At 36.4% G+C, this 144,179-nt stretch overlaps 1 protein-coding gene across 1 annotated transcript; it reads right to left on the bottom strand.

The window, feature by feature from the left end:
* Window positions 1-15,656: 15,656 nt before the first annotated feature.
* On the bottom strand, window positions 15,657-109,374 carry LOC145666235 (uncharacterized). The gene is made up of 9 exons (XM_081733300.1): window positions 109,274-109,374; window positions 105,437-105,590; window positions 64,434-64,541; window positions 34,793-34,972; window positions 32,102-32,387; window positions 28,537-28,590; window positions 27,174-27,267; window positions 18,109-18,203; window positions 15,657-15,886 (listed from the first exon to the last, which is right to left on the bottom strand). The coding sequence occupies exons 1-9, from the start codon at window positions 109,372-109,374 to the stop codon at window positions 15,657-15,659; spliced, it is 1,302 nt and encodes a 433-aa protein (XP_081589426.1).
* Between the last annotated feature and the right edge of the window lie 34,805 nt (window positions 109,375-144,179).

Consider the following 144,179-nt stretch of genomic DNA (forward strand, 5'->3'; position numbering starts at 1 on the left):
TCCGTCCCATAATCATCCATATCGTTCCTACCTGGAAAAACTGCTCAATTATAGTGATGGAGCTAAACATACACATTTACAAACAGCAATGTGGTTTCAAGATACGGCTGGTCATATGAACGCAACCACCAGGGAGAACAAAGGATTTCAACAACGCTATGAACTGACAAAACAAAGTATGAAATTCGATATGATTGGACATCTTCATTATGACATTTTTAATCAAGATAAATTTTTAATTCATGGAGTAAAATTACGTGTGAAACTTATTCCTGCAAATCCAAACTTTTGTCTCATGGCCAGTGAAAGTGGTGTCAATACAAAAATCAATATTCTAGATGCATCGTTGCAGGTGAAAAAGTCAGCATTAGGCCTAGTGTCAAATTGGCACACAATAAAATTTTACAATCTACACCGGCAAAGCATCCTCTCACAAGGGCTCAAATGAAATAATTTACCATCCCGAAGGATATACAATCCAAAACTATTGATAACCTGTTTATGGGAACATTGCCAAATCGTATTATTATAGGATTTACATCGAATGAAGCATCCAGTAGAACTATTACCAGCAATCCATTTGAATTTCAACATCTAAACATTAATTTCTTTACATTGTACTTGGATGGAAAAGCTGTACCTTCAAAACCGCTGCAACCGAGCTTTGAAGAAAATCTCTACATTTCATCGCACTACACATTGTTCTCAGGCTCGGGTATACATTTTACCAATACTGGAAATACAATTTCAAGAGCCGACTACAAGAATGGATATACACTGTTTGTATTCGATCTAACTCCCCATTCTTCTGCTGGAGATTGTCACTATTGGAATTTACAACGACATGGAGCCATCCGATTGGAAGTTTATTTCCAAGAGAAATTAGCAGCGCCAGCAAACTGTATTGTGTATGGGGAGTTTTCCTCACTCCTAGAGATCGACTACCAGCGCAACATTATCCTGGACTTTTAAATTACAAGGTACGTATACGTTATGTATCATTTCCATTCACGATGTTGAATACATTACAACTAGCTTGTGCTTTAAACGGTAGTCCATTATTCAGAAATCATTTTACCGGGGTATTTGCAAGCGATGAGTTGCCCTCACGGATTTCTCTTCTTCTGGCATTTATTGTAAATACAGATCCATCCACAAAACTAGGAAACCAATGGATTGCAATTTATATTTATAATTGTGGTGTTGGAGAATATTTTGACAGCTATGGCCTACCTCCTTATGTACCACAACATGTTGCATTCTTAAAACTTCATTGTATGTACCATAAATATAATAATAACCAAATGCAAAGTCTTGGTTCATCCGTATGTGGCTATAATACTTATTTTTATTTGTGCTGTAAAGCCCAAGGGAAATCTCTGCGTGAAAGTCAATACATGTTCACAGCAGTACCCACGATTAATGATCGTAGACTACTGCAATATACCTTCCAGGTAATTTTATCATATTTATCATTGTGAGTGTATTTGTTTTATCACTATCTATTTCTATACTAATCATCTTTTTCCTCGTTCTTTTTACAGAATCCACAATACGAAGCTTTTCAAACCGGTGCTATGCTGCGAAACATGGAAACAATTCATCACAATCAAGAAGAGAAGGCGGTCTAATGAAGAAACCCAGCTCAATATACAAACATTGTCAATACCTTAGTGTAACAAGAAAGAAAAAGAAGAAACTAGAAAAATGAATAAAATACAATTTATGCTTATCTATATGTTTTTATTATTCATTCCATCAATCTGATACATATAACGTTATCAAATTCTCCTAAAGAACTGTGCGATATAAGACGAGAACCCTGGGCAAAGTTTCCACCTAATCCCTGGAGAACATTGACCAGGGACCCCGTCGCGCATTAAAACCAAATCATCGATCACGTGACCGTACTAGAATTTGACACCCTAAGGGTCCTACCAAATTGAAAGGGGAGACCCGTCCATACCTTAAAACCTTATCAAAGAGGATAAATTGAGTCAATAACCGAACACGTGGTTGTACTAAAAATTTGGCAATAGGACCACCGAAACATATTGAGGTCCTGTACTATGATTAAATTGGACAATTTTCAAAATTGAAGGTTTGTACCCCTGCCAAATTTTGAGAAGGGTGCATCAATATACCCATCTCTTATGATAGTAAATGGACGCCTGTAATCATATAAGGTAATAGGATCTCATCAAAGAGGATAAAATGGACCAAAAACCAAACAAGTGGTACAACGTATTTCTTACGTTTACATTTTGCAATTTTGTACCCCTAAAAGGGAACGAGGTCGACCATCCAAATTTATCATGATACATATTGAGGTCCTATACTATAAAACCAGATGTTAATATTTGACATTTTCCAAAACTTAAGGGGTGGACTAAGGTACACCTCCCAAAATTTTCAAGGGGTGCATTAATATACTCATGTCTTATGAAAGGTAATAGACCCCTGTATATGCAAATATAACTATATAAAGTAATAACACCTCATCAAAGGTGATAAATTAGGTCAGAAACCACCGAAATTTTAAGTTTTGGCAATTTTTTTACCCATAAAAGGAAACGACATAGACCCGCAATACTGATAGAGGGACATACTATGGTCCTAGGCTACCACACCCAACTTTTAGATTTAGCAATTTTCAAAATTAAGGGGGGTGGTCCTATGTACCCCTGCCAAAATTTAGGAGGTGGGCCAAGGTACCCCTGCCAAAATTTAGAAGGGGTGGTCCTAACTACCGCTAGGTCATTGACCTTTGACCTATGACATCACAAAAAGTTTTGCTGACTCGGCGAGCCATACGCGGATCCCTACTACTAACAAATATCAAGCAGACTTTGAGTGCATATAACACAACAGAAATTACTCTTGAAAAATGATGTTCTATTGTAAAAATAACCTGTATAATTGCAGTGAATCTATCAGCAAATATTAAAAAGAAAAACACACTTTTATTCTTATAATTTTATTTTCAATAAAGAAACCTAGTAATTAATTTTGTTGTTAGCAGAAAATAAGTAAAAGTAATACGTGTGCAATTAAAACTAGACTATTAAAATACCTTTCGACGAAAGATGAAGATGATCTTCCAATATATTTCACAGCAACCAGCGATGAATATTCAAAGAATTCTTTGATTGATATAAATTGAGCTTTCAGGATAGATGGAACCTTGTAACGTCTCCTTGTCTTCAGTTTCCTCACATTAGTATAACTGGAAAAACAAAAATATAATATCCATTTAAAGACGTATTCATAATAAGTGTAATTAATGATTAATTTTCCCATAGGGAAGTTGAAAGAGCATAATTCCGATAGACGACACGAAAAATTTCTGTAGCATAAGTCAAAAGAGTTAAATTGATGCTTATAATGTTCATCATTACATAAGTTTGACTGCTAAATTACGGAAACAAAACTTCCTAATACATTGATAAACAATATATTTGGTACAGGCACGTATGGACCCAAAATTTTCAGAAACATGATTTAGGTATATCATTTGATCTATGTATGAATACAGTTATTAATTCCGAGTTATTATCAAAATATGGTTGGTATTTTATACTGTGCAAAAGAGCAACCCATGATATAACATAAAATAGATTTAAAGCACTCTTGGAAGTGTAAAATGTGAACTGATATCTGGTACGTATGATCCTTCTTCGTACTTGGTTAGTTCTAACATAGTTAGTTAATTGCGGTCACAAATTCACGCCTCTTTATCATATGTTACTCAAAGTAAATAGTACTTGCGGTACGTAATGCTGCTTTTGGTGGTTCCCTGGAAATATCTCTTAACTGTTCACTGCAAATGAAATTCGAAAACTTGTCAATTTGAAACTTTTGTATTTATTCTCGAAAATAGTACAATTAAATTAGTGACACTGCTCTTTCATTTCCATCAACATATTTGTGTGAACAGCGTTTACGATGCATTAACATCAATAGAAACGAATCACAGAAATTCCTTGAATCCAGAATCAGCTCTGATTCTCACGCTCTCGAAAATTCTATTAACAGTCTAGAACCTGGCGTCCCCGAAACAAGCTCAGTCATATAATTAACAAGTTAATTGTAAAGTTTTTAATTTTTTAACATTGTCGTCAGAGTACGAATTATCAGGGAGGATGAGAGGAAAATTCTTGTAAATAGAACTGAATGTTTCCCATATGTTTTGAACTTTCCCTTGTTAATATTTTTCGGATGTGCACTATATCGCCCTGTAAGTAGCCTTTTGATTGGCACAATGATTGTTCTTTTCTTGGGTCTCTGTCCCCCTATTAAATCAACAGAATATGTGCATTAAGTTTAACAAGTTCATTTCGATCAATTTCTTTTAAACAGCTTCAGAGGTACATAACTGAATGGCGAACTGTGTGTTTGTAAGGAGGGGGGTTAGCGAGAAAAAATACTTGAATACCATTGGCCTAAAGTATAGCCGAGCTTTCAATACGACACTCATAAAGCTTCCTATTGATTTCTGTTCTTAGCCTGTTGGATTCAACTTTTACTTTGAATTCATGTTTCTGCATTTTCCATCTTAATATTGTACTCCCATCTGTGCTTAGGCCTTTCTAACTTTATATTGCTCATTGTGTCCCCATTTAAAATTTTGGACGTAAGAATTTTAAAATTTCCTACTTTCTTCCATTCTGGCTACATGGCCAGTCCACTGAGCTTCTTAGACTTATTATCCCCAAAAATGTTGGTTAAACTGTGTAATTTAAACATTTCCTCGTTGTGAATTCTTTGTCATTTCTCATTTCCGTCTCCCTTGAGTTCGAATATTCAAGTCGATAATTTATTTTCAAATATTTTAGCCTGTGATCTTTCTTCGAAGTAACCGATCATGCAACAATACGTCACAACGGGCAAAACTATTGTTTCATAACCTGCTAATTCTATGACACAATTCGCGAAGAAAAACGCTGCAATACGAATTTCTTACTTTCAGTCGCCATTTAATTTCCTAGTAGCTGCCGTTTTGGAGTGGTAATGCTAATCTTAGATGTTTCAAAGTATACTCTTCGTCGAAAGTATTACTTCATATTTTGACATATGCATAATTTGTAGTATTACGGTCACGTCGAAAAAAATAAATGAAATCTTTGAGTTTTACATCCCACGCAAATGGTGGCTAGGCTAAAGGGCACGGTGAGTATGAGAATTGAATGAAAAGGTGGAATGAAAAAAACGGGATTAAAAGGGGAATCCCGAGGAAACTCACGCACACGGTGTTCGTGCAACAAAAGTTTCAAATTTCACTGGGCAAGAGCTGGGATCGAACCTGGGAACTAAATCACCAGAGGTGATCGCCCTACCACTCATTTTTAAAAATGTTATCATACTCAGCGAACGTGTCTCAGTAACGTAGTTGAACTACTTATCACTATTTTACTTGCTTTACTCGTTTAACTGACTTTTCCAATCACCTAGAACGACAGGCACATGAACATAGAAACATCAAGGACAGTTACAATCACAAAGGCTCTCCCAGCAGGAATCGAACCCGGAACCCCGTACACCAAACGCGCACGTGCTAGCCACTACACCAGCGAGAAAGGCACCACTGAGCAACCGCTGTCCCTACGGTCACGTCGGATTTCCATGTATCTAATATATATCAAAAACTAAAAAAAAAATGTACTCAGATACTGGGGCACGATTTGTTGCTATTGTCGAAAATTTCACAGTATACGAGACGCAGAGGATTAGCTCTAGTGACATATCATAGCTGACATTTAAAGCAAGTAAATTTCCCAAAGCGGGGAAAGCTTTAGAATTACACGTTAGGAGTTGCGCTGCCTATATGAGTAAACCTTATGCAAAACTGCATAAATTTTACAATTTTATTCGGATAAAGGCACAAATTCTGCGTAGTCCTAAAAGGAAATTCGTGCTGTTTGTAAAAAGAGAAAGAAAAAAAGAAAAAAGCTTTATCAAGAAGCAAAAGAAAAATTACGGTTCAGCAACTTTCGTTCTGGAAACGTTGATATCTAAACTGCTAGTAGTAAATGAAAATCGCAATGTTTGAGCAATAGTGACGTGTACGGAGTCCCATCATTGTATCAGTGACCTAAATATCCAACACGAAACAATGCCAATGGTTTTGGATAGTATTCGATAAAAAATCTTGTAGTTTGGGTACTACATGATCTGACATAAAAGCAATTACTCGATCGAATTTCTATCTATAAATCTCTACCGAAATGTTAACAGACTCGAGTGATTCTAAAGCATTTTTTACGAGAGAAAAAAATGGATAATTTACGATAACAATGACGAAAAAGATCATGGGCAAATCTAGAAGGAAAGTTATGGTGTGAGTTTTGTTTGATTGGAATTATATCGTGCATCAGGCACTGCTTCCCCCAGGCAGAATGACACACTCAATCTGTATTGCTAACAATTAGAGCCACTATTCCTATCAATTTAAAAGAAACGATCAGAACTAGTCAACAAAAGACATGTCGTATACCATGCTGACAAAGTCACATAACGTAGCTAATATTTAGCGATCCTTCAGAAATTGAAAACAAAATGGCAGGGGAGCTTGAATCCATCCACAATATAGTCTGAACATGGAGAAGTAAAACTGCTATTTGTTTCGATCTCTTCATTCTCCCTAAATAGTGTTAAGTTTGTTTAAAAAGAGGCACTATGCAAAAAAAATATATATAACTACACCATAATTTTGACCAGGAAACATAAATGTTTTAGTGGCAGGATTATTCTGTTTCCACAAAACTGGACAACATCATCGACCAAAGCTGTTTATGTTTGTTTCACAATTTTATTTTCAGACTACAATATTCTTAATTTTGATCTATCATGGGAGAATACTTTTTAGACAATCTGATATGGAAAAATATAGAGCTGAAAAGGACTTTATAGTCCTGTATTTTGTTTACAGGCTAATATTATAATTGGAGTGAATTTTTGATAACATTATTATTGCAATGTCTACAGCAACTCTGGAAAATAAAGATGAACTGGTTTGACAAATTCAAATGCAGTATAGTACAAAAGAACTATTGTTTTCCATTTAATATGGAACTTCTAGTTTATACGTGTAAAGTGACGGATGACAGTAATGAAAAGGTACCTTTAACGTCAATATTCATACAAATCAACTATAATTCCAAAGGGGATTTTGGTAGATAATCTGTTTTCAGTAATCACATTCTTACTTACATTAGTGAGATTGAAATAGTTGTGGTTGTCAAAGATACTTTATTTTTAGTTTGTACTTTAGACATTATTATTATTTTTCACATTAATTACGAACATTTTCTTTTAATTTATGAGTTACATGCATTGGTACTTACAACGGACATCATCCAAGTGTCCGCCTAGGATATCAATGATTTTTTAGAGAACACGTATGCATTATTTGTGATGACAGTAATTTTGGCCGTGGTGCATGTTTTCTATTTTTTTTAATAATTTTTAATTGTTGTGATGTGGTTATTAGATATTACTGTAGAAGTCCCTTACTACCCTTTGTAAACGGAGTGTTAATGAAAGACCAACCATGTAGATACATATAAGGCCTAGGGAGAAGTCATATGGTAGGTGTGACCTTGACGGTAGCCATCTGGAAATCCGCCCTTTTGAATTAAGGTCAAGTTTTTAAAATGGGAATAAGGTAATATGTTACATAATTTCGGACTAGAATTTAATCAGGAAAACAACGGTAAAGTTGTAGTTTTAAGATACACACATTTGGGAAAAAGTTACAGGCATATTAATTGCTTATGCTTACTATGTGCATAAGTCCCTTCCCTCCGCTTCTAATCCCCGTATTAATGATAATAAATGAATAAAAACTTCGTTAACACATATGCCTAGAGGCACGTGGTACGGTAACGGTAACCTTGACGGCAGCTATCTTGAAATTCGCTGTTTTGAATTAAAATGAAGGTTTGAAAAATGAAAACCATAACATGTGACACATAATTTATTAGAAAATTTTCCAAAAAAGCCAATTGTATGCTTAATTTTGTTCTATAGTTAACCAATGTGTATTTAGGACTGCTTCTAATGTGCATCAAACTCCCATTATTCGATCATTTAAATTGGCAACACTCCTAATTTTCACCGCATGTTTCAAGATTCCAACTAGCACTTTGCAATTGTTGTCATGGCTCATGATTTCTAAATTTATTACATTTTTAGGAGTTGCGATTTTTCAGTTCATGAATAGTGTTGGGATAAGCATCCAGAGATCTTTCTGATTTTTGATGATTTTCAATGTAATTATATATTTCTTATATGATTTGTTATTTATTTCCTTCAAAAACTCGCTTACTGACATGAATCATCGCACAACAAAAGAACTCCAACTATGTATTCAGGCAATATCGAAATGTAGCTTGTAATGGATAGCAGATGAGACGGGAAATCAAATGAAAACTCATTTCAAAAACGAAAACGAAATATGATTGTTGTGTAAATCAATGGTCTTTTGTTTTTTATATTTATTTTTTTATTGTTTATTTATTTATTTATTTATTTATTTATTTTCCATGGAAATTTTTAGCCAGTCAAAAAAAATGTCATTTGTTTTCTAGCTATTGTTGTCGAAAGTCCATATTTGTAATCAGTGGCGGCGTAAGACAAACTGGGGCCCGGGGCCAGTGAAGTAGGTTGGGGCCCCTTTTCAAACAATCGTGATTTATACACTTCTATTTTTGACATTCATTTACATAATCATTCTTTCCGTTTGCTCCTCTCCCTTTCCCATTGGTGTGTGTTTTAGATCATTATAATCTGGGATATATTAAACAAATAGGGCTGACATTCAGCATCCATGTCTATTTTTTAAATGCTTAGAACCGCCTTAGGGCTGGTATCTACAAATAAAACTGGACCACGATTATCATTGCATATTTTTTCCTTTTTTATTCGTTTTTAAACAAAGGACACGATAGAAAAAGGATTAGGGATACAAGTGTAACGCAAACTACAACCCACAACACAAATAACAATCTTAAGGACAAACAAAACGTAACAATCAAGAATCCAGAGTTTATCCTACATCTACACTATCGTAGTATCAACGCGTACTGTAATTAGATGGAATAGTGGAAGTAATACTCCTAATACCGTATTCTCGCGTGTATAAGCCGCACTTTTTTTCACGAAAAAGCAAACGAAAATGTAGGGTGCGGCTTATACACGCGAATGATTTAAAATGGCTTAAAGATAATTAGGGTATTAATTTTTTGCGTTTGTTGTACGGTATTTACCGCACATCACAAGAAACACGTATAGAAAACAAATCCACAAAGCCACAACCAGACGAAACAACAATTCAATACAGGAACAAACACGTTAACTCAAATACCGCTATTGTTGATTTGAATCAACAATTATTGGTAAACGAACAAAATATTTTTTTAACGGAAATAAAGTTAAATTTTAAGGGTGCGGCTTATACATGAGTGCGGCTTATACACGCGAGAATACGGTAATACAATTAGAGGCAAATTTATGTACAAAACGTAACAATGAGCTGATATTGCAAAAATTGCAAATAATAATATAACCGATGCGATTTTTAAATGTAAGCTCTATGTTTTCTAGAATATTTTTGTTTGGTTCTCGCCTTTGGTGTTTCTCCTGCGCAATTTCTCATATGGTTAAGTTTATTCATAGTTTTCACCTGTCTGAATTTATGTTGGATGGGTTTTATTTGATTAGATTTTTCTTCCTACAATTAGCCCCATTCGGTGTATCTCCAGTGATAATGTACGATCTATTTAGTCCCGCTGCTTTTGCCGAAATATCAATGAATATTTAAGCACTAGAATATTTCTCTCCTGCTTGTCTTTTTTACTATTGTTTCCAGATTTCGCACTTGTTATATGATTATATTATTTTGTATTTAATAATTCAGTCATGTTTATATTCTGTCACTTATGACTATTTCCATTACCATTTACTATTTGTATTTAATAATTCAGTCATGTTTATGTTCTGTTACTTATGACTATTTCCATTACCATTTACTAACATACTTAGTATTAGAATATATTATAACAAAATATCCTGAATATATTGAATAATTGGGGATGTTATGGATTAAATATGTGAGCACAGAATTCTACTACGGGTTATACCATCCTACTTTTCATTACCACCTATCACCAGTCAATTGACAAATCTTGACAGTTTTTATTACTCTTCTGGTACTTTTGGGGGCGCGGTGGCTCAGTGGTAGAGCGTTCACCTCCTGTGCTTGGGGTCCCTGGTTCGATCCCAACTCGCGCCGTGTGGGCTTTGTGGTGGACAAACACCGTGCTCGTGGGTTTTCTCGGGGTTCTCCCGTTTCCTCACACTTTCTTCATTCCACCTTTTCATTCATTTCTCATCATCACCGTCCCCTGTAGCCTAACCGGCATACCCGTGGAATGTTAAACAAAGATTTTCATTTTCTTTTGGTACTTTTGTATTTTTATTGCCTTTACTTGAAACATGAAATTACTTTCAACAGTGGTTCCACTACCATATTAGCCTATGTTCCACCAACATTCAAAATGATAACTTCCTTGCTTTGGTAGCAGCGAAAGTCTCAACTATATTATCAGAATCCAGTGGATGCTATTTCATTTTCGATAGAGAGAATGGCTAGATTCGTGAATCTTTCCTGACTCATTGTGGAACGCAAGTAGGATTTTATCAATTTCATTTTGGTGAAAAACCTTTCACATGATGCGACAGATACGGACAGTGTTATCAAAATCTGAGGAGCGATTGCCAAAGTTTAGTAAATTTCAAGCCCCATTAAAGATACATATTTCAGGATACCTTGTGGTGAAAAGTCAAGTTGTTCTTTAGCTTTCTGAGCGCACCTTAGTGAACGGATTAAATCCTTACAATCCTGAAATAATAATAAGCCATCCAGGTCATTCGAGTATAACAAAGCCAAATCAGAGCAACATGCTTTTAGCCTTTCCTCGCTCTCATCATCTAGCTGCTGCACAAAGTTGGCCATAGAACACAGGAATCCAAATCTGTCGTTCAGATCATGCATCTGAGTAAAATGATCATACCTGTGTATTGTCTCATATCTACAATTTCATTGATAGAGCGCTTCACTCCTATCTGTACAGTCAGGTTTCATTCTTTGCTTCTCCAGGCATGCATCTCCTTCTACTATGTGTACCCACAGTTATGTTTCATGCCCTGCAACTTCTTTCAGCTGTGAATATGATTTCCTTGGCCAGCTCAAGTCTCCAGATATTAATGGTGTTATCCAGGCTCTGTAACTGAATAAGAGTTTGATTGAAACTCATATCCTGAGATTGAAGGCATTTTTGGATCCGATCAATATATGAGAGATTTGCAGACCAGAAATATAGTAAAGTGATGAAGTTAAATGAATGGATGCTTACAAGAAGACCAGCATCTCCTCTAGTATCAAACGTTTCAATCGAAGTGTCACGTAGATCCTCCAACAAATCAATTACTTCATCCAATTGCCTAAAAAGTGCCTTTAAAGCTTCTGCTTTTGAACTCCATCTAGTGTCATTTTCACGTTTCAGACTAGGGATGCGCTCGAGACAAGATGTGTGGCTGTCTCGTCTCGAAAATGTGCTGTAAAAGTGATGTCTCGACTCGAAAAATGTATATTTCACTATTGGAAGAGCCGTGTCTCGACTCGAATTTTGTCAGGAAAATCCTCTCTCGACTCGTCTTGTGCGCATCCCTATTTCAGACCAACCTTTACGTGATTTTGTAGCACTTTCCATCTGCGAGTAGATCTAGAGAGGAATACCAACAAACGTTCCATTGCTCTCAACAAAGTCACATTAACGTGCGCAGCATGTAAGCCACAAGGTTCAATGAATTATTGGTAAAAAGAACGAAAATGGCCAAAGGACTTATATTCCGTATTAAACTTTGAACTCCAGAACATTGCCCGGCCATTGTAGCCTGATTATCACAAGACTGGCCTCTGGAATCTTAATACCAAGCATATCACATTGAAGTTTCTTCAGTATTTAAGCAGAAATACTATCAACAGTCTTTCATTCGACAGAGATGAAATCAACAAATGCTTCCCGAGCTTGGACAGAATCACGTTGTATGTCAACAAATCGATTGATTTGTGACGAGTGTTCCATATGAGAACAATCAGGAGTTAAATTAAATATAATGCTGAAGTATTTTGATTATTTGAACACTTGTTTCCTTATTGAACATTTTCTTCACTCTAAAATTGTGGATTGAAATGTAAATTCATACGCCAAAAAACAAGAGCAGAAATGGGGAAACTAGCTAAGCAAAAGGGTTTCGCTTGCTGAAAATTCGACTTGTAAAGGACAAAAGAATAAGGACAGAAGGAAAACAAGTGAATCAGCGACTATAGCGTCTGCACCAAAGAGCTTTTAATTAGGAACAGAATGCTGGTACCCTAATAAAGCATTATATACGTTGATCCCTTCTTTCTACCCTTCTCTTGAACTGATATATGAATAAATAAATAAATAAATAAATAAATAAATAAATAAATAAATAAACAGTGATAGTTTAGGAAGCAGGCTAGCAGACGGTGCCCCATTACTTGCATCATAAGACCTTAGAATGTAAATAACACAATATACTTTAACTTTCATTATATTTTAATCTACACTCAGCTTTTCATTTAAATTTCTCTGAGGTTATTGAACAGAGTGAAACTTTTATTTTACTCATATTTTAATCCACATACATTTTTTCCTTTAAATTTCTTTGGCGTCCCAAGAGAGTAAAACTTTTATTTTATTTATTTTTCACCTACATTCAACTTTTTTTTTTTTTTAGTTTTCTTGGGGGCCCCAAGAAAGTAAAACGTATGTTTTATTTTTTCGCCTGCATTCAGCCTTTTCCTTTAAAATTCTTTGGGGGCCCCCAAGAGTATGAAACATTTACTTTATTTTTCACCTATATTCAGAGCTTTTTCCTTTAAATTTCTTTGGGAGCCTCCAAGATAATGAAACTTTTATTTATTTTTAATCTACATTTAGTTTTTTTTTTTAAATTTCTTTCGGGTTCCCAAGAGAGCGAGGTCCGAAGCTTATAGTTTGTTTAGCTTATACGGAAATCCAGCACTATTAGCTTTACTAGACAGATATTTCTGTTGTTTCATCCGTTATTTGGTGTAATATTGATTGACAATTAGTTGCATTTACATTTAGGGAAGGTATGGATTATAAACCTTGACGGCCCTTGTACGGCTCATGCTAACAAGGCTCCTTAGTAATTATTTTTTTTACCTGCCGTTGGGGGCCCCCACAAAGTGGGGCCCGGGGCGAGGGCACCGCTCGCCCCGCCCTTACGCCGCCACTGTTTGTAATATTTATAATCAGTTTTGATCGGGAACACGATTAAGTTACACTTCTTCATAAACAAGTTTCCTGTTGTAATTTTGTTCATGGTACAAACAGGTTGTTGGGAACAGTCATATTCTATTGATATTTTTGATATTTTCTATCATTGCTGCTGTTCCCTTAAAGTTGTATTTATTAAAAATATTTTATTGTTTGTCATTTTCAAACATGTAGGTTACATTTCCTGATAATTTTGTGTTCATATAACAACAATTTGTTATAATTACATTTGTATTTCTTTAAGTCACATTTTCCATAGGCTTCTCATGCATTCTCGTCTGAAATAAATACATTGCAAGTTTTCAAAATTCCGAAAGATTGCTGGATGTTTATCCCAGCACTATTCATGAACTGACATCGCAACTCTCAAAAAATGTAATAAATTTAGAAATCATGAGGCATGACAACAATTGTAAAGTGCCAGTTGGAATCTTAAAACATGCGGTGAAAATTAGGAGGGTTGCTAATTTGAAAGATCAAATGATGAATGTTTGGTGCACATTAAAAGCAGTCCAGCATTCATACTGGTTAACTAATGAACACAACTATGCTTACCATTGGCTTTTTGGGATATGTTGCTATAAAATGATGTGCCAAATGCTATAATTTTCATTTTTTAAACTTTAATTTAATTCAAAACAGCGGATTTCAAGATGGCTGCCGTCAAAGTCACCCTTACCGTAAAGCTTGTCTTTAGGCATAGTATGAATTACCGAAGCTTTTATTCAATTATTGTCATTAATACGGGGGTTAGAATCGGAGGTAAGGGACTTACGCACATAGTAAGTATAAACAATTAATATACCGTACCTATAACTTTTTCCCAAATGTGCCTATCTGAAATCTAACTTCCCCATTGTTTTCTGATTAAATTCTAGCCGGAAATTATGAATCATAGTACCATATTCCTATTTTGAAAGCTTGACCTTAATTCAAAATGGCGGATTTCAAGATGGTTGCGGTCAAGGCCATACCTACCCTACGCCTTCATCTTAGGCTTTATATGTATCTACAAGATTGTTCTTTCATTAGCATTCCGTTTACAAAGAGTAGTAAAAGAGTTTTGCAGTAATCTGTAGTAACAACATCACAACTATTAAAAGTTGTTAAAAAATAGAAAACATGCACCATGTGAAAAATTTTTGTCATCACAAACAATACATACATGCTCTCAATGAGAAAACAAAATCATTGAAATCGGAGCCGGACAATTGAGTGATGTTCCTTGTTAGACTTAATGTGATGGGGACCAATATTCCTGGTGCTGACGTCCCCAATGACCCCTCCGATCAAGCAAAGAAACAAGAATTTAACATTCTGCATAAGTTGACATCATCATATGTTCATTCTTACCGAAAAACTTTTTGTTGAGTTGTGTTATGGATCCTTGAAGAAGCACCATAAGGCGCATGCATGACATTTTCCCCTTGCATTCCATTGAAAGGAATTGGATAATTAAATCTTGAGATAGTTATTTCATGCCCATTTATCGATTTTGGTAAACCCTTAATGTAGTTTTCTGGTAAGTCTCTTCCTTGTATTTTCATTGCATCAATTGAGCGAGTGCGTGCTTTTCTGTACACCTTGACAGCAATTGAACCAAGTTTGAGGATGAAAAAGTATAGCAGTTCTATCATGGAAAGTAAACTACAGCCGAAAAAGAAATTCCCTGTGCTCCCGAAGGAAACTGTAACGAAATAAAGAATGAATGAAAATCTTTCTTAAACTTCAGTTTATTAATTACAAGTAACAATAAATTAAAGGAATGATAAATCTAGATCATATTCACTTTTGTAATTGCCATGCGTAACCCAAATCTAACGGCTGTTCATGACATTAATTGTAGCAATTACTTTCCATAACCAGAGATAAATTCTAATTACAGAGTACTAGAAATCTGAGAAGAAAACAAAATGAACAAAATTTAATTTTATTAACTAGATATATTCTAATGTTTTCACTTTTTATTCGCTTTAGTTAAAAGAATTCGATCATAGAAGTAATGTACTCATATATAATACACGACTGACAAAAGGTATCCAATGTTAACCAAGGATACCATGATAAAACCCATTAACGAGATTAGTACATACACTATGTGATCAAAAGTATCCGTACACCTGGCTGAAAATTACTTATTCCATCGGTAGTGCTAAAATTCAATATAGTATTGACCCACCCTTAGCCTTGATGACAGCTTCCACTCTCGCAGGCATACTTTCAATCAGGTGCTGGAAGGTCTCTTGGGGAAGGGCAACCCATTCTTCACGGAGTGCTCAACTGAGGAGAGGTATCGATGTAGGACGATGAGGCCTGGCGTCGGCGTTCCAAAACATCGCAAAAGTGTTCTATAGAGTTCCAGTCAGGAATCTGTGGAGGCCAGTGTATTACAGGAATGTCATGGTCGTGTAACCACTCCGCCACAAGCCGTGCAGTATTAACATGTGCTCGATTGTGTTGAAAGATGCAATCGTCATCCACGAATTGCTCTTCAACTGTGGAAAGCAAGAAGGTGCATAAAACATCAATGTAGGGCTGCGCTGTGAGAGTGCCACGCAAAACAACAAGCGGGGCAAGGCCTCTCCATGAGAAACACGACCACACCACAAATCCAACACCTCTGAATTTTACTGTTGGCACTACACACGCTGACAGACGACGTTCACCGGGCATTCGCCATTCCCACACCCTGACATCGGATCGCCACATTATGTACCATGATTCGTCACAAAACACAACATTTTTCCACTGCTCAATCGTCCAATATTTACGCTCCGTACAAAGAGCGAGGAATCGTTTGACATTTACCTGTGTGATTTGTGGCTTATGAGAAGCCGCTCGACCATTCAATCCGAAATTTCTCACTTCAGCCTTATTGTCATAGTACTTGGAGTGGATCCTGATGCAGTTTGGAATCCCTTTTGTTAGGTCTTGATAGATGTCTGCCTATTACACTTTACGAAGCTCTTCAAAAGTCTGCAGTCTCTGTCAGTTAACAGAGGAGACGCTTGTACGCTTTTATGCTGTACGTGTCCCTTCACGTTTCCACTTCACTATCTTATCAGACACAGTGGACCTAGGGATGTTTAGTAGTGTGTAAAACTCGCATACAGACTTCTGACACAAGTGACACACCTGACCACGTTCGAAGTCCATGAGTTCCGCGGAACGTTCCATTCTGCTTTCTCACAATTTCTAATGACTAATGTGGTGGCTGATAATGAATACCTGGCAGTAGGTTGCAGCAGAATGCACCTAATATGAAAAACGTATGTTTTGGAGGTGTTCGGATACTTTTGATCACATAGTGTACGTGAAATTCAAGGTATATTGTATGGGCTTTGGACATTGTCAATTGAAGGCCAATAAGTAAATAACTGCGTAGATGGAATCTCATCTAGCTATAATGATCATAGAATTAAAAGAAAAATAATTTATATGTGCCAAAAAATGCAAATTGAAATATATTTAAGTTGATGAACATAAAATAAATGAAATTATATATATATATATATATATATATATATATATATATATATATATATATATATATATATATATATATATATATACTTGTTAGTTCAAACATAAATACTTTAGCTATTAAACGTTAATTAGAGGTATGAAATATAAAGGATAAGAGAACTGATTGTCTGTGCTGTAAATGCAATACATCCGTATATTAAGTATATTCTTGAAAAATTAATGATAAATATTTTTTTTCGGAAAAGGGTAATTTACTCGTACCAGTAAATGTATTTAAAAACGTTAATCTGAATAAATATGAAACCTTAAGCTCAATATCTCACAAGTAACGTAAGTAGTATAATGAAATAAAATGAAATGAAACCTTTGAGTTTTACGTCCGACGTTTATGCCGGCTAGGCTAAAGGACTCGTTGATGATGAGCAATAAATGAAATGGTGGAATGAAGAATGTGGGAGGAAACAGGGAGATATAGTGATGATGGAATAATTGATGAAATGCGGTAGAAATTAAATAATCCCATCAACAATCAAGGTATCTCACGTTGTCCTCATAAAACCATATTACGTGGAATGCTTTTAGAATACCCTCATAAGATGTGATTGCTCAACCATTGTCCCACTGTACTTCCGAAACTCAATGTGTAAAAATAGCACATGGTTGCACAATCAACTATATCTAACCTTGGGTATAATTTCCAATCACATAATTAATTTTATATCTATTTACGTTTTAACACGAACGTATAGAATCAGGTTCGCAACCAAAGGAGGTTAGGGGGCCTGGCACCCTAAACCTTTCGTGCCCCTCCAGAACTTAATACAATATGCTGCTATTATTAAAAAAGCACAATCTAGATATTTGTAACATCTTTTTAATGACTTATCTCCTTCACATATTCATGGCACCCGCAAACTTCTGTAGCAGGTTTCGGGCCTGTATAGAATCAATAAAAATGACTCTCTTTGAACCTTCATATAAATAACTTTGAACAGATTCCGGAAGGTAGAGTATAGATTTTAAAATGGTTGAGTTGATTAGCTTCTATTGAAGTGAAACACATATAATTTTCGAAAATTCATCTTACTGACTTACAGTAGGATAAAACAGTAGTATTTGGCATATGACTGACGATATTTTACGATACAAAACTAGATTAAATTAATATGTATAGTAGTGTGTACCAATACAGAGGTACAGTAGACAAACTATAATATTAAGACTAACTTACCTAACATTTCAAGTTTTCCAAATATAATATCTCGGCGAAAACGAGTTTTTGGAAAATTGAACAGGATGTATGCAAAGACACCCATAGTTACAGTCCTACAGAAATATATTTATAATTAGTAAATATTACAAATATTTGATGATTCCAAATGTGTCCAAAAAGTAAAAAATCAAAGGAAAAATATTTATTGCAAACCTATCATTTCAATCTAACATTCAAAGTATTTTTACAAATGTGAAACGTATAACTCGTGTTTACCAAGAATCCGGATTACTGATGGAACCAAACTTATTTAGTTCCTTCGTAATTTACAAGAAAAGAAAAATAAAAAAATAAATAAAAAACAAAGTGTGATACAAAATTGCATTCATTCTTGTTCTACCACTACATGTCTGCATATATATTTGATCCTTTTCTTCGTATTGTTGGAAATCTCTACTATATGCTTCTCCAGATTTCTCAAGCAGAACTTAATGCGATTTTAAAGTTTCCTTGTGTTTTGAGCTTTCTATCCGTTTGCATAGAAACGCCCTTTTAAAACAGACCAAACGTCTTCAATAAATCGTACTTCTGGTAAATTAGCAGCGTTGTTTTGTTTCTGGACAAAATTGCGTGTGTAGATAATCAACGACAACTTGTGCATAATGTGGATTGACTTTGTCTTTCCAAAAGACGTAATTGTCGTTATACATAATTTCACCGAATGTACGGAATAAGTCGTTTTTGGACACATTCCTTCAGTAAAATATAGCCATTAGTAGCACGATTTGAGACTTTGATGAAGGGCGTACTCATTCCCTTCGGCCAATTGGAATCTACACCAACAACTTTTTTTCAAATTTCTGTTTGGTAGAAAATTTAACTACAGGAGGCGCAGAGGACACATTGGATCAATCAAAGATTTTTGCCGTGGATAGAGGAGCTGGACAGGCTAAAATATGATTCGGCATATAAGATCCACGAATGTTTGGAAAATTTTTTGCAAACCAACCGCACATTTTTGCTTCACTTTTCTGTCTTCCAATGCGGCCAGGAATGGTCTTTCTTTACAAAATGCTATGTTCGGTGTTTTAAATGTCTTATTAATTGTCGTAGGTTAACAGTGCAACAATTTTGCAGATTGGCGTTGCGACATTCCGTCCTTTTGGCCAAATTTTCACCGTAAAACATAGACTTTTATGGAGTCATTAGTTTTGATGTTATTCCACATCCAGACTTGGGAGAAGTGGATGAATCTTTCTCAAAATGGCTTAAAACATCATAAATAGTACTCTTAAATACACCTTTCAAAAATTGTTCATTATATGACTTTTCCAGCTTCTTTGTTCTCTAAATAGAACGTTTACACACTTCAGCGACATATATATTCTTTTGAAAAGACTAAAATTAGTATCAGAAACAAGATAACATTCACTAAAAACAAATACTACCAGTTCATGTCAGAATGCCGCTTTGCATACTGTTGACATATGTTGAAATTTGTCCGGATTAATAGTAAACACCCGTTATTTTTGTTTCTGCTAAACTCTTTTGTTCTATCAATGTTGATTTAACAAAAAATACGAAAATGTTACATTATGATAGAAAATAAGTAGTTTTTGTTAATCAACATTTTGTCTGTTTGATTACTCTGACATGGTTCTTACATTTTACCCTATGTTGCCATTCCTATTCACTTTCATTAATGATCCTTTAGTCTAAATGGTAAAAAATGATAGGACGTTAACTTAATGAGTGTTTCAATAAAATTTTAGAAAATCAAATGTTATCTTATACGAAGTGTCAAAAATGGCAAAGAATGGCAGGATAGTTTATCCTTATGTGATATCAAATGAAATCGATGTTTTTTTTATTGTTTCAACTTGACTGTACCTACAACGCAGGAGTTATATATATATATATATATATATATATATATATATATATATATATATATATATATATATATATATATATATATATATATATATATATATATATATATATATATATCCAAATAGTTTCCACATTTGATTTTGCTGCTTTCTTCAGTTTAAAATATGTAGGTTTCGCTAGATTTACTTATTGTGTTGTTAGCTTAGACTAGGAATATTCTGGACACAGAATGTTTGTAAATTTTCCTATTAAGAAAACATTAAAATGATAACGAATTATATATTTAAAAAACTAAAAATTAATGTATTGTTGTAACAGTATTTGATTAAAATTCGAAATGAAAAATTGCAACAATCTATTATATAAAAGAGAACGCACAAATCCTTTGTTAGCTCATCACGCTAATACGGCTGAACCAATTTCTTTTATTTTTGGCGGGTTATTAGGATTTGGACCCTAGATGGTTTTTATCATATCACTTTAATTTTTAATTACCAGTGTCTTGAGATAATTGACCATTCAAGTGTTCATTCCTTTGTTAGTTCATCATAGGTAAAAATAAACGTATTTATATGCAACCCGCATGACCGTGTCACTCGGCGGGTTAACATAAATGACAGGCGATATAATGTTAACATTTACTGCAATTTGAAAGCGAAAAAGTAAAAATTATCTAAGTAACAAAGTTTATTGCGTTCCGGGGTGACCGCAGCGAAGCGGGGCGGGTTAACATAAATGACAGGCGATATAATGTTAACATTTACCTGCAATCTACTATGGTTTTTATCATATCACTTGAAAGCGAAAAAGTAAAAATTATCTAAGTAACAAAGTTTATTGCGTTCCGGGGTGACCGCAGCGAAGCGGGGTGAACGCTGCTAGTTAAATATAAAGAGCCTTGTGAGCACAAATAGCATATGTCCAATTTTTTTTCAATATTAACTTTCTTATCTATTGCGATACCTTGATACCTTCTATGTCAGATGCACAAATATCATATGTAAACTGTTAACAGCTAATAGCTTCTTGATAATACATAGTGAACGGTTGTCACAAGTCTCAAATTTTCTGCTTCCCTAGGTCACACTTACAGCGTTGAGACAATCTGAGAAAACATTTAGAAAACTAGACATATGACATTTGTGCTTTCAAGACTCGTTATATTCGTTAGGTGGATTTAGTCATGTCAATATAAATCTCTGTCTAAAATTTGTCATAAAATTTGCCTTAAAATTATCTTGAACAGAAGACTTGTTTGCATGCAATTTCTGTGCGCAGTAAAATGAGTGAATCGCTATTTGCCTGCAGAGGTTTAATTGACCTGTAAGCAGGTCCTACATAAGAATGTCAAAGTACTGACTTTAAATATATAACTGCAACTGATAAGGCACATCATACATATGGGCTCGTGATTTTTGGTGTCTCATTAATTGAGTGTATTGAACGGGACACACGGCCACGAGTTCACAGAAATCAAATATAAGCGAAAATAAAGAGACTTTCAACGGATAAGACTTGCTATTAAATCATTTCTTGTGGAAACAAAAAAGCTCAAGGCAATCGTAAATTAATGATTGATTGATCTGTTTGAAAACATCGAAAGCATGATTGAGAGTATGGGTGAAACAACTGACTTACAAGAGTAAAGAAAAGTTTGAAGCATGTTGTTGTTTCTCGGAGACTAGGAGAAGATGTCAAAATGTTTTTATGGTATAGCTGATAGTGCTAGTGAAATTTGGTCAATAATGTAACTAAATGCATGTGCAGTACTCAAAGACAGACGTACCATTGAAATAGATGACCTAGATATCCGCGTAGTTCGTAGAATAGCACGAAAGATTGAAGGAAGAAATCAATCGACTTTTTTTCCTAGTTTATAAGCAATAAATATTTCAAAAAGTGCTTCCGGAAAGAGAATCAAATTTGGGGGTACGAATAGGTATACAGAGCATTATTCAGTCAAACTACAAATAAAAGTTCAAAGTTTCATTTCTAGTTAAACCAAGATGCAAAACGTTGAAGTTTTTCTTAACTGCAATTTTGCTTTATGTTTACAGACTGGAAAAATTACACTTCTAGACTTATTGTGAAATGCAAAATTTCAGGCATCTGGTTTGAAGAATGCTACGTATACAATAAAAATATATCGAACTTAGAAACATTTGAGGCTATAGTCCTACACGTTAGAGTATAAACAAATTTATCTAAAGTTGAGGCATGTTCATCACTCATACTCGCCAATTTCTAGCTACTTGTTTTTACCAGTAACTGAATATATATATATATATATATATATATATATATATATATATATATATATATATATATATATATATATATATTAAATGGAAAGACATACCAATTGCAACAAATTATAGCTTAATATATTTTTTTTTTAATTTCAAAGCTCGCAATATTATTTATATTGCCAGATCAAATTATGTATGTTGTATTAATTATAACCTAAGAATGAGTCTCAGGGCAGATTATGATTTTGGAAACTCTACTGTTTAAAGGGTTAGTTCTAATGAATTTTTAATTAACATAACCACGATACAGCTCGAGACTGTTTTCGGCTCGATCTCTCTAGTGTTGTGCTAAAACAAGAAACCGAATTATAGGAATCAATACTTCAAGAATTGGAACAGAAATACATAATTGAAAGTGTCTTAGTACAGCCACCAGTAAAAGTATCTCCCAACCAAGTGCTCTAATTCCATTAATTGGGGTCCAGATAATTTGCAGTGTGTAAAACACCTGGGACATGCAACCCAACTTACACGTAACTTTTCTCGTCACTGACAGCAGTTGGTAGTACTGAGTCAGGTCTTTATGCAGATAAAATTGAAATAGATAACGCACGGAACATTTCTCCATTCTGAGATGAATCTCTATGGTTCAGAGCGTATTGTCCAATGAACAGCAGATATTTATCTCCAAATTGCTGTATATGTAATATATTATTTCCTCATATACTGCATGTTCAAAGACATAAATGCATTGACCATCTATGAAACAGAAAATGCTTCAATGTAGCTGAATATATCAAATCTTGAACAACAACTGGAAATAAGTTTGGAAACCAATGTTTCTATTTACAGAATTTCTCCAATTCTCCTCATTCCAACATATTTTTCTTTCAGGAGAAGATCTTGTTTGTCTCACTGAATATGTATTGAAATAGAAACATTTGAAAAAGTTTCAACCTGGCTGGGATTTGAACCCGGATATACAAAACAGAAGTTAAATGCGCAAACCATTCTTTATTTCAAGTTCATCTCAACCAGGATGCTGTTCGCCATGGGCAGTTCGTGCAGTTTATGCGTAATCCAAACACGAATGGAGAGGAACAGAGAAAATCTAGGGCAGTTAAAGTTCTGACCTTGCTCTTCAGAGAGATTCGAACTCCCAGTGGATTGCGCCTCATAATCCGAAGCCGAATGTCCGAGACCACTCGGCTATTGCCACCTGTTGACCACTCACCTAGCGTGTCACTTCAACTTCCACTCAAACTATTAGCTAAAATCGTTGCATGTAAGACTATATAAAAGATAGTATTGATCGCATAAGGAGACGTTCCTTCTGCGAGTGTCACAATGACTTACTCGAAATTTCCTTCTTTAACTCAAAAACAAGTTATATAGACTTTCCTCAATGAGGAAAATATCAGAAAACGTTTTGTAAGTTAAAGAGGATACCTCATCGTTTTAAATGATTGTTCCGTTTCACGTTACTATTCTTCCTCACTCTAACTTTTAATTTCCAAAGAAGAAAAGACGACAGACATTATTTTCTCATTCTTTGAATTGTATCTACACTTGTAGAAATAGAAAGTGCTATTTTGATCTCCCGTAATTACTAGTTTATTTTCTAATCTTTCTATGAGTAATTAGTGGCAGGTTAAAGACAATTGTGAAGGTTCGAATAACATTAGGGGTTCGTATCACTCTGAAGAGCAAGGGCGGAATCTTAACTGTATTTGATATTTTTGTGTCACTGTCCTGTCCTGTCTTTCTGTCGTGTTCGGAATAAGTCGAAAGGACATTAGCTGCCACTGACAAACAATAACACATTTGGAACGAATTAAAAATAAGATTGACAAAGCATGAAATTCTTACAGCAGAGACCCACGTTCGAATCCCATCGTGGTAATTATTTTTCTTTATAGGAAGATATTTTTACGTAATTGGTATTGTAAGTCTGTTATTTCTTTATTATTATTATTATTATTATTATTATTATTATTATTATTATTATTATTATTATTATTATTATTATTATTATTGGAACGTGAGGAATTGGCTACATACTTTATATTATATGAAGTTTTGATTCTTTAATATCTTTTTCTTGATATGGAACGTGTCTAAATTGGCGAATTGCTTCAAACATTCATATTTCTACCCATAGTAGAAGAAGTAGTGGAAACATTAGCAATATTAGGGAAAAATAACCTTTGTTTTTGATCAGCCGTATTTGACTCATAATAACAACATGCCTTACCTATTCGCTAAACACGTTAATTTCTAAACCAGTACGAATCAAGGTTGAGACGGCTGAGTCATCTAGTAGACGTGTTTCGAAAGTTCCTGTTCTATTGCGAGTGCACTCAAGAAAGCCATCTCAACACTACACGCGATAGATACTGAATATTTTAGATGATATCTTACATTGGAAGTATCAACACTACAAACGATAAAAACTTCCTCTAATTTCCCAGCGTAAATCGAACCCAGAACCACTGGGATGTGAAACATCGATTATCGAACTACTCTGACATCGATGTTAAAAAGGCGTAAACTTGGTGTTAAGTGTCTTCAGAAAAGTGCACACTTTTACAATTCCAATATTGTAAAACTCTTATTTTGGTTATAATAAAATAGAAAGTATTATATAGAAACAATGGGCAAGAGAATTAAAATCTTAATTGGCAAAGTAAATTGTTCAAAAGGAATAATAGATGTAGTATTATTGTATGTTTTTGCAGCATTTAAATATGAAGAAGTTTATCGCCCTGTTGGAGCATCGAGACTAAATGCTACGTGAAACTACAGTTTAAATATATTTCTTCAGAAGTGAAATGAAATGATATCTTCAACTTTTGCGTTTCATGTGTATGCCTGCTAGGCTATTGGAGACGGTTAGATGTCTCTTCGGGTATTTCTTTACAATTATAATTTTTCACTAGCCATTAATAGACATGGCAGATTTTCGAATTCAACATCTTATCCAGTCTACCCAATATTGGGGAAATCAAAATCTCCGGAATGGGCACATACCACCAACATTATGATCAGTAGGCGGGTGTTCTTCCGACCTAGCCACAGATACAATGAAGGGAACGTCACATGTAGCGGGATAAATCATTTCGTTTTTTTTCACTCAAAGTGCCCCTTAATGAAAACAACCTGAAACTCAAGCCATTGGCTTTTACAATCTAAGGAAGCCTAAAATCATTGCGCGGGCCACGCATAACGTCTTCGAGGGTCAATCTATATATATATATATATTTTGATTTGCCGAAATCGAGTATACTGGATAAATTGTTAGATGGAATAACCGTGAGACGTAAAACTTGAATATTTCATTTCATATCACTACCAAAGAGATATGTTTAAACTCTGCCGTCCGTAGTGTTGTGATGATTTTCCCAAAATAAATGTAAAATGCGAAATACAACTAGAAGATGACATCAGCCGTATTAAACTTCATACGTACTGTCTGGGAACGTAACGTGTTTACCGAACTAATATCGGTCGCTTTTGATCATTTTTATATGTCTACCCTTCGTATTCACGTAGGAGAGCTAGGAAAAGTAATACATTCACTGGGACTGTAATCGGACTTTTGGGGGTATGGCAAGTTTCACCAATCAATTCATGGACCCCGGAAGCTATGGATTTGACACTAACATCAGTCGTTTTCAACATTTTTAAATGTGTACTCCACCCACTCCCTAGGTGTGGTAAGGAATCTTATTCCGACAGCTTTTCTAGACCGTGAGCATTATGTGTGTACTCATATATATATATATGTGTGTGCGTGTGTGTGTGTATGTCCCTTTTTAATATAAATGAGGATAACACATAGAGAGAGTACTACTTCCATATACAAAACACAGTTCAGAGTACTGAACTGAAAGTTTATGGACGAAAGTTCTAATTTAATCTCTTAAAGCAGCTTGTGGAGATGGCGAAATTTATGTGGACATGGTTTTGGGACTAGATCACTTGCTGTATGGAACCACGATCCGATTTAGATTATTCTTCCTTTATACTCACATGTTTTCATAATGCGTCTGACTATACTTATTTCAATAACATTAATCCCAAGCTTCATGATAAAATTAAGAAGTAACCTCGCTACGACAAACATATTGAGATAAGTATAATGTACACTTTTGTACATTTCTCTTTCACGATTCTCTTAATTTGCATTTAAAAAAGAAAAATGAAATGATTTTTTCAGTTTAAAGTCCCAAATTTATGCCCATTAAGCTTCGAGAGACAGAGATGATAAAAACAAGTGAAAGATAATGAAATAAATCGTCGAATGCGCTTGTGGAAAGAAGCGGCAGAGTCCCAAGAGAACCCACATATGATGTTGCCTACTCCTAAATTACTTCACTTAGTATCAAACCAGAGACCCAATACACCATAACGTACACTCTATACCTCTAAGCTATCGTGTTCGAAATTTGTATTTAACATTCACACACACACACACACACACACACACACACGTTCTCCCAATAATAACCGCATCTCACATGTTACACTTAGACAAAATTAATGCTTATGGTCTGAACATATTTCATGAGTATACATATACACACAACTGATTCAGTTCAATGTAGTAATTTTATATAATTATTCAAGCATTGAGGAATTTAAGATTACATCCCAAGAAGTTTGACATACACGGAATCTAACACAGACCTTATGATTAGAAATACGACGCTATACCTCTGAGCGGGGTACCCTGCCGGCCTTGCCCAGTATGAATGAGGATAACCCAGATAAACCTCACTCAGTATGGCTGGTTTCAAACAGCTTTTACATTTTACGTCGAATCCAACCTGGAACCGCTTGCTTTAAAGACAAGGACATTAACGACTACGCTATGTGGAGTTACTTGGTATGTTTAAATATAGCATGCCTTTAAAAATATGTTTTTCGCACATGACTTACTTTTCTTCGAACACACTGAACAAATTGACGTGTGTGTAATCACACATTTGAAGGCAGTGACACTTTTTCAACGAGTCATGATATTCTGTGCTGGCTGCAAATGAAAAATAGTTAAGTTAGTATTACTTTTATCAAAGTAATGATATCTCCTACTATGAATAGAATAGTAAGTAACGACCGTGACATTAGTATACAACAATTATTAATAATATAGTAAATAATGAACACACATTAATATGTAACGACATAAACTTTTGGATTAATATTAGCTTTCAATATGTAAATATAAAATTGTGTCTCTTAATGGAAATATAGCAATTCAAAGTCCGAGGAGGTTTAATCATGACGACTGTGTTCACGGTAAATGTCTTAAAATCACATTGTAAAATCATTTGGTAAATTCACTAATATTAAATTTGAAAGGAGAGCCACATTTAAGAAAAGAACTGTAGTTCAATGCTTTTAACTATGAATTATGAAGGCAGATTAAAGTGATTCATTAAAGCAAAGAACTATAGTTGCTTTAAATATTATTATTAATATTGCCATTAGATTGGAATCCTATTTATAAGGTTTTAATATGTGACACTAATTCTTAATACACATCACTATTTTGCAATTTTATATTCTAGTCTAGTTTAAATTTATAGATTAAATCTATGTTGATGATTGAATTTGCAAATTAAAAATTATATTGCTTGAGTTTAATTATTTAAAAAATAGGATAGAGGCGATTACGATACTTAGATCGTTCATATTTCTATTTTCCTACAGTTCTGGAAAAACTTTATCCAATTAAAACGTGCTGGTATTTCACTTCCTAAATTTGATGTTTTTGTCCATAGTTTAGGAACATACTACCGCATGTTATCTGGTACAGACATCTAAACCCTTCTGCAAGGATTCCACAAGAAGAATATATACTTGCAACATTTTTCCAATTAATCTGAACCCCAATAACATCCTCGAATATAGTGTTGCAAACTTGATTAAAATGCTTTTCTTGCTTAAATTACAAACCTGCCTACATCTTTTAAATATCTAAGTGGTTAAAATGTCGATGGTAATACACCGACTTTACTAATATGTCGATGAGAACATTTATCATAACACTTCCCTCTTGCTTGTAAGTGGTTCTTCACAATGTCAAATTTCACATTGTTCTATACCATAACATTACCTTCCAGTATCTAATTGATTGAGTATTGTCACATCTATCACATTTGCTTGCTATTCGCAAACAAGAGTGTACATAAAAAAACGTTAAAATTAATGTAACGTCTTAGATTTATATTTTCCAACTATGATAGGTATAAGTTCAGCAGTTTAAAGCCGCTTAGGAAATATTACTTTGATTCCTCACCTAAGAATCTTGCGTAGCATATAACTCCATCCAATGAACATTCCTTATATTTTCCTAAAAGAATGAAACAACAATAACACTTTATGATAAGAACTCAATACACAAACACAAATAAATGAAGTAATTATCCATATGATCCAGAAGGTCGATGAGAACAAGAATGAATGAAGAGATTCCAACGGACATCAAATTTGAATAACCCTTTATTTGGCACTGTTTTTCTTAAGCAACATCGCATTCTATTGCGTTATCCACACGAATTACATCAGTGATCATTTAATTGGCATTTCATACAATATTCATATACATGATTTGCGGGTAGTTTTTTTAAAGATATGTTTAATCTTCGTCAAAAGGAGAGTCAAATTTAGTATTGTAGAAGCTTTATCTCCTACGTTCCGCGAAATTCGTTTTTTTAATTATTCTATATTTGAGGTTTCTTGCTCTGTAGGAAAATATTTGAACGAAACTGCTGCTAAGCATTGAGAGTATTCTTATGATATTTGACAATAATAAGACAATGCTGCTCAGTAGTTACACTTAAGATCGACTTTAAGGCAAGTTGCTTTGAAAAAGCATCCTGTATTTTGGAACCAAAGTAGAAAAATACTTTTAAGATTACGAAATTATTATCAGGAAGACATGGTCTAACCATAAAAATAAACTAAATATTTAATGGTAATGATATTAATGCATACCAGTTAAAGGGTTAAAGAGGATGAGAAGGTTCCATGAATAGATAGATCCATATAAAGGCAAATATATCTTAAGAACGATCTCACGCTAGTAATGAAAAAGGCAAGTCCAGTTTTCCATGGTGGTTGAGTTGAAGTTTCGTGCATAAAACAACTTGAAGATACCAGTGTGTTACGATAGTCACGACTATTGATTTCAATCAGCGAAATTCAATTTTAATTGAAAAACGATTTATGGTTGCTAATGTCGTTTAATTCAAACAACCAATGTTCGACTTATAGCCATATATTTTCTTTATTGGTTAAGTTTGAAACTGATTGCGAATTTGGTTGTTTTCATGATAAGAATTGGTCGATTGAAAACTACTGTAGCAAAGCGGAAATCATCAACGTATTAATAACCTTTGGGCAATGATGATTCTACCAAAGGTCATCAGTTGACTAACACTCATTTATTTAGTTGGGCACCTTGTTAATGAAGAAAATAAAGTCTAACGAAAGAAGATTTTTGATGGTTTCTTAAAGAATAATCTCCTACATCCTGTACCGACCTCAAGTATAGAAACGTATAAATATTGAACATATCAGTTAAAAAATAAGACATATTCTTATCTTGTGTCTAATTCAAAATCCAAACAAATTTTCCCTAAACTATTTTTAAATAGCTTTGAAACTCACAAGCACTTGTGAAAAATGTTCAGATCAAACTTTTAGAACGTTATTTAACTTCCTAAAAAATAAAAAGCTATAGAAATGTACATAATCGTTTGTACTAAACGTCTTATATAATTATTGTTACTTACAATTATTTGGTTTCAAACTAGAATGATTCATTTTATTTATCTATAGTGCTGAACACTTTAAACATTATTACATACCGTTATAATAAAGCATTAATTAAAACAACTGAAAATCTATAATTCTACAATGCACATATTGAACATGGTAAACTTGTCTTCATAATTTCTTTCAAACGAATATTTAACACTATCCAGTGTTACAACATATTGTAGAGGGGTCTAATAAGTTAACATGTTAGCTTCTTCATGGAAGCACGATGGATCAAATGGTTCTAATTTGATTCCGAATAGTCAGCGTTTGATCTCCACGTGTAGTGACTTAATATAGACAATTATATTATAAAGATAGAAAATGAACCTGTTCAACCCAATGGAAGCAAATCCGACTGAAATTGGACAAGATCGTTGATATCGATCGATGCTCGCTTGATATCTACTGATCATCAACAACCAATTGTTTGATCGCAACCGTTAGTGACACCATATGTATATTTTGTAAAGGGAGTTAATAAGTAACCTGTTCGACCCATGGAACAAATTGATCCGAAAGCATTTGACCGAGAGTGTAGTGACGTAATACTAATCACTTCTGAAAGTTTACAAATTAATGTATTACCCCTCCATATAAGCGCAGTTGATTGAAATTGGAGAAGGTTGTTTGATAATCGTTGGTCCACGTTGGAACGCCGAGAATCGTCGTTTCATCACCACATATAGTGACTTAATAATCATAAATTTGTAGCGAGATTAACAAGGTAACCAGTAAGCTCCAATAGAATCTAAACTGATCGAAATTAGGCAATAGCACGTGATTGTAGTTTGATAGTTAACAATAATATTTTGATAGCCACGCGTAGTGACGTAATAAAACCAATTTATCAGGGTACTAGTAAGTGAATCTGTTAGTCATATTCCATTATAGTAGGAAACTTGATTAAAATGGACAACATTGTTCCGTCGTTATTTAATTACATTTGATAGGCAATAATCAGCATTTGATCGCTGTGAGAAATGACTTGCTATGCGTAATTCCGCAGCAATTGATTGTCACGCATAGTGACTTAATACTCATAATATGTAGACAGCTAACGAGTGAAGCTATTCTACTCAATGGAAGGAAAATTGTTCGAAATTGAGCAAGATCGTTTGATTGTCGCTTGGTCACAAGCGACCGTCAACAACCGTCTTTTTATTGCCACGTGTAGTAACGTAACATTAATTTTTTTAAGTAGTTAACAAGTTAATTTGTTGATCCCGACGGAAGCAAAATTGATCGGAATTGAGCCAGAGTGTCTGAACATCATTAGATCACGTTCTATTCCCGACAATTGTCGCTTGATTAAAATGCATAATGCTGTAATAATCGTAAATTTATAGAGCAGTAAAAATTACACTGTAAGCCTCCATGGAATAAAAATTGAATGGAATTGGGCCACATTGTTTGATTGTCTAGAACCATAGTTTTGATCGCCGCGTACAATGATATAATACAGATAATATTATAAGGGGAGCTAGCAAGTTAGTATTTTTACCCCTTGGTAGCAAATTTGATCAGAATTAGATCAGAACGATTTATTGTACGATCTAGTGACGTAATAAGCATACATTTAGCAGAGGCTATGTATTAACATGTTAGCACCGCCATGGAGGAAAAATTAATCGCAATTGAGCGATGTCATTTGATCATTGCTGGGTTTGGTTTGATTGCCAACAATCACCGTTTGATCGCCACGATTAGTGACATAATACTCATAATTTGTAGAAAGAAAAGTTAAGTTGTTGGTTCTCTTGAAGCGAACTTGATTGAAATCGGACAAAAGAGTGACGTACTAACATAATATGTAGAGAGAACCATAGAACAATGGACCCATAACAACAGAGATGATAACTTTACCATTGAGCCACTGTATTCTCAAGCTCATTTCATAGTTTAGAGGCCATGCTAATATTAGTACCGTTGCTCAGAACCTCAGTATTGTATAAGGATATAAAGCTGAAATAGATAACAAAATTCATCAATGATCAACTAACAGAGAGCGTAACTTCTTGATACATTTACTGTATGCTTACCTGAATTATAAAAACCTGGTAGGAAACATTTACAAGATTTCATTACTTCCCCAAATTTACATTGCATTACGCAGGAGGTTGGTGAATAAATATTGCTTACATCCAATGAAATCTCATCTCTGAACACGCATTTTCGTTGGTAGATTGCAAGGTCTCTCACAGATGGCGTGCTCGCAGTTGCAGACATTTCAAAATTATATGCAACTGCATTGTTGTCATTATCCAACAAGTATGGTACAAAACTATGCCAATGGTTAGGTAAGTCAAAAGGGGATATGATGAAGATCTAAAAAGAATAACGTAAGTATAAAATATACAATAATATTATTTTTATTATAGGTGACATTTTTTAAACAGTTTTCCCTTTGAATGTATGATTGAACTACGGTAGTACTGGAGTTAATAGAAGAATAACTAAACAATAGAGATTAGTGACTAACAAGACAATACGTCAGACGCTTATGAAATGGCATTTCAAGTCTTATCATGGCGCTTGCATGACCTATTCAACCCTGTTTTAAAATCATTTCATAGGTGGACAGAATTTCAATGTTTGACACATTTATATTCGATGTGATTTTATTTTATATGTGGTAATTTATAAATCCAGCCAGCACAACTAGAAAGTGTGTTTACCAAAATTTGTTGTTTACACACTCTGTACAGAATCCGGTAATTTGTTTATCTATGAGAATTAGTATTTGAAATTGTGAATTTCTGAAAACAATTTTCCGCATTAAAACAATCTATACAAAACAATTTCACTGACATAGTCAGAAACTAGAGCTGGAGCAGTGACTGTAGTTAGTACTATTCCTTTTAAATATTGAATAATGAAGATAAACATCCTTAATAATACTATTAACTTTTCCACAATCATCTACGATGTATGGAATCAAGTATAATAATATTAGCGTTTACATAATAAAAAAAATAACAAATTTGATAAATTCTTGACAAATTGATTAACCTAGATTTAACTCCTGTGTCAATGTCTTGAAAGTGCGAAATAATACCTCTAAATTAAAGTGAGACATAGCTCAGTAAAATGTGTTCCAAACGTTTCACAAGGAATCGAACTTGATGACTCGTGACCAATAAACCCCAAGTTACACATTAGACCAGCCCGGAAAAATTCATATCTCCTGTACACACGACGTGTATGTTATTAACATTGTGGTTTACCACTACACTACACACAACATTGCGTTGTCACTCTTTTAATTGTGGCAATTCCGAGTTCGTTTCCTGTCTAGTGCATGTGTTCTTGGTATATGAGGTTTGGCTGGTCAATTCTCATGATAGTGTCAAACATGTTACAGTGATTTAAATACGAGTTTTAGTTGTAGGTCTCATCCTCTGTAGACCGTCTTCTGAGAAAGAACGTATAATTGTAAAAAAAAATATAAAAATCTATATAAATTAATTGTTTAATTACACTGCTCTAGAATGATTTTGCTGTTTGGAAACTATTAACATTTTCTTAAAGTTTCTGATTTGAGAAGTCGAAAAATGTTGTTAGTTTTGTTCTGTTCCGTACAGTTTTCTTAAAATAGAGGGGAGGGGTGAGGAAAATAGCAGTATAAATGTATATTTCGGAAGAAGTACTGATTATAAATACAAATATAAAAGATACACTCGATGCCATATCCTTCTGATTATCTTTGAATTTGTAATGAAAGACGTGCAGTTATTTATTCTGCTAATATACAGTATCTGGTAGCATTGAATGGAATCACAACGTGTTCTACTTTTCGGAACGCAACAACAGCGCTGTGTAAGTTGTGATTGCGAGAACTACGGGTCGTCCTATATTTTGTTGTCGTGTCTAGCTGTGCTGTTTGTTGTTGAATCGAAATTGAACGTAGGAAGTGTCGGAACAATCCTGATTACTTATGCTACATAAGTTGCAGTTATTTAGTGTTGAAACATAGAGAAAAAGTTACATCCTTTGTCAAACGTGCATATTACACCTATTTCGGAATAAAGTTAGGGGACCAAGACAAATCATTTGCGCAACACGGTATGTAATGTATGTGGCAAAGGAACTGGACAAAATGTAAGAAGAAATCTCTGTTTCGGAATGCCAATAATATGTTGTGAAGCGAAAGATCATAGTAATCACTCCTATTTCTGTTCGTGTGAAGTTATATGTTTTACAGCTAAAAACAAACGAAGCCTTACATATCCTAACCTTCCATCTGCATAACGACCTGCATCATATGGTCCTAGAATTCCAGCACTTAACACACCGCAAGGACTACTGTCTACAGATTCTGCTTCTAGTAGCACCGGTTGTAGTGATGAGATGTATGGCAGAGAAGAGGAAACTGCTGAGCCGAATTTATTTACACAGCTCGAGTTAAATGATTTAGTGCGAGACCTGAATCTGTTAAGTAAGCAGCGGAACTCTTAGCCTCAAAGAATTTATTGGCTTCAGGGACATCATATTCATATTTTAAACATTGTGGGAAAGATTTTGTACAATACGTTTCTGCTGAGGGAAAGTTAATTTTCTGCAACGACGTCAGAAATCCCATGATAAAACTGACATGGGATGAATGTAATGCAGAGGAATGAAGGCTTTTTATTCATTCCAAGAAGAGAAGTTTAAAGGGCGTGCTTCTTTACAACAGCAACCAACAACCCTCTGTACCCATTGCCCATTCTGTACATTTAAAGGGAACTTACGAAAACATGGAAATGTCTTTGAAAAAATCCAATACTAGGATCATCAGTGGTTATTGTGCTGCGATCTAAAGGTAAAATGGATGCTTCTTGAACAGCAGCAAGGAGACGTGAAATATCTATGCCACATTTGCGAATGGGATAGCAGAGAACGTGATAAACATTACACTCATACTGATTGGTCTGTCAGGGAAAGCCACAATATAGGAAGTAAAAATGTGAAAAATGTCTGCCTCGTAGACCCTTCATAAGTAATATTACTACATTTGAATATTAAACTAGACCTAATGAAACGACTTGTCAAAGCTCTGAATAAAGATGGTCGATGCTTTCAGTATATAGCCACAAAATTCCCTCAACTTTCCAAGTGTTAAGTTAAAATAAAGAATATTCATTGGTGCTCAGATCAGAAAGTTGTTTAAGGACTCAGACTTTGAACATTGTATGACAAGTGTTGAAAAGTAAACATGTAGTGCATTCAGGAACTTGTATCATAATTTCCTCGGGAACAACAAACACGAAAATTACAAGTACATTGTTTCTAATATGCTTCAGAAGTTTAAAACATTTGGGTGCAAAATGAGTCTTAAGATTATTTTTCTGGATTCACATTTACACAATTCCATTCTAACTTGGGTGAGTTAAGTGAAGAACATGGTAAAGATTTCACTAGGACATCAAAGCAATTGAATGCCGCTATCAGGGCCGTTGGAGTACAAAACTGCTGGCGGGTAATTGTTAGACGTTGGTACGTGAAGAATCACGAACTACGCACAAAAGGAAGTCTAGTTTTACGAGGTTCCAAGTGAAAAGGAAGAGACAGAAATGAGGTAACTTGTTAATCAATGACCTTATTAATTTAGAATATTGAGGTTCAGAGTAGTTATTAAGCAAAATAATGTCTCTTTGTCAGAAATATTTAGTCGTAATGTTACTCTATATTAGCAGCGTTGCTGTGTAAATAGCACAATTTACTAATCATGTTTTCCGATTTGTGAAAAGACCTGACCTGATGGGGAAACGCAAATTGTATTTTCAAAATTAGCAACCTCAAGTTATATAAAATCTGGTGTCAAATCAAAAACAGCTTACAAAATGTTTCATTTTGTCAAGCAGTGTTATTTGACCAACCAATCACTCACTAGATTCTACGTCTAAACAATGAAAGTTTTCCCATTCCCAATTAGAAGAAAAAGTTTTTAGTATGATGTTCCACGATTATGCTCTTTAGGCTCAAGGAGATGATGATTAAGGCAAGTGAATGTTTATGGAAAAATTGGTGGAATGAGAATTAGGGATGAAATGGAAGTTCCGGAAAACACCCACGGACACGATGTTGAACATAAATCATCATAAACCTTTTTGGTAGTGGTTCAAATGAGGGACAGCACAGACCAAAGGAAAGCTGCCTACCACTCAGCCACCTTACCCTTATCCCCAATTGATCTGTTGTGGCGATATAGTTTGCATCTCTGACTCTCAAGAAATCAAAAAAAAACTGATATAGAGAGAGCAGGATGTTACTTTCGCTTTTGTTGAGGCCGTTGTGACGTCCTAATAAGTCATACTTCTGCATTCGTAACTTCCCCTACATTGCTATATATTTTTCTACCCATTCCTTTCTTTTCATTTCATCTCCTAAGATCTTATTATTTCTGAGTTGTTTTTAATCGAAAATGAGTATCTAGACAGGATAAATCTTATCGAACAAATATTTTATCATGTACTCCTGTTATTAACTACACCAGCGAGGAGCGAAGAGTTGCCTGCGATAAGGTTCCACATCGCTCGTGACATGATTTCTAACATTACGAATGAATAGTAGAATAGGTTCACTTTGAAATATAAAGATAACCAAGAAAGTTCTGCTTTTTGTGGAGGTCTGTGTACCATTCTCCCTCACACCGTGAGTTGAATGCGAATGGAGATAAGGCGAAGGTCAGTTGTTGGTGTGGGTATATCCAACATACTACCTGGTTGTAGCAGGGAGCTCCACTAAACGTCCTAAGGGCATGTATGGTTTACGAGTTCAAACTGGAGTCAAACACCGCTGCAGCGGATAGAAGCTATGCCAGGTCTATGTTGATGACGTCATGACTAGGTGGACAGTTTCTGCGATGATTTAACAAGTTTAAGGACCGTGACGAATCACTCGAAGACTCATCACATGCCGGAAGGCCAGAATCTGCAGGCAGCAATTGCAGCAAACTCTGGCCAGACATGTAATAAACTCAAACTACAATTCAGTATGAGTGCAGAAACCATTCGGGAGCACCTTCATCAACTTTGGAAGCACAATAAGTTGGGGCGATAGGTCCAACATTATTCGGCTCCGGGACAGAAGGCAACGTGAGCAGATATCTGTGTTTCTTTGCTGTCTCGTCTGAGGAAGGAGACATTCGGGACAGGATGTTGACATATGATGAGAAGGTGATACTGTACGAAGCTCAATGGAGCAGTAATAATTGGTTATCATCCCATGAATCGGTTCCAAAACAGCCGAAAGCAACACTGCACCAGAAGAAGGACTTGCTGTGTGTTTGGTGGACTGCTCCGAAATCGTGCATCGGGAACTGTTACCATCTGGTCAGAGCACCAATGAAACTGTGTACGTCAGGAGTTGAGCTGTGTTTAAGAAAAACTCAAAATTTCTGAGTAGCAAAAGGGTCTTCCTGTTACAGCCAACGCTAAGCCCAACGTGGCTTGGGTGGCCCGGAACACCATTCTACGCCTAGGATAAGAAACCTTATTGCATCCACCATACTTCCCAGACATTGCACCGTACGATTCTCTTTTGTTTCATTCCTTGGACAATCATCTTAGAGGCCGCTAGTTCAAATCTCTAGTAGAGGTGCAAAATGCACTTGATACCTTCTTCGCTTCAGATCTCAACAAGTACTACCGCGATGGAATCCGTGGCCTTCTAGAACGTTGGCAGAAGCTCGTCGATACTGACGGGGACTATTTTTAATCTTCCAGATACATCTTACGTAACATATGGATGTACGAAGGTGGTGGGTGAAAAAGCGACAGTCGTCCTACAGTAGTTCGAGCCAGATTATGAGAAACTTGATGTAAGAATTTTGTAACAAGTACCAGTGTTGTTTATAATAAATTATATTATCCTATTTAAAAGTTTTTTTTATCTTAGCCTAAAACAATTTCCTGACCCTGAAATTGTGAAAGCATTCCCATTCCTAATAAATATTAGCACATAACAATTGTACGGAATAGCTCATTGATGAGAGCTATCTCTTGCTTTTTTAGTTTTACGGAGGTTAGTATGAATCTAAAGCTGTTTATTTTTACTACCTTTGGTTTCAATTAAAGAATAAGGAATTAAAACTATTGGTGGGATCCTGAAACCGTAATAGAAAACCATTCATTGCTAATTGGTTACCGTTTTTAATGTTGTCCCACCTTTCTTTAGAGAAACAAACAGACATAATTGTTCTACAAGACATCCTAAATATAAAGTGAAATGAAATTTTTAGTTTAACTTCCCACGATTATGTCCTCTGGGCTAAAAAAGGGTGATTAATAACATAAAATGATTTTCAAATAATTGGTGTAGTAAGGTGTGGAGGAAAACAGCAACAAGGAAGGAAGCCTCGAAAAAACTCATGGACATAAAGCTGTCATTTACAAACTTTTTGGTCGGGGATCGTTCCAGAGAGCACTCACTCCTGAGATTAGCTTTCAACAGTGAACCATAGTGCCTCTTAGGGCCGCGGTGGTTCATTGGAATAGCATTCACCTCTGGTGCATGGGTCCTTGATTCGATCCCAGTTCGCGGGAAGTGAACATTGTAGTGGCCAAGCACCGTTCTCGAGGTTCTCCCGTTTCCTCCCTCTTTCTTCATTCCACCATTTTATTCATTTCAAATCATGACCGTCTCCTTTAGCCTAGCCGGCATAATCGTGGTACGTAAAACTTGAAGATTTACATCTCATATACAGTGTATGTGGATGTAACATAGTGCATACAACATAGTATTTTCATAGTCCTAAGGAGGAATGCTAGGAGGGCTTTATTGCTACTGCACTATTTCATCATTAGTACTATGTTGTGTTGTTTGAATGCTAAACAATGAATGGATAAAGAGTTCAGCATTCTTCTTTTCTGGCTAGTGTACTGCTCATAATTGTATTTATTTATTTATATACAACCATTACAAAAGGCTGTTACAACGATATATTACTATTGCCTTTCTGTAATTGATGTTTTTAGTGATAACATATTCTAATACAATGGAAAAAGGTACTAATTCACAAAGAACACACTTGTTTCTTAAGATCTATTTGGAAGAATAATAGCTTGTCAGCTATATATTATGAGCGATTTTATGATGAAAGGATCTCGACATAGGTAATATCCGACTTTCATCATAACAGCTCGGGAATATAGTGATTCGGAAAAAATATATATATGTCTTTCTTTCTTCCAGCTGCAATTGTTCCCTTATAGGTTATTCATTGTTATAGAAGAAAATGGAATAAAGTACCTGACGTAATTGAATAAACCTTTCAATAGTTATATACATACAAAAAAAGAGTACCAACTTATCCAAGCATTCTGTCGTTTAAGTGCTATAAAAATTTTTGTACCTGAAGGCTGAAGAAAAGGATTATATTACATTCAATTAAATTCACAGAATCATATCGGATGCTTTTATCGGGTTATTCTGCAGCTTGAATAATTTTGTTCCTCTTTGTTTTTATTATGATATTACCAGGAGAAAAAAGGGAGGGGGAACGCAGAGGAATGTCGTCCCTCCACTTCCAAAAGATATCTATGCCGTTCCTCCTCTTCCTAAAAATTGACAATGGATAAAGAAAGATAGAGACGAGGACGGCATGACGTCATGCGTTCTTGGTATAAGTCAATTCTAAACGTGAGTTGAATAATCGCGTCTTGGTACTGTTAATATAAGTGATTCATACTTGTCCTTGGTAAAATAAAAAATCACCTCCGGAAAACCTGTGCTTTTTGACACATTGTTTCTCCCGGGCAGTATAGAATTATAAACACATAGTTGGATGAAATAGAATGACGTTCTGATCATATTAAAAATAAAATATTTCTTAAAAATATCCCTTTAAAAAAATATTCTACTTTAAACTGGACAAAAGTCTTATCTATGATATTTTTCTGAATCTACTATTATTAGGTTTATTATTGTTATCTATTGCAGAGATTTTCTTCCTGATACAACGTAATAAAGTTCATCTGGTTTTTAAATTACAACTGCAGGTCCAGGTCTCATATATGTGTGGTGTTGGGAAGATTCTTAACTGAAACAATCAAGTTAAATAAATGTAAGAATAAGAAACCGGGAACAAGATGATTTTGGAATTTGCGTGGAGTGGGAGAGTTATCCTCAGACAACGGCGCCGACTTTCCAGAATGTATGTGGGTGCATACCAATGGAGGGACGTGTTAATCTATATGTTTTCAGAAAAGTCCTGATATTTGATTTATTTATTTTTAGTTAAAATATTTTATGAACACTGTCATAAAGGCCTGTGCTGTGATAAAGTAAAAAAAAAACGGTACTATAAGGATAAGTTGGGGCTGCCCTAGCTCAGTCGGTAACACACCTGACTTAAACGCAAGAGAAGCGGGTTCAAATCCGGGTCCAAACTAAAAATCTTGTGGGTGCGGTGAACCTAAAAGATTATATCTTTGGTTTCCGGAGCACCTGAGCACTAACGTAGTCGGCACGCATGCCCCCAGACCTAAGAAGCAATGAAATGAAATATTTATTTTAACGTTCCAGGTTTATAATCTGTCGAATTAGGGAGACGATGATTAAAGCAACAGAATGTTAATGAATGAATTGGTAGAATGGAAAGTGGGAGGAAGAGGGAGTACCCCAAGAAAAACCACGCAGACGATGTTGTCTACTATAAAGTTACTTGGCTAGGGATCGATAAAGAAATCCACGCAACCAAATATAAGCACTCTCCCACCCAGCACCATCACCCTTCCCCAGATCTACGAAATGTCCCTTCAAGGCATATCTAAGATCTTGTAGAAGGTTAGTTTCCAGTAATTTGGAGTACTTCTTTCACTATCAGCAAATTGAAAGACACTTGCAAGGAACAAATCATTGTACTAAACGTTTCGTGCAATGAGATTCCATTTCTATTGTCGAGATTTTCAAGTATTTCAATTCCTTCATTAAGTTTAATTACACAATTAGAGCCGAATGATGATAACGAAGTAAGTGATGAAAGAGCAATACGTAACAACCATGCATAAAATAAGATCTGAAAACGCAACAAACATGTATTGCAAGAATAACAAATTAAGCACCTTCTCAGAAAATTTTGAGCTAGGAACAAAAATTAAATGAAATCATGTCTTTCAGTTTTATGTCCCATAATTATGAATTGCAGGTTAAAGAGACGAGAAATGAATAAATTGGTGAACTGAAGAAAGTGGGAGGAAACGGGAGAGCCTTGAGGAAACACACGCATACTGTCTCCACCACAAAGCCCATTCGGCGCAAACTGGAATCGAAACAGAGACCCCACGTACCAAAGGTGAACCATCTACCACTGAACCACTGCGAGCTCCAGAGCCTGGTTATAAAAGGTTTAAACTATTCAGTCGAAATATATGGGCATGTGGTTTGTGATTGAATTAGTAGTGATTTCTAACAGTGGATTAACGTAATTACTAAAAGCGTAAGAACGTACACTGAGAAATATTCGTTCGCCGGACAGCGGTATATTGTACAAATATACGGAATCCTCTTGCTTACAACAGAAATCAGTATGGAGCATCGTTATCCATATGCTACATACGCACTGCCCTTAGAAGTTACATCATGCCGTTGCAGGATGTCTGACATCTAACAGTATTCCGTATATCACATGCATATACTTATGTTACATTTCTGAGCTAAATGCTCAGAAAGTATTGTGCAACTGCGTTTTCAGTTATACGTCTGCTGTATTTTAAGTCCAAAAACTACAGGAAATACGCGAGTAACCTACCTTTTTAAGCAAGCCACCTACAATTTTTTTTTCCTCAGTGTAAAAAAGCCGCCACGTGAGCGCTATAAAATGAAATGGAATCTTAAAGTTTTATTTAAATATGTCCGACGATTATGCCGGCTAGGCTGAACGAGACGGTCATCACGAAAAATGAATGAAATGGTTGAATGAAGAAAGAGAAGGAAAACGGGAGAACAACGGGAAAACTCACACACACGGTGTTTGTCCACCACAACGCTCACTTGACTCGAGCTGGATTCGACCCGAGGACCATGTGACGTTGTTATACAAGAAACTTTGAAAAGTAAATATTTTATGAATATCGTGGTTAATCAACCTCATTTGTGAGCTGTCTCAAGCTGCTGACAGAGGACGTAAAAGGAAATGAATTAAATCCAATCAATGTTAACGAGATATTATTCATTTATGAGTAAAATTGATTTTTAACTGGAAGTGTCCGTGGGTGTATTTCTCATTAGTAACTACTAGTAGTATTGCCAAGAAAATTCGATACACGTAGCCTTGAAAGGCCATGACTGTAGCCTTTCAAGGCGAAATCGTTATTCATAATTCTACCTGTTACTCCAACCACATAATGGCTTTGCATTCATTGATATTAAGCATGCTACCTGGGGAAAAGCGAGCATACATAATGGTTGATAACTGACTTTGTGGAATTCAACTACAGTACAACCCCTCAAATCCGAACCCCGGAAATCCGAAAACCCGGCAAATCCGAACACGTTCTCACGAGAGAAAAACCAACTACAGTTGGAAAATGAAAAAAAAAATAGATTTAATCACACAAATTTAGTTTTTTTAAGGTTTTAACATTTTTAGACTTAATGCTTATTCAAAATCATTATCTAATTATATTCTTACAAGAAGACAGTTATAGATATGCGACAATCATTTTGGACATGAATGTACACCCGCCAGTCAAGGTCACTGCCCTTTCGACCACTGGGCCACCCTGTCTAACCTCAGTCGTTGTTTTACCGCCAATTCAGTGACGAAATAAGTACGTAATATTATTTCCCGGGTAATCCGAACACCCCGAAATCCGAACAGGCTTCAGCCCCAATTAGTTCGGATTTGAGGGGTTGTACTGTATATGCTCTTGTTTTCTTTTCTAGCATCTTTAAATCTAGAAATCCCAAGGGGAAAGTGTCCTTGAATCCACGAGATAGTTTTAAATCAAAATTCAACAAAATGATATTGACAGGTTGTTCTGTTAGTTATTTGTTAATGATATAAAAATGCCGTAGTGATATAAAAATTAGCTCATAAGAAATGGGACTATTTGGAACGATTTCATTCAACATAATAGCAATTTTAATTTTAAGTATCAGAGCATATCGACCTTTGATGACATATGTAATTTTAAATCCCATATCCCCGAATTAAATAGGTAAGTATCTTGACTCACCTGCTAACGGGATAACAATTTTGGACTATTTGTGGAAGGCGTCTCTGGTTTTATGTGTTGTAGTAGTTAACAAACAATAGGCCAACTGTAGATTTCCGTAAAGAAAGTGAAATAAATCTTTTTTGTGTCAACGAGAAAGACCAGCATTTTGATTTAATACTATTATTCGCATTGGTCGTTATTGTGCATCATGCTATGAAACGAACTCCGCGGTATGAGCATAGCAGTAGTAGGGGCCCGCGTATATTGAGCCGAGTCAGCAAAAATTTTTGTGACGTCATAGGTCAAAGGTCAATGACCTTGGCCCGGGGTCAATGACCGAGGGGTACTTAGGACCACCCCCTCTAAATTTTGGCAGGGGTACCTTGGCCCACCCCCTAAATTTTGGCAGGGGTACATAGGACCACCCCCCTTAAATTTTGGAAATTGCCAAATCTAAAAATTTGGTATGGTAGCCTAGGACCACAGTATGTATGATCTGTCAGGAAAGTAAATGTACACCTGTTTTTCGAGTCTGGCATTCCTGCTCTCCATCCGTGGAGAGTATGAGAATTAAATCAATCAAATGTTTACTGAGGGGCAAAAAGAAAAGTTTAATCTGAATAAGACATTGCAGAGGGACACAAGCTGTGAATACGAATAGTGCATAATGTAAATAAAGGACGACACCGAAAGAGAAAGCCAGAAACAGCTGTTAAACTTAGAAAACAGAATAAAAATTGTTGAAGTGGGAACATAAAACACAAATACAACAAATACGCCGAAAACTAAACGTTCACCATCCTATGATGTTGGTGTAGTGGCTAAGGTGCTGGCTTACAAATGCAAAGGTCGCCAGTTCGAATCTTCGGTGAGGACATTTTTAAAAATTTTTGTTTATAATACATGCAGCTCATGAGAGATGGTGAAAGAGATCGTATTTAGTCTTTCGTAGCAATTATTATTGGTAAGGTTTAGTACTGATAATACTTTTTGTCTTTGCGTATTGCTTTTATTCTTTTCTTCATTTCAAAAGAGAAAAATATCCGAACAAATGCCACCAAAATTCCTCATATTTTGAATGTAAACGCTATTTGCAATTAGTAAAGAATAAAAATTGAACGTTCCGATGTAGCTGCAAAAAGTAAAAAGAAAAACATGGAAGTAAACCATACTCATGGTTATTAAAAATACAATTTCTACATGCCTTACACCTCCCGACCACGTTTCTACGTTAGCAAGTAAGAGGTTTGTGTTTAGGTCAGGCTGGTCAATACGTTTTGCAAAGGGGCCCGGTTTAGCTCTGACGCACCACAGGTGCGAGAAGGGAGCAAAACACTTTTTCTCTCTCCCTCTGTGTGTCTGTTTATCTATCTATCTGTATATATATAACGCTATTTGTGAATGCCGTAACCACCCTAATTTTCAGCGGATTGAGATGAAACTTGGCACAAACATTAATTGTTGAAATATCTTCAGTTCGTTAACCAGAATAATCAGACGAAAATGTTCAAAATGGCGGTCCTTTAAACTCTTAAAAACTTCGAAGGGAACCAAATTTCCCCCATAAATGGGTATTCAGAAAGTTTGAATAACTTTTCCTCTTTTACTGAAATATTTGTGTGCAGAGACTTATTGAAATATTGGACCCGATTAATCGCATAAAGAATGTTCACGCCCTTTCGCTACGGTCAGGCTTTTTTTTTTTTTTTTTGCAGGAGGGGGTTATTTTCGTATCGGAACAAGATGATTCCTAGTGATGATATGAAATTACACATTGAAAGTGAAGTAACTTGTGAAACGTGTTATTTGAAAGAATAATATAATAAAAGTGCTTTCCTCTAACACAGAGAGAGCGTGAATGGCGAGGAGTGTTATTTGGTTTGCTTTTTAGTAACACATTGCATTGCAAATAAAGGTAGGCAACATTAGTGGTAAGTAAAACAACAACAATAATAATAATAATAATAATAATAATAATAATAATAATAATAATAATAATAATAATAATAATAATAATAATAATAATAATAGGTGTTGTTTGTGGCAAGGCAATATCTTCCTCAATTCTTCTTCAAACGTAATGATTGTAACGCCATATCTCCCTTACAAACAAAATATTAGCAATTTATATCGAGAGAACGGGAAACTGTTGAGTGATGGGAGCAACGTTGGACAGTATGCACTCATAGTACTCAGAAAAATAAGCGACTTCAACGAAAAATGAACGAAGAGTCATTGCCGTGGGTAGTCATGGAGCCAAGCAGAGCCCTCTTTAGGCAAAATGACGATAACTTATATCGAGAGAACAGGAGGTGATAGTGAGATGGGACCAACGTTGGACACCGTGGACCCATAAGGCGCATCGAAAAAATTAGGGGGGCGGGCGCCAGCCAGCCTTACTTATTTCCACATAATAATATAAAATTATATTGTCGAAATACACACACGAGTTAGCTAGTAATATTTCATATTATTATTATTATTATTATTATTATTATTATTATTATTATTATTATTATTATTATTATTATATCGACAGCGTCTTTTCATTACGTGTGCATGTTTGACATGAAGCCAAAGAGAATATCCATCATTCGTAGAAAGAATAAGAATAGCCAGTTACTTTAATTGTGAACGACGGCGAAAAATACGAAAAGAGACAACCTTAGCGAAAAGAAACAATACTTTCTCTCAAATGGATAAAAAAATCAAGCCGAGATAGATTCGAACTTGCATGGACGGCGCGAACAGCCAGTTCATTGTCCACTTTTTTTTCTGACTCACCGAATGTGTTTTAGTAACTTACTTATTGCTAATTTTACTTGCTTCACTCGTTTAACTTGCTTTTTCTAATAACTTATAACGACAGGGACACGAACACAGAAACATCGAGGACAGTTAAAAATCATAAATGCTCTCCCGCCGGGAATCGAACCCGGGACACCATGCACCAAAGGCGCACGTGCTAGCCACTAGACCAGCGGGCAGGGCAATGCTCACTCTCTGTGTTGTTAGGGATTACGACCACTGTATTGCCAGCTATCACTTCTGTGGGTTGTATACTATGATCACATGTTTCTTCTTTGCTGGAAGAGTTAAACCTACATTCTATGTAATACATGAGGTATTTAGACCTACATGCTCTTCATATAATGTAATAAAGTGTCATGCTGGGAATAAGAAAAAGAACATTCCTTGGACAAAACGGAAACTATTGGCATCAGAAATATTTATCTACGAGGCATGCGCAGTAGTATATTTCAGAATAGTTACTGTTTAGTTCAGTAAACGAAGAAAGGGGTATAAAAAAGCAAATATGTCGAGTCAACGAGATCGACCAGAGTTGACAGAGGCGGAGTAGTAATACAACAACTTCGTTAAATTGATAATTGGTTCTTTATTCTGTAGTAGATCGTATCACAACTTTACGGGAGAGCAGAGAAAGACTTACTAACGCTGTCCTATAGTATGCATTAGTAACACGATCATACAGACACAAATGGATGTAACTGTGAGTACTACAATTTGGATTTAACGAAAGCCGTTTAGATATTCAGTGGTTTGCAGGGTTGTATAAGACTCAAAAAGTTAAGACACAATACAATTCTTCATACCTCAGCTTCCAGTAACTAGATACATGCAATTTCAGGATAGATACTGAAACTGCTGTCGGATTTTAATACATGACGTATTGCAGGATACAAAATGCTTTGCATTACTTGTTTGTTTGTAGACAGCTATTAGCTTAGTGTTCCGAAAGGTTGTGTATAAACTAGGGATAGTCAATTCCGGAATTATTACTTTCCGGACTCCCGAAAGTAAAACCGGACAAATTCCGGAATTCGGAAAATTCCGATTTTGGAATAATTCCGGAATTCGGAAAAATCCCGAATTTAGAAATTTCTGATCTCTTTAATATTCCGGAATTCGGAAACATCCGATTTTTTCGAAATCCGGAGTCTTTCTCAATTCCGGAATTTTCTAAATTCCGGATTGTTTCCGAGTTCCGAAATTATTCTGAATTCCGATGTTTAACTGAATTTCATAATTTTCCGAAATCCGGAAAGTGAAAGTTCCGCTTCCGAAAAATGAAATTATTTTAGTTAATATGAATCGTGGCGGAAATAAGTCTTTGACCAGGTAATGGCGACTTCTTTGAAAGAAATGGGGTGTATGAGAATTCAATCTGTTATATTTGTAGTTTCGTGTGGAGAAAAAACAAACTTGTGAACCAGCGGTTTAAGAACAACTCAAGTTATTAATGTAAACTTTTCGGACATCATAAAAGAAATACGAAAGACATTTTGAATCGAAGAAATATAACATACAAGTTTGCAAGCGGAGACAAAGAAACCTTACGTAATCAAACTAAAAACGAATCTTTTACCGCATAGCGATCGCGGTTGAGTGGTCAAGGTGCTTGTGCGAATGCACATTGTAATGTTTTTTTTTTTTTTTACTTTATTTTGATGGCGATTGATCAGCGATAACATATGTTTTATTATATTCAGATATTTGAATACTCGGATGCAATATTTGAACTACCAAATCTTCAGGAATAATAATAATAATAATAATAATAATAATAATAATAATAATAATAATTATTATTATTATTATTATTATTATTATTATTATTATTATTATTATTATTATTATTATTATCTCGTAGAAGATTAAAAGCTAGGAGCTAATTATCGCTCAGGTCATACCATTACAAGCAGAAGCGTGACATTTGGAAAGAATATTTCGGTTTGGTTTAATGTTGCTCACGAGAAGAGGACTTTCTCATCTCGTTTCTAAAACAAATAAAATAACATGAGAATTAACATTTTACATTCGAGACGGGTCAAGACCAACTCAAAATTTTCGTCTCTCTTTGGAGATGAGAATCGAGACGAGACGAAAAGTATCGTAAACATTTCCCGTCTTGTCTCGATTATCGAAATAGTGTATGTCCATTCTTTAAGTAACAATTGCTCTGTAGACTGAATCTCATAGGCTATTTCGTTACATTATATTTCAGAGCTCATAGAATTATGCTATGTGTAGGTATTTTGTAGCAAAGCTTTTATATTTACCTCTGCATATCCTAAAAATTAGTTTATTATATGCCTTACTGTTGCGTGATATTCAGTTATATTTATTAAAGTTATTTTCCTTAAAACATACAGTAGAATACTTTCTACATGAAACTTCAATGGAACGTTGTAGTTTAAAATGTTGGTAGTTGCAGAGGTGTGTCTTGAAGCAGTAGCGTAGCCAGGATGTGTGTTTGGGGGGGGGGCAAGTGCTGTTACAGGCACATATAGAAAAATTACAAACAAAAAATATATAAACATAAAAATATATAAAAAATACAATCATCAAAGTACCAAAGTACATTATCGGACCTCTTTGGGGGGGCCGGCCCCTCCGGGCTCCCTTCCCTACGCCACTGTCTTGAAGGTACTGAACCCTTTCCCCGAAATCTCTACTTTTAAGTAAGTTTTGCCAAATTTCAACGGCAAGTTTAAAACTTTTGTTATTATTATTATTATTATTATTATTATTATTATTATTATTATTATTATTATTATTATTATTATTATTATTATTATTATTATTATTATTATTATATCAACACCGTGTATAATCTTTAAAAGATATACGTTTTGTATCTGAATAGTAAAAGCTAATTGACTGTCGATCTCGGTCGTCGAGAAGTCTTCAGGAGGGAAGGACATCGGTCACGTTCTGGGTTTGAGTTCCGAAGTGGCAAGTTTTCGGGCTCGAGCCAAAAATTGTTAAGAGTTATAGGCTTCAGCCAAACATGTTCAAAACAGCTGGGACCGGGTTTAGGCTTATCAACGGCTCGAGCGGCTCGGCTTACAGCTCATTCACTATCGAACCGAACCAAGAAGTGAGCCGAGCCAACAGCTCACCCAACCGAGCCGATTTCAGCCATCGGCTTAGCTGAGCTGAATCGAAACGTGACGATGGACTAATTTCAACTTAGCTGGCTTGAACCGGTTCACATGAGCCGAGTAGGGTACCCATCCCAACCGAGAAAGCTCGAGCCATCGGTTCAATTGAGCTGAGTCGATGGCTCGTTCCAACTGAGCCGGATCGGGTCATCGGTTCATCCCAACCGAGCCGACTCGAGATGTTCGCTCAGTTGATACGAGCAGAGCCGGTTGATATCGCTACCCGAGTTGGTCTTCTGCTTGGGCTCAAAAATTCGACAGTGCAGGTCTCAGCCTTGATTTTAAGAACAACAGTATATACTTATATTGGTGATTACGACATTTGAGGCTGTCTCGTAATAATAAAAAAAAAACCCTTGTCTTCTCGTTATCTAGACGAGACGAGATACACAAAAATTGCCCCACGAGATGCACTAAAATTACGAGACGAGACGCACCCCTGTCGTGAGCAGCACTAAAAAGTATTCCATATTAGTGCTTACATTTCTCATGGCTTTCGCTTTCCAGTCTAATCAGGCCATTATTTAAAAAAGTTAAAACGAGCTGAACGAGCGAGCGAGCCATTATCAAACTCGACTCAACTCGAAACTCGCCCTAGAAAACAGCTCGACCTTGATCGCTACGCGGTAAACGATTCGTCTTTAGTCTGGTTATGTTAGGTTTCTTTGTCTCCGCTTGCAAACTTGTATGTTATATTTCTTCGATTCAAAATGTCTTTCGTATTTCTTTTATGATGTCCGAAAAGTTTACATTAATAACTTGAGTTTTCCTTAAACCGTTGGTTCACAAGTTTGTATTTTCTCCACACGAAACTACAAATATGACAGATTGAATTCTCATACTCTCTATTTCTTTCAAAGCAGTCGCCATTACCTGGTCAAAGACTTATTTCCACCATGATTCATATTAACCAAAATAAATTCATTTTTTGGAAGCGGAACTTTCACTTTCCGGATTTCGGAAAATTATGGAATTCAGTTAAACTCCATAATTCAGAAGCATTCCGGAACTTGGGAAGAATCCGGAATTTAGATAATTCCGGAATTGAGAAAAATTCCGGATTTCGAAAAAAATCCGGATTGTTCCGAATTCCGGAATGTAAACGAAATCAGAAATTTCTAAATTCGGGATTTTTCCGAATTCCGGAATTATTCCAAAATCGGAATTTTCCGAATTCCGGAATTTGTCCGGTTTTACTTTCGGGAGTCCGGAAAGTAATATTCCGGAATTGGCTATCTCTAGTTTATACACAACCTTTCAGAACACTAAGCTAGTAGCTGTCTACAAACAAACAAGTAATGCAAAGCATTTTGTATCCTGCAATACGTCATGTATTATAATCCGACAGCAGTTTCAGTATCTATCCTGAAATTGCATGTATCTAGTTACTGGAAGCTGAGGTATGAAGAATTGTATTGTGTCTTAACTTTTTGAGTCTTATACAACCCTGCAAACCACTGAATATCTAAACGGCTTTCGTTAAATCCAAGTTGTAGTACTCACAGTTACATCCATTTGTGCCTGTATGATCGTGTTACTAATGCATACTATAGGACAGCGTTAGTAAGTCTTTCTCTGCTCTCCCGTAAAGTTGTGATACGATCTACTACAGAATAAAGAACCAATTATCAATTTAACGAAGTTGTTGTATTACTACTCCGCCTCTGTCAACTCTGGTCGATCTCGTTGACTCGACATATTTGCTTTTTTATACCCCTTTCTTCGTTTATTGAACTAAACAGTAACTATTCTGAAATATACTACTGCGCATGCCTCGTAGATAAATATTTCTGATGCCAATAGTTTCCGTTTTGTCCAAGGAATGTTCTTTTTCTTATTCCCAGCATGACACTTTTATTACATTATATGAAGAGCATGTAGGTCTAAATACCTCATGTATTACATAGAATGTAGGTTTAACTCTTCCAGCAAAGAAGAAACATGTGATCATAGTATACAACCCACAGAAGTGATAGCTGGCAATACAGTGGTCGTAATCCCTAACAACACAAAGAGTGAGCATTGCCCTGCCCGCTGGTCTAGTGGCTAGCACGTGCGCCTTTGGTGCATGGTGTCCCGGGTTCGATTCCCGGCGGGAGAGCATTTATGATTTTTAACTGTCCTCGATGTTTCTGTGTTCGTGTCCCTGTCGTTATAAGTTATTAGAAAAAGCAAGTTAAACGAGTGAAGCAAGTAAAATTAGCAATAAGTAAGTTACTAAAACACATTCGGTGAGTCAGAAAAAAAAAGTGGACAATGAACTGGCTGTTCGCGCCGTCCATGCAAGTTCGAATCTATCTCGGCTTGATTTTTTTATCCATTTGAGAGAAAGTATTGTTTCTTTTCGCTAAGGTTGTCTCTTTTCGTATTTTTCGCCGTCGTTCACAATTAAAGTAACTGGCTATTCTTATTCTTTCTACGAATGATGGATATTCTCTTTGGCTTCATGTCAAACATGCACACGTAATGAAAAGACGCTGTCGATAATAATAATAATAATAATAATAATAATAATAATAATAATAATAATAATAATAATAATAATAATAATAATAATAATAATAATATGAAATATTACTAGCTAACTCGTGTGTGTATTTCGACAATATAATTTTATATTATTATGTGGAAATAAGTAAGGCTGGCTGGCGCCCGCCCCCCTAATTTTTTCGATGCGCCTTATGGGTCCACGGTGTCCAACGTTGGTCCCATCTCACTATCACCTCCTGTTCTCTCGATATAAGTTATCGTCATTTTGCCTAAAGAGGGCTCTGCTTGGCTCCATGACTACCCACGGCAATGACTCTTCGTTCATTTTTCGTTGAAGTCGCTTATTTTTCTGAGTACTATGAGTGCATACTGTCCAACGTTGCTCCCATCACTCAACAGTTTCCCGTTCTCTCGATATAAATTGCTAATATTTTGTTTGTAAGGGAGATATGGCGTTACAATCATTACGTTTGAAGAAGAATTGAGGAAGATATTGCCTTGCCACAAACAACACCTATTATTATTATTATTATTATTATTATTATTATTATTATTATTATTATTATTATTATTATTATTATTATTATTATTATTATTATTATTATTTTACTTACCACTAATGTTGCCTACCTTTATTTGCAATGCAATGTGTTATTAAAAACCAAACCAAATAACACTCCTCGCCATTCACGCTCTCTCTGTGTTAGAGGAAAGCACTTTTATTATATTATTCTTTCAAATAACACGTTTCACAAGTTACTTCACTTTCAATGTGTAATTTCATATCATCACTAGGAATCATCTTGTTCCGATACGAAAATAACCCCCTCCTGCAAAAAAAAAAAAAAAAAAGCCTGACCGTAGCGAAAGGGCGTGAACATTCTTTATGCGATTAATCGGGTCCAATATTTCAATAAGTCTCTGCACACAAATATTTCAGTAAAAGAGGAAAAGTTATTCAAACTTTCTGAATACCCATTTATGGGGGAAATTTGGTTCCCTTCGAAGTTTTTAAGAGTTTAAAGGACCGCCATTTTGAACATTTTCGTCTGATTATTCTGGTTAACGAACTGAAGATATTTCAACAATTAATGTTTGTGCCAAGTTTCAGAGCTAAATCCGCTGAAAATTAGGGTGGTTACGGCATTCACAAATAGCGTTATATATATACAGATAGATAGATAAACAGACACACAGAGGGAGAGAGAAAAAGTGTTTTGCTCCCTTCTCACACCTGTGGTGCGTCAGAGCTAAACCGGGCCCCTTTGCAAAACGTATTGACCAGCCTGACCTAAACACAAACCTCTTACTTGCTAACGTAGAAACGTGGTCGGGAGGCATATAGAAATTGTATTTTTAATAACCATGAGTATGGTTTACTTCCATGTTTTTCTTTTTACTTTTTGCAGCTACATCGGAACGTTCAATTTTTATTCTTTACTAATTGCAAATAGCGTTTACATTCAAAATATGAGGAATTTTGGTGGCATTTGTTCGGATATTTTTCTCTTTTGAAATGAAGAAAAGAATAAAAGCAATACGCAAAGACAAAAAGTATTATCAGTACTAAACCTTACCAATAATAATTGCTACGAAAGACTAAATACGATCTCTTTCACCATCTCTCATGAGCTGCATGTATTATAAACAAAAATTTTTAAAAATGTCCTCACCGAAGATTCGAACTGGCGACCTTTGCATTTGTAAGCCAGCACCTTAGCCACTACACCAACATCATAGGATGGTGAACGTTTAGTTTTCGGCGTATTTGTTGTATTTGTGTTTTATGTTCCCACTTCAACAATTTTTATTCTGTTTTCTAAGTTTAACAGCTGTTTCTGGCTTTCTCTTTCGGTGTCGTCCTTTATTTACATTATGCACTATTCGTATTCACAGCTTGTGTCCCTCTGCAATGTCTTATTCAGATTAAACTTTTCTTTTTGCCGCTCAGTAAACATTTGATTGATTTAATTCTCATACTCTCCACGGATGGAGAGCAGGAATGCCAGACTCGAAAAACAGGTGTACATTTACTTTCCTGACAGATCATACCTCTATCAGTATTGGGTGTCTATGTCGTTCCCTTTCATGGGTAAAAAATTGCCAAAAATTCAAATTTCGGGGGTTTTTGACCTAATTTATCCCCTTTGATGAGGTATTATTACCTTATATAGTTATATGGGCGTATACAGGGGTTCATTACCTTTCATAAGACATGGATATATTAATGCACCCATTGAGAAATTTGGGAGGGGTACCTTGGCCCACCCTTTAAATTTTGGAAATTGCCCAATTTAAACATTTGGTATTATAGTACAGGACCCTAATATGTATTATGATAAATTTGGATGGTCCACCTCGTTTCCTTTTAGGGGTACCAAATTGCCAAAATATAAACGTAAGCAATACGTTATACCACGTGTTTGGTTTTTGGCTCAATTTATCCCCTTTGATGAGGTGTTATTACCTTATATGGTTATATGGTCATGTATAGGGGTCCATTACCTTTTATAAGACATGGGTATATTAATGCACCCCTTGAAAAATTTGGGAAGGGTACCATGGCCCACCCCTTAAATTTTGGAAATTGCCCAATTTCAACATTGGGTATTATAGTATTGGACCCTAACATGTATTATGATAAATTTGAGTGGTCCACCTCGTTCCCTTTTAGGGGTACAAAATTGCCAAATTTTAGTACAACCACATGTTTGGTTTTTTGGCTCATTTTATTCCCTTTGATGAGGTCCTATTACCTTATATGGTTATATGGTCATGTATAGGGGTTCATTATCTATCATAAGACATAGGTACATTGGGGCACCCCAGGAGGGGTACCTTGGCCCACCCCTTAAATTTTGGAAATTGCCCAATTTAAACATTTGGTATTATAGTACAGGACCTCAATATGTTTCGGTGTTTCTATTGTTAAATTTTTAAGTACAACCACGTGTTCGGTTACTGACTCAATGTATCCTATTTGATAAGGTATGGACGGGTATCCCCTTTCAATTTGGTAGGACCATTCGGGTGTAGTACAGTCACGTGATCGATGATTTGGTTTTAATGCGCGACGAGGTCCCTGGTCAATGTTCTCTAGGAATTAGGTGGAAACTTTGTACATGATTCTTGGCATTTAAAACTTTTTTTTCAACTTTTCAAACTAAAAAAAAATCAAAACAAAAATTGAAACGAAAACTTTTAAACAAAAATCTTGAAACTAAAAAATTTTTCAAAACAAAAATTTGAAACGAAAAATTTTGAAACGAAAAAAGTTGAAACAAAAATTTTGAAACAAAAAATTTTCAACCCAAAAAATTTGAAACGAAAAATTTTCAAACAAAAAAATTTTGTAACAATAAATTTACAAACAAAAATTTCAAAACAAATTTTAAACAAAAAATATTAGGAAACGAAAAATTTCAAAACAAAAATTTCGAACAAAAAATTTTAAACAAACAATTTTCAAACAAAATTTTGTAAATAGAATTTAAATCAAACAGTGATCAGCTTTCACGGTTAACCGTTAAACTTTATCCGGTTTTTAACTATTCGATTAACAAATAAACGGTTTTCAACTATTCGATTAACAAATAAACGGTTTTCAACTACTCGATAAACAGATGAACTGTTTCTTTCCTTTTCACACCAGTGAGTGCAAGAATTGTTGTACTCGCTTTAAATACGCATCATTTTTGAAACAAGGTGTTAGTGTTCATCATGGATACACAGTGGAAACATCCATTTACCTGTATTCTCGCAGGGCCTAGTGGGTGTGGAAAAACGTATTTTGTGAAGCGATTACTGTCACATCTCCCAACCATGATCAATGCAAAATTTCGTAAGATATACTGGTATTATGCAGAATGGCAAGACGTGTATGCAACAATGCCGGTTCCAGTAGAATTTCACGAAGGACTTCCACGAATGAAAGATTTTCAGCCTCAAGATGGACCACATTTGATTATTATTGATGACCATATGCGAGAAGTGAATAGTGATATTGTTGATATGTTCACAAAAGGATCACATCATCGAAATATTAGTGTGATTTTTATAACACAAAATGTATTTCATCAAAGTAAAGCAAATAGAAATATGAGTTTAAATTGTTCGTATTTGGTGTTGTTTAAAAATCCACGTGACAAGTCACAAATCAAGCATATGAGTTATCAAATCATGCCTGAGCATCCACTGTTTCTACAAGAAAGTTATGCAGACGCAACAAGAAATCCACATGGTTATTTACTGATGGATCTTAAACAAGATACACCCGATGAAATGCGATTTCGTACAAATATTTTTCCCGACGATTTGCATCATTATGTTTACGTACCAACAAAACATGTTTAAATTATTGTGCATGTGAAAAGAATGACTTAGTCTGTCACGATGTCTCCTACAGTGAAACACGCTGATCTGCTACGTGCACTGCACAAAGCTAAACCAAGATTGCGTAAAGCTATTATTGCCAATGCAGACGCTTCATTAATTCATAGTATTTGTGAATGTTGTTATAATGTCTTAAAAGGCAATGTTCCACTGACAAGTGCGCAGAAGTCAAGATTAAAGCGTTACAAGAACACGCTCCGCTATCTGGTGGACAATACAAAATCATTGGATAAAAAGAAGAAACATTTAGCCGTACAACAAGGAGGATTCTTACCTGCATTACTTGCACCTATTGTAGGAAGTGTGTTATCCAGTATTTTGTTTAAACAATAAACATCATGGAACATAGCAAGAAGATGGTTTTAGTGCCACCAGAAATGCTTCAACGAATGCATGCATCATCATCCCGTGTGAGTGAAAATCGAGAATCTAATCTCGATCGTGAAATGCAATCCATATTGAATACATCGTATCCAAGTGATGAAGAAAAATGGAATCAGTAAAATAGAATATTACAGAAATATCTTTATGTGATACGTAAACAAGAAGAACCAATACCACTTACAATTACATCAATGAAACCTGATGGTGACGTCCCGAATGTTGACGATAGCACGAAACAAGAAATTTTAGCCGCAATACCACAAATGTATCGTAAGAAAGCCGAACTACTATTCCATCGTTTAAAACAAGATGACGCAATTACGTGGGATCATAAAGGAACAGTGTACATCAACGATAATAAACTACATGGATCCAATATTGTAGATTTAATGTGCGATGTGACTCGACCGAGGAAACATTCTAATCCTCAAGGCTGGGAATTGTTTTGCAACTACCTTGCATCGTCAAACACACCTCAAGAATTGATTGGTAATCCACGAAGATTAAACTATATTGTCAAGCATAATAGTACAACAGCATCTGAAGGATCTGCACCACCTAAACCGGCACCTGAATTATTTTCTTCCGGAGAAGAAGAAGAAGAAGAAGAAGATGATGATGATGTTTTAGAAGTCCGACCAAAAAGAAAACGTATCATTCCACAATGGTCAACGTACAAACCATGAACAAAAAGTTGAAATCCATTTATTACAATCCAGCACATCCTGCATCGTTTTCTACTGCAAAGAAATTATGGCAAGCCACAGGAAAATCTATACCTCTATCCAAAATAAAACTTTGGTTAAACAAACAACCTACCTACACGTTACATCGTCCTGTACGTCGTCGTTTCCGTAGAAATTTTTATCTTGTCAACAATATTGATGATCAATGGGAATGTGATTTAAATGATTTACAATCACTTCAAAACTATAATGACAATTACCGCTATATTCTTACAGTGATTGATGTGTTTAGTCGGTACGGATGGGCTGTACCACTAAAATCAAAAAGTGCCGAGGATATAGTGAATGCATTTGAAATGATTTTCCAGGAGAGGAAACCAATTGTACTACGTAGTGATCAAGGAACTGAATTTACCAACAAGACAGTACAAAAGTTTCTCAGAAAACACAACGTGCAACATGTTACAACAAAGGATCCAGATATTAAAGCCAGCATCGCAGAAAGATTTAATCAGACATTGAAACATCGTATGTGGAAATACTTTACCAAATATCAAACATACAATTACATCAAAGTATTGCCTTTACTTGTAAAAGCATACAATGAAAGTCGGCATTCCAGTATTAAAATGGCACCTGCAAACGTTTCTCAGGACAATTTACTGGAGGTGTGGCATAACTTATACGACAAAAAGCTACAACGTTCAAAACAAGATACGGATTTATCTGTTGGTGATACTGTTCGTATAAGTAAAACAAAACGTATCTTTGACAAGGGTTACCTCGAGAACTGGACTTGGGAAATATTCAGAGTAAAAGCCATTGTACCAAGAAACCCACCAGTGTATCGACTAGAGGATTTAAATCATCAACTTATCGAGGGTGTTTTCTACAGAGAAGAATTACAACCAGTACCGCTCCCTTCGACGTTCCTCATCGATAAAATATTACGTACAAGAACAAAAGGTCGCAGAAAGGAGTATCTCGTCCAGTGGAAAGGATATCCTTCCTCATTCAATTCGTGGATCTCTGCAACTTCATTGAAGAAGAAGAATGGAACCTGATCAAGATTTTTACGTTACACTTCCCAGTAATAGTTCCATGGATTATTTTCCAGAAAATACATTGACTTCATATATTACGAAATTACAACGACGTGTAGAGTTTCGCCAGAAATGGGATGTGGCAATTGTAGAGATTCATTATCCACATTCTTTGCTGAACATTAACAGTAAAAACAATAAAATATATTACAAATCATCAAGTAGTAATGATCAGGAACCGTGGAAGGTTGTAACGATCCCTGTACGCTATTATAACAATATACGGGATCTTATTCATGCAATTAATATACATCATAAAGAAACCAATTTATTTATATCTCATGACGCAACTAATAATATATGCCTCATAAGACATCCCAAAAAGGAAATCCATACTTCTGTACAATTGTCACCAAGTGTTAGTTTAATGCTTGGATTTGACCCGAAAAGTGATTTAAAAGATATGGAAAAGGGACAATATACACCGGATGTACGATTAGGCTTACCATCACAAATGTACGTCTATTGTGACATTATTGAATCTGTCATTGTTGGAGATACAATGGTACCCTTGCTACGAATTGTCAACATGGATCCTGTGAATCATACTTTTGGAAGTCATGCAGTACAAATCTTTAATCCTGCACATTATGTTCCGGTGGAAAAAATGAATTTTGAGCAAATACAAATCGATATAAGGGATAGCACAGGTCATCGGATGCCATTCACCTTTGGAACGGTGTGTACAAAACTACATTTCCGTCGTCGTCGTCATGACTGATCCGTATTTGCAATACTACCAAAAACAAGAATTATCCAGTATCGGCAACGTCTATGTGGGAAGTCCCTATCAAGCAGGACATGGCATTGGAAGTTTCCTTGGTGGCTTATTTCGTTCAGTGTTACCACTTGTGAAGCAAGGCGCTAAAACTGTGGGAAAAGAATTATTAAAATCAGGTGCCAATATGATTAATGATGTTGTGATCTCGAATCAACCGCTGGAAGAATCGTTTCATCAACGTATGCAAGAGGCAAAATCGAATTTACAAGAAAAAGCTAAAAACAAGTTGAAAACTATGCTGGGAAGTGGATATCATAAACGAAAATGGGATGACTGGTCTCAGTTTGAGGTTGACCTTCCAACGATCAACAACACCATCAATCCTACAAAGAGACGTAAATTATCACATAAGAAGAAGAAGAGATCATTGGCATCGTCACCAGATATTTTTGATTAATTCAACGATGGCTTTCTTACATCATCAATCCTGTGAATGTGTAAAAAGTGAATTGGACATTTTTTCAACGTTGCCCACGCAAACCAGTGTTCTGGACAATCGTATTATAGGCTACAAACCAATTAGTTCAATAGCTGAAAATTCACCAATAGAATTTGTAGTGAGTGGTAGCAGTGATGAATATATTGATTTACCACAAACCTTATTATACATCCAAGCACAAATTGTGAAACCAGATGGTTCCTCCTTCATCAATACGGATAAAGCAATTGCACCTGTCAATGATTTTCTAAATGCTATGTTTAGTGAAGTACAAATCTACTTGAACAATAAACTGATTTCATTTCCGTCACATAATCATCCATATCGTTCGTACATGGAAAAACTACTCAATTATAGTGATGGAGCTAAAAATACACATTTACAAACAGCAATGTGGTTTCAAGATACGGCTGGTCATATGAACGCAACCACAAGTGAGAACAAAGGATTTCAACAACGCTATGAACTGACAAAACAAAGTATGAAATTCGATATGATTGGACATCTTCATTGTGACATTTTTAATCAAGATAAATTTTTAATTCATGGAGTGGAATTACGTGTGAAACTTATTCCTGCAAAGCCAAACTTTTGTCTCATGGCCGGTGAAAGTGGTGTCAATGCAAAAATCAATATTCTAGATGCATCGTTGCAGGTGAAAAAAGTCAGCATCAGCCCTAGTGTTAAATTGGCACACAATAAAATTTTACAATCTACACCGGCAAAGTATCCTCTGACAAGGGTTCAAATGAAATCATTTACCATCCCGAAGGATATACAATCCAAAACTATTGATAACCTGTTTATGGGAACATTGCCAAATCGTATTATTGTAGGATTTACATCGAATGAAGCATCCAGTGAAACTATTACCACCAATCCATTTGAATTTCAACATCTAAACATTAATTTCTTTACATTGTACATGGATGGAAAAGCTGTACCTTCAAAACCATTGCAACCCAACTTTGAAGAAAATCTCTACATTTCATCGTACCACACATTGTTCTCAGGCTCTGGCATACATTTTACCAATACTGGAAATACAATTTCAAGAGCCGACTACAAGAATGGATATACACTGTTTGTATTTGACCTAACTCCCGATTCTTCTGCTGGAGATTGTCACTATTGGAATTTACAACGACATGGAGCCATCCGATTGGAAGTTCATTTCCAAGAGAAATTAGCAGCACCTGCAAACTGTATTGTGTATGGAGAGTTTTCCTCACTCCTAGAGATAGACCACCAGCGCAACATTATCCTGGACTTTTAAATTACAAGGTACGTATACGCTATGTATCATTTCCATTCACGATGTTGAATACATTACAATTAGCTAGTGCTTTAAACGGGAGTCCATTATTCAGAAATCATTTTACTGGGGTATTTGCAAGCGATGAGTTGCCCTCACGGATTTCTCTTCCTCTGGCAATCATTGTAAATACAGATCCATCCACAAAACTAGGAAGTCATTGGATTGCAATTTATATTGATCATCGCAGTGTTGGAGAATATTTTGACAGCTATGGCCTTCCTCCTTATGTACCACAACATGTTGCATTCTTAAAACTTCATTGTATGTACTATAAATATAATAATAGCCAAATGCAAAGTCTTGGTTCATCCGTATGTGGCTATTATGCTTATTTTTATTTGTGCTGTAAAGCCCAAGGAAAATCTCTGCGTGAAATTCAATATTTGTTCACAACAGTACCCACGGTTAATGATCGTAGACTGCTGCAATATACCTTCCAGGTAATTTTATCATATTTATCATTGTAAGTGTATTTGTTTTATCATCATCTATTTCTATACTAATCATCTTTTTCCTCGTTCTTTTTACAGAATTCACAATACGAAGCTTTGCAAACGGGTGCTATGCTGCAAAACATGGAAACAAATCATCGCAATCAAGAAGAGGAGGCGGTCTAATGAAGAAACCCAGCTCAATATACAAACATTGTCAATAAGAAAGAAAAAGAAGAAACCAGAAAATTGAATAAAATACAATTTATGCTTATTTATGTGTTTTTATTGTCCATTCCATATACAACGTTATCAGATTCTCCTAAAGAACTGTGCGATATAAGACGAGAATCATGTACAAAGTTTCCACCTAATTCCTAGAGAACATTGACCAGGGACCTCGTCGCGCATTAAAACCAAATCATCGATCACGTGACTGTACTACACCCGAATGGTCCTACCAAATTGAAAGGGGATACCCGTCCATACCTTATCAAATAGGATACATTGAGTCAGTAACCGAACACGTGGTTGTACTTAAAAATTTAACAATAGAAACACCGAAACATATTGAGGTCCTGTACTATAATACCAAATGTTTAAATTGGGCAATTTCCAAAATTTAAGGGGTGGGCCAAGGTACCCCTCCTGGGGTGCCCCAATGTACCTATGTCTTATGATAGATAATGAACCCCTATACATGACCATATAACCATATAAGGTAATAGGACCTCATCAAAGGGAATAAAATGAGCCAAAAAACCAAACATGTGGTTGTACTAAAATTTGGCAATTTTGTACCCCTAAAAGGGAACGAGGTGGACCACTCAAATTTATCATAATACATGTTAGGGTCCAATACTATAATACCCAATGTTGAAATTGGGCAATTTCCAAAATTTAAGGGGTGGGCCATGGTACCCTTCCCAAATTTTTCAAGGGGTGCATTAATATACCCATGTCTTATAAAAGGTAATGGACCCCTATACATGACCATATAACCATATAAGGTAATAACACCTCATCAAAGGGGATAAATTGAGCCAAAAACCAAACACGTGGTATAACGTATTGCTTACGTTTATATTTTGGCAATTTGGTACCCCTAAAAGGAAACGAGGTGGACCATCCAAATTTATCATAATACATATTAGGGTCCTGTACTATAATACCAAATGTTTAAATTGGGCAATTTCCAAAATTTAAAGGGTGGGCCAAGGTACCCCTCCCAAATTTCTCAATGGGTGCATTAATATATCCATGTCTTATGAAAGGTAATGAACCCCTGTATACGCCCATATAACTATATAAGGTAATAATACCTCATCAAAGGGGATAAATTAGGTCAAAAACCCCCGAAATTTGAATTTTTGGCAATTTTTTACCCATGAAAGGGAACGACATAGACACCCAATACTGATAGAGGTACATACTGTGGTCCTAGGCTACCATACCAAATTTTTAGATTTGGCAATTTCCAAAATTTAAGGGGGGTGGTCCTATGTACCCCTGCCAAAATTTAGGGGGTGGGCCAAGGTACCCCTGCCAAAATTTAGAGGGGGTGGTCCTAAGTACCCCTCGGTCATTGACCCCGGGCCAAGGTCATTGACCTTTGACCTATGACGTCACAAAAATTTTTGCTGACTCGGCTCAATATACGCGGGCCCCTACTACTATAGCATATCTAAAATGTTTGAGCAATGAGGGTTGGTTTCATAGAAAGTGGCACAATTTGCACTTTTAATGATATAATTTGTGCGCAAACGATAAAAGTCACAATTCTGGTTTGGAACTGGTTATTTTTACAGGACATTATCAGGACCGTCGCGTGCGTTGTAAGCGCCCAGGGCGAGGATTCCCAGCTCGTCCCTCTATATGTTATGAAAAAAAACAACAACCAGAGTTTATTCTGTACTACTAGACAACAACGTAATCTGAATTCTTTGAATTTTGTTGTTTGGTCGTCCCGGCGCCCCCTCTGATCACCCCGCCCACGCGACGGCCCTGGACATTATTGTACAATTCATGCTGGAAAGAACACTCTAACATAAGGACAATTTATGTAAAGAGATCAGGCAATGATTGGCGACTTTCCATATGCTCCATTACATATTTTGTAACAATACGTTTACATTCTTGTTCTCTTATACATTTTGCACTGTTCTTGGTGGTGCGTTTTGTAACCCTAAAATATCTATATTTTTATGTAGGGAGTTTTCTCAAACTTATATGGCTATCCAATTCTGGAATAAATTGCAAATTTCATTTTCCGTCAAAAATCGTCACGGGGTCCTTTATCTATTACTCCAAAGGTTGTAAGGTCATTTCAAGTAAATGTTCCGTCCTTTGTATCACCTCAAACATTATCCGTACTAAGATATGGCTTCAGTAACATCAGCCAAATCATTTCTTGCATTAATAACCTAATTATTTGGTAGATCAATCACTTGATAGCCCTTTCGGAAAAATAATCATCTACTCATATGTCTCTGCTAAGTATCTTATCAGAACTAGTTTAAAATAATTATTAAAAAAGTAAATGTAAAATTATCAATATTCAACCTTACTTTCGACTTTGGGATTGGAGAGATGAGAGTAAATCTTTGGTATTTCTCAGAATGATCAATTGTTTTCACTTCATTTTCAGTAGTGTCGTTTCTCGTGAGGTCTCTGTAACAAAATCACAGACATTAATATGGGGCGATTAATTTTAAATCAGTTATTTAGATTTAACTAACTAAATGAAATTAAATATTCATTAATGTCTTACGACTATGCCCTGAAGGCAAAAAAAATATGGATGATTAATTTAAAGCGAATGTCTAAGAAAACAAGACTATGAAAAAAAGCAACATAATTTCGAATGAATCCTCGGGCATAGTTTTCGCAATAAACTCGAATGGTTTGGTATGGAAGCATGATCTATTCTATCAGAAGTGCATGTTTTTTGAAAGATGAACTTTTAACAGAGATGAAGAAGTAACATACATATTCTTCGTAATATTAGATACGCCAACTACTACTACTACTACTACTACTACTACTACTACTACTACTACTACTACTACTACTACTACTACTACTTCTACTATTACTGCTACTACTACTACTACTTATTATTATTATTATTATTATTATTATTATTATTATTATTATTATTATTATTATTATTATTTGCTATTATACAGTAGAATATCATAAGCTGTAAAATGAACTGTTCTGTACCGTTTCTCTCTTACGTATGCCGTATTATAAGCATTGCATATGCCATATTCGGTACCCATCAAAATCTCCTTAAATGACGCTTTGGCCATATAATCAAATACCGAGGACATTTCTTGTCTTACCTGGAAAAGAGGAAATTATAATTATGTTATAAGATTTAAAAAGCCTAGGCATTTTTTATATATATTTACATTAACACAATACCAAATGAAAGAAACTAAAGAATTCTTGAATCAAAAGATCCAAATATATGCTTGGAACTTGTGTATCTTGGTATGTACACAATGTTCGAAATGGTCTGCCTGAATCATATCCTTGGACTCGTAGTTGATCGTGAGAAAGAATTGGTAGATGTAGATTATGTAGAATTTATAGATTTTGTGAAATCACTTTTAAAATTATACTATGAGATTTTACAAAGAGATTTAAACAGTGGCGGCTCCTGACTGGTCTCATACAGGTAAATATAAGTTTTATCTCTAAAAGCAAAAGGAAGAAATACTATTTAACGTACTCATTTTTGTATACAGCTTTCTGAAGTTAGATTAAACCTTCTTCCCTTAGCTTGTGTAGATAAGTTTATTTATCCATTTTTGTACCATCAAGAACTATCTCCCGTATTTACATTTAACTCTTTGTTAATCTTTGAACACACGAATGATTGGAGTGAAACTCCACTAATTTACTTGTTAACTTGATCAACTCCATATCTATTAAGTCGTTGAGCTTAGAAAAATGCAATTTGTTGAAGATGTTTCACTTTCTTTCCCATTTTCTGATAAAGAGAAGCTTTACACAAGTCCAGTCGAAATATTGAAAATTAAGTTTTAATGTTCTTACTTCAATATGCTTTTAATCACTGCCAATACTGTGGAGTATATGTATTATGCAAACAGAAATGGTTATGAAAATAATGGAAGATGTTAATGACATATACTCTGCCTTCTCCAAACGACATTGAAACACAATTAGTCTAGAATATTTCGTGTACGTATGGCGCGATTGGGGCATATAACAAGTATTCTTTTTTAGTCTACCATTGGACCATTCTTCTTACAGTGTAGCATTCAGCTGCCTCAATGATAATGAAGAGAATGGTAATATAAATTTATACATTTTCAATACTTGGTGGTATTTTTTATATCACATATATAACGTAGATGAAAACAAGGGTTATGTTTTTAAATTCTTTAGCAGTAGTGAGACTGAAACATCAAAATGTAAATTTATAATTTTTGTATCCAGTACAGGAATAAAATTACAGAAGGAACATGCTATTTTCACTCTAAGATCCTATCAAAATTAGTTTCTTATTACCACTTACAATTCTTACTGTATGGGAATAAATTCTGAAAGTGTTAGTTGTATTATTATTATTATTATTATTATTATTATTATTATTATTATTATTATTATTATTATTATTATTATTATTATTATTATTATTATTATTATTATTATTCAAATTTTTTATTTCAGTAGAATAATAATAGCTTAGATGAAATATTTTCTTCAGACGCTTCAGAATCCATATAAAAACGCATTTGTTCTTCTTTTACCGTGCTTGAGATTTGGAAATCAGTAATGAAGTAAAGAAGGGTAGTATGTTGCTACCACCCTCGTTTACTCAATAGTAGATTTCCACACATTTAATTACAACTATAAACACGGCCGGGTATGGAATCTGTTGTTGGAGTAATAAGTCTCTAGCAAAAAAAGAGTATCGCCCTCTATTATCGTTTCCTCACTTTAGTGGTCAGTTTTGAAACCAAAAGATGAATATTTCGACCACTTCCGGTTTGAATAGAGGGATACATGAATACATAAGACTTATTTTAAGAAACGCTGAATCCGAATCAAAAGCTCATTTCTCACTGTATCTTACCTTGTCTCTTGCAAAGAAATCAATGCTAACACTGGAAGTGATAATGGAACGGTATCACTCTCGAGTTCAGAAGGCCGATAATAATGGAATTGAAATCTATTCCAGGGTCGTTAAATTGATTCTATAAACATGTTCTTATTATGTATAGCCTATAGGCTCTATCATGACTAACGTTCAAACCGAAAATAGTTAGTTTCTATTTCTTCTGGTTTAGAAAGACTGTTAAGAGGCGTAATAGAATTTAACCTCGTAGGTTCAAAAGTTCCCCTCAGGTTCAAAAGATCCCTCCTCAATATCTGTTATCAATTTTACTCTGATATCTGTCGACAAATGGCCGTTTTATAAGACTTACACGTATTGTAGTTGGGAAGTCTAATAATAGTTTAAAATGGAAGGAATGTCAACATATATCATTTGTAGAAGGTCATATGTATCCTCGTCGCCAAAAGTGCCTTTACATCGCCGTGACGGGTATGTGACCGCGCAGTACTCTAAGGAAGGGATGGTTGCATAAGAATTTGTGATTAATTTTGAAGAGTTTTTATTTTGACTAGGGAAATAACGTAGGTATAGAGAGTAAAGACACAGATTTCAAGCATCAGTGCACTGTCATCTCTGTTTTTTCAATTTATTGCCTTATATGTTAAGTTAAACACTACAACATCTGTCACTGATAGCGTAGATCATCTTACTTTTTAAAATTGCCATTTAGCTTATTTGTCCAAACATTAATCTCCAGACTTGATGTAGAGAGAAGAGAAAGAAAGACATACAACATATGTAAGATTTATGTAATTCACTAAGGAACTATAGGGACCGACTGAGCTAATTACTGCTACTAGCGCTTCTCAATCTTCAGGAATTTACTACGACATGTTTCCTAAGTCCTAAATCTGTGCATGAATTATATCATTCGCCTCACTGTAATTATTTGGGAATACAAACATTACGCTTAACGTGAATATGTTTCGCTGTCGTAAAGCAAGGACAGTACTAAATGTAAATAAGGTTCTCATTATTATATAAAACACAGAAGTATTTATTCCGTGTATAGAACAATATAATACAGTAACTAAGCAACATCATAATCACTAACGCCCACAGGATTTTTTCCAACGGGGGGGGGAAGACCGATATAGAAAAAATCTTTAAGTTTTACGTCCCACGATTATGCCAGTTAGGCTAAGGGAGACGGTGATGATGAGTGATGAATGAAATGGTGGAATGAAGAAAGTGGGAGGAAACGGGAGAACCCCGAGAAAACCCACACACACGGTGTTTGTCTAACTCAAAGTTCAATTGGCATGTACCACTGAGCCACAGTTTTCCCTGAGTCAAACGGACCCGCGTGAAAAGAGCTCGGGCCAAAAGGTCTCCGCAACAAAAGGATGCGAGTGAAAAGTCAGGAATCGCAACGCAACTCATCAAAAGGGCTCGCGTCAAAAGGGGCGAAATCAAAACACCTCTCATAAATAGAGGCCGGGTCAAAAGGGCCCCACGACAAAATGACCAAAGTCAAAAGGCCCTGCGTCAAACGGGACCGGGTGGGAAAGGGTCTGTTATAAAAGGGCCTAAGTCAAACGGCCCTGCGTCTAAAGTTTCCGGGTTAAAAGGACCCGAGTCGATAGGGGACGAATCAAAACGCCTCTCATTAAAAGAGCCCGGGTCAAACGGGTCCCACGACAAAATGACATAAGTCAAAAGACAATGCGTTAAATGGGCTCGGGTAAAAAAGGGTCCCGCTACAAAAGGTCCCGAGTCAAACGGCCCTGTATCAAAAGGATCCGAGTCAAAAGCCTCCACATAAAAAGAGCCCGAGTCAAAATGTTTCCACGACAAAATGACCCAAGTCAAAAGGCCCTGCGTCAAACGAGCCCGGGTAAAAACCCAAGCAACGGTGTTTGTCCACAACAAAGTTCAGTTGGCGTGGGCTGGAATCGAACCCGGGATCCCAAGCAGCTGATATGAACGCTCTACCACTGAGCCACCGCGGCCCCTGAGTCAAACGGCCCTGCATCAAAGAGTCCGGGTCAAATAGTCTCCGCAACAAAAGGGCGCGAGTGAACTTCCCGAATCAAAACGTCCATCATCAAACGGGCCCTGGTCAAAAGGGGCCGAATCAAAATGCCCCTCATAAATAGAGCCCGGGTTAAAAGGGTACCACGACAAAATGACCTAAGTCAAAAGGCCCCGCGTCAAACGGGACCGGGTTGGAAAGGTGTCAGTTACAAAAGGGCCCGAGTCAAACGGCCCTGTGTCAAAAGTTTTGCGGATTAATAGGGCCCGAGTCGATAGGGGACGAATCAAACGCCTCTCATTAAAGAGCCCGGGTCAAACGGGTCCCACGACCAAATGTCCCATGTCAAAAGGCCCTGCGTCAAACGAGCCCTGGTGAAAACCCACGCAACGGTGTTTGTCCACAACAAAGCTCAATTAGCGTCGGCTGGAATTAAACCCTGGATCCCAAGCAGCAGATGTGAACGCTCTACCACTGAGCCACCGCAGCTCCTGAGTCAAACGGCCCCGCGTCAAAGCGCCCGGGTCAAATGTTCTCCGCAACAAAAGGGCGCGAGTGAACTCCCGAATCAAAACGCCCATCATCAAACGGGTCCTGGTCAAAAGGGGCCGAATCAAAATACCCCTCATAAATAGAGCCCGGGTCAAAAGGGTCCCACGACAAAATGACCAAAGTCAAAAGGCCCTGCGTCCAACGGGACCGGATGGGAAAGGGGTCCGTTACAAAAGGGCCTAAGTCAAACGGCCCTGTGTCAAGAGATTCCGGATTAATAGGGCCCGAGTCGATAGGGGACGAATCAAAACGCCTCTCAATAAAAGAGCCCGGGTCAAACGGGTCCCACGACAAAATGACATAATTCAAAAGGCCCTGCGTCAAACGGGCCCGGGTGAAATAGGGTCCCGCTACAAAAGGTTCCGAGTCAAACGGCTGTGTCAAAAGGATCCAAGTCAAAAGAGCCCGGGTCAAAAGGTTCCATGAGAAAATGACCCAAGTCAAAAGGCCATGCGTCAAACGAGCCCGGGTGAAAAAGCACGCAACGGTGTTTGTGCACCACAAAGTTCAATTAGGGTGGGCTGGAACCGAACCCTGGATCCAAAGCAGCAGTGGTGAACGCTCTACCACTGAACCACCTCGGCTCCTGAGTCAAACGGCCCCGCATCAAAGAGCCCGAGTCAAATGGTCTCTGCGACAAATGGGCGCGAGTGAACTCCCGAATCAAAGCACCCCTCATTAAACGGGCCCTGGTCAAAAAGGGCCTATTCAAATTGCCCCTCATGAAAAGAACCCGGGTTAAAGGGTCCCTCGACAAAATGACCCAAGTCAAAAGGCCCTGCTTCAAACGAGCCCAGGTGAATAAGGGGCCCGCTGCAAAAGGGACCGAGTCAAACGGCCCTGGGTTAAAAGGGCCCGAATCGAAAGGAGCCGAATCAAAACGCCCCTCATAAATAGAGCCCGGTTAAACGGGACCCACGACAAAATGGCCCAAGTCTAAAGGACCTGTAAAACGGGCCTTTGTCAAGAATGGGCCAGCTGTAAAAGGGCCCAAGTCAAACCAACCCGCGTCAAGAGGGCCCGGGTCAAAATGTCTCCACAACAAAAGGCCTCGAGTCAAAAGGCCCGAATCAAAACGCCCCTCATCAAAAGGGCTCCGGTCAAAAAAACTCCGCAACAAAAGGGCCCGAGAATAGTTTGTTAACGCAAAAATTTGGAATTTATGTAGCGATAATAAACATAACAATTATAATGACTGTCTGCATTTTTGCATTACGTTACTATACTCAGAATTTTTGCGAAGACTGTTAAGGAATGACAACCAACGTAAGTAACAGAGGCGACTTTTGATGAAAGTTATGATTTTAAAAATTTACATTTTACGAATGTAATCCACGAGAACTGTGTAAATGTATGGTGGAATTTCATTTTCGGTGGAAAACATTAATGGTCTCAAAACAAACGTTCAATAAAAGAAAAAAAAACACAACCACTTTTTGTTCATTGTTATGCAAGTTTAATGATTATTATTATTATTACTTTTTCTATTATTATCATTAATAATAATAATATACAAAGTCAGTGGTAGCCCATGCTTTCAAACCAGTATACGAAACTGCTGGAAACTATTAACTCTATATTATTCCGTGTATAGAACAATATAATACAGTAACTAAGCAACATCATAATCACTAACGCCCGCAGGATTTTTTCCAACGGGAGGGGGGCAAGAGACCGATATAGAAATATCTTTGAGTTTTACGTCCCACGAATATGCCGGTTAGGCTAACGGAGACGGTGATGATGAGTAAGGAATGAAATGGTGGAATGAAGAAAGTGTGAGGAAACGGGAGAACCCCGAGAAAACCCACGCACACGGTGTTTGTCTAACTCAAAGTTCAATTGGCGAGGGCTGGGATCGAACCCGGGATCCCATGCAGCAGAGGTTAGCTCTCTACCACTGAACCACCGCGGTCCCTGAGTCAAACGGTCCCGCGTCAAAAAGCCCGGGTCAAATGGTCTCCGTAACAAAAGGGCGCGAGTAAAGTCCCGAATCAAAACGCCTCTCATCAAACGGGCCCTGGTCAAAAGGGGCCGAATCAAAACGCCCCTCATAAATAGAGACCGGTCAAACGGGTCCCACGACAAAATGACCCAAGCCAAAAGGACCTACGTCAAACGCACCTTTGTCAAAAATGGGCCCGCTATAAAAGGGCCTAAGTCAAACGCCCCGCGTAAAAATGTCTCCACAACATAAGGGCCCGAGTCAAAAGGCCCGAATCAAAACACCCCTCATCAAAAGGGCTCCGGTCAAAAAACTCCTCAACAAAAAGGGCCCGAGAATAGTTTGTTAACGCAGAAATTTGGGATTTAGGTAGTGATAATAAACATAACAATTATAATGACTGTCTGCATTTTTGCATTACGTTGCTATACTCAGAATTTTTGCTAAGACTGTTAAGGAATGGCAACCAATGGCAGTAACAGCGCTAACTTTTGATGGAAGTTACAATTTTAAAAATTTACATTTTAGGAATGTAATCCACGAGAACTGTGTAAATGTATGGTGGAATTTCATTTACGATGGAAAACATTAATGGTGTCAAAACAAACGTTCAAAAAAAGAAAAAAACACAACCACTTTTTGTTCATTGTTATGCAAATTTAATGATTATTATTATTATTACTTTTTCTATTATTATCAATAATAATAATATACAAGGTCAGTGGTAGCCCATGCTTTCAAACCAGTATACGAAACTGCTGGAAACTATTAACTCTATATTATTCCGTGTATAGAACAATATAATACAGTAACTAAGCAACATCATAATCACTAACGCCCGCAGGATTTTTTCCAACGGGGGGGGGGCAAGAGACCGATATAGAAATATCTTTGAGTTTTACGTCCCACGAATATGCCGGTTAGGCTAACGGAGACGGTGATGATGCGTAAGGAATGAAATGGTGGAATGAAGAAAGTGGGAGGAAACGGGAGAACCCCGAGAAAACCCACGCACACGGTGTTTGTCTAATTCAAAGTTCAATTGGCGTGGGCTGGGATCGAACCCGGGATCCCATGCAGCAGAGGTTAGCGCTCTACCACTGAACCACCGCGGCCCCTGAGTCAAACGGTCCCGCGTCAAAGAGCCCGGGTCAAATGGTCTCCGTAACAAAAGGGCGGGAGTAAAGTCCTGAATCAAAACGCCTCTCATCAAACGGGCCCTGGCGAAAAGGGGCCGAATCAAAATGTCCCTCATAAAAAGTGGCCGGGTTAAAGGGTCCCTCGACAAAATGACCCAAGTCAAAAGGCCCTGCGTCAAACGGACCCAGGTGAATAAGGGGCCCGCTGCAAAAGGGACCGAGTCAAACGGCCCCGGGTTATAGGGGCTCGAATCGAAATGAGCCGAATCAAAACGCCCCTCATAAATAGAGCCCGGTTAAACGGGACCCACGACAAAATGGCCCAAGTCTAAAGGACCTGTAAAACGGGCCTTTGTCAAGAATGGGCCAGCTGTAAAAGGGCCCAAGTCAAACCAACCCGCGTCAAGAGGGCCCGGGTCAAAATGTCTCCACAACAAAAGGCCTCGAGTCAAAAGGCCCGAATCAAAACGCCCCTCATCAAAAGGGCTCCGGTCAAAAAAACTCCGCAACAAAAGGGCCCGAGAATAGTTTGTTAACGCAAAAATTTGGAATTTATGTAGCGATAATAAACATAACAATTATAATGACTGTCTGCATTTTTGCATTACGTTACTATACTCAGAATTTTTGCGAAGACTGTTAAGGAATGACAACCAACGTAAGTAACAGAGGCGACTTTTGATGAAAGTTATGATTTTAAAAATTTACATTTTACGAATGTAATCCACGAGAACTGTGTAAATGTATGGTGGAATTTCATTTTCGATGGAAAACATTAATGGTCTCAAAACAAACGTTCAAAAAAAAAAAAAACACAACCACTTTGTTCATTGTTATGCAAGTTTAATGATTATTATTATTATTACTTTTTCTATTATTATCATTAATAATAATAATATACAAAGTCAGTGGTAGCCCATGCTTTCAAACCAGTATACGAAACTGCTGGAAACTATTAACTCTATATTATTCCGTGTATAGAACAATATAATACAGTAACTAAGCAACATCATAATCACTAACGCCCGCAGGATTTTTTCCAACGGGAGGGGGGGCAAGAGACCGATATAGAAATATCTTTGAGTTTTACGTCCCACGAATATGCCGGTTAGGCTAACGGAGACGGTGATGATGAGTAAGGAATGAAATGGTGGAATGAAGAAAGTGGGAGGAAACGGGAGAACCCCGAGAAAACCCTCGCACACGGTGTTTGTCTAACTCAAAGTTCAATTGGCGAGGGCTGGGATCGAACCCGGGATCCCATGCAGCAGAGGTTAGCGCTCTGCCACTGAACCACCGCGGTCCCTGAGTCAAACGGTCCCGCGTCAAAGAGCCCGGGTCAAATGGTCTCCGTAACAAAAGGGCGCGAGTAAAGTCCCGAATTAAAACGCCTCTCATCAAATGGGCCCTGGTCAAAAGGGGCCGAATCAAAATGTCCCTCATAAAAAGTGGCCGGGTTAAAGGGCCCCACGACAAAATGGCCCAAATCAAAAGGACCTGCGTAAAACGGGCCTTTGTCAAAAATGAGCCAGCTGTAAAAGGGCTCAAGTCAAACGGACCCGCGTCAAGAGGGCCCGGGTCAAAATGTCTCCACAACAAAAGGCCTCGTGTCAAAAGGCCCGAATCAAAACGCCCCTCATCAAAAGGGTCCCGGTCAAAAGAACTCCGCAACAAAAGGGCCCGAGAATAATTTGTTAACGCAAAAATTTGGAATTTATGTAGCGATAATAAACATAACAATTATAATGACTGTCTGCATTTTTGCATTACGTTACTATACTCAGAATTTTTGCGAAGACTGTTAAGGAATGACAACCAACGTCAGTAACAGCGCCAACTTTTGATAGAAGTTACAATTTTAAAAATTTACATTTTAGGAATGTAATCCACGAGAACTGTGCAAATGTATGGTGGAATTTCATTTTCGATGGAGAATATTAATGGTCTCAGAACAAACGTTCAAAAAAGGAAAAAAAAACACAACCACTTTTTGTTCATTGTTATGCAAATTTTATTATTATTATTATTATTATTATTATTATTATTATTATTATTATTATTATTATTATTATTATTATTACTTTTTCTATTATTATCATTAATAATAATAATAATATACAAGGTCATTGGTAGCCCATGCTTTCAAACCATTATACGCCACTGCTCGAAACTATTAAATCTATATTAACAGCGGTCGTCTTTCGATTATTTTATGTTACTCCGTCCCACTCTCCTAAGGTGTGCAAGGGTGCCTTCTTAATCCTTGCCCCAAGGCAAGAAAAGCAAACAATATTTTCGCAAACAGCCGGGCTTGCAGAGGGAGTGACTCAGAACGCACCAGCTCGCTGTATAGCTGCAAGAGACCCATGGGTAATTAGTAGCCCTCTTGTTACAAGGCGTTTAGTCAGTAGCTATCAAGGTCAGTTCCGTTAGTTGAACATTGAGTTGACTGTTAAAATACAACAGCAGCAACAACTAGTCCCTTCTGTTTACTTTTCACGAATATTTTTCACCTTCATGTGTATTGCGTAGATTTAAATGACATGTGTCAAGTATATATTCCCAAAAAGATATGAGTACTCAAAAGGCAAAAACATGTAGCTATTTTTGTTTTCCCCTTTTCTAAAGCCAGTGGAAGTGTGTATGGTTGTTTCACATCCTTCTTGTAGTTTGCGTACTATTCCTTCTTCTTTTTAGTTGAGCTTTTGGCTATGAATACCACCGCGACAAGTCGTGGTTCTTATGATAGTGGCGATTTTTCGCCCCGAGAAATTACGGAAATAATAAATAATGTAGACTACGATGCTTTTGAAACGAACGATGAACGTAGTTTGTAGGAAGATTCTAGCATCAATTTGTGACACACATGTCCTTTTTCATATAGCCTCGCTGCTGAACGGAACGTTAAGCCAGTGGCGGAGTAGACACATACATTATATATACAGGGTGGCCCATTTTAATCTTTCCACGGAAATATCTCGAAAACGTTTGAGCATAAATAAACTGAATAAAAACTCAAATAGGAAATACCATGGGGCAAATCGAACGGCGCTGTCGCGATGCCCCCAGGGCCGCTCTTCAAGGGAGCCCGGGGATAAATTAAAAATATTAAATGGAAACATGGGGCGAGTGAGACTTCATTCGATAGATCTTCAGAAACTAAAAAGCGATGTGGCAAAAGGATGTTCATATCGGTCACCGTGTTCGAAATGGCCGCCAAAATATTTTACCTGCATCACATAAACGTCCAGTAGCACTAATATGGAAACGGTTGAACATAAATGAACCAACCCAAAACTCAAATAGGAAAGTCATGGGGCAAATCGAATAATGTTGTTGCGGTGCGCCCAGGGCCGCCTTCCACGGGGGCCCAGGCCCAACTTAGAATTTTTAAATGAAAATATGGGTCACGTGATACATCGTTCGATAGATCTTCATACACTAAACAGTGTTGTGGCAAAAGATTGTTCATATGGGACACGGTTTTCAAAATGGGCACCAAGACATCTTGCCTGTATCAGGTAAAACGTCCAGTATCACTAATATGAAAACGGTTGAAGATAATAACTGATGAACAGAATAAAACTCCTACAGGAAATCACAGAGGGTATTTATCATTCCACGGCTCGAAAATGTTGCAATGGAGGAGATGATTAGAGTAAATGTGCCATAATGCAAAGGAGGAAATCTAATTCCTAGGAAACAGTCCAACGATAAGTGGGTGAAGGGGACGGGAAGGAACGGTGAAATTCCAAACGAGAACCTTAGTTTTTGCAAATTGTATCTACACAACAAAATTATCTGATACATGTTCTTTATGAGGTATATGTCTGTAATGGAAAAAAGTAGGTAAAAGTATTGTTAAACGGTACCTTCCATTTTGATTGCATGAAATAATTTGTGCAAACTGAATCAACTGAAATGCGAAACCAATTTGTCGAACAATGCAATTTTAGAACAATGTGTAGAAACGTTGGTTTTCTCAAAAGTCGTCTGTAGAATATTGGTTCATTACAGTACCAGTCACTTGTACACTCCAAGTGGTTCAGGAGCTCCTCCGTGGCTAAGCGGTTAGCGTACGCGCCTTTGGCGTGGGAGACCCGGGTTCGATTCCCGGCGGGAGCACGTGTAGTTTGGATTGCATGTTAATCAGTAGGTCCACGTCTCATATAGCCTCGCTGCTGAACGAGACGTTAAACCCAAAATCAACTCAATTCAACCAAGTGTTTCAGACAAACCATACCTATTGCAAGTAAATGTGGGTGTTCTCATTTGAAATTTTACCATTCATTTCCGCTTCACCCCTTACGGAAGGAGATCGGAAAGATAATTTTCTAAGAATTAGATTTCCTCTTTAGCATTATCACTTATACTTTAATTATCTTTTTCTCCATTGGATCATTCTCAAGGCTTGGAATGAATAATACCCTCTGTGATTTTCTATAGGAGTTCTATTCTGTTCATCCACTATTATTATCAACCGTTTTCATATTAGTGATACTGGACGTTTTATCTGATACAGGCAAGATGTCTTGGCGCCCATTTTGAAAACCGTGACCCATATGAACAATCTTTTGCCACAACGCTGTTTAGTGTATGAAGATCTATCGAACGATGTATCACGTGACCCATATTTTCGTATAAAAATTCTAAGTTGGGCCTGGGCCCCCGTGGAAGGCGGCCCTGGGCGCACTGCAACAACATTATTCGATTTGCCCCATGACTTTCCTATTTGAGTTTTGGTTTGGTTCATTTATGTTCAACCGTTTTCATATTAGTGCTACTGGACGTTTATCTGATATAAGTAACATATTTTGGCGGCCATTTTGAATACGGTGATCTATAGGAAAACCCGTTTGCCACATCGCTTTTAGTTTTTAAAGATCTATCGAATGAAGGGTCACTCGCCCCATATTTCAATTTAAAATTTTTAAGTTGGCTTCGGGCCCACTTGAAGAGCGGCCCTGGGGGTACCCCGATATCATCATTCGATTTGCCCCATGGTATTTCTTATTTGAGTTTTTGTTGAGTTCATTTATGTTCAACCATTCTTGAGATATTTCCGTGGAAAGATTAAAATGTATGTTTATATATATATATATATATATATATATATATATATATATATATATATATATATATATATATATATATATATATATATATATATATATAGTAAAACCTGTCAACTTGTCCACCTCTCTAAGTTGGCCATCTGTCTATCTTGGAAGTTGGCCACATTGAAACAATGTTTACCCTATGATGATAATGATAAATTTACCTGCATATCTTGGTCACGCAAAGTACCATTTTGTTGTTTTTCTTAACTCTTTCGTATTCCCATACGGGAGGCAGATGTTCTATATTTGCTAGGGGAGACAAAGAAGCATAGATTCTTAAGATTTGTTCTTAGAGGTCAAAGGCCAGAACACTACCCTGATAAAGGGTTGGGGAAGGAAGACATGAATAAGAAAAAGCACGTACAGGAATTCCGGAAATGATTGCACGTATTTGTTTACCCTATCTGTTTTGGTAAAATCATTAGCTATAGCCTATCAGCTCCGTTCATCAGTGGGGAGCTTTAGTAATTCCGGAAAATTCTCAAGGCTAAAGCTAACCATCTCAATTCTCAACTATTGGCACATTACTTCTTGTCAAAAGGTAGTGGAGGTTTTAAAATATGAATTCCCTTAACATTTCTGAAGACATCGTTTGCTCCGAGGGAAATACTTGTAGCTCATTAACAAAAAGTAGTTAAATGATTAATCTATATACATTATTTTCAAGTAGCTATCGTGCCATGGCTTATTAACAACCAAGTAATACTAGAAATCCTATTCTAAAAGTACACGAATCATACTTATTTTCTGTAAGTTGGCCACTTTTCAATCGAACCAATGTTGGCCAGCATAGACAGGCATATATAGTATTTGTAAGGCATATGTTTAATCTCTTCCTTTAAGTATAAAATTTTATAATTAGTGAAATTTGGTGAATAGTATTTTTTATCGAAGCATAGATTTCTGAATGGTACCTCATTTGCAAGAAATGGGGGCATTACTTCCCCATACCCTTCTTAGGGATAGTCATTTCTAAATACCTTAGAAATGAACTGTAAAGTAAACAAAGAAAACGATAGAAGTAAAAAACCAAACACCTTACAACACCTGACTTAATACCTAATACCAAATACCTTACTTAATTAATACCTTACAGTCTTGTAAATGAGCTCCATACCTTATTCTTCATTACGGCGAAAATATTAACAGCTCTTTCTTTGAATTCAAATATCCTACAAAGCTTCCATACCAAGTTCTTTATTGTAAGTGTTCGTAATTCAGAAAGTTTGTCATGCTGTTCGTTAAGTAAGTTACACTCTTTTCAGGGCATTCATTGAATGTTTACAAAAAACTGGAGTTAATGGAATGCTGAATACCATATTTAGCAGCTTCGTTGTTTCCTGATATATGCTTTGAGGTTCATTACTGAGAATATATTTCAAGTTCGGGAAGAGAAATGTGTTGATTACTATCGGAACATAAGTTGATAAGTTCATTCTTAAGCTGATCTGAGCAGAAAGTATTAGGAAAGGTGGATATCAAGTCATTCAGTTTGCCGTATGGAATAAATTGTTGATGCATACTAAATATTCTATAATTTATTAGTTCTACAATGACCAGATTTTTGTATTTTTCAAATCCTTCATCTGCACAACTATTGAGCGAAGAATCTAATATAAATAAAGTAGAGTTTGTTTGTGTGTCTATCTATCTATCTTTGTGTCTGTGTGCGCAAGCGGACCAGACGAGTGGACCGAGTTACCAAAATTTGGTCACGGGTACCTTGATCCAGGCCCCAGACCAAGACAAAAATGTTTCTCTTTTTCAAAATTCGAACCGGGGGGGGGGCATTTACCGGGACATGTAAAAATACTTGTCACTCTCGAAAACATAAAAGTGATAGAATTGCCAATACATCTAAACTTTTCGTTATGGAGTCTTCTTTTTTTTTATTCTGATGTTGGAGACATACAGGGACAATATATATATATATATATATATATATATATATATATATATATATATATATATATATATATATATATATATATAGGCCTATACTAATGTTCTTCAAGGGTAAGTTACAACAACTTAACATTTTATAGAGGGAGCTCGAAAGATGGTTTAAAATAAAAACAAATACGAAGAAATAGCGGCCTGTTTCTGTCACTTACAAATCCAGCTTAAAATGAAGATAAGTAGCCCTGTAAACGTAGTCAGAACAGCAACTGTCTTTTCTCAAGTACTACAGTGAAACCTCTATCAACGGACACCTCCCGTAACGGACATATTTTGTAATCTCCAAACACTATAATAGGAAAAAACATATTGATAAACCTCTCTAAAGAGGACACTCTCTAGTATGGACACGGACAGTCTTTCCTGTCTTTTATAGGTATTATTTACCTCCGTATTACGGACACTTTCTCTAGAAACAAGTTGGAAAGTGCAGTAAAAATACATTTTTAGTAATTCATACATGTGTCATCAAGGAAGCATTGTGACATTTTGCCTCCTCAACTGGCTGCTCAGCAACCCAGACAAAGTCTCTGTTTAACAACACTCTCATGTCCTTTGCTTGCATCCACTCCCACCCAAACTGTTTTAGACAGAAAAGTGTTTGACAGTTACCCACAATTTGGGATGACACGTTATGGTACTGTTCCGCTAGAATCTGTAAGCAAGCAGAAGACAAGTTTGGTATTTTTGGCCCGCGGGTACACATATTGTCTGAAAAAAGACACTACTGGACTGCAATTAACTCACAAATTAAAACAACATACTGAAAATGTAGCAAGTAGTAGCAAGTGTAAAAAGCAGAGAACTATATCATCTTATTTCCATGTTGTGCCTCGAACATAGAGTATTGGGTGGCGGAGGATAATTCAGGCATTTTTGTAATATTCGTAAATACATGATTCATGCAAAAATATTTGTTTTCTAATTGCGTATTACCTTGTTTACTAATTTACGTCATAAAATATTGAAACCTCTCTAAGGCGGACACCTCTCTATAGCGGACAATTTGTGATTCCCCATGGCTGTCCGCTTCAGAGAGGTTTCACTGTACTACATAGCACGAGTCTTTGGACTTCTCACGTGGCTGTTTGTTTCTCCTACGCTTCTATAGGAATGATGTTCAAGGTTTCTCGAGACCCATTGCTTTCTGTCTTTCATATGGAAGCATTAAAAAAAGCTCAGAATAAATTATATTAAATTTTAAGTTCAGAATCTAAATTGCAAAATTTTAAGTTAGTAATTTAGGCTTAATGGCTTAATACATAAAACATTCTAAAGGGTAGACGCTGTCTCCCCTGTCTCCCCTCAGGCCTTGCCACTGCGTTAAACTCAAAATCAAAACTCAACACATACCTCTTTTTATTTAAAAATATTGTGTGGTATACAATATGCGCAATTCAAGATGGCTACTATGATGTATACTAAATCATTTAACGCAGTTTCTACACCAATGCCAAATTGTAACATTTGCTTTTCCTCCGTCTATACATCTCTTTGTTACTGCCCTATCATGATACATTTTTTCTATTAGATACATATGTCAAACATAGCACACTCTGTCTCAAACAAATGATGTGAAATAAATGAGTTCACATTCTCATTTGTGGGAATATTCAAGCCTAAGTTGAAGTGTAAAATCATAATCTTTTACATTTAAAACAATATTGTGCGATATGCAATATGGCGGAATTCAAGATGCCTCCCATGTTGACCACACTCCAAATCAATGCAGGTTTTGCAATAATACCATTTGTAACATTTATTTTTCCTCCGTCCGCGCATCTCGTTATTATTGTTCTGTCCCAATACTTTTCACTAACCCTGTATACAGATCCACATATGTATGCTCACAGTAAAATTAAACTAATCTTTTCCACAGAATATTTTTTATACTATACTTCGATCCAGGGGTAGAAATGAAATTTTACAAGTAAGGGGAAAATCAGCAATAGATAAAGTTTGATTGGGCTATGTCACGAGAATACAAACTTAGAAAGACGGAAGTCAGGGGCAGACTAGCCAGAGCCGTTAGGCCGCAATCGCGGCCTAGGCCCTCTCAGAAAAAAATATGGAACAATAAAGAAAGAAAGAGAAAGAGAGAAAAGCTAAAACAGAAGAAAGCTAAATAATTCGGTAGATCACTGTTATCGTGCTGCCAACACACACTCCTCTTCCATCCTTTCATCAATCAGTAAGTTATCTTTTTCAATAAGGTCCTTTTGTTACTGGATTTGTGGCTAGGTCTATCTTTCACTATTGTCTTTTATTATCAGAAACTGTGATTTAGTTTGTAGCTGAGGCCTTGGACCCTTCTTTCAATATATTGGACAGTTGGGACCTTCTTTCATTACATTGAGCAGTTGTGGCCCTGAGTCCTTTATTCGTTATATTGGGCAATTGGGGACCTTCTTTCATTTCATTGAGCAGTTGGGCTCCTAGGCACTTTCTTCATCATGTTGAGCTGTTGGGACCTGGAACTTTTTTCATTATGTTGGGCAGTTGGGGCCCTTTCATCGTTGAAGACTGGGGTCTGGTTTGTAGCTGGGTCCATATTTAACCACAGGCTGATTGGTTCTTTATGGATGTTAATACATCTTGTAGGTCTATATTTGATAAAGCAAAAATGGAAAAACAGCGTTTTTTTTTTAAATATTTTCTATCAAAAATGTTTACAAAATTGCAGGAGAAAACAGTGGAAGACGCCAAGAAAGCGGTCATTTTCAGCATAATGGTTGATTCTATTTAAGATGTTTCAGTGCTGAATCAGCTTACTATAGTAATTCTCTGCGTTATAAGCGGTCAAGTATTTGGGCGGCTGTTAGCAGTTGTCGTAAAGAGTGACACTATAAGACAAGTAACTTAAAATGAAAACAAAAGAGTACTTTATGCCAGCAATGTTTTGATGTCTGATATTGTAAGTTGCTCTTTTGATGGAGCTGCTAACTTGAGTGGATGCTATAAAGGAGTTAAAGCATTAATGGAGAAGGATAATCCTGAAATCATTTACACCCAATGCATGGCTCATGCTCTTAATTTGGTTATGACAAATTTGACTGAGTAGATCCCTGAAGCTGAAAATTTATTTGGTGTGGTTGAAACCAGTGCCGTGTTTTGTCTGAATACTTCAAAAAAAGAATGTTTGGAAGAAAATGATTGATGCAAGCCACGAGGGACATGAGAAACTACGAAAAGTTCAACAAGTTGGTGCAACACGATTGTGGAGCAAAAACAAGGCACTGAATGCGGTAGTCGACACTAACGAGTTTCGCTACGAAACATAAAGCCAAGACGAGACGAGACAACTGTGTATTATCATAAAGATTTCTTTCATTTTTATTGTTCCTCAATGATGATGTACAGGACTGGAGTTTTAATGCGAAATCAACATTTGAAGCTAAACTTTGCTGAATAAATTGACAGAATTTAACACTGTAATGATGTGTTCTGTGTTTCAGGACTTGTTTACAGAAACGAAGCATGTTTCAAAATACCTGCAGTCTCACGGATTGGACTATCGTACAACCTGGAGACTTGTAGACAATTTGCTGCAGCAGCTTCAGAAGAAAATAGGGGCAAAAGATGTCTGTTTAAGCTTTATGAAAATACAAAAATATTTTGTGTGAAAAAAACAACAGCTTGTGCAATCTGGTGTAGAGATAGCAATGGAAAAAAACTTTCCGCCCAGAAGAATCTTAAAGAAGAAAATGTCAGGAGAACTTGCAGCAGTTGAACTGGAAAAGTACTTAAATATAAGTGAAAATGATTTATTCAGAATAAAAAACTTCAACGAAAATTCTGAATACAGCTGTTACATGAGTCAGTGATAGATTTCAGCTGCCAAATGAACTCCAAATGCTGGATCCCAAGCACTTTTCGGAAATCGGAAAGAATGGTGTGTCTGCAGGAGCTTTCAGAGTTCTTGCGAAAAAACTAAATATAAAATAGGAGGGAATATACAAAGAGTTCCAGCAGTTCTTTGTAGGGATGGCCACAAAGTTCGATTCCGACGGAACCGGTTCTCGGAGATTCGGTTTTCATAACCGGTTCTGGAACCGGTTCCGGACCTGGATCCGAAAACCCGGTTCCAGAACCGGATCTTAGGAACCGGTTCCAGGCATGGATCCGAAAACCCTGTTCCAGAACCGGATCTTAGGAACCAGTTCCAGATCTGGATCTGAAAACCCGGTTCCAGAACCGGATCTTAGGAACCGGTTCCAGATCTGGATTCGAAAGTCCCCAAAGACCCGTAAATGAGGCACAAAGTTCACCTTTAAAAAAAAGCAAAGAGGACCATGCGCTTGTGCCTTCCCCGCCCAGACCCGCTTGTGCCCCCAGAAAAAAATTTTGGTCCACCAGTGGGTGTCAAGCCAAATGAGTTGGCCAGTTTGCCTGTTTAGCCAATGAGTTTGCCAGTTACCCAGTTTATTTAGACAAATGAGACAAGCGGCCGCCGCCTGGGCGCCTGCCTGTCGCTTCCACTATTTCATCTAGCACACTGTTCACAGCCTGCCAGCAGCTCGGGTTTAGCGTAGGGATGGTCACAAAGTTTCGGTTCCAGCGGTTCTTGGAAATCCGGTTTTCAGAACCGGTTCCGGAACCGGTTCCAGACCTGGATCCGAAGAACCGGTTCTAGATCTAGATCGGGAAAACCGGTTCCGGAACCGGTTCTGGCCATCCCTAGTTCTTTGTCGTGTATTCTGTCACGAAACGTTCTGTTTTTTGATGATCCTGAAGAGAATGATGCCCCTGAAACTGTAGAAGATGATGATAATTATGTATCTGAGCATGCTATGGGAGATGGAACATTTTGGACGGGTTTCATAGTATCACTGTTTGCAGCAAGATTGATAATGATGCTGCAAACACATTGTGTAAAAAATTTTTTGTCTTGTGCAGGGAAATTTTTGTACCAATTTCTGTCAATCTAGTTGTTTTAATAATTTATACATTGCATACAAACATGCGTTGTCTCTACCATGCACACAAGTGACATGTGAAAGGTGCTTCTCAAAATTAAAGTTAGAGAGTAAACAAATCTCAGAGCTAATTTGTGTTAAGACATTTTGGACACATTTTTACTAATGAAAATGGAAAGAGATATGGTAAATTTAGTGTCTGTGAACGAAGTTATTAAGGAACTCTGCCATTCATAATCTGAACTGAAAAGAATCTTAACGTTGTAAAATTATTAATTGTTTAGTGGTTCAGCAGTGTTTTTCATTTTCAGTAAACCGTCGTGTTCATTCCAGAGTCAAAAGTTATTATTAGTTGTTTGTTACAATCTTCAGTAAGCTGTTCTGGTCTTTCCACAGTAAAAAACTATTGGCTATTATTTGTTTAGTGTTTCAGCTACTATACAGAGTGTCTCAAAAGTCCCATAACATACGGTAACTCTCTTATTATCAGAGTTACAACAAAATGTAGGAGGAGAAACTGTCTCCAAATATAATGTTTTCAATCTAAAGTGCAAGAATTTTTCAAATCGGACAAGCCGTTCGGGCTGTACGCTCTATATGCCCATAATGTTACATGAAAATGCAACGTTAACATTTACCTGGACCCAGAACATAAATGAATGAAGTTACTGTCTATTAAAAACTTTATTTGAAGACGGTATCTCGTCTTGCATTTTGTTGTAATAACAGAGTCTGATAATAACAGAGTTATCCTAAGTCAGGGGACTTTTTAGACACCCTGTGTGGCAATACAATAATAATTATAAAATATTCTCTTGAAAGTTTGTTTCTGGAAATCCTGTGCTTGCTATGACATCAAATTTCCAATGACCAATAAAAAATCATAGCTTGCAAAAACTATCTTGTAACAACGAATTTACCACTAGTTAATGTGATGGTTCATCGCATATGTTCATTGTACGCACTGGCGCAGCCAGGAATTTATTTCGGGAGGGGACAAGAATATCCAATACTGTAGTCCGCAAACGACGTGCTGCACCATTTGATATGGACAAAATTCAAAGTTTGAATTCTCCTCATTACAAGCAATTTAGTTATCCTTATTATTAACTTGATAAAAAACCTTAAAATGAAAATTCCAATTCACAAATTCCCTATTATTAACGGTTACAAGTTTTAAAATTTGCACTATAATTATTTTGTATATCTTTGTTTTTGCATAAAATGACGCACTCTTTACTAACATTTATTACTCTAAGAAATTAATGTATGGGTATTCTATGTGTATTTCTCTTTCGACAGTGTTTTGACTTAAGTCAATATTCATTTATGCATTGATCTATTTTGAAATTTCACCGAAATTTGTCTGCAGCGCGGCTGTATAAGATAGACCAGGTTTGTTTCGGGGAGGCATGAGCCCCCGAGCTCATAGCTGGTTGCGCCACTGATTGTACTATATTTTAGAAATTGGTGTAATAGTCTGAGGGCCCTCCATGGTAACCGCGGCCTAGGCCCTAATACACCCAGATGGCCTAAGACGGGAGTGCAAACAAACTTTCATGGAAAAATGACTTAAGCGAAAGCGATTGTTGCAAACCATTCAACAAGCAAACAAAACTAATATCACCATTCAAATTACCTATTTGTTACTAATAACCATAGATATATTTCCTTCTTTTGCACAAACACTTCAATTTACTAACAGGACACAAAACCCTTGTGCATGCTTGATCTCCAATCTTGCTTTGATCTAAAGCTTTTTACCCGTTAAACCGTATTTACCGGGCCTTTTTGACGCGGGACCTTCCTGAATTGTGCCACTTTGATGCGAGGCCCTTTTGACTCAGGCCCAGCTGACACCTGGCCGTTTTAACCCGTGCCCTTTTGTAGCGGTGCCCCTTTGACCAGGGCCCGTTTGACGTAGTTTCCTGTTGACTCGGGCCATTCTGTCGCAAAACCCTTTTCACCCAGGCTCTTTTGACGTAGCGCCCTTATGACTCGGGACCTTTTTTTCCTGGGCCCTTTCGACGTGGGGTTGTTTTGACTCGGACATTTTGTAGCGGGACCACTTTTGACCCGGGTCCGTTTGACGCAGGACCCTTTGTCTCGGACCCTTTTGTCGTGGGACTCTTTTGACCCAGGCCCTTTTGATGAGGGGCGTTTTGATTCGGCCCCTTTTGACTCGGAGCCTTTTGTTGCGTAGACTTTTGGTCCAGGCCCTTTTGACACGGGCCGTTTGACTTTGGCTTTTTGTAGTGGAGCCCCATTTCACCCGGGCCTGTTTTACGCTGAGCCCTTGCGATTCAGATCTTTTGTTGTGGAACTCTTTTACCCGGGCTCTTTTGATGAGGGGCTTTTTGATTCGGGCATTTTGACTCCGGCCCTTTTGTTGCGAATACATTTAACGCGGCTCATTTGAGGCAGGTCCGATTTACTCTTATCCTTTTGTAGCGGGGCCACTTTTTGACACGGGCCTGTTTAACACAGGGCGTTTTGACTCGGGTCCTTTTATCGTGGAACCATTTTAACTCGACCCCTTGTTATGAAGGGCGTTTTGATTCGTGCCCTTTTGACTCAGGCCCTTTCGTTGCCGAGATCTTTTGACCCGTAACTTTTTGACGCGGGGCAGTTTTGACTCGGGCTCTTTTGTAGCGGGACCACTTTTGTCCCGAGCTCGTTTGAGGAAGGTCCCTTTTTACTCGGGCTCTTTTGTCATGAGACCCTTTTGAGCCGGCTGTTTCCATGAGGGTCGTTTTGATTCGGGCCCTTTTGACTCCTACTCTTTTGTTGCTGAGATGTTTCACCCGAGCCCTTTTGACTCCTACCCTATTGTTGCTGAGACGTTTGTCCCGAGCCCTTTTGCCGCGGCTCCGTTTCGACTCGTGCCCTTTTTAGCGGGGCCACTTTTGACTTGAGACCTTTTGTTGCGGAGACCTTTTGAACCAGACCCTTTTGATGTGGTGCCGTTTTGACTCAGGTACTTTGCAGCGGGGCAATTTTGACCAGGGACTGTTAGACGCAGGGCCCATTTGTCGCGGGACCCTTTTGACCCAGACCCTTTTGATGAAAGGTGATATGACTCGGGCCCTCTTTTGCGGAGACCTTTTGAACCAGGCTACTTTGACACAGGACCTTTTGACTCGGGTCCTTTTGTTGTGGGACTGTTTTGGCCAGAGCCAGCTTTTTTATAAGGGGCGTTTTGATTTGGGTCCTTTTGACTCAGGCCATTTTGTTGCGGAGACATTTTCACCCGGGCACTTTAGACGCGGCGCCGTTTTGACTTGGGGCCTTTTGTAGCGTGGCCCCCTTTGACCCGGCTTGTTTGAGGCAGTTTCCATTTTACTAGGACTCTTTTGTCTTGGGACCCTTTTGACCGGGCTCATTTGATATGGGTCGTTTTGATTCGACCCCTTTTGACTCGGGCCCTTTTTTGCGGAGACATTTTAACTCGGTCCCTTTTGATGCATGGCTGACTTGGGCATTTTTGTAAAGGGGCCCCTTTTTGACAGGGCCCTTTTGACCCAGAGCTTTTTGACTCGGGTTCTTTTTTGTGTGATCCTTTTGGCCAGGGCCCTTTTTATGAGGGGCGTTCTGATTCGGGCCCTTTTGACTCAGGCCATTTTGTTGCGGAGACCTTTTCACCTTGGCACTTTTGACGCGGGGCCTTTTTGGTCTGTCCCTTTTGTCGCGGGCCGTTTTGACTCGGGCCTTTCTGTGTTTGCCCTTTAGTCTGCCCTTCTGACATGGAACCCTATATATAAGGCAACTGCTGAAATACCTGAGACAGGAGGCCTGGTGGAGTATGAGTAAATCAATAATCGATCGATTCAGGGCGCAGTAAAATTAAAAAATGAAATGAAATTTTTGAGTTTTACGTCCCACGGTTTTGCCGGTTAGGCTAAAGGAGTGATGATGAGTAATGAATGAAATGCTGGAATGAAGAAGTGGGAGGAAACGGGAGAACCCCAAGAAAACCCACGCACACGGTGTTTGTCCACCACAAAGTTTACTTGACGGGGGCTGGGATCGAACCAGGGACTCCAAACACCAGAGGTGAACGCTCTACCACTGAGCCACCGCACAGTAAAATTAATTACGCCACTGTTCATATCTCTTTCTTTCTATTCTCTCGACATCATGTCTGGAGGTGAATGTTCTGACTAATGGACTACAGCGGCGAAAGACGATATATGCTATCAATATTAATGTTATGGATTTTAACAACATATATAGGGCAATAAAATGAAAAACTCTATATCGGTATTTTGCCCTCCCCTCCCGCTGGAAAAAATCCTGCGGGCGTAAGTGATTATGATGTTTCTTAGTTACTGTATTATATTGTTCTATATACAGAATAAATACTTCTATGTTTTGTATAATAATAAGAACCTTATCTACATTTATTACTGTCCTTGTTCTACGACAGCGAAACATATTCACGTTCAGTGTAATCAGTTTCCATTCTCAAATAATTACAGTGAGAGGAATGAAATAATTCACGCACACATTTAGGACTTAGAAAAGTGCCTTGCGAACATGTCGTAGTAAAGTCCTGAAGAGTGAAAAGTGCTAGTAGCAGTTGTTAGCAGTTATTAACTTAACATATAAGACAGAAAATTGAAAAACTGAGAATACGAATCTTTTCAGAGAGGACAGTGCACTGATGCTTCTAATCTATGCCTTTACTCCCTATACTTACGTAATTTCCCTAGTCAAAATAAAAACTCTTCAAAATTAATCACAATTTCTTATGCAACCATCCCTTCCTTAGAGTACTGCGCGGTCACATACCCGTCACGGCGATGTAAAGGCACTTTTGGCGACGAGGATACTTTAATTGGAATTTTAAATCCCTTATTTTGATTGTAATCGACGTTTGCTGAAACCCCATAAGGTAAATATCTAGCGACACCACTGGCGTGACCGCACAATATTGATCACCATCATCTCTGTTACACGTATAGGCAGAATTACTATAAAGCAGAAAAATGTATAAGAAGCACATCAATAAACGAACTTAGCAGCCAACCAAACAAGATAAACCGAGCGCTTTTAGGTCAAGTTTACTGCGCAATGGATTCAACAAATCGTTATGAATAGTGTCATGAATCGAAGACACAAACTTAAGCGTTCTGTTGCATGTCGAAGTAGGTTTATCAAGGTCAAAATAAAACTTAACATCGCGTGACCAACATATACATGTAATCGGTATATTATGTGCTAGAAATCTAATTGTACACGTTACAGGTAGAAAATATACTCTACATCAAAATACATTTTCATAGCATATAAATAAAAATTCAGTTTTTGGCAACGTTGATACGCAAGAGCTGACCAAAATTTCAATTCAGTTTTGTATATCAAAAGTTCCTCACAAACGAACAAGTAGCCTATATATATATATATATATATATATATATATAAGGTGTCCGTTATTTTGGGTAATTTCGTGTAGCGATACGCACACTCTCTAAATGTATTCTATGAGATCGTAAACACGTATTAGTAAAATGGCAGCTCTCTACGAGAACGTTATCCCGTGCCGCCTTGACGACAAAGTCATAAAATGGCGTTTCCACATTATAATATAATTTAAAATTTCCAACCTAGATAACGGAGAAACTAAAAAAGACAAAGCAACAAAACTTTGCACCAAACAACTAGAGATAGGGCTACATCTGCCCGTGTATTGAACAGCATCTCCGGATGAACAGTGTTGCCAACCCAAGAGAAAGTTATATTTTTGTAAAAGAAATGACCTAAACTGGATATCATCATTGGAAGCAACAATGAAAATAAAGATAAAAAAGGTGGCAAATGTAGAGCAGTGTTGCAAACGTTTCGAGGAGTAAAGTAAAACATGTGGAAACACCTTTGGTGCATATAGAGAGTGAGGTACTTACGTTTTGTACACCTTAAAGTAAATATTGATAACAACTGTTTAAGCTGATTCTAAGTCTAGAAGATTCAGCTGAACAATGATGCCATCAACACAAGAGTAAAGTTGAGTTTGGAAAAGGCACAATAACTCGGAAAAGTTCACTAGTGCTGTATTGTTTAAAACCTATAATGCAAGCCTGTTGAGCAGGAGAAGCAGTACCGTGGTTATGTGAGATAGATAAGTCACGTACTGGCAGAGATATTCGGTATCTTGTTAAAGTTGAGAAGTAAGGTTTGTAAAAGGTGGCAACACTGCACAGCGGGGGCTGTTTACTCTTGACGTCATCATCGTTATCAACGACCTCAAAAACCAACGAGTACATATACCCATAAACTGCATAGAGTTTTCATATTTTAATCAGATTGTTAGGATTCCAACCCAATGTAAAGTTTGCCCCCTTTTACAAACTTTACTTCTCAACTTTAACAAGATCTCGAATATCTCTGCCGGTACGTGACTTATCGATGCCAAATAACCACGGTACTAATCCTCATGCTCAACTGGCTAACATTACAGGTTTTAAAGCATAGAGCACTAGTGACCTTTTCCGAGTTATTGTGCCTTTTCTAGACTCAACTTTTCTCTTCTCTTGATCGCAACACTGTTCAGCTGGCCGTCTAGGCTTACGTGAACAAAATGTTAGTACTTCACTTCCTGTATTCACCAGCAGAGATTGCACATGTTTCACGTTATTTCTCGAAAAGTTTGCAACACTGATCTGCATTTACCATGTCTTTTGTCTTTACTTTTACTGTTGCTTTTACTGTTGAGTTGGCAACACTGTTCATTTGGAGATATTCTTCAATACACGGGCAGATGTCGTCTTTCCTCTAGTTGTGTGGTGCAAAGTTCCGTTGCTCTGTCTCTTTTAGTTTTTCCGTTATCAGAGTTGGAAATTCTAAATAATATTATAATGTGGAAACGTCATATTATGATTTTGTCGTCAAGTCGACATGGGTTAACGTTCTCGTAGAGAGCTGCTATTTCACTAATACTTGTTTATGGTCTCATAGAATACATTTGGAGGGTGTACAAAATAGAGGACACCCTAATATATATATATATATATATATATATATATATATATATATATATATATATATATATATATATATATATATATATATATATATGTGTGTGTGTGTGTGTGTGTGTGTGTATGTATACTTTGGTATATATAGTGAAAGAGAGTGAGAGACAGAAATTGATAAATATATAAATATAAACCCGATTAATTTTAATGACTCGCCCTTTTATTTGACTTACGTGGTACTCAAAATAATAACAACTTTCAGCGTGGGATTACGCTTATTTTTACATCGTTTGCAGTAATATACTTTCTATCTAAAATGAATTAATAGTCTAATCTTGTGGCGAATCATCTATTCCAGGGGCTGCGGTGACTCAGTGCTAGAGTGTTCACCTTTGGTATATGGGGTCAGTGATTCGATACCAAGTGAACTTTGTGATAGACGAACACTCTGTTTACGGGTTTTCCCAGAGTTCTCCCGTTTCCTCCCACCATTTCGTTCATTTGTCATCACCACCCTCTCCTTTAACGGCATAATCATGGGACGTAAAACTTCATTTAAATCTCTTCGAACTGAGTGATAAATTTCTCGTGGCTCTATGGTTAATGTACTCGTCGTCGGCTTTGGAGACCGAGTCTTGGTTTTCCGCCAGGAGAACATATCTTTAAAACTTAACATTAAATATAAAACTCAACGTAAATTTACGTGCACATAATATACGTGCTCGTTGAACTCAATATAGACCAATTGAATGAACTCTTCATGGTTATAGTAATTTATGGTTGCCTATTAACAATGACATTATATCAACGAAAAGGCAGTGAAAAGGCAAGGACTACGATTATTTAATGTTATAAATTAATTATACTATTAATTACACTTTAAAAATTATTACTAATATGTCAAATATTAATCTTCTGTAAACAGTTATAATTTCATGAGTAGTCTAAAGCTAGAAAAAAAAATCCATATGCACTCTGCATTTTTCTTACATAAAGTTTTTAACTCATTAATTTAATTTTTTTCCTTTTTATTTTTCTTCTTTAAATCCATCATTACTAAATGTAGAGACCCCTGACTAAACACTTAATTAATTTTGGCCCATTAACCATGGGCGCCAGAAAGAGGGCAGGATGGGGTCCGCCCCCTCCCCTCTGGTTCACGAAAATGTATAAGTAACACAGCAAACCACGTTTATTAAATACCAGAAATTCCAGATGTAATATAGCAACCATGGAGATGGGCCCCCCTACAAAATTTTCTTAGAACGCCTCTGCTACTAAGTGTAGAGACATTCATGAAATATTGCATAGAAATTTAGATTGGTCATCTTTATTTTTTACATTTCCAAATCATGTAATACATAAGTACAAAAAGCAATGACGATAGCAGAGGTAAGGGGAGGAGATTCAACTCCCTGTGACCGTTCTTCTAGACATATTGCGACATGATTACTCAGTAGATCAAACATAATAAAACTGCTCTTTTCCGAATACAAAAATAGTTGAGAATCTAAAATTTCTGTCTACTTCGTTCAGCACTCTTCCGCAACAAGAAATTAAAGTTGGCGCCGTTGCTAACGTAAAGTCTAATAGATTGTAATACATACATATAATATATTGGTGATACTAGAGTCGGTCCGACTGTCCGCTCTAGTTATAAATTAAAATTGTTTAACGTCTTGCATTGAGTGTCACAAATATGTTTTATTTGCTTTCTTGATTCTTTATTGCAAAAGATAGTGATAGTAACATATCATTTTATTTTTCAACGAGCATCACCAAGAGCAGGAAATCGTAACGGATATCCACAAAGGCGTCGATTCAGTGTCCCCCGCAATGCTCTTGGTGCGCAATATATTTTTGTGGATATGTATTTTTATTGTTATGGGTATTGTTATATGTTTTATGAATATACAATATTTGGCATAATTTGAATTCAATTTGTCTTGAAATCCTCATAATTATATGCCTTCGTAGACCCTGATCTGCAACCAAACACACATAGGAATACTCCACCCCTTCCTCAAAGTTGTAGAGAAATCGGCGTTCTTGGATATCGATTTTCTTATAGACGTATTACCTAAAAATTGATTCCATATGCACTTTCATCTCAATAAAACAACGAAAATTTATTAATTCTGTATCTTCATAATGTGGAAGTTCATTTTTTTTTTAAAGTTAATATTTCTACTATTACGTGGCATGGTTCTACTCTTCAGGCTTACGGAGATACATGATCGAAGTGAAATATTAAATAACTGCTGAAATTAGACTGTGGGAGAATAAGGGAGAATTTCCAATAAAACGATGTTGTCCACCACAAACCTAGTCAGTCTGGTATACAACACAGAATCATTTCCAAAAGAGGTGAAAGTTCTGCCACTGAGCCATCGTGCTCCGTTAATGGTTTTAATTATTATCTTGGTAGCAGGAGCAACCTCAAAATTTAAATCCAGGCTCTTGAGATTAAGGATTAGTGTGGATCGGGAAGGAGGTGAACACAAGATGATCTTGGCCATTCTCTGATATTGAATTTGAACTTCAACTCGAATCAAAATAATTATTTCGTTAATGGAGTGATCTTACTAGCTCGTAAAGTCAAAAGAATTTTATGTCTTACACAGTGCGAAAATTAGAAAAGCAAATGTTTTGTTTTTACAAAAATAGTTTCAACTAATAATACACACAAGACGAGACGAAGTGAGAAACTTTGCTTTGACTAGTGTGATCTGTGTCGTCTCGTAATGTTTGTTAGAAGTCTCGTCTCGTCACAAATTTTGTGAAATTCTTTATTGTCTCGTCTCGATTATTGAAAAGTTTTTTTTCAGCTCAAAGGTTTCTCTTCTCCTTGTGTAAATTTATGTAAAAAATTATGATCTGACTTTGTTCTTAATTTTATCTGCGCATTATCAGAATACCTAAGCGCAACGAGTAGCCTACAAAGAATGTGATACAACACAATGTAATTGTATTTAATATTGGGATATAGTGGGTATTGACCAGAGTTGGAGTGGGTCAGTGGGTCGGTGGGTCAAGTGGGTCAAGTTTTCTGAGTGGGTCAGTGGGTCGTGGGTCAACAGCATGCGACCCACTGTGACCCACCACCTACCGTGACCCACTGCGACCCACCATCCACCATGACCCACTGTGACCCACCACCCACCGTGACCCACTGCGACCCACCACCCTCCATGACCCACTGTGACCCACCACCCACCATGACCCACTGCGACCCACCGCCCACCATGACCCACTGCGACCCACCACCCACCGTGACCCACTGCGACTCACCGACTCAGTATGATCTACTGACCCTCAATGCTCACTGCATTGTAGACAGTATCTTCTGAAGACTGGTAAATTTGTCTCCGTTTTACTTTCAAGACCTTCATTTCGCTTCCTTTTCCACTTGTTTCTGTCTACTTACCTGAGGTCAGTATATCTAACCAAGTGAAAAAATAACTTCAGGCACTTTTGGATATTGATATTTTTAATAGTAATAATAGCAATAGGACTTACACTACAACTTGGCTTTCGAGACCTGTGAATTTGTAGAGCTAACTACTGGAAAAAATACATTTTTGAATCACTGTAATATATAAATTGTTATATAAAAAATTGAATGTAACTATGTGTACCTGATCATCACGGTCAAATTCCAAAGTCAAATGAAATTACTTTTAGCCCTTAAGAGATCCGGGGTTTTGGGGCTATTTTTTAGACTTTCAGTCAAGCAGCTAGTGCATCGTCACTATTTATCCGAGGATCATGGTTCATACCTCATTCTCTTCAGAATAGAACTGCCTTTCAGGCGGTATGACTCACGTGTCTCCATCATGTATCTAAGGCGGGAAAATGAGGAAAAACGTGATTTTTTGGGTCTAAATATCCTTTTTTCAACATTTATCCCCCCTGGACCCCCCTGTTTTAACGCAGAGATCTGAAAAAAAATTTGGTAAATACTACTCGGTAGACTGAATGTTTGTGCACAACTTCAATCTTCTAGGTGCAAAAATAAGCCAGCACAAAAATAGTACCGAAAATGTCCAAAATTCCCCTATACAGAAGTGTATTTAAAAAAAAAATTCCCTGACACTTCCCTAATTACCCTAGGGCCATGTATCGCACATCATTCTCTTCAGAATAAAACTGCCTTTCAGGCGGTACCATTCACTTGTCTCCATCATGTATCTAAGGCGGTAAAATGAGGTAAAGTGGATAAAAATATCCCTTTTTTCAACTTTTGGACCCTCTGGATCTCCCCCTGTTTTAACACAGAAATCTGAAAAAAATCTGGTAAATATTACTCATTGGACTCCATGTTTGTGCAAAATTTCAATCTTCTACGTGCAAAAATAAGCCCGCCAAAAATATTTTACATACCCCCCCCAAAAAAGTATTACACGAAAATATAAATTTTAGACTTATGACGTCATCACCTCCTATGTCGCGACACAAGGAGGTGTGAAACCATCCGTAATGTCTTCTGCAATGCCTCTGGACTTGAAAAACAAACAAACACACACACACAAAAAAAAACGGATGAAAAAGCTCAAATAGGAGAGTTATAACGCAATGTACCATGAAACACCCCGTATGGTACAAATTGTACCATGGGATCCCCAAAGGGTTAGTATATAGTTAGACCTTAATCCAAACTGGGATGTTATATTGCTTTCATTATAATGTATAATATCCTAAGGGGGTAGTGAGGATCCGAATTTTTGCAAAAAAAAAAAAAAAAAAAAAAGTATCTCGCAAGCCGTTAAACTTATGGAGCTGAAATTCAGTTTATTAACTCTTTATTGAAAATAAACAGAATGTGTCCTAGCATTTTTTAAAATGCTCCTTTATGTGGGGGGGAGGGGACTTTCTATATATGGAAAATTGGTAGTGATTTGGTTTGTAAAAATGATCGAAAACGATCGATGTTATTTAAGAAAAAAAATCAGAAACAAAAAATATAGTGCTTGGCTTCATATATCCATTGCTTTCTGCTATAATAATTGCTGAAGCTTATGTTTATTATATGGAGCAATTACAGCACAGGGCAATCAACCCATAAAGTTGTGAGAAAAATAGGCATAAAATTTGTACTGTAAGCTTAATTACACGGAAATTTGAAGTTTGGATTGTACTCATAATTGTATGGAAAATTTTACTTTTTTTCCCTTTACGTGGGTCTACTTCCTTTGATTTGGAACTTTGAAATTTCATACTTTTTTCCACTGAAAAGTATTGATAATTCAACAAGGAAATAATTATACTATGATAATTTAATTGAAATTCATCGTAATTTGGCACATGGTAAACAGCAGTGTGGTAATTGAAGTTGAAGAAGGAGGAAAATTCCCATTCACCTCTTCACATTTTCCAGGAACCTCGATCCCTTTCGCTTTCTAGACGGGGAGGGAACTTGGTAATGGTATCAAACCTTCATGTGTAATTACAAAAATTAAATTTATAAGCAAATAAGAAATCATCAGTTTATCAGGCTTTAATTGATAATTTATTCACAAGATTCCCTATCAAAAGTGTGGTAAATGAAGTTTCTGTTCTACATGGGTCGACATTGCCAACTGATATGGTCCATATGGGAAAGATGTTGTATGGTGATAGAGAGATGATACTACTTGCTGAGTATTTCAAACCTGACCTAGAAAAGTCGTTATCAGACTTAAGTCTAACAAGTAGATTGTCGATGAGAAGTTGCAGAAATCGGGTAGAAGTATTATCAATTTCCACGACAGAGTGCGAACGGGGATTTCCCCTTATGAATTTACAGATGACTGATATTAGAAATAGACTAAGTGCTCAAACATTGTCTAACTTGTTGCTCATCAATGTTAATTACCCATCGCTAGACAAGCTCAAAGTAGACGAGCTAGTTATTTCTTGGCTGAAGGTTGGACATCATTCCACTGCGGATGATTTATGGCCAAAACGTTACCAACAGGAAATAAATCTGATTTCAGATTTGTTTTAAGGTGGAAAATTACTAGTTACGGAAATGTATACTTGTATTACTAATGGCTTATTTGTGTTATTCAACTTTGTACCTAATTTTTAGTAAGTCTCTTCTTTGCTTTAGGTAAACTACTTTTGAATAAATATTCATAATAATTGCAATTATGTATATTTGTAACTTAAATTTAACGTGGTGTTTTAGTAATTACACAAATTTCAATTATGAGCATGCTTTATGGAGATGCTCTCACATAGGGTACCCGAGCATCTTTATACCCTATGAACAACTGATTTTTCAAGTCTTTTATGAGAAAAACACTGTGAACTGAGAAACCATAACCTTTTTCATATTATACAGGGGTATTTTCCTGCGAATAGAAGTTTCTTGTGCAATGCGTTCAGAAATTAACACTTGCAAGAATACTCTCTAAGTACAAGTATATTTTAGGCACACACTAATTTCCCCCCACCTCGAACTGTTTCAATTTCCTCACTAACAAACACTTTACCATTTTATATCGTAAAGGTCAGATCCATCGTTATTGTAACAGAGTGGTGCTTGAGCGATTGACTAGAAATTCAAACTCCGATTAGTGACAATTTCACAGTCTTGTTTTATTACAAGTGTAAACTCTATAGTCAGTTCCGAAGAGGCCGTGGATCGTGTTCAGAGTAGGTCACGGTGGGTGGTGGGTTACGGTGGGTGGTGGGTCATAGTGGGTCTCCGTGGGTGGTGGGTCATGGTGGGTCACAGTGGGTCATGGTGGGTGGTGGGTCAGAGTGGGTCACCGTGGTGGTGGGTCATGGTGGGTCGTGGGTCAGAGTGGGTCATGGTGGGTGGTGGGTCAGTGGGTCGTGGGTCAAGTTTTCATATTTACTTGAGTATCTTTAAACGCTGATAAATGCTCTTCATCATGTTCGTACATTTACTTTATCAATTATTAGTTTTCAACAATACCTATATACACACACACACACACACACACACACACATATATATATATTTTCCATACCATATGAGCCGCTACAAAAAATCAACCTGGATTTGTACGCTAGAGGCGTTATAATACACACAGACTCACCCAGGAGATCAGAAAGGTAGGTAGCAAGTACATGAACTATCAGTTCTCTGCCTGTCAAGAGCTGAACCTGTTCAAAAAATGTGATTCCAGTTGTATTTATTTCTTAATTATTTCCCGAGACAAAACCAGAAAACAGGGGATTATATTAGGGTACTATTTGCTAAAGGACGTGGCTCCCAGAAGTATGATATGTAATTGCTGTTTATTTATTTAGCTCCGGGAAGTGGATGATCACCGTAGAAGAAATACAACCTCGGAAGTGTACGTGGAAGGAACACAGGTACTATATAACCTGGTAGGAAAAAGTTGTTTTTCCCCCCACCACGCTTAAGTACAGATGAGTGTTGGTGTTCCGTCTTCCACCATCAGCTTCCGCACACGGAGGTATAGAGTGTATCTAAATATGTCTAAATAATAAATTACAACTTTCATAATAACACTACGTATTTTAGAACATTGAGTTACATTTACTTGTATTAGTGAAGTAAGTAACGCGTTTTTATAATGGAAATTTTATTAAAAGTTGTATTCTTTGTTTTCCTTCCATTTGGCAGTCGGGAGGAGAGACATAATGTAGGAATGGTAAGAAATGGCAGGGTTGGTAATTGAATGGGTATTTATTTATACAACAATTTCATAAGACTATAAAATAGAAAAAATAAAATGAAATCTTTAGAAGTTTTACGTTCCACGCCTATGATGGCTAGGCTAAAGAAGACGGCGACAATGAGAAATGAATGAAATGGTGGAATGAAGAAAGTTGAAGGAAAAGGGAGATTCCCGAGGAAACCCAAGCACGCGTTGTTTGTCCACCAGTTCACTTGGAGCCAGCTGGGATCGAACCAATAACCTCACGCACCAGAGATGAACGCCCTACAACTGAACCCCCGCGGCTCCAGGCGTACAAAATAGTCTAATATAACAACAGTTGATTATTGTATAAGAAAGAAAGGGTAACGATAAATACGAGTCTGTTCAATTATACAAAAATAACGAACGCTTTGGCTTAAAGAGCTCAAAGGCAGAAACAAACATTTCCATTAGATTTTAACCTGCGAAAAGTCAATGTACCATGTTTGTTATCAACCATCCCTCAAAGATCCTGCTTTACATTGCCCGGAAGCATTCTCTTTCGACAAGCTAATAGTTACCTTCTCCATGGCTTTTCGAATACGACTTGGTGCGTATTTCTCAAACAATCAACGTGATATACTTATACGTATTAACTTTTCTATTTCCATAATACTCGGTGACTTGTAGTTGTGAAATAAAATCTCGTATAGCGTTTTAATTCACCTGAATGTATGCTTCTTTTCCTCAAATGTTTTTATCATTTTATTTTCGAAATCCCGCAGTTCCCGTTCTTGCATTTGTATTAGGGATCAACTTCCCCATTCATACAAACTTGGGCAAATTGAGTGAGCTCTTATTGATTTTAATATTTTCTATATTTGTTAAGGAATAAAATGTTTTACAGTAGAATAAACTTTAGTACATAAATAGTATGCAATATTTTCTACAAGACAAAATAAAAACAGTAATTGTTTGTTACTCGGGGTTGATACCTAAAAGGAACAGAAGTGATTTCTCAACATCGGGTGAGAACGAATTGACTTACGAATTTAGAGTTTACACGATTCTGTTTATTAGAAAAGCTTCCCTCCCTGTGACGGTCAACGGCTTGCTTTTCCCTTCTGCAGTGGTAAGTGTTGGGAAGTAGGGGAGTTTCCTATCAGGTTACATGAAAGAGATTTTAGTCCTGTTAAAATTCAAGTAATTCTTTTTTCGGACATTTCGAATAATGGAGTCTTCGAATCTTCAAAAACAAATAAGCATTTAAACTTTGCAAACGAATATTCGGACATTCTAATAGTTTCTTCTGAAGTAGTAGTGTCGCGTGTACACTACATGGAGACGTTCGGTTTAGGTAGTTCTTATTCTCAGAACCGTAAATCGGCTCCAAAAATTGTTTATCCTTGTATCTTACCGTTTCTGCTTTTTGTAATCTATGTAGATGAATATAGAAAAAGTAGAATAGATTTATATTAGATTTACTTGTAGTCACATAAGAGAGTTAAGAATGGAAGTGAAATGTATTATTGGGGTGCTTAATCGACTGCAAGAAACCTCTTCTTGCTAAATCGTTTTCTTGTTATGTCTGAATTTCGACCCTTCCACATACTGGCCAAAAGTGGTTTCAAATCAATCTGGTAGTTCTTGAGATTTATTCTCATGTCGGACAGACGGACGGTAAATATATAAAGAAGTTTTCGTAGAGGTACTTCGTTATCAGAAAGAAATAAGAATAACGACTATTAGAATAATTTTAGCATGACTATTGCTTACTATGCTCTGACTTCTTCTTTTCGGAACTTATTGATGCGTATTCAAAATATTTGAGTCTGAATCCCCATGAAAATGTCGTAAAATAAATTGCCCTGTATGTGTTAGTTGTGTTTGAAACGGACACTTATAGAAATATCATTAAAATATTGAGGCAAGTGTAATCATTGAACAAACGCTAATAAAGTATTATTCGATTTTTACAGTATATCCAAGTACTTTGCTTAACAAATTTAGCTACTGGTCTGTGCCGCATTGTCTAAGTTTATGATAGAGAGCCTATTAGAGCCTCTTCATTTCAAATGTGCCCTCGGAAAATATGTAAACCATACGTTGGCCCTACCCCCATCATACTCTTAGGCATAGGAGAAAGTAGTGAATGACCTCAGCTGTGTTACCAGTTTCTCATTCAGTCGTTTGGTCTTTACAAGTGAAGATCGTATCCTATTTAGAATGGCTAGTGCACAGTGAAGTCCGCGAAACAATTCATTGAGGCAATGATTCCACGTCCAACAATTGAAAGATCTCGGCCGCAACAACTTATCCCTCCTCTTTCGAGGGAGGTGCGGGAAAACATCTATCGACAGCAGTGCCACCAGAGGAACACTTGAAACAGAAAGGTACTAATAGTCTGATTTAATGAAGTACCCAGAAAGATTACGGTATATTTCAATTGATTTAGTAGATTATGGGCTACATAAACGCAATTATGCATGGTTGCTCTATTCTTTAAAGCTTCATAATAATGGTGTCACGACTGTAGTCATCATCATCATAGCTACTACGGCCGTCGCGTGGGTGGGGCGACCGGGGCAATCGCCCCGGTTGCCCAGACCAGGGGGGCGCCGGGACGACAAATTAACACAATTCAAGGAATTCAGATTATGTTGATAAATGAACTTTTTCAAAATATTAATGTTAATTCAGATATTTTAATAATGATCAGGCCACGGCTAAATAAAATTAATTTGTTTATTTAATTCATAAGGACAACACAAAAGCTTTAATACGGAATTATAGTGTCGTGTGCGTAATTATCTAACATACATTATTATACATACACAAATATACGTCGTTTACTTATGCAGAAGTTAATGCCAAGCAAATGTTTTGAACTTGTTTTTGGACATACTAAATACATCTACTACATGAAATCTAATTATTTCGTTATCTGAAGCACACATTCTCCACAGAGGATATTTATGTAATACGTTAGTTCTAGCTTTTCTACAATAGAATGTCCCAGTGTTTGCTGTTCTCGCCTTATCTATTGGGACACGTATTAATACTTCTGAAACTAATTCTGGACAATCAATTTTACCGTTTAATAGTTTATGCAAGAACAACAGATCAAACATTCATATCCTTTTTTCTAATGTTTGAAAACTCAAACTCATTACTAAGTTTTCATAGGGGACATACTTTGGGTAGAAACGGGTTTTCTTGTATGCAAGCATTAGCAAAAATTAAACTGTATATTTTCTGTTGCATCGTAGTATTTAGTGACACTTGGTGTCCAAACAGTAGAATAGTACTCTAATTTTGACCTCACATACGAAAAATATAACCTTATAAATATTGATTCTTTGTAGAAATTCTGTCCTACCCTGTAAATTAAATCTAGGTTTCTACATAAACTACTGGTTATTTACTCAACGTGTTGAGCAAAGATTAATTTGCTATCAAATATAACTCCTATATCTTTGATAGTATTTTGGGTAGACAAGGAAGTGCCACTTATTGTATAGGTAAATTGGAAAGTTAATTGGATTTTCTTTCCTCGTAAAAGATACAGATTTACATTTGGACACATTCAGGACTAACATGTTATAATCGCGACATATTTGAACTCTTTCTAGATCCTATTGAAGTTTCACGCACTCATCAATTGAACTTACTTTGGAGTATAATTTGAGTTTGTTGGCAAAATGAAAAAGTTGAGAAGTTTTAATGCATAGATAAATATAATTAATAACTAAGAGAAACAACAGGGGGCTTAGATTAGATCCTTGAGGGACTCTCGATACAGTATTGGACTTGAACATTACCGGTAGTGTAAAACCTCGTCTAGGAGTGTTCAACTGGAACTCTCACCAGCACTCTATGAGAAGAGTTTTCTTATCTTGGAATTTAATATTTGTATCGTTATTTCTATATTCTTTTCTAAAACTATATTAATCTGTATCAACTTCAAAATAAACGAAAATAGCAATCGATTTCAATAATTATAAACCTGTTTTCATTAACTTTTATGTTTTAACTACAAAAGCCATTCACTTTTTTTTTAATGACATAATACCAAATATTTTTTATCTTACATTCCAGATTTAAATCTAAGAGTACAGAATAATCTCTAGTCGTCTTTCATAGCACACTGGGGCCGCCTTAGAATTCTCGCCTTGGGCGCTTACAACCTACGCGACGGTCTTGATAGGTATTCTGCCCTTATTGGCAGGTCACTTGCCGCAGCTGGGATGCTTCCATGCTCCGTGGTCCCCCACTAACCTCTTCGTCTTCGTGTATGATCTTTCTGTTTTTATATCATCCATTAATTGTAGTCTCCTAGAACGCCCTCTCTTTCCCGCCACCATACCCGTCCCTCATGATACAATTTAGTATTAGGCAATGTCCCAACAAGTTTCTCTTCCTCTTCTTAATAATATCTAAATGTGTTCTTTTCTTCTCCACCATTTCTAACACTCTCTCATTCGTTTTCCGCTCGATCCAATTAATTCTTTCCATTCTTCTTCACATCCACATTTCGAAGGCTTCCAGTCAATTTTCATTACATTTATGTAATATCCACGCTTCCGCCCCATACAGTACAACACTCCACACGAAGCATTTTATGAGTCTCTTTTTCAACTCTTTATTCAAGGTCCCACAAAAAGACTTTTCTTCTTAATAAAGGCTTCTTTCGCCATTCCTATGCTTGCTTTTATTTCATGTTTTCAGTTCATGCCATTACTTACTAAGAATACTACCCGGATATCGAAAACTATTCACCTGTTCAATTTTCTTCCCTCCCACCTTTATATTTGACACAAACCCCTTCGTTCCAGTCACCATGGCTTTGTCTTTCTTACATTTATTTTCATCCCATATTCTTCAAAGCCCTTCCTCATTTTTTCTAACAATTTCTTGATTTTCTTTTCAGAGTCTCCAACATGCACCATACCATCTGCTAATCGTATGCATCTAATCATTATAGCTCCTACCGAAATGCCATCATCAACATATAGGCTCTTTTTCACTATCTCTTCTAGATATACATTAAATAGTGTTGGCGAGAGGCAGCATCCTTGTCGGTGCATATGTCTGTATCACCACTCGATCCTTCGTTTTCCCTTTAAGTCTTAACATCAAAACTCTGTCATCAATATATTGTACCTTCACTACCTTCTCCTTTAAGTGCTTTCCAAGAACTATTCCTACGCCATTATGACCGCCGTTTTCATTACCTGAGTGAAACATTCTATATCCTTCTCTACTGAGCACCCCATTACCTTTCCATCTAACTTCACAAACTCCTACCAAATCTAGATTATTTTGTTTCATTTCTTCTTTAAGATTTTCTAATTTTCTTCCCTGTAACAGAGTACGTACGTTACACGTTCCTATCCTATACATTTTGCTCTTCCCTGTCTTTCTTTCTCTGTCTGTCTTCACCCCATTATCACTTTCTCGTCCAATAGTCTTTCCCAAGCCATCCCCCTCTCGGAGATCCGAATGCGGGGAATTTGTTGCCTCTGAAAGTATATTTTGACCTGCGAAAGACCATTGCATATATGTTCTCTTTTTGCTGCCAGCAATCTTGGGAAAAATGTAGTGGTGGTTTTCCGTTGCCTTCCAGAATCCCAACTATTAAAGTCACTCTGACCGCGCCTGGGACTAAATGTCCAAGTTGCCGTAGCAATCACTATGATTTCCGCCAACCTGGCTACTGGAGAACTGCTGCCTTCTCCCAGAACAATATTCGTCTGTCTGCTCCATTCAGAACAATTCGGTAGGGGTGGCCCTTGTGGTAGTTAACTTCCACGGACATAGCTTTAAATTTCACTGTAGCACGCAATCCTCAACACCCGACACATAAGTGTCTTCGTAAGGGTGGTGTGTATCGGGGAAGACGACAATAGTATATTCCCCAAAATGGGCTCCTTTGATTCATATAAGTCTTAATTTAAAAAATATTTTCTGTCTCTTTTATGGAAAACTTTCTATTCTAAGCATTGAGATGGAAATCAGATGTGGTCCTCTTCGTTCCTGTGAAAGTTTTGTTTTAAATTATGATTTTAAAATTCCAAACGTATAACCTTAGAAATCGGTGAGCGCTACTTGTTTTACCAGGAAAAGTGCTATACTGTGCTTGCTATTATGTCAACAACAATTGCAATTTGTGGGTTCAATAACAGAATTACAGGCAGATGGAAATAATAAAAAGACCGATTTTGAACAAAAAATGAAATGAAATCTTTGAGTTTTACGTCCCACGTTTATGCCGGTTAGGCTAAAGGAGACGATGATTATGATAAATGAGTGAAATGGTGGAATGAAGAAAATGGGACTAAACGGGAGAACCCCGAGAAAACCCACGAGCACGGTGTTTGTCCACCACGAAGTCCACACGGCGCGAGCTGGGATCGAACCAGGGACCCCAAGCACCAGAGGTGAACGCTCTACCACTTTTTTTTAAAAAAAAGCTAACTGAGCCACCGAACATATCTCAGCAACTTACTTGACCTAACCACACTTGACTTGCTTTACATGCTTTTCTTATTCGGTTAACTGGCTTTACCTAGGAACGACAGCGACACGAACACAGAAATATCGAGGACAATTAAAATCACAAAGGCTCTCCCACCGGGAATCGAACCCAGGACCCCGTACACCAAATGCGCACGTGGTAGCCACTAGACCAACGGGGAGGGCCCACTGAGCCACCGTGCCACCGATTTTGAACACACTTCAACCGGATACACAAATATATTACTGGTAGGTATAAAAAAGGTATAAGTCATAAATTCATATCCTTAAGGGAAAATGCTTGATAATATCAGAAAGTTTCTTTGTTTTGTAGCAACACCTTCTATGATTTTACAATATAGAACTAGTACTTACATTTGCCTGTATTTCACTTAACGAAACATTATGAAATTCATGTTTGTTCTCGTATGCTAAGAAATTATGCAAATTACTTCCATTAATATTAGCCACAGTTTGCATAAATCCCATATAGAATGACCTCGTTTGTTTATCAACTTTTCCATATTTTCTTGAAAAAGAAGGACAAAATAATTTAGTATTTTAAAATAAACTTGAAATAACTTCATATGTTAAATTATGTATATCACACTTCAGCAAAGCAAATATTGTTTTGACTCATAACATTTAAGCTGTAGGTAATAAAATACTATTAGAGTAATATTTAAATCTCATAAACTACCTTCTAATAGACGATGGATTTTGAGATATTTAATTATATTAACAACACTGGTCGGCATCAAAATCCTCCCACGAGGATGGAAGGGTGTACAGGGTAGATTTCAAGAAGCTGATTACGAATATCTCATCGAGAAATTTCCAGCGCATAAGTTTTTTTTGGCGGAGTGTTGTTTCCATAATTGACTGACAAATCATTTGTTTCGTATTTAATATGTGTTTTCCGTGTTTGGAGTGCATGATTCTGATTTTTTACGAGGGTAAATGGGTGTACCGGATAGATTTCGAGAAGGTGACTACGAATCTTATCGAGGAAGTTCCAGCACTTTTTTTTTTTTGCGGGGTGCTGTTTCCATAATTGACAGAAAAATCGTATTTTTCACATTTAATATGTGTTTTCCGTGTTTCGAGTGCATAATTCTAAATTTTTATCTTAATCCAAGAACTGTTACTAGGCTATATCCCAGGAACATTCTTTTCTCTAGCTCACGAACCCCCGGAAACGTACCTCCTTGCAAAGATTTATTGTCGCTCCACACTGCATATACTAAAACCTAGGCGTTATTGACGGAGAAAGGTTTCGTAATCAACTTGCGATCATTCATTGGCTCCCTTTTGTCTAGACGACAGACAGATTGTTGAAAAAAGGCACCAGATATACACCATGTTGTCGCATGAAACAAATATTTCAGTTTTGAATTGATGTTTGTGTTAGAAGATGGTGTTATGCTTTGTCTGTGTATACCATAAATGAAAAATATTTCTGCGTGAAATTTTGACGTTTCTATTAAACAAACTTGCCGAGAACTTGCAACAATTTTACAGATCCATTCTGCTACATATGTGAGAAAGTGATTTTCAATGGACAAAGTAGGCCATTGTCACCGTTCCTGAACACAGCCTACCATCTGCACTTTGGGTGTAAAATCGGCAACCAGGATCGCGTTTGGCCTCGGAAACAAAGTTGTAACTCGTGTGCGCGTACTCTCCCAGGATAGTTGAAAGGAACACATAAATCGATGCTGTTCGCCGTACCTACTATTTGGCGCGAGCCCCGTGATCATATTTCAGACTGTTACTTCTGCCTGACTAATATAAAAGGTTTCTGAATAAAACATGAAGCATAAAATACAGTATCCTAACTTGGATTTCGCGAGGAGGCCTGTGAAACATGATGTTTGTCTGCCTGTACCCGTACCACCAGACTCATACACCCTGTGCAGTGTTTCATATGATGAAGTACCTGCTGATTGTGAGGATGTTGCACAATCTTCGAGTACACAGTTAGATTCCAGTTACGCTCCAGTGCCTGACACTAATGAACCACATGTGATAAGTCAGGAAGAGCTGAATGATCTGATCAGAGACTTAAACCTTCCCAAGTCTAAAGCCCTGTTACTTGCAATGGAATCTACTAAACCAAGATGTGAATTTATCGATGTATAGAAAAAGAGAGGTGAGCCTAGTTCCTAATTTTACAAAGGATGTGATTTGGTGTATTGCACTGACATTCCATCGCTTATGGGACAACTGAAGTTGAACTACAACACTGAAGGTTTGAGGCTATTCGTAGATTCCTCTAGGCAGTGTTACTACACAATGGCAATGAAAAGCCAGCTATCCCTATTGCTCATGCTGTACATATGAAAGACACATACGAGAACATGCAAAACCTATTGCAGAAAATAAAGTACGAACAGTTGCAGTGGTTTGTATGCGCTGACCTTAAGATTATTGCCATCCTCACCGGTTTACAAGGAGGTTACACAAAGCACTGCTGCACCTTGTGCCATTGGAATAGTCGAGCCAAAGATCAGTACACCATCATGAAATGGCCGCCAAGAATGCAACTGGTCGTAGGGGAGATGAACGTGGCAAATGAACGTCTTGTGGGCCCAAAGAAAATATTCTTACCACCCCTTCATGTCAAATTAGGGCTGATGAAGATTTTCGTCAAGGCTCTGAACCGGGATGATGAAGCATTTAATCATCTCAGAAAACTATTCCCAGGGCTCAGCGAGGCCAAGGTGAAATAACGTGTTTCTATGGGATCTCAAATCAGAGACGTTTTTTAAGCATACTACATTTTCTTCTAAGCTTAATGAAGTGGAAAGTGAGGCTTGGCAGGCCTCTGGAGAAGTGTGCAGTAACTTTCTAGGGAATCATAAGTCACCTGATTACAAAGGCATTGTGGACAGGTTAATTACTTCATTTTGTAACATGGGATGTAATATGTCCCTAAAGTTGCACTTCCTGCATTCCCACCTGTACTACTTTCCTGAAATGTACAGCTTGGGGGAGGTCTCTGACAAACACGGAGAAAGGTTTTACCCGAAAATAGCTACCATAAAGACGCGCTACAGTGTTAAATGGAGTGTGAATATGTTGCAAGACTCCTGTTGGAATGTGACACGCGAGACACCCTATAGTAATTACAACCGGAGTAGGGAAACCAAGTGACACGTAAATCTTTAACTTTTTATTCAACTTTATCTGCATAATTTATATTGATATTTAAATTATAACGTGCAAATTATTATAACGTGGGGGGAGAAGAGCATCTTTGGGTGGATATTGAAACACCCCCTCCTCCCTGAAAACTGGTACGTCCTGGAGAAAACGGGTTACGGATTCGAACTCAGGAGCTCGAAACCTATAGGAATCACCTAATGTCTTTCGTGGGAGCGAAAAAAGTTTCATTTTGTCGACCAGTGTAATAGATGATTAACAAATAACTATTTTCTGTTTATGGCCAGAGTATTGGCAAATGAGATATATACGGGCCAATACCCTGGCTTGAGTACCTAATTGTGTAACTCCAAAATACAAATATTTCTGGAGAGAACTTTGAACTTCAGAATCTCATGTAAATCTCATCGAAGCGGTCCATATCTCTCCAATAAGTAATAATAAAATAGTTTCTAAACGTTTTGTTAGCTAAAATCTTTGATGCTGAGGTAATGAAATCATGATCCGGGTTAATTAAGGAACACTTTGTTTTGTTTATCCATTTAAAGACATGAAAGGAAAGAGTCAATACAATATAGACAATTTTCATTCTGTGTGTATAAGTAACATGTATATTGCCCTCCAAGAAATGGAAATTTAAAATATAATTTTAATATTTATCAGAGACAGAAAATTTACTGTCCATGATTTTAAATAAATAACATTTTACATTCTCACAGAAGTAGAGTTCAATATATATCACATATACGAATCTTATCGCTACTACTACTACTATTGCTAATAATAATAATAATAATAATAATAATAATAATAATAATAATAATAAAGTAACTTTCATCGTGCACGGATTTAGACATTTGTACGCCTTTTCTTTTTGAGTTCTAGTTATTTTGAAAGTGCCTGAAGTTTAAGTTGCAAGATTAGGCTTTCACAAAATGACACAAACAGAAGAAAATACTATTTAAAACATTGTAAGAAAATAGTAAATAAATAGCCATTTTTAGACCAGAATTCTAAAAGAAAATAAGTATATTAACAGTGACTTACTTTTTGATGTAGCGTTTTAACGTACGATCATGAACAATGTCTTCCGAACATAAAATACAAGCTGGAATAGTCATGTTCCATTCTAGGTAATTCCTCTCCATTGTGACAACAGTTGGATTGTCACGAAACTTTTGCCAACTTTCCCAAATTAAAATAATTGTGCAAGAAAAAGATCCCATAATTGCTATCATCCATAACAATCTGAAGAAATTAATAAAAAAAGAATAGTATATTTTAGCTATATGTCTTTACTAAAAGTACTTACCTGGGCATATTTACATCGGATATTGTCTAATACTTAAATAAATTAGATATGTCTTTTAAAAATGATGAAGAATATTCTTGAAAAAAAATTGAATTCATTTTCTGCATTTGAAAAAAATAAAATATTAATATAGCATCTACGTGGAAATACTGTAAATTCGTTTGAATCAAAATTTGATCTTACTGAAGCTATTTTTACTATTACTATTATTCTAACTAAAATGCATATAAGCTAAGAATTGATGTTTCCTTTGATACATAGGGAGACAGAAAATGTAAAAGTAGAAAGAAAATAAAGATGGAGAAAACTTGTAGAGAAAGGGGATGGAAAATGAAGTGGTAGCGTAGAATTTCAAATTAATTGAAATATGAAATTTGAGTTTATTTCAAAGAAGAATGTCTGCTACAAAGATACGATTGCATTTAATTTCTGGCATGTGTGAATTAAATATTAATAAGTATGTTAAAATTTAAAAGGGAAGGAAGAAGAAAAGAAAAAAATAAACGAAGATAATATAATCTATTACCTAGAAGATAATATAATCAAGATCACAGAAACAAATAACATCCGTTAGTTTTACTTCCAAAGTTTATTCTGTAGGTTAATGGAGGTGTATGAATAATAAAGAGGAGTGATAAATGAAGCGATTAGTGGAATAAGAATCTGAAATGAATACAGTGTAGTATACGCTGAATTACAACTAGTGACAATATTGTTCTTACGTCGGAGAACTGGTTCTCAGGACTACAAAACCTCCGTAGCTCATAAGGGAATGTGAGGCCATAGAGTGTGGCGAGTGGTGACGTCTGTAGATTATTCAATCAAAAGCAGCAGTGTTGTAAAGTAGAAGAAAGAAATGGAAGCACCATAAACATATGCTTCGGAACAACGAATAACGTGCATGTAACAATGTTGAAATGGCACGTGGCCTCATTTCGCAACAATGTTTTAGGGACCTCGTGACGATGTTTTTATGATAAATAAGGAAAAACTCCGTGGGAAGCACTTCCACACAAGAGAAGTCATCATCAATCTCATATCTTGGTCCTTGCGAGTCATCGACAAAAATTGACAAGCTGACGATGTAAGACACCTTCAACACGTGTAAGGGAAGGTGATAGAGATGGAAAGAGATTGTTTTACATTGACAGAATCTAACAGTTGTTTTTCTGTGTAAAGCAAGGCACGAAATATAATGATGTTGCAATTACTTTTCGTCTACCCTTTGTATTAAGTACAATGTATATTTTAGTTGAATTATAATCCATCGACGAGGGCTGTTCAGAAAGTACCAGACGGAAGTGGGCGGGTCTATAGTCGCCATCTTAGAACTAGAACTTTGCCACACAGTAAGCATCGAGCTGTAATAACATGAGAACTATGACGCTCTTAGTATACGTTCTGTGATGAGTTACAATGTGTGCTGCAATGAAAAACGCCGTGAAGTTCGTTCTGTGATTAGGTTTTCGTTGGCAAAAAAATTCAAATCCATTGCCAAATGTGTGAAGTGTACGTACATGGAATAATAAGTGAATGCCTGGTGAGGCAATGATTCATTGATTTTTAAAATGGCCGATCCAACGTTCACGATGAGAGCCACAGTTGTAGGACAGGCCTTGTGTCTGATGAAGTAGTCAGACAACTCGACAACAAAATTCGTGCAAATTATAGTTTCACGATTACGGAATTTGCTGAACATTTCCCCCGAATTTCACTGAGTTTGGTGCATAGAATTCTGGCAGAGAGGATTGGATGCTATAAATGTTCTGCTAGGTGGGTTATGCGGAAGATCACAAAAACATATAATGTTTGTACGGCTATCTTCGAAGATTTCGCAAACAATGGGAACAAGGTGATCGATGGTATCGTCACTGGGAACGAAATTTCGGTGAAGCATGTCAGTTGTGAAATAAAACACCAGTCAATCGAATGAGGACACATACACATTCTCCCAAGAAACCAAGGAAGTGTTTGCAAAGCTGTCAGCAAGAAAGATCATGCCTACTGTGTTCTCAGCCATCGGACGGTGAGGGACTGCTTCTCGTTGATATTGTTGAATGTGGCAAAACAATTATAGCAGAATGGTATTGTAAAGAAACTGAGAAAGTAAAGGTGCACGATATCAAAAGAAGTTTTTTTTTTTCACGAGAACGCACGTCAACACACACGGCCAAGTGTATCCGAGAGGTCTCGGATGTTTTCTTATGAGTGGCGTTCGATTACCCACTATATGTTCCGCATTTGGTGCCGAGCGACTAAGACCTTTTCCCAGCGATGAAGGCATGGCTCGCTACATAACACATTGACACTGACACCAAACTGCATGCCAGTGTAAGCCATGATTCAAATCACAGGCATCAGACTTCTACCGCTACGGTGTTCAAAAACGTGTTCCACATTATTATAAGTGCCTTAATTTGCTTGGCGATTATGTGGAAAAATAGCTTAAACGTGTGGCTTTCAAAGGTATTAATACAATTTGGATTGTAAATTTTTGTTACTTTCTTATTTCAAAATGTCTGGTATTTTCTGCACAGCCATCGTATAATGAACACTATATATTCTGGTTAGTGATGGGCAAATTCAGGGGAAGATATTCGGGAAGATTCCAGAAAATGCTAATTTTCCCGGAATTTGTGTACAATCACAAAGAAAATTGCTTTCTATTACTGTATTAGCTATGATTTCAAAGTTAAATTGATTTTTCATCACAGTATATTATTACTGTTATCTTCAGATGATTATTTAAAAGGTATATTCTGAATGCTATTATGTTATCTTATTACTTTATCTTACAGAATTGTTTATACTAGAAAAATGAACTCAACATATGCATATAGACAAATTTAAGAATGCAAGACAATTTAACAATATATGTGTAGAAACATAGACTATGAGAACAATAATATTGGAAATTGACAATACTTGCGGAACAATTGCTGCAATATATAAAAGAATAAGCAAAGGAATATAATTACAAGAAAAACATATATAGGTTAATTTAAAATGATTAACAATTGTCGAGAAACTTTAAAACAACAGCACTTTCAAACTTTCGCCAAGATGATTACAGAAAAATGATCTCCTCCAGTTCCTTACCAGAGGGTAGCGTTCCCAAAACTGATGCAACGTCCCCTCTTTGTACTGCCATACTGATAGGTTGAGGTAGAAAAGAGGTTGATCTAGCGTCTCCTGACGATAAATAAATGCGGTGTCCGACTTCGTTTAAAAATTTACGACTTTCGGGACCCCAGAAACCTCTTGATTCGATAGCTATAGTGGCAAAATGATATTTGTCAAGTAAATTGCTGGACTTCTTGCGTTTTTCTGTTTCACGGCGAGCAGCCACGTTGCCAGTTTGTGCTGAAGAAGAATGCAGATTTAATGGGGCGAAGGTATCGGAACAAGTAAAATCCCATAGAAGTGCTTTTCCTTTCTTCCACGGTATTAGGGTCGTGGATTACTGATATTATTTTATTATATTTAGAGTACGCAAGAATGTATTTTTCTTACAGTATGTTGTATTTAACTAAATATATAAAAAATGGTATAATAAGTCCACATACCTTTACACCACTAAACAGTTTAAATTTATATTTAAGTGAATTTTCTAAATTTGACTCTGCTACTGATATTATAAACATATTAAATTTTTAAATGTTATAAACAAATTAGGTTGGGTAACTGCCGGAAGATACATGTCTCACCATTTTATCAACTTTTGCGCATACATATTTATGTTCACAATATTTGCAAGATACTGACTTCTTTTATGAATGTTGAACGTAACATTGCCACACACGACCTTTCTTCCTACCTATTTCTCGAAATTCGATGCGTTAATTCACATGTAAGAGAAGTCCAAGTACCTGTACAGAAATCCGAGTCACAGACAGGAAACAGATTAACGTAAATTACTAACGGTGGTTGGGAGGTATTTATAGTACTTCATCTCTATTTCTACAGAATTTCAAGAATGTTGTACAAACTTGTTTCTTAATAATCATTTGAAAATTAGTACTTTGCTACATTTGAGTGTAATTGGAAATTTAACTTAAAAATTAATATTACTGGTTATATAAAGTACAGTCAACGAATTTTAATTTTTTTAACCTCCAAACCTAGAAGTAAATCATAATAAACTAAAATAATGTAGTTAGTATTATGGATCCTATAATTTGGAAGATAAAGTAAAGAAATGGAAATAAATTCCTTTCCGGTAATTTATATGCCAAGGTAAAAACCCGGGAATATTCACATTTTTTAAAAATGTTTCTTCCCACTGGGAATATTATCACCGGCCACCACTAATTCTGTTGAGTACTTTAACATGGGTTCGTTACTACCTCAACATCGTTCCAAGAGCATTCTGATGGGGTCGCAGTGGTAGAGTGTTCCCCTCAGGCGTGTAGGGATTCGCCGTTGACCTAGTTCACTTTAATTCATTATCATCATCATAGCTTCGTTTAATCATCACAGGCTTTCTGCGGGATGTTAAATTACAGTACAGTACTTAAAGGTATGGCATGCCGAAACTGTTGACAACAAATTATATATATATATATATATATATATATATATATATATAGGGTGAGTCAAAAGGCCTTGGACACGTACATAAGTTTGAAAATCGACAGGAAAAGTAAAAAGTAATGATGGGACCAGAGGTTTGATGAGGGGCCGCAACTTTTGGAGTGTATGTCATTCATGGCCGCCATCTTCAAATCCGCTATTTTGTATTCAAGTCATTTTTTCTAAATGGGAAGGGGGTGTATGACGCATCAAATAACACTAGCTTGAGCTCAGGAATTTAGTGGTGTATTTTTTTCTATCTTCTACAGTTTAGAAGTTATTAATGTTCAAAGGTGGGAAATTACCTTGATACTGACCCAGTTCTCTCTTTGTTCCAGGTGATCTAAAATGAGTCTCACACTTGAACAGAAGATCGAAATCATCCTCATATAAGGTGAACGCAGCTACCGAACAATAGCAGCTGACTACAACAGATGGCACCGAGACAGAGAACCGGTATCGTACAGCACGGTGGCTCACGTGATCACCAAATTCCGGGAGAGGGACTCTGTTCAAGATAGGGCACGTAGTGGGCGACCAAAGACTGCCACCAATGAGGAAACTGCAACGGCGGTTGTTGTGTCCTTTGTGAAAAGTCCTAAACGAAGTACCCGTCGTGCGTTCCAGCATGTGCAATAAGCCAATCCTCCGTTGTCCGGATATTGCACGCCAATCAATGGCTTCCTTACAAGCTGCAATGCAACATAAACTGAACGCCGGTTGGAGTTCTGCATGTGGGCTACTGAACAACACGAACTAGATCCTGCTTTTGCCAAGGGCATACTGTTCAGCGACGAGGCGTATTTCACTTTGAACGGGGAGGTTAATCGACATAATTGTCGATACTGGTGTGACGCAAATCCGAACTGGGTTGACCCGAGTCGAGCACATAGTCCAGCAAAGATGATGGTGTGGTGTGGCATATGGGACACACGCATCATTGGGCCATTTTTTATTTTCAACACCTTAACTGCACCACAGTATCTGATGCTGCTGCAGGACCTTGTGCTTCCTGCCACACTGAACGCTGACGGCATTTTCCCATCTTATTTTCAGCACGATAGAGCCCCTTCACACTATGGACTTGGTGTCCGTAAATGGTTGGATGAACAACTGCCAGGGAAGTGGATTGGTCGCCGTGCTCCTGTCGAGTGGCGCCCAGATCCCCTGACTTTACGCCCCTTGATTTTTATCTATGGGAACATCTTAAGCAGATAGTGTATGCTGAGAAAATCCGTGATTTGAGACACCTCAAGAAACGCATCCAACAAGCCTGTGACCAAATTTCAGGAGACATTCTCCTCCGTGTGCTGTCAGAGTGGTTGCGGCGACTACAGTTGTGAATTGCACGGGATGGACAAGACGTAGAACATGTGTTGTAGCATTCAGTATCAAGGTAATTTCCCACATTTGAACATTAAAAACTTCTAAACTGTACAAGATAGAAAAAACAAATTACACCACTAAATTTTTGAGCTCAAGCTAGTGTTATTTGATGTGTCATACACCCACTTCCCATTTAGAAAAAGTGACTTGAATCCAAAATGGCGGATTTGAAGATGGCGGCCTTGAATGATATACACCCCAAAAGTTGCGGCCCCTCATCAAACCTCTGTTCCCATCATCAATTTTTACATTTCCCGTCGATTTTCAAACTTATGCAGGTGTCCAAGGACTTTTGACTCACCCTGTATATATATATATATATATATATATATATATATATATATATATATATATATATATATATATATATGGAGATGTCAAAACAAACGCGGAGTTAGACAGGGAGTAAACAACAGAATATGAGAGTGCGTATAAAATATGATTTAATGTGCAGTATTTCTCATAAGTGCACTGATTAATTTTAAATACATATTTATTTGTAATTTACGAACAACCAGGATGAAATTTGTAGCTTATAGCGGCGCCAGGTCCCAAAGTAATTGTGGATTGGGCGAGTAATTGTGATCCGAAAATCTAAGCGGATTCATGTTTTATTCGATATTTTTTCTTTTACAGGTTGAATATTATAATTTCCAATTCTAGATTAGGGATTCTCTAATATTATTACGAAAAAAGGAGACAGTCAGGAAATATGAAGGAAAAAAAACTAGGGTATTTTCCAGAATACCAGGACTGAGTAATGAAATCTTGTACTGTAAATAAAATATCATTTAATTTTAGAAAAAAGCTATTGAAAAATTATAAATTTTAATTACTGTTTTGTGTATTCTCTAAAAGAAGATGCAATTTTGTTATTTATATCCTTGATTTGTGACATTTTGCTTTTGACATTTTGTTTTGTTGAAAACTAGTTTTTGATATTATTTAGAGAAATATTTCATTCAAGTCAGTATTTACTATAATCTGGTTTATTTTATTGTACTTGATAGGGTCTCCACAAAAAGGAATATTTGAGCGCCCCGAATACAATTTTCATAAAAAGAAGAAAAGAATTGTCCCGAGGAAAACGGAACTAATATATTTTGTAATCTGATCAATCTTGTGATGATAACGAATAACAGAAATATTTACATACCTTTCGAAGAGAGATTGCCCTTTATTTTGAAGGTAAACACAACCATGTAAAGATGTTTCGCTGAGAAGTCTATTAATTTCTTTCATATATAACGTAGTACCACAGCGTATCTGCCTAGGGATGACGATAAAAGTTCTAGAATAGCATTATTACCTTAGTTTCACAGTATGCGACAATAAGTTCAATTAAATACTAACAATCAATAATCTATGTACCACTATATGCAAGAAAGATTTCATGTATCTTGAAAATTATATCTTATCAAAACTACTCTTTATATCTATCTATCTATCTATCTATCTATCTATCTATCTATCTATCTATCTATCTATCTATCAATCTATCTATCTATCTATCTATCTATCATCTATCTATCTATCTATCTATATATATATATATATATATATATATATATATATATATATATATATATATATATATATATATATATTCAAAATATTTGAAGGTTTTAACGAGGTCCTAAAAAAGCATATTTAAAACATGTATCTATAATAACAGCGTAAAAATATTAATTTAGATGCAAAAGTCTTACATGTATCTTTTAGTTTACAAGGAAATAAAGTTCACGGATGGTCTTTCTAAACCTACTAGGCCTATATCTTAATTTCATTACAGGTTTTATACATTCATGTTTATATGTTGTAAATTATTCTTATAAGGTATGAAACAATGTAATTCTTTTCTAATTAAGATGGAAACTTGAAGTGGAAGAAGGATTGTGAGTTCAATATCGATTTCCGATGTCATACTATATATATATTGGCTTGCTTATTGTGAAGGCAGATCTCTCGATAGTCAATGGAACACACATATTACCGTTAATGTAATTAAAAGTACGCTCTTAGGTATGCGAACATACTCTTCCAAGTTATCAATTGATATGCATACGTTTTATGGTCACTCCCTTTCCAAGCAAACCGACTTAAGGATAATGGCTACTTCTACTATTGAATGTACAGAAGTAATCATCAGTTCACGTACCATACATGTTTAGTTCTGGTGCAAACCTAGGACCATGCAAGTTTAGAGAAGCCCTTTTGAACTTCGTAGATTCATCTGCAGTTAAGCCCGGATTCTGCCATGCAGATAACATCTCTGTAAATTTTTCACTCTGTAAAGTTTTGGACTTAGTGTGATTCACTGCTCAGCGTTTTACTTAAGATCAGGTCAGCAATCAACTATCAAGAAATTTATTTCCGAGAGCTCGTGGAAATGTGATCTTACTCGTTACACAACTATCTTATAACTGGTCGTGCCCTACAACACATGGTCTTTTATACACTGTAAACTTTGTAATTTCGTAACCAGACATACTTTCTCTTTGAGAATCTCGTAATGTCATAAACAGATAGGCTTAAGTTTAGCGAATATCATTAAAATATATTCTTCGAACAGGTGTCTATTATTTTATACTCGTATCTTTACAAAAACACTAGATGAATTAGTAGTTAATACTAACAATCGTATTAAAATACTGATTTTGATAATAAAAAGACGCAGAATATAGATGTCAACAAACATTGGGAGTCACCAGGTCTTAAGGTGACATGGAACGATTTGCCAATATAAACAAATTACTTGTTTACTTATCAGTACTTGTCACTCTTTCTATTAATATTCCAAATTGCTTTTTCTAGCAAACCCGCCAATGGTTATGGCAGACCTCATAAGCACTCCATTCCTATCTACTGCTGGAAGGCTTGATAGTAAAGGAAAGAATTTTTACCGTATAGAAATAAATATTAAATGATTTACGTACTATAAATGATGTATAATACATGCAACCGATATGCACCTATACTACCACTGGTTGAATTGATGTGTGGACTCAAATATGCAAAATATCTTTGAACAACTGGATATATTGTTAGGGTTACCAACTCTGGAAAATAAAAGAACCCGCACCCCCTCAAATTTTTTTCTCTGTTCGGACCCATCAGAGGGAAGGAAATGTACCATCGAGAACAAAAGTACTTTAGCGCCTGTATTCTGCATATCCTTAGTATATTCACTAATAAGCTTAATAGATACATTGTGCTATAAGTGAGAAACTGAAATCGGCATTGATCATCTTATTGAATTTGCCAGTAACTGTCATATCTTAAAAATTATCGAAACAAATGAATAAAGGTATATCAATCTTACTATATTATTAACAATTCGGATTGGAAAATGAAATGTATTCTTTAAACTTATTTTTCAACTACAATAATTTGCTTTAACAAGTCCTTAGTCACTCTCAACAAATGTATAAAATTCGTTACAAGTATATTTCAAATTTTCCCTTATGCAGTTCCTATCATAGCTTAAAAAACATCTAAACAAATGAACAAAATATATTAATCGTTGATAGATGGTGAAAGGTGACAATGAAAATTTCTTTTCAAATCTATGCTTCAAACTAGATGAAATTGCTTCGAAGTAGATATAAATATTAAAAAAAAACTGTCATAAAGGGGCCCGCAAGTAGTTTGTAATGGTCACCGGCTTCAATCAAAATAACAGCAATGTTACCGGCCAGGCCGGTGAAAAAGAGCGGCTAGCTGGCAGCTCTGATATCATAACATGGTGCTGACTAAATAGACGAGTAAAATTACGAAATGATGAAATTGCACTAAACAACAATTCTGAAATATGGATAAGTTAAGTGCGCTCTATACATTTATTTTATCCTGTTTAATTCAGTTTTTTAAATAATACTGATGACCTTCTGTTACTTATTAATTTTTCGACTACTTATGTGTGTCGCGCGGTGCTGGAGAGTTTGTTTCTAAAGATTATCACTAGCAATCTCGAAATTTATAATTACGCACTTCATGAACACTAAAAGAAAAGGAGAGAAGTGTCTGCTTTCTTTCTCCGGTTGGTTTGTTTCCTCTGATGTTATGAATCTCTTCCCAAAGTAATAATTTAATGAATTGAATGCAGCGAATATCACTGCTTATTCGATCTTAATTGGAACTGTAGATGTGGTATTCCACTCTATTAGCAGCCACTACTATAGTGCCACAACTTGTTTAAACGCGAAGCATTTTCTGCTTGCCACTTTTAAACTAACTCAACAAATAGTTTACTCGACTTTTGCACATATACTTTTAGTTGCTATAAGTTATTAACTCCGTGACTAATGGTTAATTATACTCTCCAAAGAAAAGTAGGTAGTAAACAACATCTGATTACAAGTTCTATATTTGCACTTCTATATTACGCTCGTGCGCCGCCCTTTACTAACAGCGGCTACTAAGACATTATAAGTGTTCACTGAGTCGACCATTCGACTTGGCGATTCGAAAATGGGAATAATAGGATTCAATTCAGTCGTCTCACAGTGACTGCAACATTTTTAAATGCTGCCAATCATGAACAAATGTTTTAGTATACATAATATTGATGACGTGTGATCACCTCTGTGGCACCCTCTAAAATATTCATTGAATCCCTCTATCATCTTACTGTCCCTCCGCTCAGGTTGTTAAATATATAAGTTGCTTGTAGTTTGTTTATTATATATTGTTTGCTTAATCACAATATATGGTATTCACAATTTTAATCTCACCTTTAATTCTTAGCCGTAATCGCTAGTAGGTTTACAGGGTGATGTAAAGGTTTATAGATTATTTGTTTTCATTTGTTTTATTCATTAATCTTTACGGCAAACACTCTTCTCTTCCCCGATATTCTTTCAGTGGTCCGTAGAGACGGGGACTGCTTGTATGGTTTATGGTGACCTTTTGTGGGCGCTGGAAGCCACGAAGCCAGAGTTTGAAGTAAGTGTTTAAAAAAAAGAGAGAGAAATGTCGTCTGATAGCAATCCAAAATCAGAATAAGCCGTCCTATTCGCGTTAAACCCACAAAGCACAGTCATATTCATTTCAACACAAAACTTTAAAACGTAGGAGGATCGCATCAAATTCATTGAGAATTCGAATACCAATTGGATCCTTAAACAATTAATATTTTGTTCTAAAATGCTTTCATTAGAATTCAACATTTTACATCTCCTTTGTTTGCAAACTTATCTCAAAACGATTTAATCTGAAAATAATAATAACAATAATCAAAACTTAATGTTGTATCCATAATATTACATAATTTTACCAAAATATGTTTTATTAGCTACCACTTGCCACCGTTACATTACCTTTGTTACCTGCTCGCTTCACGTCAATAGATGCCGCTACCTGCGTTATGATAGGTATAATATCAATAGATCCCGGTACTTCTACTACTGCTTCTTCTTTCAAAAAAGGTTAATATAAAGGGCGATGCAAACATTATATGTTTCACAATTTTTATCTAGAGGGAGCGGAATTCTTTGTCAGTACAATGCTTCATAACCGTAAATATTCAATATGGAAAGCTTCTACAATTCAAAAATAGAGTGTTCATAAAGTGCACTTTCTGGTGATCAAACGCCTGAGTGTCAGGTTTTTTTCTTAAAGTTCACCTATTTCCACCCAATTTCATTCCTTCACTAGTATAGTTAATTTATTATGACCCTGTCTCTTATGCATTGTCATAATCGCGACGTGTTAAACTGAAGAATATCACCTCAGTCAAACGTGTGAATTACAAACTTACTTAGAATTATTCCATTAGTAAATAGTTTGAGGTTCACGTCTTATATAGCTATAGTTCTGAATTAATTTATTACAACTTAATTAAATACTCCTTCACTCTTATGTGACTCGCATGGACACCTTTGACGTAGAAGCACCTCGAACTCTCAACATTTGTGTACCACTTGAGGTCCCGGTTTAAATTTGAATTAGTTTGACGTTTCCTGTAGCTATGGTGCTAGAAAAGGATGCTTCAGTTTTGTTGACGTGGAAAGATTAATATTTTCCAAAACTATGCTTTCTTTTGATTTTCGGGAATGAAAACGATGTTATTAATATTTATTTATGAACACGTATTATTGTAATAAATTATACATTTTGTAATATGTTGCAATGGATTAATTGGGAAAATCTTAAAAACGATCGTCAAGGTTACAATAAAGTTAATAAAGCATTCGCACATTTTGATTTCTACAATTTTGCGAGTAACGTTCAACAGTGCCATTACATGTCTCTGTTCTGAATGATATGAGAGGTCTAAATTCAGAAGAGTATCTAATAGTTGGTTTCTTACTCTGTAGCAACGAAGCGTGTTTGTCCTGTACATGAGAGCTTAATATGCAGAGAGGAACTACTGAATGAGTGTCGTACAGAGGGACATCTACTGAATTCAAACCCTCAAGAAACTTCGTAAAGTTTAAGTTATAGGAGGGGCATACTGAAAGTAGTGAGCAACATTTTTTCACAACCGTAACCTTTAATGTAAGTGAAACCACGCCTATCAGATCAATCTACAGACCTTTCTTTCTTTATTTTCAGACGTTGACAGTGTTTGTTTTTATCACGTCATCACAGGCAAGATTACAACAATAACGAACAGTAATGTTTCGTTTTGACAGCGTGCTGTGATTTAATTCCTTGTTAAAGAGGACCAATCTGCTACTGAAATTCAGTACAGAGTGCAGCCGGCCTATAAACATGTGTGCATGGTTGCCAGCAGTGTTAGGAGATGGGAAAAATATCTTAAGGATGGAAACACGAACATCGAAGATTAGCCTTGCAGCGGGTGCTCTTGAACTGCCTCCACGGAAAGCAACAATATAAGGGTCGAGCTGATAAGGGGAGATAGGCGTATCGCAGTGAATGAAATCACTGCAAAACTTTTTGCTGGACACAGTGCGGTGCAAGAAATTATTCACTGTTTAGGTTTTCGGAAGGTTTGTGCCCGTTGGGTCCCACGTCTATTAATCGAGGACCACTAATGTTAGAGACTAACCATTGCCTAAACCCTTCAACATAGGAAATTAAAAATGAAATGAAATTTTTGAGTTTTACGTCCCACGCTTATGCCGGTTAGACAAAAGAAGACGGTGATAATGAGAGATGAATGAAATGGTGGAATGAAGAAAGTGGGAGGAAACGGGAGAACCCCGAGAAAACCCACGCACACGGTGTTTGTCCACCACAAAGTTCACTTGGCGGGAGCAGGGTGTGAACCCCTTCAACATAGGATTGGACATGAAGGTGATGACTTTTGATGAGTGTTGTTACTGGGGATGAAAGCTTGTTCCATCATTATGAACCTGGAACAAAACGTCAGAGTATTGTATAGCACCACTTGAATTAGCCACCGAAGAACGAAGAGAAGACAATACAATCGGTAGTAAAGTTATGGGAAGCATCTACTGGAATGCACAAGGTTGCATTCTGGTTGACTTTCTCTAGCCTGGACAAACCATAAGCTCTGCCCGCTACATCCAGACACATTTGAAGCTCCGTCGTGACTTCTGTGAGAAACGTTGTGGAAAGAAGATCAATCTTTCAATAGGATAATGCACGTCTGCATGCTGTAAGTGCCACTATGGATCAGATCAGGATATTTGGGTGGGAAACACATAAACATCCTCCCTACAGCCCCGACAGGGCACACTGCGACTATCATCTTTTCGGTTTTGTGAAGGAACAGATACAAGATCATCGCTACTAGACACTGAAGTATACTCGGCAAGCAGTGTCAGTGCCCACGAACAGTTAGAATGGTATTCTATCCCAAGGGTACTTTCAAACTTGTAGAACGATAGGAAAAATGTGTACAAAACCCGGAGACTATGTGGAAAAGTGGAAGAAAGGTCTGTAGATTGAGATGATATATTTGGTTTCACTTACAAATAAAGATCACGGTTGTAAAAAAAATGTTGCTCACAACTTTCAGTATGGCCCTCGTATATTGTGTGTTTACCTGCGTTAAGTGGGCGCTCAGAGCATCCACCACGGATCAAATCCTATCCAGAATTTCAACTTTACAGCTTCCTAACAGAAATGTCTATAGATGGGCACCTGATGTTGCGTAAAAGTCTATCCTAGTGGTGCGTTGCTATAAGAGGAGGGTTAGAGAGAACTGATTTAGAGAATTGAGTGATATATTCTATGGGTCAGTTTAAAGTAAGTGAAACGTAAGGCTCAACAAACTTTACAATGACCATATTTGTGATTTAAATATACTTTAATTGGTTGACATATAAATTATTTTGTCATGGTTTAGCCACGAGAAAGTTGAGGAACGTTTTCAATCAAAGAATGTAAAAATTCTTTTCACTGATTAAGTAGCTAACGTGTGTGACTTTCGTGCACGTGATATACCATAAAATGTTCGAAATATATATTTAGTATTAGTAACACACACTTCTTTCATTTCTTTATCGTCCTTTATCGTATTTTCACGCCACTGTCTTTCCTATATAAACAAAGCTTCTTTCGTCACAGAGAATGGCATGCCTTAGCTCTCTTCAGACCATTTGATATGTATTTTAAAGAATGCCCGACCAGTACGAATTTTTGGTTCTGTTAGAGATGGTTTCTTCTTTGAGATTTTTTTTCACCACGCCTTCTCGAGATCTTTGCACGCCTTCTCGTTTCTTTGTACGTTCTGGTACCTTTTCCTTCCATTGACTTTCCTACGGAATGTACTGAGAGTCTCTGAATTCTGCGAACAATATTTGTAACAGTTTGTGGATGAATACTTTGTTTCCACGGAATTACATTTTTTTACACACCATCTTCCAAAATTTGAAATATGGTTCCTTGTTTCTTGGACTAATTTCTGTTAATGCATCTTCTACACATTTCGATCAAGTTTCTGAGGGAAAGTTCTGTGATAGAAGCAAAAAGACGCCTCTGTAGAAGAATCCTTTAGAGTGAGGTTATTAAACCAGTATCTAAACCACTGTAACAAATGAGATTTACATTAGACTAAAACAGCAGCAGGCTATAAAGGAAATAAAGCTTGATAATTTATTCAATCGCTAGCTATCTTTCTACGTTGTTACCTTCTTGTTGGGGATACTATAGAATCAAAGACTGTTAAAGGGTAAAAGTTACAGTACCTATGAACAGTATGCATAATTGCCAAATGAATCCAAACACTAAAAACATACTGCTTGAAAGAAAATTTTAGGCTTTATCACTAGAAAAATTTTCAATTGCATCATTCTCTTCAACTCTTTTAGCCTAGTTTACTGTTCAATTTACTTGAGGGTGTAAATAACAATGGCATTTAGTTCTTAGTGGATGGAAACAAGTTTCTCTATGAACATGGATTTATGAATCTCACAGAAATATGTTACATGTCTGTTATTATAATATTATTCGATTTTCTCTTCATATAAATGAATGATCTTTGAGAAACAGAACAAAAACGCCATGGCTTTTTCGACTTCTCAATATGTAAGCATAAATAATATTCTCAACACGGTGTTCTACTTCCAAGATAATATTCGTCCGTCAGACAAAAGACAGCAGATTGTGATTTAACCCAAGTATAATTAGCTGTCTCATTTAATGTATTCTATCTATTTATCTAGGACCCTTCTAACCTGCCTTTTGCTCAACTAATACTAGAGATTTGATGTAGTATTATTTATTTCGCAGTATAAGAGTATGGCTTTTTTTCTGTGAGACTCACGGTTTGCCATATTGTGGTGAACTTACGTGGATGAAAATCAAGTCATGGTCGCCAAATAATGATAATATTAAACTTAACTTTCACTAACGAATTAAAGTGATACTATTATTAATTCATTTGATTATTTTTACTACATTAAGAAATATATATTATACAAAATATAATCACTATTTCTAAGTAATTATGTTAAATAAATAAAGTATGAAAGAGTTTTCTATCCTTACCAATTGTAACTCAGATTTTCTTTAGAATTCACGAAGAAAGAATAGGATCACCTTTACATGTTTATGACTTCAATGACGTAGAAGAAACACACAAATATATTTCCAACTCCAACATCATATCAACAAATGACTCCATTATACAAACAGATAATGGATTACATTGTATTAGTCGTGTATTAAGCTTTGATTCCCAAAGCAAATATATTGTTCACTAATGCTTTTACTCTGATCATAATGATTATCCTTTCTACGAACAAAATACTATTTGATTGTATCAACTGACATAATACAGAGGCCCTATTTACATAGATGGATATTTAAGTGGTGCGATTTATATAAAATGAAGTCGCAATATATGTTATTGGTTTGAATCTATTGTTTGTTCTGATATATTCACCTTCCATTAACTGATGCTATCTTCGTACCATACCTCTTGCATGATTTCAAAGTTATATTGACGCGAACGAAATGGAATTTCAAAGCAGGAAAAATAATATGTTTAATACTAACTGAAACATACGCACGAGCTTCTCGACTTTATATGAATCCCTCTCTCTTAGTTTGTGCATTTGAATGAAAGTGTAATTACAACAACTCATGGTGTCACACCTTAACAATTCATCGCTCACCATCCATACAAACGGGAGATGAATTTGAGCAATAATAACATCGAGAATGTCGCTATTCATCTCAACAAATCAGAAAACTATGATTAAACATGTATATTTGTCATAATCGGTTTGATTTTTTTATAACAGTTCGTCCCACGTACCTATAGCCTGCACGTGTCTGGTTCTATTTGATATTCTCATCACAAAAGGTTCCTTTATACATGCGATGCATATGAGCATTATTTTTCTTTAAATTGTATTTTTGATGAAAATTAATAATAACGTTTCAAGCCCCTATTCAGTGTTCCATCCTTGATCCAAGTTTTAAGATAGAGATAAAAAAACGATATCAGTAGTCTTAAATCTTATTCCCATTGTAACAACAAGATTAAGAAATGCAAATGTCAGTTGGCCAAAGGTACGCTTCCTGTAAGCTTTCCAAAAGCAGTAACTAATTCTTCACAATCTATTAACAGGATGACATGGAAGCCATTATCCTCGGCCGTTGCATCAGCTAGAATTGCTATTTTACTGTTCTGATATTTTCGTTTGTGTTGACAAATGAGATTGAGACTGACATTAGTTATTGCTGAAAATGTGATTTATACCCACATTACAACCTGAGTAAGAGATCTACTAGCAGGCTTAAAAGGGCATTTTTTAAGTTTTCAAAATGGTTTCCTTACCACTTACTTGCAATTTGAGTTCATAGAGGGGCTTATAAGTCTTTGTCTTTGACTTGGGTAGATGATCGTTGAACTTGAATTGTTTATAGCTTTTACCAGGGACCATAATACTTTCCTTTGCGATGGTGCCTAACTTTAACTAACCCATTCCTTCAGCTCTGAGGGTAGTACCTTTAAAATCTGTAGTAGTCACACCTATTCTTTAAATATTCTGGAGAATGTAATAAGAAGCATCTTATGCAAGTACTTAAAGTCTCCATAAGACAAACATAATACTGTTTTCATCAATATTGTCTCTTATAATTCTGGAAGAATATTCATTGGGAATCATATTAACATTATTTTCAATAATGAACAATATCCTTGTCTTGTTTGCTATGTTGACCATTAAATTGTAAGACAGATTCTACCTTCTTAATGCAAAATATTTTTTGTTATTCCAATAACGCCACCACCTTTGTTTCTAGTTGTATTTAACTACTCCAGGCTATGATCAGGATCTACTTGGTTGAATCTTTTATTTGATTCTTTTACAACATAGTTCAGTTTCTGAAATGAGCCTTTAACATTTTTAGAGAGCTAGTTTATACTGCAGTATACACATATCTATATGTGGCGTAGTTGGTGTGATCGTAGTGGTAAAAGTACGGAAGTGTTTCTTTGAATGCATAAAGATGAAATTTCACAAAACTTCACGCTGACCTAATAGTATTACATTGACCATTTTCACATAATTCTACCAACATTGCAAATCAATAGCTCCTAACTTGCTAAGGATAAATGCAACCAAACAATTTTGGAGAAAGGCTGAAAATAGAATCGTAACTAAATTATTATATTGCTTTGGTTCATTTGTCTGTGGTATATAGATGAATTCTTCGTTCAGAACATGATTATGTTCTTTCAAATACGACGGAAACTGCGTCAGCTTGAAGAAAGAGAGTATGTGGAAGCACTCATATTGCATTTAACTTAAAATTAAAAACATATTATATTGATCTTGTTCCTAAAACTTTACTCTCTGTCCAAACATATTCGAATCCAATATTCTGTGTGCTGTTCCAAAAGCTTAAGATGGTTCATGCAAGTATGAAGTCCACCAAGTGGAGGAATTAAGGTATTTATATGCAGCGTTTAAGACCATTTCGACAGTATAATGATAGTAAAAAGTGCTTGTAATTGTAATTGGATTGGAATTAAGTACACTCTTGTTTCAATGTAGCAGCTACATGCGAAAGTCTTTGTAAAATTTTATAAAAGTGTTCATTTCATGTACAGGCGCTAGAATTATTAGAAGGTTTTCAACCGTTGTCTCCTCAGGATTTAAAGTAAAATCGCTCAAACCGTCCTCAAACGAAGCGGAACACCATTGAAGAAAGTCGCATCTTTCTTTGTCACATTAGAGGAATATTTAGAGAGGCAGAATTATGGAACGTTAAACTGAATATTTCATTTAATTTTAATTCAATTCGCATATGTTGTAATGAAAAAGGAAATCAATCATTAGTTTCATGATGTGTGATTATTTTACTCTTAAGTGTGGGATATTGTAAATATCGTATAATTTCCAGAACGATGACGCTTCTATGAATCAAATATGTTAAGTTGTTTGCCCTCCTCCCTCAAGGTACAGGCAAGAGTGCTGCAAAAGCCCGATGAGAAAAAAATACAATCTTTATTTGCCACCTCCAGATCTACGTCCTTGAACTCATCCTGTCCATATTACTATATAGCATTAATTTTGTGATTATTATGTTAGTGTTGCGATAAGGTATAGATCGATAATACATGGTGGCTCAAACGTATGTATACAGACCACCATCAATCAAGTATGATATTTTAATTTTTTAAGATAATGCATATATTTGCTTCGGTCTGTTCCAAACTTCAGGTATAAGTGTGAAGAAATTAAGAACACATAATGAAGAAAGTAAGCCAATACCTGTACAGATAACAAGTAAGTGATATAAAATGCCATGACCGATGATACGGGACTGAATACCTACTATTAAGTCACTCTGTATAAGTTTAAGTTTAGTGATGACAACAACGCATCACCCCAACACCACACACGCCCTGTTTATTGCCTATTTAGAGTATTATTAATGAGAGTGATTAGGGTAAGTTTTCTGCTGGATAACAAAGGAAACCGTTTGGGGCCCAATATTATGCCTATACTTTACTTAACAATGTTTTTCATTCAATGATGTCTAAGATAATTTAGCTTCAAGTATCGCAATGAGTGGCAATTCTACAGATGTACTTTCCAATGCACAAATAGGTTACTGTTTCGTTTTCAGAAACCATCCTCCATTCAGTTCTCCAAAATTCGGTTCAGGTCTGCCCTTTACGATGTTTACACGAGGAAATGTTTTTTTTAACATTCGGAAAACTAAAAAATATACTTTGATAGGTCAATACTTTTCAGTGGCTTATTTTGTGTTGGAACTCTCTGTTACGGTGTGATTTGTTTACATTTTGTTTTCGTGAAGAGGTGTTGTTTATATATATATATATATATTACAAACTGAGAGGGTAACAAATCCTTTTACACTAAATTTAGATAATCACAACTCCTGTCTTGTGGATCATATTTTGTACTCTTGTCTTGGTCAATAATGTATAAATTTTCAGAATGTTTCTGTAGCTAATAATATGTCTAGCTTCATGAAATAAATTTACAAACTGCTTTGAATTTGTATTCTTGTGCAAAGTTTATATGATCCAAGACAGACGTATTTTCAAGCTTTTTTCCTCCTCCACACATTAAACATAAGATCTTGACCATTACTTAAAACCATAGTCTTCTTACTTGATTCTTCCTTATCCTCAATATTCTATTCATTTGGATCTGCTTCAAAAAGGGGCTGACCATTAGGGCGGGGTGAACTTCAGGAAATGTAAACAGAAGCTTTTGTCTCTAGTTCTAAAAGTTGATACAGGCAAAGATAATTTCGTATGTAAAAAATGAGATTTTTAACTTTTGACTTAAGGTCCCAACTTTGAGTTAACAATGAAGCTATTATTGGCATATGATAAAAGGGTAGTTTTTTTCTGTTCAGTAGGTTTATTGTTCTAAAACGTGCATTAATTTCTTTAAAGAAGTATTACTTATTATCTATCCGGAGGTACAAAATGTAGTTCCGGAGGTAAAATATCCCCCCATTCGGATCTCCGGGAGGGGGAGGGCTTGGGAAGGACTATTGGACGAGAAAGTAATAATGGAGGGAAGACAGGGAAGAGCAAAAGTTTTAGGATAGGGCCATGGAACGTACATACAATGATACAGGGAGGAAAACTATAAAATCTTAAAGAAGAAATGAAACAAAATAATTTAGATTTGGTAGGCGTTTGTGAAGATAGATTGGAAGGTAATGGGGTATTGAACAGCGAAGGATATAGAATGTTTTACTCAGGAAATGAAAAGGGCGGTCCTAATGGCGTAGGAATAATTGTTGGAAAGCGCTTAAAGAAGAAGGTACTGAAAGTAGAAGGTCATAGGTCAGAGGAAGGTGGAAAGAATACGTCGAAGACTTATATGAGAGTAGGGATATACCGTGTAGCCTAAATGTTGAAGTAGAAAATGAAGTAGGCGAGGATGATAAAGGATTTAGTATTCTTCGGGATGAGTCTGAAAAAGCTATATCCGAGATTAGCAATGGAAAGGCAACCGGAATAGGTAACATTCCAATCGAATTCATTAAAAATATAGGAGACAAGGGAAAGAAAGAATTGCTCCGACTATGCAATGAAATATGTGATACAGGAGAATGGCCAAAAGACTTTCTGAAAACGATCATGATACCGATGGCAAAGATATTGAACCCAAAGAGATGTGAGGATTATAGAACTATTAATCTCGTATCTCATGCAGCTAAAATTCTGCTCCGAATACTGAACAGAAGATTATATGAAAGAACAAATAAAGATGTTGAGGAGAAGCAGTTCGGGTTCAGAAGAGGCAAGGGCACAAGAGATGCAATTGGATTATTAAGGGCGATCGGTGAAAGATTTATAGAAAAAAGGAAAATAATTGTATGTTGTATTTATTGATCTAGAAAAGGCTTTTGACCGCGTGAATTGGAAATTGTTGTTGGGAGTTCTAACGAAGATAGGGTTGGAATGGAAAGATAGAAGACTAATAAACTTATTCATGAACCAACAAGTAAGTGTTAGGATAGGGGAAAAACTGACGGAAGAGAGTGCAATTGCAAGGGGAGTTCGATAAGGATGCAGCCTCTCGCCAACACTATTTAATGTCTATTTAGAAGAGATAGTGAAAGAGATCCTACATGATGATGATGGCATTTCGGTAGGAGGTAGAATGATTAGATGCATAAGATTTGCAGACGATATGGCGCTTTTTGCAGAATCTGAAAAGAAAATCAATAACATGTTAGAAAAAAATGAGAAAGGCTATGAAGAATATGGGATGAAAATAAATGTTAGAAAGACAAAAGCCATGGTGATTGGAAGGAAGAGGTCTGTGTCAAATAGAAAAGTAGGAGGGGAGAAAACAGAACAAGTGAATCGTTTTCGATACCTGGGTAGTATTCTTACGTTAGTAATGACATGAAGTGCGAACGTGAAATAAAAGCAATGATAGGAATGGCGAAAGAAGCCTTTAGGAGGAAGAAAAGTCTGTTTTGTGGGACCTTGAATAAAGAGTTGAGAAAAAGACTCATAAAATGCTTCGTGTGGAGTGTTGTACTATATGGGGCGGAAACGTGGACATTACGTAAAGGTGACGAAAATCGAATGGAAGCCTTCGAAATGTGGGTGTGGAGAAGAATGGAAAGAATTAGTTGGGTCGAGCGGAAAACGAATGAGAGAGTGTTAGAAATGGTGGGTGAGAAAAGAACACTTTTGATATTATTAGGAAGAGGAATAGAAACTGGTTGGGACATTGCCTAAGAAGAGATTCTATCATGAGGGACGTCCTAGAGGGTATGATGGCGAGAAAGAGAGAGAGGGGGCGAAGGAGATAACAATTAATGGATGACATTAAAACAGAAAGATCATACGCGAGGACGAAGAGGTTAGCGGAGGACCGTGGAGCGTGGAAGCTTCTCAGCTGCAGCAAGTGACCTGCCAATATAGGCAGAATACTTATGATGATGATGACTTATTATCTGCTTTCAGAAACGCATGCTTAGTTTCCAAATTTCCAATTTTCCGTCTTGATTCCTCGGATGAAGCAATCATTCCATGTCTGGCTTTATGACCAAAAACTTTTGTGGAAACCCTGGAAACTTCTTTTACAACTCGTTCAACTGCTTGTGAATGGCATTGAATTCCTGTAAATTCCAGTGGTCCTACTTCAATCTTTGCCAGCAATTCTTCATCTGACATTGAGTTTACAAATGTAGGTGGCGTTGTGACGGAAGCATCCCAATCAATCATCTTGTAATAGTTTTCTGCTTCGAGATGAATCATAATATTTGATTTACAAAATTTTCTCACTCCAGCTTGATTGGTCGTTCTTGCAACAACAATCTTCAATGTCTGGATCTGCAAGAGGTGCAAGAAGAATATTTTCACTGTGTGCAAAATAACAATTTGACTTTAGAGATCTTATTGCAGCTTCCTTCATCTCACTATCGGGTAAATTTCTAACTTTCTCCAAAATAAAATAGAAGTTACGTGATCCATCAGTGCAGTTGGAATGTGTTTTTATCTCGAACCAACTTGGAGCATACACTCTAACGATGTAGCTTACAAGCTGCAATATGTTTTTGGATGGATTTCTTGTGCTCATGAACAAACGAAGGGTACGATTGTCGAGCGTCAACCACCTGACGTGATTAAGGGCACCTGGAGAAACAGTTTGTAAAAATTTTATAACAGCAGCATCAGCGTTGTCCTTTCCCTTTTTTACTGCGATGCAAGCCTTCAGCAAATACTTTTGATCAGCGCTAAAATCTTTTTTTGATATTCACACAAAATTCCTTGAAATTTTCAGGGACGAGCTGGAAATCTACTATTGGAACATCCCGTGGATCCAAACTTAGCATCTTTCCGATATGCCCCAAAAATCCCTTTGGACCAGTTGTTTTCCCATCAATATTTTAAAAAATTTCTGTTATTGGAAGCTCACTCAGATGCAATATACAACTGAGCCACTGTAAAGGTCGATTTAAAGCTGTTTCCAGTCGACGTATAATTCCAGAGTGTTCGCCGGTGTTTGTATTTGTTCCATCACATACCACAGCACGCAAAGTAGCTGTCGAATCCGTGTCACGTATAACAGAGAATATTTCATTTGAAATATCTTCTGCTTTGCCACTTTGTGCTTAAGGAACAATAAATTATTCCATTGCATATAGAAGTGTTATGTTTTCATATATACAGCTTATTTACTTTTAACACACAAATATATTAACTTGAATACGTTCACGTAACACCATTAAACTACCTGCTTCAATATGTAATAAGACAAGTCAATATAACTATTTGCTTTTATATTATTTAATTATTAAAACTTACGAATAATTCTATTCGTTAACTGATTCCTTTACACAACATGTCGGATATATGTCACTTATTACATTACACATCACCATACCAACGGTATAAAAAATGACAATCGAAAATAAGATTAACACATATTTCTTTCCATTACAAATAACTGATCACACAGTTCGCCTCTGACCCATATTCATAATAGCTGGTACAGGTATATTTTAAGCACATTTACAAAATAAATTATAAATTAATTACAAAATCGTTATCGTTGTAAATGGTGCTCGAAGGCGGAATTCCGTAGTAGTATAAGTACGTAGGAAAGAGCCCTGGATATAAAATCAAAGTTGACTTACCTTTTGAATAGCCCTTAAATATTTGACATCACATCAATATAAATATTTTACAATATAAAACATTGTAATAACATTTTATTTTCCATATTTTCACATCAAATCAATATAATAAAAGTATCAATTTAACATTAATATTAATGTGGCTATTTAGATTTTAAAATTATATAACAATTTTCTTCAGGGTACTAAGTAACCTTTTGTAAGCACCACTACGTATAAATCAAGATCTTTATAATAACTAACATAAGTAGGATCAAGAAGCAATGAAATATATTTTCTTTCTTTCTTTCCTTTTTTTGACAAGAAATATAAATTAACAAATTCTTAGTTAACAAAATAAAAAAAGAAACTTACAGCAAATTTTATAATAATAAATTCTCGAACTATTCAAGTAACCAAATTAATCTTAAAGGCAAAAGAACACAAAGTCACATTCAATGAATTACATTATATATCAACAAAATACTACATTCTTCCTTTTTGTTTTTGAGGAAGGAATTCTCATTGTTAGAAAGTCTCTACATTCGCTTGAGTCATAATCTTTGAGGGAACTAAAGTTCGGACTAAATCCAACCACCGTTTTCTAGTACCTTCAGTGGGTTTCCATAACTTGATTTCATCGATATTTCGTAGTCCTAAAATTTTGCCTGCCTTTATATTCATAAGTTCGAATACTTTATCATTAATTTGTTTGGTACATAGATAAGGACCGGCATACAATTCACAAAATGTATATATTCTCTTTAATGCAGCATCACTTTGTGGATGTAACCGTACAAAAACTAAATCCTTTGGCCGAATTTGAACCTTTCCTATTTGTTGTTCCTCACTCTCTTGATTCCGCACTTTGAATCTCTGTGTTCTTCCCAAATGTATCATGCTTATTAAGTGTGAATAGTTCATTTCTTGATCATTGTCAAATCTAATCCCATAATGTTGTTCTACAGGTGCAACATGATCAGTTCCGTTATGTATATTTGATGGTGCCACTCCTAGCGTATCAGATACAGAGTAATTTAGAAAATATGTAATCTCTGTCACGTACTTGATCCAGTCTTTATGATTATCCCGACAGCAAAGTCGAAATAACATACGTAAGTGGCGATAAATGTTTTCTACAACATAACTGCTAGGATGGTACGGCGTCACAAAATGTACCTTTATACCTGCGTTGTTCATACTACGTGAAAACATATGACTTTTGAACTGTCCACCGTTATAACACAATATATGTTCTAGCGGGCCACAATGAGGAATATATATGTTCAAAATGCGATTGACTATTGCTGATGCTGTTGCTTTTCTCAATGGATAGGCTACTATATACCTAGTGAAGATATTCATTACTGTAAGTAGAAAAGTTTCACAAGTAGAAGCCTTTGGAAGTCGTCCATACAAATCTATGGAAATGAAAGAATGCGGTTTTTCAGGTATTATAGACAGCATAGGTTCATATATGGAACGATAATTATGCTTGATTCTCATGCATTCTTCGCAGTCATTAATATAATTCTTAATTTGTGATCTGAATGATTTCCAAAAAAAGATTTACTTATGAGTGAATATACTTTTACATAACCAAAGTGTCCGAAATCATCATGGTATGCTTTTAATATATGAGGCACCAATTTTGGAGGAACACAAATTTTGACTCTATTTTTATATTTAAAATCCTTAATTACCAATACGTTATTAGATAATTGATATAATGAATTCCATGTACGAGGACAATCACATTTATTAGGACAAGAAGTTAAATGCTGAATAATCTTAGCGTAAGGTTCATATTCTCTTTGAGATACTTGTAGTTCCTCGACAGAAATTTTGGAAATTTTCTCTTGCAAAATTTTAAAAACATTTATAGATAATATCTGATGACTTTCACTGGGGAACACCCGAGATAGCGTATCTACAGGTACATTTTCCACTCCTTTTATGTGCTTCACTTCAAAGTCGAAGGATTGCAATTCTAAAGACCATCTCAATAAACGGCTATTATATCCTTGTATCTTCTTCAAATGGCATAAAGAACTGTGATCTATAAATATTGTAAAAGAACACCCGCTTAAGTATGAAGCAAATTTCTGTAAAGAAAATCGCACAGCCAATAATTCAATTTCTGTGATTGTATATCCCTTCTCTGCATTCTTCAAAGTCCGGTTCACGCAACGAATTACTGATGGTTCATTAGTGTTATTACCAGGTTGCCAAAGTATGTCAGAAATACCGGTTAAGGCTCTATCACACTGCACAAAAAATGAACGACTGTAATCAGGATGATTAAGACAGACGTTTTTTATTATGCAGGTTTTTAAACACTGAAAACTTCGTTCCTGTGCATGCCCCCAACGCCATGGTGTTCCTATCTTTGTGATAGAAAATAAAGGATCGGCAATTTCGGCAAATTTAGGGATGGATCTTCGAAACCAATTGAAGAGACCTAATACTTGTCGGGTTTCTTTTAAATTTGCAGGAGTTGGAAGATCTTTAAGAGCCTGCACTTTAGAATCACTGTAACACATTCCTTTATAATCGATCAAATAACCCAAAAATTCCATACTCTTCTGAAAGAATTTAGATTATTCTATGTTAACAGTCAAGCCATAATTTCCTAAGCGTTCTAAAACTATATCAAGATGTTTCAAATAATCTTCCGGAGTTTGCCCATGATCGAAATATCATCAGCATAATAAACCACATTACTGCGTAAATCTTGTTTTAACACTTTGTTTAAACAAGAAGCTAATGCGGCACTTCCATTGATTAAACCGAACACAACACGATTATATTCGTATAATTGTCCTTCAAATAAAAAAAGCAGTATATGGTTTAGATTCTTCATCCAGGGGCACTTGATTATACGCCATAACCAAGTCAAGATTCCCAAATATAGTGTTACCCTGTAAAGTACCGAGAATCTCGTCTACGGGTGGATATCTCACCTGTTGTAACTTAATATGCTGGTTCAACTTTCTGAGGTCCATTACAATTCTAAGATGTTTTCCATCTTTCTTTGGCACTACATGTAAGGGATTAAGATGTATACTTTGGGATGGTCGTATTATCCCATGATCTATCATTTCTGCTATTTGTTTACATACATTTTCTCTAAAACGATATGGAATAATGTACGGCTTTGTCACAATAGGATCTTTAGTATCTACTTCAATTGTATAAACGAAATATTTACAACAGCCTGGTTTATATGAAAATACCCTTTTAAGTTTGTAAATAATATCTTTGAACGATGAAGCTATTTTCTTATCAGGAACCAATAATGTATTTAAAATTTCATTCACAGATTTGAGTAGAGTCATCACTTTCTACCATTGACTGATCTTTTATTCTACGTTCAGAAAGATTTTCTCTTAACTTATCGCGCTGAATATTTAAAATATTATTTCCTAGAGGTAAACATTGAGATGATATGCTATCGGTAGCTGGGATTAATTTTTGAATTACTACGTCATCTATTGTGCGAATAGAAAAGGTTTTATTTTCAAAATCCAATACCGTGTGAAGTTGAGTTAAGAAATCCAATCCAATCAATATATTCTCATTTAATTCATTGATGACTAATATGGGTATAACAATCTTAAAATTTTGTATAGCTATATCTATTTGTGTTTTGCCCAATACTTTCTTTTTATGTTTTCCCGTATAATCCACCAGGAACAAGTTATCTGTTTTCTGTAATCTGGGATTTGAATAATCTTTAGTGATTTCTCGCCAAAAAGTATAAGATAACAGTGACACTGTAGCTCCTGTATCTATTAAAACGGAAATGCCAACATCATTAACTGTTATATTAATTCTCACTGTACAGAATGATTTAAAGAGACAAAATCTTTATCAATAATATCTGGGTTTAATTCCACATCATCATCAAATCTCCATGAACAATTGACCACGGGTATGTATTGGTAAGAGACATTTGTATCAAAAAAAACTTTAAATCAGTTTCATAATCTGAAAGTTGATGAGAAGTACACGATGCTGATATGGTTTCAACCCCTCCCATATCAGCATATCCTAGTTTAAATTATGTTGTCTTACATCTTCGTTTAAATCACATTGTATCCCGCAATCTGTAGTACTACCTTGCCGAATAGTCATAGTTACACTATTTGGATTTCTGCTTACAAAACTCCTGCCATCTGCAAAGCGATTAGGTGAAAATCTACAAAACATATTATTTCTGTTGAAATTCCGGTTGCCATTCCTCAAATGTCTAAGGTTTCCAGCTTGATTTCTGTAATTAGATTGAGTCTGATTACCGGTAGTATTACAACCATTTCTCCTCTTATTGAAACTACGTACATTAACATTATTATCAGGTTGCACACTGATATTACGAACTGCTGCATACTGAATTGGATTACGTCGAGAATTGTTCTGCCCTCTATCTTGAATTCTATTGTTACTATTATGCATTACAGATTGACTTTCGTAATAATGAATTAGCATGATCAGATGGTTGAAATTAATACATTGTGCTGACATCAACAGTTGCTGTAATCTAAAAGGAAGCAAAATCCTAATAGAAGCTATTATACGTGATTCCGGATAAGTTGGGTTTAAGGATCTTAATTCATTATAAGTAGAAACTACAAATTTAGTAATGCTACCATGAACTTTTGGAGAATATTTTTTCGTTCTTAAAACGGCATCTCTATTTGCAATCATAAAATCGTTCTCATAGTTCGACAAGAGAGCATTTTTAAAGTCAGAATAAGTACTTAAATTACCCCTAATAGCTTTGAACCAAGTTGAACAAGGCGGTGACAACACGTGAGGCAGTAATTTTAAATATTGTGACTTATCTACACCAATAAGTTCACATTCATTTTCGAATTTTTCGAGAAATGATCTTGCAGGAATATTTTCAGACATACCACTAAATTTAGTAAGGGACTTAACCTCACTGAATTTTATAAATTTACCTGTGACTGTTTTCGCCTGACTATTGAAATTACGTCTAGATGGCGGTCTCACTCTTCTCTCAAAATCAGCGCTATCCTCTTCACCACTGGTAGAGTTGATGTTTTCCAACACTTGGCGACGCTGGTGATTAGGATGACGATTACTGGACACCGGGTGTATTATATGACTAGGTCCATTTTCTTGGGACGTACTTTCAGGAACACATTTCTCTTTGATAATGTTGACTTCTTCTTGTAGTCGCTTGATGTGTTTCATGCACGCATACCATAGATTCTAATCCATTTACGGAACCTTGAAATTCACGGACCTTATGTTCAACTTCTTCCAGTTTTCATCATATCTTTCAAATTAAATCACAATACTCTGATTCATACGCACAAATTCATGTTGAATAGCTTTCAGTTTATTTTCATGACAATGTTGTAACTGTTCAAACTTCTCTTCAAAGTGTAAAGTTTGCTGATTTAACCCATTTTTAAGGTCTTCCTTAAGATCGCTAATTTGTTGCGTTTGATCGTGCTTAAGATCATTGATTTGTTGCGATTGAGCTTGCTGAAAATATTCAAACTTCTGTGTTTGATCTTGCTTAAGATCATTGATTTGTTGTGTTAATTGCTTAAACACTTGCAAAATCTGATTATTTATCCACAGATTGAGACATGGATTCTTGAGTATTTTCTGACAGTACTTGATCATTATTTTGTTCACTTGCCATATTTACTTTAAGTTTGATTTTTCGACCACTGCGTAAATATGTAAACTGAAGATTCATACGTCTTATTACAAATTTTCAATACCCCGTCTTTACTTAACTTCAAGAAATACACAGGGTCCCGCGGTTGAAAGGCACCATTATTTAAGGAACAATAAATTATTCCATTGCATATAGAAGTGTTATGTTTTCATATATACAGCTTATTTACATTTAACACACAAATATATTAACTAGAATAGGTTCACGTAACACCATTAAACTACCTGCTTCAACATGTAATAAGACAAGTCAATATAACTATTTGCTTTTATATTATTTAATTATTAAAACTTACGAATAATTCTATTCCTTAACTGATTCCTTTACACAACATATCGGATATATGTCACTTATTACATTACACATCACCATAGCAACGGTATAAAAAATGACAATCGAAAATAAGATTAACACATATTTCTTTCCATTACAAATAACTGCTTACATAGTTCACCTCTGATCCATATTCATAATAGCTGGTACAGGTATATTTTAAGCACATTTACAAAATAAATTATAAATTAATTACAAAATAAATTACAACGTTATCGTTGTATGTGGAGCAATATGATCCACGTATTGCTCACTAGGATATGCAATAATAATGTAGTGATCCTCCTTCTTTGTTAATTGTTTTCCATCTGGTCCAAATAGTCTGGTTTCATCTATGCGCCCATCAAAACCAACACAAATTAGGCTGCGCAAGTCAAACGAACAAGATTCTGCTCCCTTGTCTCTCCAATAAATTCGCTGTCTCCGCAAATTTGTTGGTTCTAGTATATTTTCCTTTTTATCCAGTTTCAGGTCTTTCAGGCATGTATTAATTAATTTGCAAGCATCTCGGTTACTAACGCCAGTTCTTACCATCATTTGGCTTAAGTTTGGGTACTGATGCCTATTTTGTGCTGGCCGTTTTTCGTAATCTGTGTCTTCAAAGTCGGATATGTTTGCTTCATAAGGTGATTCATCTTCCAAGGCCACACCACTCGTTTCATTTTCTTCCATAAAGTTCAACTGACAGGCAGTAGTTTTAGTCGTAGTTTGGCTTTGCAAATGCTTTTTCCTAAACCGCTCTTCCTGGTTTTTCCTCTCTGCTTTTTTCTGAAGTGAACTCGAAACAATCTTGTCAGTCGAACCGATTACCATTTTCCGACCCGAAGCCTGATCTACCCAGAAATTCCACTCAATTTGTGGTACTTTTATGGCGCATTTACACAACTGTCTGTCCATTATTTTGTTTCTATCACACTTGCAAGTACAGATATCAAATACTTGTTTGAAATTACTGAAGTCCGCTTTGAATGTAAGTGATGTGCGGGTGTCCTTAAATCGAAAGTATAGATGATTATTAAATTGTTCTGCTCCCACTAAAAGTGAGAACCTGTTTATTAATGAGGCGGGTGTCCTCAAGTCGAATGTATAAAGCTAGCTGTGACTCCCCTGTGCTCTCAATAAGAGAAAAGCACGGTCATGTCGATCTTACGATCCTTTACAGTGTAAACTCCTTCAAAAATATAAATTTTCTTGTGGCTCACCTGTGGTCTCAGACGAGAAACAGGTTGATGTGGACCAGAGACTGATCCTCTACAAAATGAAATTTTCATCTCATAATTTTTTTGTAGTAGTAAAGGGTTAGGGATTTAGGGAATTCTTTATTCATCATTTAAATTCAAAGAATATTTCTAACCCGAGCCAGTAGAGGGTTACGCCCTCTCTTTGGCACAGATTTTATTACACTGTTGTTTAAAGATTTGATGATGGTCTATGTGAAATTATCAAAAACAAAGATTAATGAAAAAAATCTATACACAATATCAGTGCAAATATTAAATATGAGTGCACAAAAGAACACACATAAAAATGGTGCAACTAGGAAACATTTTTTACTGTTTAAGAAAGAGTATATATGCATTGAGGTGCTTTATGAAATAAATATGATGACGGTGAAAGATGAGATGCAGTGCGTGCACGCCACAGTCACAAACCCATTGTTAAGAAGACAAATGTAGGTTAGTTCTTCTATCTCGGGGCGGCTCGAGACTGATGGCGACATGGGGAAAGCCCAGTGTTAGTGTTGAAATTATACATGGTGCATAGATGGAAACAAATGAAGGAGATGATCACCAATATGATAAATATGAAAGATATCGCGCTCGTCGGCGGTAGGATGCTCAGTATTAAGATAGAGCGTAATAAGTATATTTAATGGCGTGTGCAAATACTTATACGGAGCGTCAGTTTTAGCATCTGCTTGTAGGGTATCGAGAAGAAATGGGTGTGAGACTGGTAGACGAGAGAGTATATATTTCAAGCGGAGATCGGCGAGATGTTGAGTCAGTTGAGGAAAGTCAATGTGCTCATAAGTCAGAAAGTTGGGATATGACAGCCTGATACGATGCGCAAATCGAATGGCATGACGCTCTAGTATTGACAAACGGTCATAGAACTTCCCGGGAGCGTTGCACCAAGCGATGTGTCCAAAAGTTAAGATAGGGCGAAGGAACATTTTATATGTATTTAGGAGTAAGGCGGCGTTTAGTCCCCAAGTAGTGCCAGTTAAACGGCGGAGAAGATTGAGCCGGATATTAGCCTTTTGAGATATTTTCTCAAGATGAGCTTTCCAGTTGAGTTTGGAATCGAATACCACCCCGAGATATGTGGCCGTAGTAGTTGGTTGAAGAGAATGATCGTCAATTGTGACTTTAAGGTTTTGCGGATTGCGATGAACCTTGGAGCGGCGTTTTGGGGGTAAAACGACCAGTGCTTGCGTTTTGTCACTATTGACAGTAAGTTTCCAATTTTTGCCCCATTGCATAAATCCATTGAGAGTGGATTGTAATGTCGTGCTTATCCGATGCCTAGTCTTGCCCAGAGCTAGAAAGGCCGTGTCATCGGCATATTGAAATAAGAACACGTTTTCCGTAGGGTGTGAGATAGCAGATCCTATATAAACATATCCAATTCGGTTTACTAGAAACGAATATATGATACGTAAGTAGCAGATCGGGAGGTTTAGCTTCTGTAACTTATGAATAGGACCATAATGACATACTTTATCGAAAGCATTTTCAAGATCCATTAAAACGATGCACGATGGAAAAGCCTTGTTATATTGATTTGTTATTATTGTAGAGAGCCGAAGTAGCTGATCGTTAATGGAAAAGGCTGGTCGAAAACCTGCTTGGTGTATGGGCAATAAGTTATTCTCTTGGATATGTAAATGAAGTCTTTGGACTAGAATTTTCTCAAACAGCTTACTGAAAACTGTTGTCAGTTGTATTGGGCGGTAAGAAGTCACAGAATGTGCTGGTTTATTAGGCTTAAGAAACATGCAGATTTTGGATACTTTCCAATCCGCAGGGTAAAAGCCGGTGCGGAGAATAAAGTTGTAGACTGTAACGAGTAGTGCAAGTAAAGAGAGTGGAGCTTCTTTTACTAGCCGGTACGAAATATGATCAATGCCTGGTGCAGTATTTCGTTTCCTATGAAGTGCGCGTTGAAGTTCATGTGTACTGATGGTGCTGTAAGAGGATGGTCAATATCTATTACATGTGAGAGTGATGGTTGTAAAGCTGGAATAGTGGACAAGTCTTTGCGTTTATGTGAATTACATGACATTACAGGCGTGAAAACTGTTTGTAATTGTGTTGCAAAAGAGTTTGCCTTATCTTGATCTGTAAAGAGAGGAACGTCATTGTCCAACAGAGGGTACGATATTTTAGTGCTTTTGCCTGTGAGTCTATGGAAAGCTTTCCAATATCGGCTTGGTGAGGCTTCGTCGTTTAGTTTATTACAGGCGCTGATCCAAGTGCGACGTTTGTATGCTGTGAGATAATTTGTAACCGTTCGGTGCCACTGTCTGTGTTGACGGAGACATTCTTCGTTGCCGGTTCTTCTATATTCTCGAAATTGCTGTCGTGATTTCTGTATTAAAGGAAGATAGGTTGGAGGCAATTTTGGCTTAGACGGATAAATTTTCTCAACAGGTATAGATTGTTGAGCACCAGAATGTAAGGCGTCTTTGATGTGGTTGACAATATTGTACATTTCGGATTGTGAATTTGGTGGTTGCAAATTGGAGACTTGGATATTTACGGTCTGTCGAAATTGAGACCAGTCAGCTTTATCGTAACGGTGTATAATATGTGGCTCTAACTTTTGTAGAGATGGCCGAATCTTTTTAATGGTTAGTTTGATAGGACAGTGATCGCTTCCAATCGTGTCAAGAACTTTCACCTCGCAGTCATTTATAAGCGAGAGAGACGTGATTACTACATCCGGAGTTGTTTGGCTAGCTGGTCGAGTGGGACCAGGAAGATTATGAATGTGAAGTTGTAGTGCAGCTGAAACAAAGTCCGTAAAACGTTGTTTCTCCCTGGCACTTCTGCTATGGATATTTATGTCAGCCATGATGATTATGTTTTTAAAGTTTTGGGCGATATATTCGAAAAAGGTGAAAGGTATTGGATGACCAGAACGTATATATATGGTAGCTACATTAACTGTAAGAGAAGGGTAGTATATTGAGAATAAGAGATGTTCAGGAAGGTTTGTAAATGCAGTAGGATTGTATTGTCGATAAGGACGTTTAGGAGAAAAACCTATCAACACCCCGCCTTGAGCACGCGCGGGTATATCGTGGTAATCGCAGCGTTGAAGTTGGTAACCAGAAAGTTGTGCAGAAGTGCCTGGTTTTTTGGCCGTTTCGTTGAGAGCTACGGTATCGATTTTTCTTCTAACAGAAGAGGTTCTAGAAGTACTTTATGTTGCTGGAATGATCGGATGTTAACGAAAAGTAAAGTAAGAGCCATAATGTATACTGCCGCGGCCATATTGGGTTTATACTTCTGTCTCTAGAGGTGCGATGTGGAAGTGAACGAAAGGTCCTGAATAGGTAGCAGAAAAGTTAAGGTTGAAGAGAGATTTGGCTGTTGAAATGGGGACACGAA

Source organism: Thermobia domestica, chromosome 12 (genome assembly GCF_964235325.1).
Source record: "Thermobia domestica chromosome 12, izTheDome1.hap1.1, whole genome shotgun sequence".
Classification (NCBI taxonomy): domain Eukaryota; kingdom Metazoa; phylum Arthropoda; class Insecta; order Zygentoma; family Lepismatidae; genus Thermobia; species Thermobia domestica.

What these genes read in the sequence shown, in the direction of transcription:
- LOC145666235 (XM_081733300.1), bottom strand. Translation starts at nt 109,374, where the DNA reads ATGGAGAGGAATTACCTAGAATGGAACATGACTATTCCAGCTTGTATT. An exon ending in TAAGTGAAATACAGGCAAAT is followed by an intron (nt 64,542 to 105,436) that starts GTAAGTACTAGT and finishes CCTCTTTTCCAG; the next exon opens with GTAAGACAAGAAATGTCCTC. An exon ending in ACCAGGTTTTTATAATTCAG is followed by an intron (nt 28,591 to 32,101) that starts GTAAGCATACAG and finishes TCATTCTTTTAG; the next exon opens with GAAAATATAAGGAATGTTCA.